The sequence below is a fragment of the Salvelinus namaycush genome, chromosome 3 (genome assembly GCF_016432855.1).
Source record: "Salvelinus namaycush isolate Seneca chromosome 3, SaNama_1.0, whole genome shotgun sequence".
NCBI classification, from domain to species: Eukaryota; Metazoa; Chordata; class Actinopteri; order Salmoniformes; family Salmonidae; genus Salvelinus; species Salvelinus namaycush.
The window spans coordinates 38975771-39119949 of record NC_052309.1 but is presented as its reverse complement, the minus strand read 5'-3'; the positions used below and the strand labels follow the sequence as shown (position 1 = coordinate 39119949).

The 144179-nt window shown below is 44.1% G+C and overlaps 2 protein-coding genes across 3 annotated transcripts; both read right to left on the bottom strand.

The window, feature by feature from the left end:
- Positions 1-7735: 7735 nt before the first annotated feature.
- Positions 7736-17811, bottom strand: LOC120031249 (vacuolar protein sorting-associated protein 26B-like). 2 transcript variants are annotated; one of them, XM_038976927.1, is made up of 7 exons: positions 17284-17811; positions 13936-14092; positions 11209-11373; positions 10591-10766; positions 10165-10307; positions 9507-9681; positions 7736-9020 (listed from the first exon to the last, which is right to left on the bottom strand). In XM_038976927.1, the coding sequence occupies exons 1-6, from the start codon at positions 17504-17506 to the stop codon at positions 9547-9549; spliced, it is 999 nt and encodes a 332-aa protein (XP_038832855.1). In that variant the 5' UTR covers positions 17507-17811; the 3' UTR covers positions 7736-9020; positions 9507-9546. The 2 variants fall into 2 exon arrangements, with proteins under 2 accessions (XP_038832855.1, XP_038832846.1); XM_038976918.1 differs by having other exon boundaries at positions 7736-9681; positions 17284-17809.
- Positions 17812-44507: 26696 nt separating this feature from the next.
- On the bottom strand, positions 44508-96875 carry LOC120044350 (junctional adhesion molecule 3B-like). Its single transcript, XM_038988970.1, has 9 exons — positions 96791-96875; positions 48704-48772; positions 48422-48535; positions 48053-48205; positions 47068-47270; positions 46311-46410; positions 46043-46166; positions 45764-45818; positions 44508-45668 (listed from the first exon to the last, which is right to left on the bottom strand). The coding sequence occupies exons 1-9, from the start codon at positions 96873-96875 to the stop codon at positions 45633-45635; spliced, it is 939 nt and encodes a 312-aa protein (XP_038844898.1). The 3' UTR covers positions 44508-45632.
- Between the last annotated feature and the right edge of the window lie 47304 nt (positions 96876-144179).

Here is a 144179-nt window from a genome sequence, read left to right as displayed (position 1 = left end):
GGTGTATCCTACTGCAAGAGTTTTGAAATCTGCCACATCCCCTTTGAATCAGATGTGGTTTTCACAGAGGAGAAAAGTATGCACACATTAAAAAACGATACGCTACTAATCCTTTGATCTATAAAATGTCTAGCATAACTATCTGCATTTCTTTTAAACACTTTACACATGTACAGTATTTTGGGATTCCTCCTCTGTAAACATAAATTGCCTGATAAAAAGCTAGTGGACAAGGAGAGTAATTTGTTTCCTCTCCTCGCCTCCTCTCCTCATTTACCTTAGACCTTTTTCAAAAGGAGGCAACGAGAGGACACAAGGAATCAAGCAAGATTTCTCCTAAACTAGTATCTTGACTCAACACTGTCTTTGATCAAATTCCAGGGTCGATTGTTCTTCTGCAGTCCTTAGATTGGATATGGTTTTTGGAGGATTTGATGCTGACATAGCCAAAGAATACCCTCAATTTCACCTCTACAAGATCGAGGCTTGGTAAGTTGTTTTTTATGTGTGGTCTTTAAATAATAGTTTTTATTCTTTGGGATTCTTTCATTATGCAATTTCTGTGTACATTTTTATTTAGATTTTTGACTTGGCAATGAAAATATGGAATAAGGGTATACCGACATTTGATAGTTAAGTTCCCTTACAATATTGCCTGCCACAAATGTTTGAACTTTCAATAAGTGCAAGCCAGATACTGGACATGGCTAAATAATCAGATAATTTTTTGTACGAATCTAACTATTCCTTTAAACTAGAATAAAATAATAATAATACTTCCACCTGAACAAGAAGTTGGAGAATCATAGGAACGTCTGTGGAGTTAAAGATTATCACCTTAATTATCAATAAACTATGATTAGTTTGGGTTTGTGACTGCTTTGACCTTGTCGTGTTGCACAATGAATGACAATAAGTTCATCTTTGCATCTATTTTTGACAATGAGTGAATCTACAGTGGGTATCACAAGTATCCCACACCCATCCCCCTTGGATTTCTTCACATTTATTGTATTACAAAGTGGGATTAAAAGTGATTTCATTGTAATTGTTTGTCAATGATCTACACAAAAATACTCACCAAAAAAGATTTAGGAAAAATAAAACAATGTCAAACACATTTGGCAGTTATTACAGATGTGAGTATTTCTGGGTAAATCTATAAGAGTTTTGCACACATGGATTGTGCAATATTTCTCCATTATTCTTTTCAAAATTCTTCAGTCTGTCAAGGTGTTGGGGATTTATGGCTGGACAGCTATTTTCAAGTCTTGCCATACATTTTCAAGCAGATTTAAGTCAAAACTGTAACTTGGCCTCTCAGGAACATTCACTGTCTTCTTGGTATGCATGTCCAATGTAAATTTCAACATGTGTTGTAGCTTATTGTCCTGCTCAAAAGGTGAATTCCTCTCCCAGTGTCTGGTGTAAAGCAGACTGAAGTAGGTTTTCCTCTAGGATTTAGCTTGTGCTTAGCGCCTTCCCATTTCTTGGTATCCTGAAAAACACCCCAGTCTTTGCCAATGTCAAGCATACTGTACACATACCATGATGCAGCCACCACCATGCTTGAAAATAAGGGGGCAGTTATTCAGAGATGTGGTGTATTTGCCCCAAACATAAGGCTTTGCATTTAGACAAAAAAGTATATTCCTTTGCCTTGTTTTTTTGCAGGATTACTTCAGTGCTTTATTGCATACAGGATGCATGTTTTGGAATCTTTTTATTCTGTACATCTGTATTCTTCCTTTCACTCTGTCATTTAGGTCATTATTTTGGAATGACCACAATGTTGTTGATCCATCCTCAGTTTTCTCCCATCATAGCTAGTTAACTCACCAATGGCTTCATGAAGACATCCCTGAGCAGTTTCCTTCCTGTCCTGCAGCTCAGTTCAGAAGGATGACTATCTTTGGTGTGTATGGGTGGTTTAATACTTCACACACAGCATAATTATTAACTTGACCAAGCTTAAAGAGATATTCAATGTCTGATTTGTTATTGTTACCAATCACTGCCCTTATTTATGAGGCTTTCGAAAAGCTCCCTGGTGTTTGTAGTTGAATCTGGGCTTGAAATGTTATACTTGACTGAGGAACCTTACAGATGCATGTAGGGGGGACAGAGGAAAGGGTAGTCATAAATAAATAATGTCAACCCCTATTATTTCACAGACTGATTCCATGTAACTTACTGTATTAAGTGATTTGTAAAGCCACATTTTACTCCAGAACTACTTTAGGCTTACCTAAACAAAGGGGATGAATACTTATACAACTATATTTTAGTTATAAAAAAAATATTAATTTGTAAAAAATAAAATAAAATAAAAAATCACTTTGACATTATGGAGTATTTAGTGCAGATCACTGACAAAAAAATATCACAATTACATACATTTCAATCCCACTTTGCAACGCAACAAAATGTGCAAAAAATCCAAGGGGGTGAATACTTATGATACCCACTGTATTTAGCATTTCAAAATGATGGCCATTTCGATAGATGGAAATGTGCTTGAGAGGTACTAATTTAACCTTCGACAACTGTTGTGTGAAGAGAGCGGATTTGCGAGTGTAAATGAGTGCGATAAAGGAACCATGAGAGAGAGCAAAGAAGAAGGTGCAAAAGGGTGTGAGTGGTTGGAACCATGTAGAACTGAGAGTGTAAGAGAGAGTGGGAGCTCTGCCAAGCTCAATGGCAGAAATGACATCACCCAAGAGGAGCTGTGCCCACCTGCTGCGGTAGAAAGGGGTGAGGCACGATATCAGACAGACTCATTACACGTTTAAATTGTGTTATTTTTCCATGAATCAGTTTGAGGGGCAAGATAAAGTCTATTTTGTGTGAGAAAATGTCTATTACTGTCAATATATTACCAATCTTTGGTCAAATTAGGATTTTACAGGACTAACTGTGGAGTGGATAGTGTCTTATGTCATTATGAAATATCCAGCTGTTGCATTATTGATGTGATAGGATGGTTCTATATTCATTGTCCAGGATTCAGCTCTCACACCTCATGTTCTTCGGTGATATTTGATTCATGTTGTAAGAATGTATTTCTGGAATCAACACTGACCAACAATCTAATAACTCTCCATTATAAGCCAGCCCCCCCCCCCGCTGCAACAGTAAAAAAATAATAACCGCACTTCCGACAGAGGCCCCCGTTACCATGGAAACCTGGCTCGCACAGCTGAGCTTTGCACTAGAGGTGGTTGCCGTGGTTGCGAGACGAGGGAGCCACAGTTCCTCTAAAATGTGTCAGCTGCATGACGTAAAAATCAAACAAACCATAAAACTCAAGGAGCTTTACCATCTAGAAATGCATTACCCTTAATGTGGCCCCAATAGGTGATGCAAGGTCACATCTGTAAAGGACATCATGATTAAACAAATAGAAATAGTTGGCCTATGGGCCTTTTTTTGGGGCCTTTCTAGTAGAGCAAATCCTTTCTGTGTACATTTCCAGCAACACCTGGATAGCAGTTTTGATTGAATAGGGAGAACCCTAATGTGAAATCAAATACAGGGAAGACCATACACTTCCACCGTTGGTTTCCAACAATAAGAATGTGTCAACGTGGCTGCCGTTTAAGTTTCTTGGGTGCAACGTAGTCTAATAGTGTGTAGCTCAACAGGCCCAGTGGATAAGTGGGCTTTACCTGAAAATAATCAATACCGAAGAACACAGCACATTTTTTCCCCATGACTTCATTCCTCAACTGATAAAAATACATCAGTCAGCAGCATTTGCTGCTCAATCAATACCAATAGCCTTAGCATGGAGGAGTTAGAATGCTGCCACTGACTGACTAGTGTTCTATCAGCAACCTTTTAGAATAAACTATCCATCTCCTCTAGCAACCAGCCTCTGTCAGTACTAAGGACGCTCACTTACAGTGTAATGCATGTACTTCAGGGTGCATCTTAATAGGCTACAGTGGCATCCTTTCCTTATCTCCTTTACACTCATTTGGAGTCACAGGATAGGTGGAAATATTGTGGATGCCTATCAGGAATTAGCTTTCACCAAAATTAGCTTTCACCATCTTTCATCATTACAGATGAAGGAGATGAGAGGGAGCAACCGAGACTACTTGCATCCTCTGTGTTTGAATGGGTTGAAAGATATTACAGAAAGATGGGAGTAAGGTATATCTAACCAGGAGTGCATGCAAGCTTGCCCCCTAGTGATCATGTTTGTGCTTCACATCATGAGAGGAGCAAGCCAGGCATTTAATTAAAACATGACCATTTTAGGCTCTCTTTTAAATCAGAGAAATAAGATTAAAAACTATTTTCAAATACAGAAACATAAAATACAACTATTAAAAGGGAAAAGTTAACTTTGTGTACTTGTATCCTGTATGCCATTTAGCCTACAGCTTTTGTTTGTATACTAACATTCCCTTTCACAAATGGGCTAGTACCTTACAGCTTGCTATGAAAGATACATTAAATTTTTTGGGGGGGTTAAAATATACCTACATTTCTGTAAATACACTTAAAGCTACAGTCTGGGATTGATACATCCAATTTTTGTCTTGTAAAGAATTATACAGTGAAAGTATTCACAATTTTTTTGTGTTACAAAGTGGAATTAAAATGGATTTAATTGTCATTTTTTTAATCTACACTAAATACTCTAATGTCAAAGTGGAAGAAAAATTCTAACACTTGTAAAAAATACTAATATAGCTTGATGAGATACAGTAAGATCCACCTTTGGCAGTGATTACAGCTGTGAGTCTTTCTCTAAGAGCTTTCCACACCTGGGTTGTGCAACAATTGGCCATAATTATTTTTTTTTATTCTTCAAGCTCTATCATATTGGTTGTGGATAATATTGAAATATAGTCTTGCAATACTTTTTGCCTTGGCTTTTTTTAACCACTTACTATATAGGGTGTTAATGTATTCTTTTGTATAGATTTTTTAAACTGTTGTCTAAACAAGCTAGGAACATACATACAGTCCCTTCAGAAAGTATTCATAGCCCTTGACTTATTCTACATTTTGTTGTGTTACAGCCGGAATTCAAAATGGGTTAAACCTATTTTTGTTCTCACCCATCTACACACAATACCCCATAATGGCAAAGTGAAAACATGGTTTTTGCACCTTTATTGAAAATGAAATACAGAAATATTTAATTTACTCAAGAATTCACACACCTGAGTCAATACATATTAGAATCACCTTTGGCAGCGATTACAGCTGTGAGTCTTTCTGGGTAAGTCTCTAAGAGATTTGCACATCTGGATTGTACAATATTTGCACATTTATAATTTTTTTCATTCCTCAAGCTCTGTCAAGTTCATTGTTGATCATTGCTAGACAGCCATTTTGAAGTTTTGCCATAGGTGAATTAATGTCCCAGTATCTGGTGGAAAGCAGACTGAACCAGGTTATCCTCTAGGATTTTGCTGGGCTTAACTACATTCTGTTGTCAAAACGGTAACTCGGCCAACATTCATTCTCCTTGGTAAGCAACTCCGGTGTAGATTTGAACTTGTGTTTTAAGTTATTGTCATGCTGAAAGGTGAATTAATCTCCCAGTGTCTGTTGGAAAGCAGACTGAACCAGGTTTTCCTCTAGGATTTTGCCTGTGCTTAGCTGCATTCCATTTATGTTTTATCCTGAAAAACTCCCCAGTACTTAACGATTACAAGCATACCCATAACATGATGCATCCACCACCATGCTTGAAAATATTGAGTGGTACTCAGTAATGTGTTGTATTGGATTTGCCCCAAACATAAAAAACTTTGTATTCAGTACAAAAAGTAAATTGCTTTGCCCCATTTTTTGCAGTATTACTTTAGTTTTGTTGCCTTGTTTTGGAATATTCTTATTCTGTACAGGTAAATTAAGTTAGTTTTGTGGAGTAACTACAATAGTTGACCCATCCTCAGAGTTTAATGGCTGTGATAGGAGAAAACTGTTTTAAAGTCACCATTGGCCTCATGGTGAACTTCCTGAGCGGTTTCATTCCTCTCCGTCAACTGAGTTAGGAAGGACACCTGTATCTTTATAGTGACTGGGTCTATTGATACACCGTCCAAAGTGTTATTAATAACTTCACCATACTCAAAGGGATATGCAATGTCTGTTTTAATTCACTGCTTGACCGAGAGGTCTTACAGATAATTGTATGTGTGGGGTATAGAGATGAGATAGTCATTCAAAAATGTTAATGTTTATTATTGCACACAGAGTGAGTCCATGCAACATATTGTGACTTGTTAAGCAAAAGTTCACTCCAGGAACTTATTTAGGCTTGCCATAACAAAGGGGTTGAATACTCAGACTCAAGACATTTCAGCTTTTCATTTAATTAGTACATTTTTCCAAAAACATAATTCCACTTTGACATTAAGGGGTATTGTGTGTAGGCCAGTGACCAAAACATCTCAATTGAATCAATTTAAAAATCAGGCTGTAACAACAAAATGTGGAGAAAGTCAAGGGGTGTGAACACTTTCTGAAGGCATTGATTCTTGAAGAATACAACCCATGCGCTTGTTGTATTCAATTGTTTGTAAACAATGACATTGTAAGCAAACAATTTATAGCTTCAAAACTGTCGGTCCTTGCACCTGGAGCGCTGTCTATGCATTCAAGTGAGGTTATATTTTCCCATCCCTTGGCTGTATACCAAAATAAGTGGCAGGATGGACATTTTGTAGTTTTTCCAATTGCAGATGGTAGCTTTAAAAGGTTGGTACGATGACTTTGTTAATATATTTATGTTTGATCTATGTACATTTCTTGAGTCATTTTGAATTAAATCCACCATTCTTTAATATGTTTAAGAACCTTTGTTTAGCATTGATAAAGCATATTCAGAAATAGAACCTATTGCAAAGCAAAGTGTTAATCTCTCAAATGATACACAGTGATCATTTGCAATATCTTCTGATGGTCGTTTTACACCAAAAGCAACAAGCCAGGTCATGGAAGGTTAAAAGGAGACTTCACCACTTTTTAACCCGAATACAGTATGCTGATAGAAAGTAGAGAAGTGCCCCTTTAAAACGTGTTTACAGAGTCATATGGATGTGTCCCAAATGGCACTCTACATAGGTAATAGTGCACTGCCCTATGGGCCCTGGTCAAAAGTAGTGCAATACATAGGGAATAGCGTGCCATTTGGGACTCACACAGTGTTACCCTTCAGACTCAGGGACACTATCAAGTAAGTCTAGCTACAACTAAAGCCCGCATTGAGAAACAGCAGTAATAATTATAATACATGGGACTTTTAAAGACACTGTAGCCCAGCCCATAGGATTTAATGAACCCACATGTCTATGGACAATACCGTTTCAGTTCATTTATCAGGTGCCCAAAAAGGGCTGTAAAATTCATGAAGGCCTAGATTAATTCACTTCAGCGTTAACCAGTACCCACAAGGCGGATCTTTGGTTTTAATTTAAGCAATATGTCAGTTGGTGACCAACTGTCACGAAACCACACACGAAACCCTACTCACGCTAGAGGTTCAGAATGAGAATGTACGGCTGCATGGGATTTATACTAATGCGACCATGTGCAGCCAATGGCAATGTCCACGATAGGTATAATCCTGGGAGACCCTTGTGGATTTGACAGCTCTAACCCAGTTCCACCTCCGACACCTTAAAAACAACAGCTATGAGGGAGTCGGCTAGCGTGAATCTGATTGAATCTAGCCTGAAGTCTAGTTAGAGCATAATACAAAACACCATTCCAAAAGACTAACACATTCTTTGTTTCTTCATATTATTTCCAGGCAATATTACAGTGGCGGCACACGTTATGAGGACTTCAGCGCATTCACACCGGAAGTCATGTACATGGTGTAAAATGGTTGGAGATGACAGGAAAAATAAGCTGTGAGGTTTCTAGAATTGAACTAGAACCATTTGGCAATTAACCATAAGGAAAAAAGTTAACCAGTGCTGGTAATGTTTTCTAGGTACTTTTCAAACCAATTACAGACAGAAAACTGTGGATCTTGTGCAAATAAAAAAGAAAGGTATTAAATTGAAATATTCAGTTCATAAGTTGGAAAGGTTACACCAAAATCTGCCACACTTGTATTAACAGCAGTAGCAGTGGGGGAGTTTGTTTTGGGTGGGTAGTGATTTCATCAGGACCAATGGAATGGTCTAAAATGAGAAAACTCTGCCTACCAGGGGAACCGGTGTGGTGATACTGATGGTTTCTATGGTTAGATGGAGTAGCGCATTTTTGCTCAGCCTAACCCTTTTCCTAACCTTAACCTAATTGTCCTAACATTTCACATTTCAGTAATTTAGCAGACGCTCTTATCCAGAGCGACTTACAGGAGCAATTCGAGTTAAGTGCCTTGCTCAAGTGCACGTCGGCAGATGTTTCACCTAATCGCTCGGGGATTCAAACCACCGACCTTTCAGGTACAGTGCCAACATTCTTAGCCTCTAGGCTACCTGCCGCTAACCTGTTACATGAATTATCCTAACCTGTGATGTTAATTATCCTAACCTACTACTTTAACTATCCTAACGCAACCGTAGAAGCCATCAGTTCCGAGAAACCATTAGTGTACCACACTGGGCCATGCAAAACTAACTCGCCCAATGTTAATGGACATAACTCACCTAGACAAACCCAGAACATGTATAATGCTGATAAAATATCAAATACATTAAAAAAATGTACATGTTTGCATCTACTGATAATGACACAGTTTGCAATGTAATGTTATTTTTGATGAATGGAATTCAAATGGAATGCAATGTTTTATACAAAGAATTTGTTTGACAATTCAAATGTCATTTTCCCTAAGCTGGTGTGCATCTAAAGTTGCATGACATTTCGCATTCTGATTTTAAAGCCACGTTTATACCTTGCGCTAACATGCGGACACTGGACGCATACAGTGGACGGATAAGAGACCAATTTTAATACCATGTGTGTACACCACAAACCTTGATCAGGTAGTGATCTGATCATCTTGATTGGATGACGCCCATGTCCATTGAGTCCAACTGCCAAAGACAAGTACTCATTACGAGATGCCTAAAAGGTTTCTCAACAGCAGCTGTTTATACCCTTGGTTTGACTTAAGAAACATCACTAATTCAAAGGACAGAAAAAAGACATTACGATAATCAGTACAGCAGAAAAACCTGGCTAAAAGTTCATAAAATATACCATCAGAACGCCTTATTTCTTCAAACATTGAATTATTAAGTGACATCTTTCATCCCTTTTCAGCTGCAGTTGTTGGAGAAAGTGACATCATCAGTGTTGTTGATGAAATGGCAACGTTGAAAGGGGAGAGGTTATAAATATATGCCTAAAATGGCTGCCGTTCACATAATTTTGTACATCACACATGCTCTGTCATAGATATGACCTGACGAGGTCCTGACGTGACGACGCACACATTCATAGATGAGGTGAACACACATGCATTCTTTCTCAGTCGTAGATTCACAGACATGTTCCCCACATAGTGCTCACACACACACCTTTTCGAAGCGATGGATTGTAGGCTATGCTGGGGCTTAGCTACTGTTCCTTAGCCTGGGCATGAGCTAGGGCTTTCTCGTCACTGGACGAGGACTCGAAGCGCTGTGAGGCGATGGCCGCTTGGTGGGACATGCTCTTCCTCACTACGTCCCCCCTCCTCCACAGAGTGATCTCCTAGAACAAGGCAACAAAACAAGGTAGCGTTAATGAGGCACCAAATGGACAAAAACAGAAGGAAACAGGGAGAGACTACCTGAACTTGTCCAGTAAGAATGTTCAATATTACTTTTCTGTTGCGCTAATCAACACATCCCAGGTAACACACAGCCAACTAGTATATAGTGGTGTACACCTCATGTTACGATGCAGCATGGTGTGATACAGGTATGATTGGACCTCTATTTGGTTTCCTTTCGTTACATCCATTATACAAAATCAATGTATTGTTACAGCCTTACTGTTACACAGCACCCATGCACAGAGTTGAAATGAGCAATGTGCTGACCTTGACTATTGAGATATACCACAAATTAGACACCAATCAGACCAAATAGAACAACAGCGTAGCGCATTATGAACCAACACCTACCCATCTTCCATTCTGTCTCTACCACGGGTCTGGTGTTTGTACGGTCTCTACCGTGTGTCTGCATGTACCTGCTGTTTGAAGTAACGCCTCTCCTCCTCGTCTATGAGCACCAGATTGAGGTAGTACCGCACAGAGTACTTCTTGTTGATGCCCCTCATCGTAGGAGTGATCTCATAGCCAGCCAGAAAAAGTCGAATAGGGATAGACTCCCCTGAAAGAGACAAAACCCATATTATTAAAGTGATAGTTCACTGTAAAATCCCAAAACATTGTTTAAACGCTTTCTGTCCACGTCCCATGCCCAGCGTGTAAATCCAGCCTTGTCAACTGTGCAGGTTGCTAGAAGGGGAAATCGGAGGACGGGGTCATTGTAATGGCTGGAATGAAGTGAATGGAAAATTATCAAAACATACAGTTCCATTCCAGCCATTACAATGAGCCCGTCCTCCGATTTCCCCTTCTACCAGCCTCCACTGGTTGTCAATGCCACTCACCTCTCACTGGTGCTCCATCCATAATCTCGTACTTGGCTATGGTGTCGTTCTCATGGTACACGTTTGTGCCCGTGCCAGTCATCTCTCGCTTGATGATATTAATCTCCATGTGTCTGATCTTGATCCGTACCAACAGGAAGTAAATCTTCCCCACGATGACATCTTTTAGGTGGTACCTGCGTTAAAATGACAGTTCACAGCAAGAATGACATATTTAGGTATTGGTTTCCTTACCTTGAGAGCGGTCTATGGACAAGGAGAGACTGAAAACCAAACTGGTTTTGTTTAACTAGTCACTTCCATCAAATGCTAATAAACAGTACTGACAGAAGTTGTCATAATAACAAGAACTACGACAATGTTTCACTCCCCTCAAACCGGTCAGTGTGTATATAGAATTGCGACAAAAGCTACTTCAAATGTTCTATTATGTTCAGGTGGTTTTTCCCTCACAAATCATATGATATAAAAACGCTATTATCATGGGAGTTTAGGGAAGTTCAACCAGGGAGACGGAAGTTTCACTAAAGCTCTGCTATCTCGCCCGCCATTCAAAAACAGGAATATCGCAAGCCTTCCAATCAATGTATATGATAAACCATGGTAATATAGTCATACTTAGACTTGTTGTACTCAAACTCGATGTGCAGGCAGTCTTCGATTCCCACTTCCATCTTGATAGACGAGTTGAGTTCTGGGTACATACTGAGCGTGTGCACAACAATGTCCATTTCTTTACTGATGTCGTTCAGTCTCCGGCTTACAGTTACCCGCAGAAAGTAGCTGCAATATAAAAAAAGAGTCAGAATATCAACTAATCTATTGGGTAATAATACAGGATGCACAAAAAAACAATTCAGAGGGTCTGCAATAACGCTGATAGGAGTCACATTCTCTCTATAAAGACCACAAATAGTTGCTGAGACATAGTAGAAATCAAGTGAAGTCTGAGCCATGATGCATATACAGTAATATCAAGGCAAAGACCAACAGACTCTTAAAGGGATTTTGGCAATAAGGCCCTTTATCTACATTCCCCAGAGTCATATGAACTCGTGGATACCATTTTTATGTCACTGTATGAAGGAAGTTAAGAGATAGCTTCACGAGCCAATGCTAATTAGCATAAGCGCAGTGACTGGAAGTCATTGAATCCTGAAGGATCCCTTTAAAAAAGCTTTCATCCCATGGCCATAAGACTGTTAAATAGTTAACAACTACTGCTCCCCCTCACAACTACACTGCTGCTAAAATGATTATTGATTTGATTTATTACTACCACTATGCTGCTGTTCATTCATTGCAATTACCATTAGTATCCATGTATTTATCCTGCTACGGTCACTATTACTCCTGTTTACACTAGTATATTACCATACGTATGTATATATTCCTGCTACCAGTCACTTTTTCCTAATCCCCACTTACATGTACATATCTACCTCAAATACTCAAGTATCCCTGCACATTGTACATTTGAGAATAACTCAGTGCCACAGACGTGGCCCGCTCCCAAGGACTGGCTCTCATTCTCCGTGGCCGAGTAAGACATTTAAGCGTGTTAACCCTCATAAAGCTGCCAGCCCAGAAGGCATCCCTAGCCACATCCTCAGAGCATGCGGCTTGCCTGTTTTGCATGTTATTTTGGCATTAATACGTGTCACATAACAGTTTGCAAACAATTAAGATAAATATATAATTGAGTTAATAAAGCTGCATACAAACATGGTCTCTTTGTTTTCTTGAGTAAGGCAGCTCCAAAATGCTGGTGTTTCAGCCTTGCTCAGTGCTTTCTGTGGTGGTAAGAGTAGACCTCAAATTCAAGCCCCTTGGGTGCTGCCATAGAGTTACATTAGAAGTGCCCATCCAAGAAGGCTCAAGGTCATTGGCCACAGATAAAATGACGTAAAATCATGTTATATCTACCGTAGCTTTGATTGGACTGATCATGTCAACATCATACTTTCAAAATCTTAACTAGCATTCATAATCATGAATCAAGTCAACAATCTACTGGCAAATCCTTTTCAATCCTTGTCATATGAAGAGAAATTATAGATAAAACGTATCGGTGCTCATCAGCCATTGGACATAAACATTACACAACAAGTTGGAAATCGCAAATTCAACAATGAGTGGTTTGGAAGGAATCAGTGACAGTGGCTGTGTGGTCACAAATCTGGGATTAAGGGGCTCTTTTCCAAGTTTGAAATGATAAACATTCAAGATAGGCCATGCTATCAATGAAACATGATTTGTGCCACGCTCAAAACAACTTAACTCGGAACTGTTCAAGACAACTGGGAAGTCGGGAATAAACGAGCTCCGACTGGGAAAATACATTTTGAACTTTGTAAATCCGGCCTCTTTCTAGAGCTACGACCTGAAGATCAATGATGTCATCATGATTCAACCTTGTTTCCCCCCCCCCCCCCCCTCCAGAGTTCTCAGTTGTTTTGAAAGCACCATAATCCAGAGAATGCCAGACTTTGCACACGAAGGACTGCCGCGCCACCTTCCTGTGAGCACAGCACAACAGGTAAGTCCAAAAATGTATTGTATGCTGCTGCATAAATTATGTAATATGCTAGGGAGATATATATACTGTAGCTAAGAAAGTAGTACTAAGTGTATGTTGTGTAGTAAGACTAATAATTTGGTCTATTTACCCCTCTTAATTTCACCTACAGGTGGTGCACATGTAGCGTATAACCTGTTTTAGAGAAATGTAATCATTGAATATTGTAAGAGCTTATATGCCCACTTTATTTATCCTACGGTTCTGACTTGGTGTACAGGGAGAACACTGTAAGAACGAACCATGTTCTGAATTCTGTCGCTGTACATTTCAAAAGTGATAAACAAATAGCTATATTGACTACGTCCGTCCTAGCTCGCTCATTAATGTCTTAATTGAAATTACAGATTGCCTCTTATCCGCTTGTCGTCCCCTTATGCCATAGTTTGTACATCTCAATTGTCAGTAGAAACCACATTTGTTTAGGCAAGTCAACCATATCACCTATGTTTTTTAAAAAGCAGTAAATGAGGCTGGATGAACTGTTTCGCTGCCAGACAAGACTCCACTGATAACCAGGTGTAGCAGTGGTAAGATGTTGGGACTGCTGTATGTAGGCCCTAACAGTTTGTAGGTACCGTTTGTCACCATTATAGTGCAATTAATGTATTGTTTAGTGATGTGTTGTGGCTTTGCTGGCATGCATCCCACTTTTATAATTTTTTGCCCCACCAAAATCACCAATGTATGTAACACAGTCCTATTGCGCTGTGAAAATGTTTCATGCATGGTTTGTTTAGTCTTGCCATATGCTTAATGTTGCTTACCGTAATTTGACATTCTGGCCCGTGTAGGCCTCGTATGGTTTCTCCACATTTGTGAACTCAAAGTCGAAGGTCCGGGACTGCGTTAGCTCTCCCGGTTGGGCCAAGTCTTTAACCAGAGACACAAACTCATAGTTGTTTCCCCTGTCGTAGTACAGCTCTGAAAAGAGAGAAATGGTTGTTGGTATCACCAGTTTACAGATTACTTTCTAATCTATCCCTTTAAAAGGTATTACATGTACTATAGAGAGAGATTCAAGGTAATGCAACACAATTACAACTGGTTACTGCATCTTACAAGCGTGTAAAAAATGTAAATGTTATTAGTCACAAACACATATTTAGCAGATGTTATTGCGGGTGTATCAAAATACTACTAAATAACTTGTTAGATAAGTATCTAACAATTCAAAACAAAACAGACAAATCTAAAAGTAAAAGCTCAGTCCGATGATGCTGACACACCGCCCCAGACCAAATTGATCTCGCTCTAGAGTACAGGCCTCGGTGTAATGCTCATTCCTTCGACGATAAACGCAAATCCGACCATCACCCCATGTGAGACAAAACCGTGACTCGTCAGTGAAGAGCACTTTTTCCAGTCCTGTCTGGTCCAGCGACGGTGGGTTTGTGCCCATAGGCGATGTTGTTGCCGGTGATGTCTGGTGAGGACTTGCCTTACAGGCCTACAAGCCCTCAGTCCAGCCTCTCTCAGCCTATTGTGGACAGTCTGAGCACTGATGGAGGGATTGTACGTTCCTGGTGTAACTCGGGCAGTTGTTGGTGCCATCCTGTACCTGTTCCGCAGGTATGATGTTCAGATGTACCGATCCTGTGCAGGTGTTGATACACGTGGTCTGCCACTGCGAGGAAGATCAACTGTCCGTCCTCTCTCCCTGTAGCACTGTCTTAGGCGTCTCACACTTCAGACATTGCAATGTATTGCCCTGGCCACATCTGCAGTCCTCATGCCTCCTTACAGCATGCCTAAGGCACGTTCACGCAGATGAGCAGGGACCCTGGGCATCTTTCTTTTGGTGTTTTTCAGAGTCAGTAGAACGGCCTCTTTAGTGTCCTACGTTTTCATAACTGTGACCTTAATTGCCTACCGTCTGTAAGCTGTTAGTGTCTTAACGACCGTTCCACAGGTGCATGTTCATTAATTGTTTATGGGTCATTGAACAAGCATGGGAAACAGTGTTTAAACCCTTTACAATGAAGATCTGTGAAGTTATTGGGATTTTTACAAATGATCTTTGAAAGACAGGGTCCTGAAAAAGGGACGTTTCTTTTTTTGCTGAGTTTAGTTGGTTTAGCCATGGAAAAAGACAGGAACCTTCCCACTAGCCATGATTGGCTGAGATAATGGATGGGCTGGACATGCCGGGAGATGAGTTTGGATTGGTCTGCCGCACCGTTTTTGAAAGATATAACATTAGCCATCGAGAACTACAAAAGTTGCAACTTCTCAACAACATTGATGCCCTGAATTTACCAGGCGTTATCGACAGATCAGTTGGAAAAAATGATGGGCTACTTTCTGCACACGCCACTGTGAACCAGAGTGACTTGAAACAACACTGGCCAAACAAGATGTAGCTACAAACAAAATGAAGTTAAATAGTTCCAGTCTGTCGTGAAGCATTCATCCATGCATACGGGTAAGAGTCTAGCTATAGTTTAAGATATAAATAACTAATTTTTTCAGAAAGTCATTTTCATTGCAAGTTAAAGCATACTGTTAGCTAGCTGGCTCACTAGCTAATGTTACGTGTATGATCTGTGTAGTAATATTATTTGAATCTGAAACCCATTTGTATTGCTAGTTATAGCCTAATGTTAGCTAGCTAACATTGAACCTAATTTGTTAGCTTTAGCTACCTGCAGATTCATACTACAGCTATGATAATGTTTGCATTGGTGGTAGTAGTAGTAGGAGTTGGGAGTATTCTGGTCCATTGTTTAGCTAACTACATGTCTAAACAAAAGAGTCCACTTTGGCCGGATTAGTACATGACCCATCAAATTAGCCAGGTGTGTCTGGGGGTGATTACGGCCATCTATTGTATTTCATGAACATGTGTACATGTCTAGAGAATAGTGACCCATCCACTAAGCTAGATGTGGCTTGGTGGGTGGTTACAGCATTTCCTTCACATGACCCATCAATTTAGACAAGTGTCAGGTAAGCGTCTTCTAATAATGACAAAAATATTGTATCTGGACACTTTCTGTTTTTGATATTGCTACCATGCAAGTAACTACTTCACTGTACTGTTTACATCTTCTGTATCCTGTGCATGTGACAAATAAACTTACATTTGATTTGATATAGGGTGTGTTTTCCACATGGCCTCACATGTGAATCCTTAAAGAGATGGGTGGGGCTAATGCTTAAGACGGTTGTGAACGATGCTGAATGGGCGTAGACAAAGACGGGCTCTCCAGTAAGTGTACCAAAACATCCAAGGGCCATTTTCTCAAAAGTGGAATTTATCAACTTTCAAAGCAGAGTTACTTTCTCATTGTTCCGCAACTGCAGTGTATGATATACGATTTTCTAGCTCCGAGTCTTTACTTTTAGCCAATGTAAAAAAATATATATATATTAAAAATTTTGCTACATAAGACTGAATCGAGGCGTTGGTCACATGTGGTTTCCAGTTTGCATAAAGTCCAGTGTAGTTCCTTGAGGGCCGTCGTGATATTGGCTTGAGGGGGAATATACACGGCTGTGACTATAACCGAAGATGATTATCTTGGTAGGTAATGGGGTCAGCATTTGATTGAGGTATTCTAGGTCGGGTGAACAAAAGGACTTGAGTTTCTGTATGTTATCATAATCACACCATGAGTAGTTAATGAAACATTACACCACCGGAGAGTCATTTTATTCCTGTCTGTGCGATACTGATAACGTTTATTACAATGTAGGCCTAAATGACATGATACAGACCAAGTGTAACTGACAGGTTAAGTTAGTCTCATGATTTTCACATCTGAACGTCTGACTGGTTAAGTTAGCCTAATGATTCTCACACATTTTTGAACTTCTGACCAGGTAGAATCTACTGTAGGAGAGTTTCTGTGGCACAATGGTTCTTCTGTTGATCACTTCCAGTATCACGACGCTTTAACCCGTGCCCAAGTTGCATGCAGTGAATGAACATGGCATGGCTACGTGTTGCGTCACTGTTCAATCATAGGACACAGATAGCTAATTTGATCAGCCTGGCAATTAATTAGGATGACAATATCATGAATAGAGACTTGTTAATGTTTTGCACCATGGATAATTGTGTAGCTTATTTTGGTAGTGACAACACAAAGATGGGTCTTTGTCACACTTACCAATTTTACCAATAAACTCGATTCTGATGCCTTGATGCTCGAGTCTTTTCGCTGGATTCTTCAGTGTTATGTTGACTTTTCCAGATACTGTATCGCCATCATAAAACAGAAAATATTGGTCCACTTTCCCATCTTCGGTCTTATGTTCGGCTTTCTTTCTTGTCTCAGCGTCATTCAAAACTATATCGATTTGTGCACTTTGACCAAAACTAAAAAAGCTCATCACTGCACCTTGTTTCAGAGCCTTTGTAGATTCTGCATGTACAACAAAAATCCTACGTTACTGTATTTCAAATCCTTAGAGTAACGAGTGATTTCTTCCGAAATTTAGATTGTGCTGTACTATGCAACTACCTAAACTAAATAGGGCAACTGTTGATGAAGCAATGTCCAATGTTGAGCTTCCTCTTTAAATGCGCATGCGTGTAAGTACAGGGTGCGTTAGAAAAACAGATATTTAACAGATAGAAAAGAGAGAAACCACCTATGCCAGAAAATTATGATATTCTAAATAAATGAAACAAGATAGATGTCAGCTTCAGCCAAAGCTGTCAGCAGAGACCGAAGAAGTGACACATCCCACTTCCTCATTTTTTCTGGTTCAAATAGTCATATTGTAGCGACCCGCACAGACAGCTGTGTGTTATGTGTTAGGCTAGTAGGTGGTTGTGTTCGCGGGGTCCGACATGTCAGTCAACCTGCTATCTGCCAATCATGGGAATGCCTGGAATGTTCTGATGCCGGGCATCCTGGCGGTTGGCGGAGTGGCGTGGAGGGGGGTTGGGCAGGGGGATGGAGCATTGGAAGTTAAGACCAGGTTTTGCCTTTGTTCTCTCTCTTACGTCTGGGCTTCACAAGAGAAGGTCACGATTGGCTTGTGGGTTATCTTTCATTTATTTGGCGTGGGCTACGGCCAAACAGTAGCCTGTGTAAAGTTGGTTTAATAAACCGTCCATTCGTAAACTCAATCCTCTGTCTGGACAGTCGTTCTTTTATGATCTAGTCAGGTCATTACATTGGTGTCAGAAGTAAAAACGTTGATAAAAGTTTGCCAGCTAGCTAGCTGACTTCTGTGGCTAGCTACCATAGGTGAGAACGGGGGTTGAAAATGCTTCGAGGGAATCCGAAAGTGAAGGTGGAGGTAGGGGACGATTATGGCCAAGGAGATACGTGTGAATGGACGTCGGAGGTTCTGGCTGAGGAGATCGCCAGGGCGTCGGAGCGCAGAGGCCGCTTGAGGGAGGACGCTAGAGTGATGGCGGCTGAAGCGGGCATGAGCGCCTCGTCGACTGTGTTTCGCGCGGATTCTGGTGGGCGGGCCGAAGTGGTGACGTCGACGCGGCGGGACGAGGAATCTGGGGCTCAGGATGTAAACAAACATGGCGGCGCCCAGTTCCCGGCTGCGTCCGTATCTGTTAAGACCCCGAAGTATTCCGGTAAGGCGGATTGGGAAGCTTTTCATGCTCAGTTTGAACTGTTAGCTCATTTTAGGGGGTGGTCGGATGAAGAAAGGGCACTGCAGTTGGCTTTATGCCTCACGGATGAAGCTCTGGCCTGTTTGATATTGATTAGCCCCGAGGACAGACATGATTATGGCGCTTTAGTGGGAGCACTGAGGAGGCGCTATGGACAGTGTACAGCCCGGGCTACTGCGCTCCGAACTGAGTAATAGACGCAGGCAGCCTGGAGAGCCTCTACGGGTGTTAGCTAATGACATTGAGAGCCTCTCTCGGCGGGCATATGCTCACATGCCCCCCTCCGTGCAGAGCGAGCTAGCACGGGACCAGTTCATACAGGCGCTCTCTCCTACGGAGCTGCGCATACAGACCCAGCTGGCTCATCCTGAGTCATTGCAGATAGCCTTGGAGATGGCTTTGGAGAGGGAGCTGGTGTGGGCTGGGACTTCAGCTGGGGCTTTGGTGGGGGTGCAGGGAGACACACCCTCTGTGCGAGCTGGGGGGCAGAGCAGCCCGGAGCCGGAAAAGCCTGCATGGGTGGCTGAAATGACAGAACTCATTCGTGCTGTGTCGCTACAGGCGGCACAAAACACACACCCTGGTCCCAGGGTCTGCTGGGGTTGTGGCCAGCCAGGCCATCTGCGCCGAAATTGCCCCATGTCCCCCAGAGCTCAGGGAAACGGCTCGGGGTCCGCATAGACCGGGTAGTGCGGACCCCTGGCTTTCTATCCCAACCACCATCATCTTCAGGAGGAGCCCACCGGCACAGACGGGGACGCAAGGCTCCACTTCCCCCAGAAGCAGACGAGAGCAAGCGAATGGAGCCTGTTGTTGTGGTGGGCCGGACCTGTGTTGGGGACTTTTGTCATGTCCCTGTCACTGTGGAGGGTGTGCCCTGCTCCGCCCTGGTGGACACTGGGTCCACAGTAACCCTGGTGAGGCCAGATATTGTGCCAGGTTGGACTCAGTGTGAGCCTACAACTGTGCAGCTCCGCACAGTCACAGGTGAGCTGGCACCCATGAAAGGGAAGGGAATAATGACTCTGACAGTAGGGGGCAGGACTGTGCGTCATCCTGTGTGGGTGGCGGCTGTGCAGGACCCTTGTATCCTGGGGTTGGACTTTCTTAGGAGCACAGGCTGCCAGTTAGACCTAAATAGGGGCACACTGAGCTTCCAGGGAGGGCCGGAAGTCACCATGGCCCCCCCTAATGTCACATTCACTCAACCCAACAAACCCTTTACTCCAACAGTTAAAGCAGCAGAGACTCATGGCTGCCCCCCCCCCCCCCCACAGCTGTGTGTGACTTTTCCCCAGCCCCCCTGTCACCTACTGCGGTGTGTTACATTCCCCCAGCTACCTCCATGACACAGCCCTCTGTGAGCCCAGGCCGCGCCCCCCCAGCCCAGCTACCCCAGATGGGAGAGGAGAGGACACTGTCTGCAGTGAGGGAGATATGGGGGAGGAACTGTGTTGGTCTTGACCCCGAGCAGCAGGAACGGTTGTGGCAGTTGCTGTTTGAATTCAGAGACAGCTTTGCGCTGAGTGAGGAAGAGGTGGGTCAGACTCATCTGGTGCAGCATGAGATCGACACAGGTGATGCTCGACCCATCAAGATGCGTCCCCGCCGTATCCCGCTGGCACGCCAGGAGGCGGCAGACAAGGCTGTGTTGGAGATGCAGCGGGCAGACTTCATTGAGCCCTCAGACAGCCCCTGGGCGGCGCCAGTCGTCATGGTTCCGAAGAAGGGGGGCAAGCTGAGGTTCTGTGCGGACTACAGGCGGCTGAATGAGGTAACCAGGAAGGACTCATACCCCATACCACGTATCGATGAGTCGCTGGACCTGGTTAGGGGGTCCTCCTGGTTCTCCTCACTAGACCTCCGCAGTGGCTACTGGCAGGTGCCCCTCTCCCCAGAGGCCAGAGCCAAAACTGCATTCTCCACTAACAGAGGACACTGGCAGTTCAAGGTCCTGTGCTTTGGCCTGTGCAACGCTCCAGCTACTTTTGAGCGTTTGATGGACAGGGTGCTGGATGGCATCCCCAGACAGCAGTGTCTGGTATACCTCGATGACATCCTGGCCCATGGCAGCTCCTTCCAGTCAGCCCTGGGGGCGCTACGGCGTGTGCTGGAGAGGGTGGCTGCCGCAGGTCTGAAGCTCCACCCCGAGAAGTGCCACTTCATGAGGAGAGAGGTGTCCTTCTTGGGCCACCGAGTGGGGAAGGAGGGGATCAGCACCATGGAGGACAAGGTAGGGGCTGTCAGAGACTGGCCCACCCCCACCGACCAGCGTCAGCTGAAGAGCTTCCTGGGCCTGGCCTCGTACTACAGGAGGTTTGTACGGGGCTTCTCAAGCGTTGCTGCTCCACTGAACCGCCTGCTGCCGAAGGACAAAGCTTTCACTTGGACAGTGGAGTGTGAGGAGGCGTTCAACACCCTCAAACGTGCACTGATCGAGGCCCCCGTGCTCGCCCCCCCTGACCTCACCTTGCCCTTTATCCTGGACACAGACGCGAGCAATGTGGGCATGGGTGGGGTGCTGGCCCAGGTGGGGCCAGCGGGGGAGAGAGTGGTGGCGTACTTCAGCAAAACATTTGACAAACATGAGCGCCGCTACTGTGTCACCCGGCGGGAGCTCTTGGCTGTTGTGGCTTCCGTCAAACACTTCAAGTACTACCTGGGTGGTCTGCCCTTTACTGTAAGGACTGACCACTCTGCTCTCCAGTGGCTCATGTCTTTCAGAGAGCCAGAGGGGCAGGTGGCACGCTGGTTGGAGGAGCTTCAGCCGTATGACTTCACAGTGGTGCACAGGGCAGGGGCACGCCACTCCAACGCCGACGCCATGTCCCGTCGGCCCTGTACTGCAGACGGCTGCCGCCACTGTGAGCGGAGAGAGGGACGGGAGAGAGAGCTGTGTGCAGAGGGGGTCTGTGCCACAGTGTGTCGGGCGAGCGGGCCTGTCTGCTGTGAGCTGCAGACTGTCGACGTGGCTGAATGGCGGCAGCAGCAGGGACGGGACACAGACCTACAGCCAGTGCTACAGTGGGTAGAGGCGCAGGTGAGGCCACCATGGGAAGAGGTGACAGCGCTCTCACTCGCGACCAAAGGGTTGTGGTCAAAGTTTGAGAGACTGCGGCTGGCTGATGGCGTGCTACAGCGGGCATGGAAGGAGTCAGCTACGGGTGAGGAGAGGTGGCAGGTGGTGGTCCCAAAAGCATTGCGGGAGGCTGTGCTCCAGAGTACTCATGGCGGGGTGGGGACTGGACACTTTGGGGTCACAAAAACACTGCGCCGTCTCCGTCAGGGCTTCTACTGGGGGCAGCACAAGAGGGATGTGGAGGACTTTTGTCGCCGCTGTGACAACTGCACAGCGAGAAAGGGCCCCCCAGGCCGCTCTCATGCTCAGCTCCAACAGTTCCCAGTGGGGGCTCCCATGGAGAGGGTGGGAGTGGATGTAGTTGGGCCGTTCCCCACCACAGACAGTGGAAACCGCTGGGTGCTCACGGCCATGGACTATTTCACAAAATGGCCCGAGGCCTATGCTCTGCCTGACCAGGAGGCAGAGACCATCGTCGACGCCCTGACAGCGGGGATGTTCAGCAGGTTTGGAGCTGCAGAGTCCATCCACAGCGACCAGGGCAGAAACTTTGAGTCCCGTGTGTTCGCCACCATGTGTGAGAGGCTGGGTATGCACAAGACCCGCACTACTCCTCTCCATCCTCAAAGTGATGGCCTTGTAGAGCGCTTCAATAAAACGCTTGGACAGCAGCTGGCCATCGTCTCTTCCAAACACCAGCGTGACTGGGACAAGCACCTGCCTATGGTCCTCATGGCATGCCGCTCCGCTGTCCAAGACTCCACCTCCTGCACGCCTGCCCTCCTCATGCTGGGGAGAGAGATCCGCACCCCTGCGGAGATGGCGTTTGGTCGGCCCCTGGATAGCCCTCATGTTCCCCCGGGGCCGGAGTATGCCCGGAGACTCCAGGACCGCCTGGAGACAGCCCACACCTTCGCCAGAGAGCAGCTGGTGAATGCAGGTGTGAGGCAGAAGAGGAACTATGACGTGCACACCCGGGGAAGGCACTTTGTGGCTGGGGAGCTGGTCTGGGTCTACAGCCCGCTAAGGAAAAAAGGCAGATGCCCCAAGTTGGACAGTCACTGGGTGGGACCCTGCAGTGTCCTGGAGAGGGTAGGGGAGGTTGTTTACCGGGTGCAGCTTCCTCCCAGGGGGAGAAAGGTGGCACTGCACTGGGACAGGTTAGCCCCATACAGAGGGGCCTCTTCTCCCCAAACCCCAGGAACCCCCACTATTCCCCTCTCTGGCAATGCCATTCTCCAGGCACCCACCCCCAGGTGCCGCAGACAAGGCTCCAGACAGCCCACTCCCCCTGTCTCCCCCCCTGTGTCACCGCGTGGTTCCCCAGAGCCACGGACTGTATTACCCGTTCCCGCTTCCTTGTCCCCCATATCCCTGCCTTCATCCCCTGGTTCCCAGAGGGGCACTCTGCGACCATCACGGCCACGCAGGCAAAGGAGACCTCCGGGTCGCTTCAGAGACTTTGTTTGTTCCCTCGGGGACGAGGGACTTTGTGGTGGGGGGGCTGTGTAGCGACCCGCACAGACAGCTGTGTGTTATGTGTTAGGCTAGTAGGTGGTTGTGTTCGCGGGGTCCGACATGTCAGTCAACCTGCTATCTGCCAATCATGGGAATGCCTGGAATGTTCTGATGCCGGGCATCCTGGCGGTTGGCGGAGTGGCGTGGAGGGGGGTTGGGCAGGGGGATGGAGCATTGGAAGTTAAGACCAGGTTTTGCCTTTGTTCTCTCTCTTACGTCTGGGCTTCACAAGAGAAGGTCACGATTGGCTTGTGGGTTATCTTTCATTTATTTGGCGTGGGCTACGGCCAAACAGTAGCCTGTGTAAAGTTGGTTTAATAAACCGTCCATTCGTAAACTCAATCCTCTGTCTGGACAGTCGTTCTTTTATGATCTAGTCAGGTCATTACATTGGTGTCAGAAGTAAAAACGTTGATAAAAGTTTGCCAGCTAGCTAGCTGACTTCTGTGGCTAGCTACCATAGGTGAGAACGGGGGTTGAAAATGCTTCGAGGGAATCCGAAAGTGAAGGTGGAGGTAGGGGACGATTATGGCCAAGGAGATACGTGTGAATGGACGTCGGAGGTTCTGGCTGAGGAGATCGCCAGGGCGTCGGAGCGCAGAGGCCGCTTGAGGGAGGACGCTAGAGTGATGGCGGCTGAGGCGGGCATGAGCGCCTCGTCGACTGTGTTTCGCGCGGATTCTGGTGGGCGGGCCGAAGTGGTGACGTCGACGCGGCGGGACGAGGAATCTGGGGCTCAGGATGTAAACAAACATGGCGGCGCCCAGTTCCCGGCTGCGTCCGTATCTGTTAAGACCCCGAAGTATTCCGGTAAGGCGGATTGGGAAGCTTTTCATGCTCAGTTTGAACTGTTAGCTCATTTTAGGGGGTGGTCGGATGAAGAAAGGGCACTGCAGTTGGCTTTATGCCTCACGGATGAAGCTCTGGCCTGTTTGATATTGATTAGCCCCGAGGACAGACATGATTATGGCGCTTTAGTGGGAGCACTGAGGAGGCGCTATGGACAGTGTGTACAGCCCGGGCTACTGCGCTCCGAACTGAGTAATAGACGCAGGCAGCCTGGAGAGCCTCTACGGGTGTTAGCTAATGACATTGAGAGCCTCTCTCGGCGGGCATATGCTCACATGCCCCCCTCCGTGCAGAGCGAGCTAGCACGGGACCAGTTCATACAGGCGCTCTCTCCTACGGAGCTGCGCATACAGACCCAGCTGGCTCATCCTGAGTCATTGCAGATAGCCTTGGAGATGGCTTTGGAGAGGGAGCTGGTGTGGGCTGGGACTTCAGCTGGGGCTTTGGTGGGGGTGCAGGGAGACACACCCTCTGTGCGAGCTGGGGGGCAGAGCAGCCCGGAGCCGGAAAAGCCTGCATGGGTGGCTGAAATGACAGAACTCATTCGTGCTGTGTCGCTACAGGCGGCACAAAACACACACCCTGGTCCCAGGGTCTGCTGGGGTTGTGGCCAGCCAGGCCATCTGCGCCGAAATTGCCCCATGTCCCCCAGAGCTCAGGGAAACGGCTCGGGGTCCGCATAGACCGGGTAGTGCGGACCCCTGGCTTTCTATCCCAACCACCATCATCTTCAGGAGGAGCCCACCGGCACAGACGGGGACGCAAGGCTCCACTTCCCCCAGAAGCAGACGAGAGCAAGCGAATGGAGCCTGTTGTTGTGGTGGGCCGGACCTGTGTTGGGGACTTTTGTCATGTCCCTGTCACTGTGGAGGGTGTGCCCTGCTCCGCCCTGGTGGACACTGGGTCCACAGTAACCCTGGTGAGGCCAGATATTGTGCCAGGTTGGACTCAGTGTGAGCCTACAACTGTGCAGCTCCGCACAGTCACAGGTGAGCTGGCACCCATGAAAGGGAAGGGAATAATGACTCTGACAGTAGGGGGCAGGACTGTGCGTCATCCTGTGTGGGTGGCGGCTGTGCAGGACCCTTGTATCCTGGGGTTGGACTTTCTTAGGAGCACAGGCTGCCAGTTAGACCTAAATAGGGGCACACTGAGCTTCCAGGGAGGGCCGGAAGTCACCATGGCCCCCCCTAATGTCACATTCACTCAACCCAACAAACCCTTTACTCCAACAGTTAAAGCAGCAGAGACTCATGGCTGCCCCCCCTCCCCCACAGCTGTGTGTGACTTTTCCCCAGCCCCCCTGTCACCTACTGCGGTGTGTTACATTCCCCCAGCTACCTCCATGACACAGCCCTCTGTGAGCCCAGGCCGCGCCCCCCCAGCCCAGCTACCCCAGATGGGAGAGGAGAGGACACTGTCTGCAGTGAGGGAGATATGGGGGAGGAACTGTGTTGGTCTTGACCCCGAGCAGCAGGAACGGTTGTGGCAGTTGCTGTTTGAATTCAGAGACAGCTTTGCGCTGAGTGAGGAAGAGGTGGGTCAGACTCATCTGGTGCAGCATGAGATCGACACAGGTGATGCTCGACCCATCAAGATGCGTCCCCGCCGTATCCCGCTGGCACGCCAGGAGGCGGCAGACAAGGCTGTGTTGGAGATGCAGCGGGCAGACTTCATTGAGCCCTCAGACAGCCCCTGGGCGGCGCCAGTCGTCATGGTTCCGAAGAAGGGGGGCAAGCTGAGGTTCTGTGCGGACTACAGGCGGCTGAATGAGGTAACCAGGAAGGACTCATACCCCATACCACGTATCGATGAGTCGCTGGACCTGGTTAGGGGGTCCTCCTGGTTCTCCTCACTAGACCTCCGCAGTGGCTACTGGCAGGTGCCCCTCTCCCCAGAGGCCAGAGCCAAAACTGCATTCTCCACTAACAGAGGACACTGGCAGTTCAAGGTCCTGTGCTTTGGCCTGTGCAACGCTCCAGCTACTTTTGAGCGTTTGATGGACAGGGTGCTGGATGGCATCCCCAGACAGCAGTGTCTGGTATACCTCGATGACATCCTGGCCCATGGCAGCTCCTTCCAGTCAGCCCTGGGGGCGCTACGGCGTGTGCTGGAGAGGGTGGCTGCCGCAGGTCTGAAGCTCCACCCCGAGAAGTGCCACTTCATGAGGAGAGAGGTGTCCTTCTTGGGCCACCGAGTGGGGAAGGAGGGGATCAGCACCATGGAGGACAAGGTAGGGGCTGTCAGAGACTGGCCCACCCCCACCGACCAGCGTCAGCTGAAGAGCTTCCTGGGCCTGGCCTCGTACTACAGGAGGTTTGTACGGGGCTTCTCAAGCGTTGCTGCTCCACTGAACCGCCTGCTGCCGAAGGACAAAGCTTTCACTTGGACAGTGGAGTGTGAGGAGGCGTTCAACACCCTCAAACGTGCACTGATCGAGGCCCCCGTGCTCGCCCCCCCTGACCTCACCTTGCCCTTTATCCTGGACACAGACGCGAGCAATGTGGGCATGGGTGGGGTGCTGGCCCAGGTGGGGCCAGCGGGGGAGAGAGTGGTGGCGTACTTCAGCAAAACATTTGACAAACATGAGCGCCGCTACTGTGTCACCCGGCGGGAGCTCTTGGCTGTTGTGGCTTCCGTCAAACACTTCAAGTACTACCTGGGTGGTCTGCCCTTTACTGTAAGGACTGACCACTCTGCTCTCCAGTGGCTCATGTCTTTCAGAGAGCCAGAGGGGCAGGTGGCACGCTGGTTGGAGGAGCTTCAGCCGTATGACTTCACAGTGGTGCACAGGGCAGGGGCACGCCACTCCAACGCCGACGCCATGTCCCGTCGGCCCTGTACTGCAGACGGCTGCCGCCACTGTGAGCGGAGAGAGGGACGGGAGAGAGAGCTGTGTGCAGAGGGGGTCTGTGCCACAGTGTGTCGGGCGAGCGGGCCTGTCTGCTGTGAGCTGCAGACTGTCGACGTGGCTGAATGGCGGCAGCAGCAGGGACGGGACACAGACCTACAGCCAGTGCTACAGTGGGTAGAGGCGCAGGTGAGGCCACCATGGGAAGAGGTGACAGCGCTCTCACTCGCGACCAAAGGGTTGTGGTCAAAGTTTGAGAGACTGCGGCTGGCTGATGGCGTGCTACAGCGGGCATGGAAGGAGTCAGCTACGGGTGAGGAGAGGTGGCAGGTGGTGGTCCCAAAAGCATTGCGGGAGGCTGTGCTCCAGAGTACTCATGGCGGGGTGGGGACTGGACACTTTGGGGTCACAAAAACACTGCGCCGTCTCCGTCAGGGCTTCTACTGGGGGCAGCACAAGAGGGATGTGGAGGACTTTTGTCGCCGCTGTGACAACTGCACAGCGAGAAAGGGCCCCCCAGGCCGCTCTCATGCTCAGCTCCAACAGTTCCCAGTGGGGGCTCCCATGGAGAGGGTGGGAGTGGATGTAGTTGGGCCGTTCCCCACCACAGACAGTGGAAACCGCTGGGTGCTCACGGCCATGGACTATTTCACAAAATGGCCCGAGGCCTATGCTCTGCCTGACCAGGAGGCAGAGACCATCGTCGACGCCCTGACAGCGGGGATGTTCAGCAGGTTTGGAGCTGCAGAGTCCATCCACAGCGACCAGGGCAGAAACTTTGAGTCCCGTGTGTTCGCCACCATGTGTGAGAGGCTGGGTATGCACAAGACCCGCACTACTCCTCTCCATCCTCAAAGTGATGGCCTTGTAGAGCGCTTCAATAAAACGTTTGGACAGCAGCTGGCCATCGTCTCTTCCAAACACCAGCGTGACTGGGACAAGCACCTGCCTATGGTCCTCATGGCATGCCGCTCCGCTGTCCAAGACTCCACCTCCTGCACGCCTGCCCTCCTCATGCTGGGGAGAGAGATCCGCACCCCTGCGGAGATGGCGTTTGGTCGGCCCCTGGATAGCCCTCATGTTCCCCCGGGGCCGGAGTATGCCCGGAGACTCCAGGACCGCCTGGAGACAGCCCACACCTTCGCCAGAGAGCAGCTGGTGAATGCAGGTGTGAGGCAGAAGAGGAACTATGACGTGCACACCCGGGGAAGGCACTTTGTGGCTGGGGAGCTGGTCTGGGTCTACAGCCCGCTAAGGAAAAAAGGCAGATGCCCCAAGTTGGACAGTCACTGGGTGGGACCCTGCAGTGTCCTGGAGAGGGTAGGGGAGGTTGTTTACCGGGTGCAGCTTCCTCCCAGGGGGAGAAAGGTGGCACTGCACCGGGACAGGTTAGCCCCATACAGAGGGGCCTCTTCTCCCCAAACCCCAGGAACCCCCACTATTCCCCTCTCTGGCAATGCCATTCTCCAGGCACCCACCCCCAGGTGCCGCAGACAAGGCTCCAGACAGCCCACTCCCCCTGTCTCCCCCCCTGTGTCACCGCGTGGTTCCCCAGAGCCACGGACTGTATTACCCGTTCCCGCTTCCTTGTCCCCCATATCCCTGCCTTCATCCCCTGGTTCCCAGAGGGGCACTCTGCGACCATCACGGCCACGCAGGCAAAGGAGACCTCCGGGTCGCTTCAGAGACTTTGTTTGTTCCCTCGGGGACGAGGGACTTTGTGGTGGGGGGGCTGTGTAGCGACCCGCACAGACAGCTGTGTGTTATGTGTTAGGCTAGTAGGTGGTTGTGTTCGCGGGGTCCGACATGTCAGTCAACCTGCTATCTGCCAATCATGGGAATGCCTGGAATGTTCTGATGCCGGGCATCCTGGCGGTTGGCGGAGTGGCGTGGAGGGGGGTTGGGCAGGGGGATGGAGCATTGGAAGTTAAGACCAGGTTTTGCCTTTGTTCTCTCTCTTACGTCTGGGCTTCACAAGAGAAGGTCACGATTGGCTTGTGGGTTATCTTTCATTTATTTGGCGTGGGCTACGGCCAAACAGTAGCCTGTGTAAAGTTGGTTTAATAAACCGTCCATTCGTAAACTCAATCCTCTGTCTGGACAGTCGTTCTTTTATGGTCTAGTCAGGTCATTACAATATACTGGTTTATATACAGTCAACGCACTTAGTAGACAAGTCCCCGCTGCCTTCGGGAGAGCCACCCCTTAAGTAGAACGGAATCAATGGTAAACGGCCTGAGTGGGACATTTTAATTTATCTAATATCTTTGCTGTCAGCGTCAGATTCTGCGCGATTTCAACCCAACATTTCTGGTGCGAAAACAACCGCTGATGACGTAAAACAAGCGCGCAGCGCCGCGCCTGCAGAGTTGGGTCACAGATGTTTTATAACTAATTCAAGATAGACCACAGCCTGTCGTTTCCAATGGGAACAAATGAGTCATAGTGGGCAGAACAAGCAAGGAGGTGGGCAGAGCCAAATACGAGCTAGCGAGATCCTAGCATACATACGTTCTAGCATAGGTTTGCATATTTCCGTTAGGGAACGCATACTGTGAAATGCACGTGTGCAATAACTCAATCAACTTTGCACTCCTAAACAACGCGATTTTTAAAAACTTTGACGAAGGCTAAAGTCTACAAAACGTAGTCCACTCAGTTAATAACAGATTCTAGTTTTGGGAACATAAAACTGTATTGAGATCAAATGTTTCATAAGTGCGTTGACTGTATATGAACCAGTATATGACTATTTGAACGAGCAAAAATGAGGAAGTGGGATGTGTCTCTGCTGACAGCTTTGGCTGAAGCTGACATATCTATCTTGTTTCAATTTGCAGAATGAAGGCCAAAATCTTCTTCCACATTTTCCCAAAATCAAATCAAATTTTGTGTCACATGCGCCGAATACAACCTTACAGTGAAATGCTTACTTACAAGCCCTTAACTAACAATGCCGTTTTAAGAAAATGCAAAAAAGTAAGAATAACAAGTAAAATAAAAGAATAACAAATAATTAAACAGCAGCAGTAAAATAACAATAGAGGGGCTATATACTGGTACAGAGTCAATGTGCGGGGGCACTGGTGTCGAGGTAATATGTACATGTAGGTGGAGTTATTAAAGTAAATATGCATAGATAATAACAGAGAGTAGCAGCAGCGTAGAAGGATGGGGGGGGGGCAATGCAAATAGTCAGGGTAGCCATTTGATTAGATGTTCAGGACTCTTATGGCTTGGGGGTAGAAACTGTTTAGAAGCCTCTTGGACCTAGACTTGGCGCTCCGGTACCGCTTGCCGAGTGGTAGCAGAGAGAACAGTCTATGACTAGGGTGGCTGGAGACTTTGACAATTTTTAGGGCCAACCTCTGACGCAGCCTGGTATAGAGGTCCTGGATGGCAGGAAGCTTGGCCCGGGGATGTACTGGGCCGTACACACTACCATCTGCTCTCGATGGTGCAGCTGTGGAACCTTTTGAGGATCTGAGGACCCATGCCAAATCTTTTCAGTCTCCTGAGTGGGAATAGGTTTTGTCGTGCCCTCTTCACGACTGTCTTGGTGTGCTTGGACCATGTTAGTTTGTTGGTGATGTGGACGTCAAGGAACTTGAAGCTCTCAACCTGCTCCACTATAGCCCCGTCGATGAGAATGGGGGCGTGCTCGGTCCTTTTCCTGTAGTCCACAATCATCTCCTTTGTTTTGATCACGTTGAGGGAGAGGTTGTTGTCCAGGCACCACACTGTCAGGTCTCTGACCTCCTTCCCTATAGGCTGCCTCATCGTTGTCGGTGATCAGGCCTACCACTGTTGTGTCATCAGCAAACTTAATGATGATGTTGGAGTCGTGCCTGGCCATGCAGTCATGGGTGAACAGGGAGTACAGGAGGGGAATGAGCACGCAACCCTGAGGGGCCCCCGTGTTGAGGATCAGCGTCGCGGATGTGTTGTTACCTACCCTTACCACCTGGGGTCGGCCTGTCAGGAAGTCCAGGATCCAGTTGCAGAGGGAGGTATTTAGTCCCAGGGTCCTTAGCTTAGTGATGAGCTTTAATAAGCCAGGAAAGTACTTGGCGTATCTAGCTAAAAAGAGAGCTGACTCACAGTCAATTGCTACTATAACTGATTCTGATGGCAATCATTTCTATGAAAATAAATTGATAAATGACTCATTTTATGCAAATCTTTATGCCTCAGAACTGCCAAATGATGCACCCAAATTAATGGAGAACTTATTTTCTAAGATTGAGCTCCCTACTATCTCCGAAGAACAGAGGTCTCTCCTTAATGCCCCTATTACCGAGGAAGAGATAATGTTCGCAATTAAGAATCTGCAAAATGGTAAGGCCCCAGGACCAGATGGGTTTTGTAGTGAGTTCTATAAAGAGTTACATGGCCTGATCCTTGAGCCATTGCGTGATATGTTTAACCACTCATTTTCAAATGACCAGCTCCCTCAAACGCAGAGAGAAGCCAACATAATCACTTATTCTCAAAAAGGGAAAATGTCCAGAGTCTTGTTCCTCGTACAGACCAATTTCCCTTCTGAATGTGGATAGAAAATTGCTTTCTAAAATTCTAGCCACAAGATTAGAGGACTCACTGTCACTAATTGTGAAAGGAGACCAAACTGGCTTCATTAAGGGCCGTAAGACATGCAACAATGTCAGGCTGCTTCTTAATGTAATTCAAGCCTACCAACAAAGTGCTATGGATGGTATTTTGCTCTCCCTAGATGCTGAGAAAGCATTTGATCGTGTGGAGTGGTCTTACCTATTCTTTGCTCTAAATAAATTTGGTCTAGGGGACAACTTTATAAAATGGGTGAAAGTTTTATATGATGATCCTCAGGCTGCTGTCCTTACTAATGGGCTAAGGTCAAATAGCTTCTCTATATACAGAGGTACCAGACAGGGCTGTTCTTTGTCCCCTCTCTTATTTGCACTCGTTATGGAACCACTGGCCGAGGCCATCAGGGTAACGCCTGCAGGGGCTGCTCATTGGTGATGTTCACCATGAAATAAGCTTGTATGCTGATGTTCTGATATTCATCTCTAGTCCCGAGACTTCAATTACATGTCTTATTAATATTATTGAATTATTCAGCGAATTCTCAGGCTACAAGATTAACTTAACTAAATCAGAGGTTATGCCACTTGGTAACCTTCACTCTGTACCTAATACTTCTCCCCCTTCCCTTTCAAATGGTCTCCCTCAGGTTTTACGTATCTGGGTATATTTGTTACTCCTAAATTCCAGCAAATGTACAAAGCCAATTTTGTTCCCTTGTTTGATACAATAAGACAGGATCTGGAGCGCTGGAACTCTCTCCCGATTTCTTGGTTGGGTAGAATATCCCTCTTGAAAATGAACAATTTACCTAGACTACTTTACCCAATCCAAATGATCCCAGTATTACTCTCCAATAAGGTAATAAATGATGTAAATTGATGGCTAAGTTCCTTTATATGGAGTAAACGCAAGCCAAGACTGAAGATGGCAATATTGCAGCTGCCAAGTTCTATGGGTGGCTTGGATCTGCCCAATATCAGGTTCTATCAGTGGTGTGCCCACCTATGTTATATTTCTGACTGGATCACAACCGATGACTCCTCTATTTGGTTAGACATTGAGACTTCTCTTTCAAAATACCCCTTACAGGATCTTTTATTTTTCAGAAGTTTCAAGTATGTAGAAGATCACTGCAATAATCCCATTACACTTAACACACTCAAAGTATGGAGGTCAGTTCAACGCTTCCTGGGAAGGTCCAAACTAACCTCTGCTCTTACCCCAATTCTTAACAACTCAGATTTTGGTCCAGGATTGCTGGATGCTGGCTTTAACTTTTGGCTTAATAAGGGCATACGCAGACTAAATGACTTATTTTCTGATAAGATTTTATTGTCATTTGAGCAGATGGTCGAGAAATATAGACTCCCAAAGCAGGACTTTTTCCGCTTCCTACAAGTAAGACATTATATTCTGAAGAGCACCACCTTAATTGGTAACCCTGATATGTCTTTCATTGAAAGAATGCTTTTTTTCCCACAAAGGAAAATGTCTGTTTTATGATGCTTTAAGGTCCTTTTCTGCTGTCAACACACAGAGGGTGAAACAAGTGTGGGAGAAAGAATTGTCTGTTACTATTGACGAAGAGATGTGGGAGGACATTTGGAGATATGCAAAAACAATATCTATATGTAATCGTACTAGAGCAATCCAATTAAGAATAATACACAGATTGCATATCCCTAAATCGCAGACATGCTTTTAGCCCCTCTTCCTCTTCTCCTCAGTGTCTTAAATGCAAAACTGATACAGGCACCCTAACACATTGTTTATGGTCATGTACCAGAATACAAAGATACTGGTCTGGTGTTCTGCAAGAAATTGAAAAGATCCTAGGGGTTGATCTAGAATTGGACCCAGTTTTTTTTTTTACTGTTGGGTCTCCCTAGTAGGCATGTTACTTCTGTGGGTAAGAGGAGGCTTTACAACATCCTTACCTTCGCAGCGAGGAAAAACATCCTTTTACAGTGGATTAGTGATAAGGTTCCTTCTATTAAAGATTGGCATAAGATACTATTTGAATGGGTGCCTCTGGAATATCTGACATGTACATTGCATTCTAAAACAGATCAGTTCTACAAAGTATGGGAACCTTATCTAAAGTCAGAAATGTTTTATATTCAGTGTATGAGTAGTATAAATGGGTTGGTTGTTTCAGTGATAATGCTCAAGAAGCCAGTGTTTAGAGGATATATTGGCACGGGTGTTGTTAAGCCCGAGACAAAGTTGATATATATACTCCAAACACCGGCTTCGAGGGCATTATCACTTTTATACAACAGGTTACCAACATATTCAAATAATGATTGACATATTTTCATTAATATTATTTGGATTATTTTATTCATACTATTTCATCCTTCCACAAGATATAGTCCCGACACAAATCTAGGGTTGCTACCCAAGCTGGCTGGTCATTTGTTCTGTTGCCAGAGACGCGATCCAGTTATTGTCTTTTTATTCTGTATCTATGGACGCGACCCAGTCGTTCGTTCTAAATATTCCATTGCCATACTGGCTGGCAACGTTCTTATCCCTTGCTTGCTAGCTAGCCAACTACGGCTAAGTTACAGTCACGTCAAACGTAAAAAAGAATAACAATAGCTGCATTTGCATTTGTTTAAGCTGGCATAGAAAATGTGCTCATGGGGCCTCCCGAGTGGCACAGTGGTCTAAGGCACTGCATTGCAGTGCTAGCTGTGCCACTAGAGATCTTGGTTCAGGTCCAGGTTCTGCCACAGCCGGTCGCGAACGGTAGACCCATGGGGCGGTGCACAATTGGCCCAGCGTCATCCGGGTTAGAGGAGGGTTTGGCTGCGAGAGATGTTCTTGTCCCATCGCGCACTAGCGACTCGTGTTGGGCCGGACGCAATGCATGCTGACACGTTCGCCAGGTGTACAGTGTTTCCTGCAACACATTGGTGCGGCTGGCTTCCGGGTTAAGCGGGTGTTGTGTCAAGAAGCAGTGCGGCTTGGCTGGGTTGTGTTTCGGAGGACTCACGGCTCTCGACCTTCGTCTCTCCCGAGTCCGTACGGGAGTGGCAATGATGGGACAAGACTAGCTACCAATTGGATACCATGAAATTGGGGATGTGTGTGTATGTATATATATTTTATTACTATTTATTTTATTATTTATTTATAAATAAATAAATAAAAAAAAATATATATATATATACATACACTGCTCAAAAAAATAAAGGGAACACTAAAATAACACATCCTAGATCTGAATGAATGAACTATTCTTATTAAATACTTTTTTCTTTACATAGTTGAATGTGCTGACAACAAAATCACACAAAAATTATCAATGGAAATCAAATTTATCAACCCATGGAGGTCTGGATTTGGAGTCACACTCAAAATTAAAGTGGAAAACCACATTACAGGCTGATCCAACTTTGATGTAATGTCCTTAAAACAAGTCAAAATGAGGCTCAGTAGTGTGTTTGGCCTGTATGACCTCCCTACAACGCCTGGGCATGCTCCTGATGAGGTGGCGGATGGTCTCCTGAGGGATCTCCTCCCAGACCTGGACTAAAGCATCCGCCAACTCCTGGACAGTCTGTGGTGCAACGTGGCGTTGGTGGATGGAGCAAGACATGATGTCCCAGATGTGCTCAATTGGATTCAGGTCTGGGGAACGGGCGGGCCAGTCCATAGCATCAATGCCTTCCTCTTGCAGGAACTGCTGACACACTCCAGCCACATGAGGTCTAGCATTGTCTTGCATTAGGAGGAACCCAGGGCCAACCGCACCAGCATATGGTCTCACAAGGGGTCTGAGGATCTCATCTCGGTACCTAATGGCAGTCAGGCTACCTCTGGCGAGCACATGGAGGGCTGTGCGGCCCCCCAAAGAAATGCCACCCCACACCATGACTGACCCACCGCCAAACCGGTCATGCTGGAGGATGTTGCAGGCAGCAGAACGTTCTCCACGGCGTCTCCAGACTCTGTCACGTCTGTCACATGTGCTCAGTGTGAACCTGCTTTCATCTGTGAAGAGCACAGGGCGCCAGTGGCGAATTTGCCAATCTTGGTGTTCTCTGGCAAATGCCAAACGTTCTGCACGGTGTTGGGCTGTAAGCACAACCCCCACCTGTGGACGTCTGGCCCTCATACCACCCTCATGGAGTCTGTTTCTGACTGTTTGAGCAGACACATGCACATTTGTGGCCTGCTGGAGGTCATTTTGCAGGGCTCTCTGCTCCTCCTTGCACAAAGACGGAGGTAGCGGTCCTGCTGCTGGGTTGTTGCCCTTCTACGGCCTCCTCCACGTCTCCTGATGTACTGGCCTGTCTCCTGGTAGCGCCTCCATGCTCTGGACACTACGCTGACAGACACAGCAAACCTTCTTGCCACAGCTCGCATTGATGTGCCATCCTGGATGAGCTGCACTACCTGAGCCACTTGTGTGGGTTGTAGACTCCGTCTCATGCTACCACTAGGGTGAAAGCACCGCCAGCATTCAAAAGTGATTAAAACATCAGCCAGGAAGCATAGGTCGGGGCCAAACAGACGGGTTTGGTTTAGATTGTTGACAACATGTACGCTATATTTCGTCACCAATGTTTATTGAAAACAAATACATTTGCACAATGAGCACGTGTCTGTCAAATGCATCGTTACAGTTGTTGGTTAGCTAACTAGCTAATTTTTGCCATATTAGCATTGACATGAAATCAGTCAAAACAAGGCATGGTGTCAATGAACAAGATGAAACGAGCCACTTACGTTTCCACACGTCAGTTTCTTGTCATTCTTGCTAGTAATCTGGCCATCCAGAATCACAACACAGCAGACTTCTACCCCATGGAAGCCTGCACATTGTTTTTGTGAGGTTGTCAGCTAAGCCATCTATGGGACTTGTTCTTTACTGTTCTAGTGTGGTTGTGAACTAGACAATTTGAATTAGCAATTGTCCTAAAAGGAAATGTGTGCCATGTGTTACAGAGTACATATGGGTGCCATTCTGTTCAATAGCAATTATGTAGCTTGCCAGTACCTGGTCCATAACAGGTTGGAAAACACTGTTGTAAATGTCTGATTATTTGTTCTCCCTGAAAGGAGCCCAGAATAAAGAGAGGAGGGTAAGGATCTATAAGTTCTTGCTGGAGCACTTTAGACACCTAGTGCTTTAACATCACCATCAAGATCAAATAAAACATCCTAGGTAAGAGCAACAACTGTGGTACATTGTGTAACAGTATAACTTTAAACCGTCCCCTCGCCCCGACCCGGGCGCGAACCAGGGACCCTCTGCACACATCAACAACTGACACCCACGAAGCGTCGTTACCCATCGCTCCACAAAAGCCGCGGCCCTTGCAGAGCAAGGTGCAACCCTACTTCTAGGTTTCAGAGCAAGTGACGTAACTGATTGAAATGCTACTAGCGCGTACCCGCTAACTAGCTAGCCATTTCACATCCGTTACAATTGCATGGTTCTCCCCAAAGAATGTAAGAGTGGCGATGTGCCACCTTGTGGACTGGCTGCATCACTATGTAAATACAAAAAATATATATATTGCATTTTTTACTTGATTTGTTATCATTTAAGGACATTTTGTTTATTCTACATTGCAGGAAATGGCAGTTAGTTGCAAAATCTGAATGCATGCTTTGTGGATGGGGAGCTGCCCCTGGACAGTGATGGGGCGGCGGTGCTAGCCGAGACCTTTGGGATCCTCAGCCTCAAGGAGATCAAGCCGTCAGCGCTGTGGGGCGGCAGGGGCTGGTGGCGACGAGTAGATTGCCAAGGTGGACCAGAAGAAGGTGGTTTCATAGGTACGTTAAACTTTGAATATTGGTACTATTAAAAATAGATTATGATAATTGTACTAGAAATAATACAAAAGGGTACCATTTGGTTGCAATTGAAGCTTTGTTTATTTATTTACTTTTACAAGCAACATGTCTTAATAGTACACACAGTGTTGTATTATAAAACAATTGCTGTAGTTGTGATAATATTGATGATATCACTCTTTATGTCATTTATATCCAGTGACTTACAATAAACATGCATTTGTCCCACACAGTACTTAAAACCACAACTTGTGTTCCCGAGCCACTAGAGGGCGCCAACGGCTAACTAACAAACCCCCATCCATCCTTTCACCCACCCACATCCAGAAGAAAGATTTCATCGATAACATGATTCCCATCATCATCAATCTGAAGAGCATGCTGAAACAGAAGCGCTGGCCAGTTCGGAAGGACATCATGGGCTGCCTCCAGGTAAGGCAGCGAGAGAGGACAGCCATCCTCATGACATGTAGTCCATTGTCAAGGATAATGTCCCTGATAACGACCTTAGAAATTATACTGAACAAAAATATAAACGCAACAGTTTCAAAGATTTTACTGAGTTACAATTCATATAAGGAAATCAGTCAATTGAAATAAATAAATTAGGCTCTAATCTATGGATTTGTGGATTTCATTCACATGACTGGGAGTACAGTTATGCATCTGTTGGTCACAGATACCTTAAAAAAGGTAGGGAGACATCGGTGGCATTGTGTTGTGACAACTACATATTTTAGTGGCCTTTTGTCCCCAGCACAAGATGCACCTGTATAATGATCATGTTCTTTAATCAGCTTCTTGATATGCCACACCCATCAGGTGTATGGATTATCTTGATTAAGTAGAAGTGCTCACTAACAGGTATTTAAACACATTGAGAGAAATGTTTGTGTGTATGTAAAATGTATTGTATGTTATTTCAACTCATTTACATTTATTTTACTTTTTTTGTTCAGTGTTGAAACGTAAAGTCAATTTAAACTTAAATGTTTAAAACACATTTTGAAGAGTAATAACTTAAGACTACGCATGGTTTGCCATACAAAATGTATCCCGGACTACCGCAGCAACACAGGGACATAATAGCCTACAAACAGTCCGGAGTCCCACTCTTGATAATACCATCATAGAACCCCCCCCCCCCCCCCCCCCCCCCCCCCCCCCTCCCCCTCCCCCCCTTTGAGCTATGCAGTCTGCAATCCCATTCTGTTCGCCTCACATAACCCACGCTGTATTTTAAAAACTATACATTCTAAAAACACTTAACAAGACTAGCTAGGCCAACGAAAGAGGACATGGACATTAACATTTTAAATGTAACTTTTTAAGAATATTTAGCTCTCCCAGCTGACGGACCTCCACATGGGGTCTGGGGTGTACACCGCCGTTGGGTTCGCGTGGCAGAACAGCAGTGGATACCTCTCCTAGAAACTGGACAGGAACATCAACTAGGCTATACTCGGATTCAGTTTGATCACTGTAGGTTTTAGCCTGATTCATTACGCAGAACAGAGGAGCACGCTGTGTTTACAAACACTGATAAAGCTTAGCTAATCAATTTGCATGTCCAAGAACACGCTACAACGCGCAGGGCGTTCTGTTCACAAATGCCGGGGAGAAGGCTCGCACTCCCAGCAACCCATCTTACTTGGTTACCCAAATTCCTCCGCACTACCTGTTTTTGTCGCAGGCTGCTTTACCCAGCAGCGAACAGCAACCTCCCCCCGTTAAGGTGAGTGCAATGCGGATACTTGCGAAGGCTATAAGCCTAACATTCATCAAGCCTGAGCTCTCTGCTGTGCTGTGCCTTATCAGTTTCAGAGTCTTGCAAGCAAAAAGTTCATTATTTAGTGACATCATCCCTTACAAGCTGTCCCACAGCTTCACCACAATATGTTGGTTGTTTTTATGTGTTCTAAACCCAGAGGCACAACATCGCGATACTTCCAGGAACGCTTTCGAAATAGACCAAACAGACCAGGCCAAGGTTTTAGGTTTGAGAAGTGAGTGAGAGAAGTGAAAGGTTCTTCCTTTAGTTGTTAATTTTCTCAATCTAAAGGCACAACCTAGATTCAAGCCAATTTCTGAAGTAGTTGAACATGTTACTACTCCAACCTCGTGAAAGTGACAAACTGACACGTTATCATTTGTCAAAAACAATACATTTATGGATTCTTTCAACCCGACTGCCACCCACCCGCCCTTCATCCACACAAGGTTTCAATCCACACAACGTTTCATGACCCTAAACCCGCCCGGGGACTGCAGGTTATGAGTCAACCTGTGCATCACTAATACATCTAAACAGGGCTGAAAAGTGACTGCTAGCAGGAATATATAACTACTTATGGTAATATATACATGTGAACAGGAGAAATATTGACCAGTAGCAGGATAAATACTAATGTTAATGGAAATCAATTAATGAACAGCAGTGTAATGGAGTAATACATCTAATCAATTACCATTGTAGCAGCAGCATAGGTTGTGTCTGAGTGGGTAGAGACCTGTAAATGGGCATAGAATCTGTGTGGATAGTCTGAGGGAGAGCAGTAGTTTTGATCCATTTAAGTCTGTTTGTCTAGCTGAGCCTTGATGCACCGTTACCGCCAGCTGGATGTGAGTATGGAGAACATACAAGGGTCACCAGCATCATCTCATCTCTCGTTTCATGATAAGCATATGGACACATGTAGCCCACATGGACGGAAGCTGGCGAAAATGTAGGCCTACACAAGATAAAAAGGCGATGTCCGTTCACTGTTTTGCTGCTTCCAAACTTGATCTTTTAATAAAGCTTGGGTGAATTTTCAAAGCAGTCTCGAGTCAAAACGTTTATTGCTAGGCTTGGCTACTTGGCGAACGCAATTAGCCTTCATTGAGGGAGGGGTTTTTAATCAAATGAAAGCAAATGGTAAAAAACATGATTTTTTCCCCCCTGTTTATTAATACGAGGGTTACCGGCACACACAAAAACACATCTCCTCTCTGGTTCCATGAGCATAAGGGCACTGTGTGTCACGGCTGTATAGGTTGTGCTTCCGGCTCACAATACATTTTTACCAACCATGTTACTGCTAAGATCTGCTTTTCATTGGTCTAAAATATCCCAATATGCGCTGCATGGAAATGTCACCTTTGCACTTGTTTCAGACACACCTTAAATATTGCCATCCCTCCCACCTCAGCACAAGCGAGCTGATATTAGACAGGTAAATTGCTGAACCTGGCGCATAGGGTGGAAAACGCCAAAGTGCAATTTTTTTACATGCTGAAATTGTAAACTTTATTAATTTTTACTTCACCTTTATTTAACCAGGTAGGCTAGTTGAGAACAAGTTCTCATTTGCAACTGCGACCTGGCCAAGATAAAGCAAAGCAGTTCGACACATACAACACAGAGTGTTTATTCCATGTGTAAATGTGTGTTTGGCACTTGTGCCGCCGTAGCGGCAGCTGAAAATAAAGGCCAAAGTGAAAATTAAACAGAAGTTATGATTAGCTCCCAACAGCTCAAATGGCTTCCTATTTCGCAATAAAGAATCGTTCACTCATGCTGCCAAACATACCCTCGTAAAACTGACCATCCTACCGATCCTCGACTTCGGCGATGTAATTTATAAAATAGCCTCCAACACTCTACTCAACAAATTGGATACAGTCTATCACAGTGCCATCCGTTTTGTCACCAAAGCCCCATAAAATTCATTTTTTTCCCCAAATATAGAAGTATCTATCCCTGTCAATCCTGGTATTACAAATGACGTTTGAAAGATATCTGGCTGTAAAAGATAGAATATGAAGAAATGTCTGAATCAGAATTTCAATAGTCTACAAGCTACATATTTAATTTAATTTGTCACATGCGCCGAATACAACAGGTGTAGGCCTTACAGTGAAATGCTTACTTACAAGCCCTTAACCAACAATGCAGTTTTAAGAAGAAAAATAAATAAGTGTTTAATTACAAAATAAGTAAAAAATTGAAAATAAAAGTAACAAATAATTAAAGAGCAGCAGTAAAATAACAGTAGCGAGGCTGCTTGCCATACGGAACATGAGAGAACAGTCTGTGACTAGGGTGGCTGGAGTCTTTGACAATTTTTAGGGCCTTCCACTAACCCCACCTGGTATAGAGGTTCTGGATGGCAGGAAGCTTGGCCCCAGTTATGTACTGGGTCGTACGCACTGTAGTGCCTTTCGGTCGGAGGCCGAGAAGTTGCCATACCAGGCAGTGATGCAACCAGTCAGGATGCTCTCGATGTTGCAGCTGTGGAACCTTTTGAGGATCTGAGGACCCATGTCAAATCTTTTCAGTCTCCTGAGGGGGAATATGCTTTGTCGTACCCTCTTCATGACTGTCATGGTGTGTTTGGACCATGATAGTTTGTTGGTGACGTGGACACCAAGGAATTTGAAGCTCTCAACCTGCTCCACTACAGCCCCGTCGATGAGAATGGGGGCGTGCTCGGTACTCCTTTTCGTGTAGTCCACAATCATCTCCTTAGTCTTGATCACGTTGAGGGAGAGGTTGTTGTTTCCTCATGAAGCTGGTTGAGTGAATGCCATGAGTAGGCAAAGCTGTCATCAAGGCAAAGGGTGGCTACTTTGAAGAATCTCAAATATAAAATATGTTTTGATTTGTTTAACACTTTTGGTGTTAGATGTCTTCACTATTATTCTAAAATGTAGAAAATAGTCAAAATATAGAAAAACTCTTGAATGAGTAGGTGTGTCCAAACTTTTGACTGGTACTGTATATTTATTGTCACATATCAGTTTGCAAACAATGTAAAAATAATAATATTTCAGTTAATAAAACCGCATACAATTTTTTTTTTGCTTTCTTGAGGAAGACAGCTCCAGAATGGAAGTGTTTCAGCCTTGCTCAGTGCTGTCCGTGGTGGTGGGGCAGCCAGCGGAAAATACGTAGAGTAGGGGTTGGTAATGTTCTCTAGTGGCGCCGTGATTGGCTCAGTGTTCTGTCACTCATGGGGACACTACGTCACCGCAAAATCTACAGGGAGAGCTAGAAAATTCAAGCCCCTTGGGTGCTGCCATAGAGTTACATTAGAAGTGCCCATCCAAGAAGGCTCAAGGTCATTGGCCACAGATAAAATGACGTAAAATCATGTTATATCTACCGTAGCTTTGATTGGACTGATCATGTCAACATCATACTTTCAAAATCTTAACTAGCATTCATAATCATGAATCAAGTCAACAATCTACTGGCAAATCCTTTTCAATCCTTGTCATATGAAGAGAAATTATAGATAAAACGTATCGGTGCTCATCAGCCATTGGACATAAACATTACACAACAAGTTGGAAATCGCAAATTCAACAATGAGTGGTTTGGAAGTAATCAGTGGCAAACTGCAAGCTTTGCAGAGCAATCACTAGCCTGCTATTCAATGGAGAGGGTGTGTGGTCCAAGTCTGGGTTTAAGGTTCTCTTTTCGAAGCTTAAAAGGATAAACATTCACTTGCAACACACCATGGGCCAGAAAAGGTTGAATTCATTGGCCATGCGTCAATCCAGCATGAATTCTTCCGCGTTCAAATTAACTGGAAACTCTGAACTGGGAGTTCAGTGAGTTCAAGACTGGGAACTCGGGGGAAAAAAAGAGCTCCGACTGGCAAAATATGCTTTGAACGGTCATCCAACTTGGAATTCCAAGTCGGGAACTCGGGCCTCTTTCTAGAGCTCCAACCTGAAGATCACTGGCGGCATGATTTGACCTTGTTTTTTTCCAGAGTTCCCAGTTGTCGTGAAAGCACCGTAAATCCACAGAATGCCAGATTTTTAAGAAAACATTTGTCCACAAGGACTGCCATGCCACCTTCCTGTTCAAGTGACCACAGCACAGTAAGGTGAGTCCAAAAATGTATTGTATGCTGCTGCATAAATGATGCCAGGGAGATATGTATACTGTAGCTAAGAAAGTCATACTAAGTGTATGTTGTGTAGTAAGCTGTTAGAAGCCCATGTGCCTCACCCTAATAACTTGGTCCCTTCCCCCCTCATAACTTAGCCTACTGTTCTGACTGGGTGGTGCACATGTAGCCTACAGCCTGTTTGAGAAATGCAATCATCGAATATTGTAAGATTTTTAATTGTCTGCTTATATGCCCCTTATATGCAGTAAATGAGGCTGAATGAACTGTTTCGTTGCCAGACAAGGCTCCGCTGATAGCCAGGTGTAGCGGTGGTAAGGATTCACTCCATGGTGCTGAAAAGAAAGCTCTGCTGTCGGGACAGCTTTATGTAGGCCCTAACAGTTTGTGGACACCGTTTGTCACCATTATAGCGCAATTAATGTATAGTCTAGTGTTGTGTTGTGGCTTTGCTGGCATGCATTGGTGATGAAAAAAAGTTTGCCTCACCAAGATTTACATAGTAACATTACCACTGATGGTGTTTTCAGGTACTGTCACCAATTTACTGACTAAATGAAAGGTCCTTAATGTAGAGAGAAAAGTGCTGCCATTGAGCCACAAATCAATGGCTGGCAGCCCCATGATAAATCCCAACAAGAACAGTGTCCGGGGGTGGCTATTTCCCAGTCACTAAAGTCATCAGTTGGCACTAAGCTCCAAAGCTAGAAGTGCTACTATCTTAAAAGCTGCTAACCTAATGCGGAACCCTACACTTGATCCTAACCAAACTGCTAACCTTATGTCTAACTTTAAAGACCAAAAAGATAATTTCCCAACATAATATCCTTGTTACATGTTACTCAGGTAACATAAACTAAGTTACATTCAGGAAAGGAGTCAGCACCATCTTCAGTGACCGGAGAACAGGTATGCCACATTTTGATCTTTCGACAGATGCCATTTGATGATTAGAACATTGTGATAATGTGTTTGGTTTGACTGTTTTTTTTCTTCACAGGTTCAAAGACTGGGGAAGATGTCACCTGATCAGCAGTAAGTAAAAATTGTAAAGCGTTAAACTATTGTAATGGGTCGAATGTTTCACCTGATTATTCTGGTATTTTCAGAACTCGTGTCAAGGGAATGGAACTTGCAGTCCCCACTCAATAATAAAACAAGACAAATCCAGCAGTAGTTGTTTATTTTTCATGTTCTCTTCTGTCCATACTGAACACATTCGATGTCCTATCTAATATTTTCTGTGTTTATTTTTGTAAATTAAAATCCACCGCACATGTCAGAATATTAGAAGTGAGTTTTATTATTCATAGACATACGGTTTAAGAATTCTCAGAGGATTTGTACCTGGCCTGAGATGGGTGTTACATGAGTCTGGTTCAGAAAATGTAATCAATAAATTAAACATGTGAACACTTGAAAAGCTTGAACCTTTACATGACTTCAATGCCAACCTCCAGCATTGGAGAAATTAAAGGAAAATTTTCAACACTGGATAGATGGAACCTCATGATCTTTGGATTGGAGGAAATGTGATTGGCAGTTAGTATTTGGCTTAGCTAGCCCCAACCACAGAACATGTATTGGAATACATCTTTCACTGTGTATTTACAACTAAATTGTAGGTTTTAAAGAAAGGGCTTGTAAATAACAGCTAGGTTTTGTAATTAGATTTTAGATCAGGAAAGGTGATTGTTTACAGCTGAATACTGAGTGGTTGAAAGTTATATTTTTCCCAAAACCAAATAAAAAAAACAGTATTTTACAAATATTTAAAAAAGTAAACCTTTATCTATAGGCATTTCAAAATTATATTCCATCAAAAATAGTCTGACATTTTGCTGGTAGAAAAAAAAAGTTCTAAATGACAGGTTTTTGAAGCAAATGTTTACAGTAGAAATGTGTTATGTTCGATTTACTTCAGAACTTAGCTAAATACTTTTTCTCCTCCTGGCAGAAGATCTTACATAAATGTTTTTTTTTTTCTCCAGCAGATGATGTTAAAAACCTTTTAAAACATGCAATAACTAACTTAACTCCATAATTTAGCAAAATAAGTTGATTGGTGATAAACGGTCAACAAGTTGGTTTCAAAACTTGTCTGTATCTGTAACGATGGTTAACAGTTCTATATAGATGTGAAAACTTGTTACCTTTGGCAAACTTGAATCATTTCAGACATGCTGAGAGCTCAAGGCACGTACTGTGGCAGCTCACTGGTCATCTCACACACTTAATGAGTTCAGTCCAAAGTACCACACCTTTCACTTCCATGCCCTTCGTCTTCCTCTTCAGATGACAAACGAAGATTTGTGTCGGAAGTCACCCTGAAATAAAAAGGAAGAGCAAGTAAGCTAAAGTTAAAGGACTGCCTAGTTGAACTTTTTTGAGTTAAAAAGAATCGTAGTTTTTCTTTACGCACCTCGTCCTCGGTTCTGACGTAGTCCACTCCTTCTCCTTTGGCTGGTGCTTTGTAACTGTGAAACACAATGGAGACATGATCAGAAGGCATTTATGCTGTTGCAAAAACAACACCATTTCTAGAAAGAATTGTTCCATGCATGTTATAAAACCTTGGGCCGTAAGTTAACCAGGTCAAGTTGTGAAGTCAAGCCTGTTCATAAAGTCTAAATTGGAAAATGTTAAACCTCAATGAGCCATGACCCATCCCTATTGCCGCTCAATAGGAAGTTTCACTCACTTGTTTCCAGTCTGTTTCTGGCTGGCGAAGTAACCACGCTTGTATGCAAAGCAGAGGCCCACTGTTATGCACAATAGCACCACCACCAGCACTCCCAGGATGATCCTGGCAATATTGATATCATCTGGGGAAAAACAACATGAAGAATTGACGTTGAGATACCTTCAACTGTCTCTTTATGAATTGAATACCGGACTACTGGAATGACATGCTTCAACAAACAACATGTGTCTTGTGTACAAATTTGTCAGCTGTCAGACAGACTTACAGATTTCCATCGTCTGCGGTCCACACTCTGAGTGACCCGCGTCGTTCTTTGCTCGGCAGAAGTACTCTGCTGAGTCGTTCATTCTGACAGCACTGAATTTCTGCAGAGGAAAAACCAACAACAGCAAGTCTCAATTACACTCCGTATAACCGGAGTCCTTTCATTCTGGTGTATTTACTGCATGTGGGAAAGTGCAGGCTTATAACGAGGTTCAATTTGAATTACATTGGGGGTGGAACTGTCCCCAAAATGAGTTGCTTTACTGTTCAGATATCCCTTCAGTTCTCGTTGTATGCTGTCTCCCATCGGATTTTAACCCACGATGACGGTCTTGTCCTCTAATTCTAGTCCTGTTACTAATTAGTTGGCTTTCAGTTGGATATGAAAAGCAGATTTGGAAGCATTTGCTGGTGGTCTTCAAAGACAAGCGGCCAATATGAACAGTAGTAGGGTTGTGACTCCCTGGAAGTAAAGCATGTCAGTGACAGCCAGGCCAACCTTTAGAAGCCAGTGTAAAGGTTGAGTGGAGTGAAGGGGCCGAGCCACTGACTATCTGGCTGAGCAGGGGAGAGGGAGTTCAGGAATGTGCCAATGAGGACAGCAGATTCCCCTAATGGCTCAAGCCCCCTCACACCATCAACTGTCACCCCAAAATATCTGCCCCTACCGCTGGGGGCATGGCCACCACCCCCGCAGCCTCGCCCTGCACTACAGTGGCCCCTTCCCTCCCAGTCACTGCACACAAACACACACTCACCAGGGTGCCTGTTTCGGCGTTGAGCGTGTAGGAGGAGTTGATGAACTTAGGGCTGGTCTTGGGGTCATCTGGGATTTCCTCCTTGTTGCGGAACCATTGGTACTGAGACTTGGGGAAACCCTGATCCTCCACGCATCGCAGCTCTGCCGCCGTCCCTACAGGCACCGATTTGGGGACGGCACATTTCGGCACCACTGGCTTCACTGTGGACACAACCACACATTTAGCAATGGCAACATTCAGCATCTGATTGTGTCAAAAACAGCATAGCCCATGATACACACTGAATTATAGTTACTAGGCCAATGAATGATCTCGGAGGGTGGGTATGTGTTTTTTGTCCCATGCCAAACCCTGCCAACACTTTCCATCTTTAGCACTGCGATTTAGCGGAGATGCAGTTTCAGAGGTTTCCCCATATAGCCCAGAACACGCCTTTCGGGCAGGGACGGGCCAGTCAAAAAGCATCCTCATACAGTATGTGTGCCAAAAAGTTGGCGTGACCTAAAACACGGTTTCAGCTTACAGCATCGATAGTTGTAACCACTAATGCAGCTCCGTTTTAGTAAAACAGAGGAAAAACGAGTTCCTGTAAACTGATATGGCTGTTTTAGGGTCATTGTGTTCTGTTCATTGTGTTTTGTATGTTATGTTTCATAGCAACTTTCAAAGCTTCAAGGTTTAAGACTAACGGCAAACATTTTAGCAGTGAAATGATGAGATGCATTAAATAATTGCAACGCAAATGACTGATGGCAAACATGCAATTTCACAGAAGTAGCGGCAATGCTTCCTTCCCCAAACATGTCATTTCAGTCATAGCCACAAGGTGATGCATCTTCGTGTGGGTGTATAGTCTTGAATTTGTTCTGGTTTCAATATTATACCACAGTTTACTGTAGTAATACAACTAATGATGTGCTTCTGGTGCAAAAAAGCTGGTGATGATGTGAAGAAATGCGGCTGGGTGGGATGATAGACCTACCTCTTATGACGAGGTTGATCAAAATCTCATCAAAGGATCTAAAGTCAGTCTGGTCGCTGACCTCGCAACGATAACTGGCTGAGTCTGATCTTGTGGCGTTGGTTATCACCAATGTCGCAGGCTCTCTGATCCTTGCTCTGCCCTCCAAATCTCCTGCAGGAGTAAAAAACATGCTTTAAGTTGCCATTGATTTAATACAGGCATAATTGATGATGAGTACAAAACAATGTCATTCCCTCATTAGTCCAAGTTGTTTGTGTCTGTAAGAGGATTTGAAAATTTTTGGGGGGTTTTGTCACTTTGATATTGATGTTGGAGAAATTAGTGAAGATGCCATTACGACAAAGCACTCCATTGAGTCTGCGTTACCTGAGATTTTCTTCTCAAAGTAGACATAACTGGGCTCCCCATCCTTAATTTTCTTCCATTCGATTCTTGGGTTTTTTGTGGAGATGGACTCTATCAAACAGGACAATTCGATAGCTGCCAGAGGAGACGAGGGAATTAGATGTACGTTTTTTTTTAAAGGAAGAAGCAAAGGATAGATGTTATCTAGTTCTGGTTCCTTAGTGTCATGTCAAGATCAAGCAGGAAATGTCTAACTGATTGTCATGTTGGTGTATACATTACGACATTTCTATTGGCTCTTACATTCAAACTCGTTGGCCCATGGCGCATCATTCGTTGTTTTCAGTATTACTGCCAATACGTTGAAGTAGCCTGCAAAACAGGAAAGGAAGCAACATGAGCCTTACTGCCAAACTTTGCTATTACACACACGTGCAATGTCCATTGGTGGCTGTTTGCAGGGCTGTGGTATGTCAGCTGGCTGTTATGCCTGCATTAGGGATGTTTCTACCCAGTCAGTTCATCCAAAATTCCAGAAACTCAATTAACATCAAACCACTCCATCCCCTTGCTCCCAGTCTACCACCCCACCCAGACACATTCCTCATTCTTTCCAGCGTACCATGACCTGGATCTGTTACCTTCCATTTTTAGTCTGGCGGGGCGAACCAATGCGGGCATATGCAAGGCGAGCTCAGTTTCTGCGCACGGTGGGTAATTGTGCAGGGAGATGCGTGCCCTTCTCGGTGCGAGCTCTCCCGTGCCAGCCTAGCCGCCTGCCCGACCCCTCTCTTTCTTTCTCTCTCTCTCTGCGCCTGACACATGTGCCCATGTAGCAGTAATGGGCCATGAGTGCCCTGGAAACACGCCGCTTTGGTCTGTGACAGAGGGATGTACTGTAAAAAGTAAAATCTAAGCAATCTTAAATGTGTTTTCTTCTGACCAAACTAAATTATCTAACAATGGCAGATAATTTCACTTATTTTAACGAAAAAAATACACACCGTTTTCACATATGTAGACACTGGTTTGGTGCTGGAAATAGTGAATGAGGTTGAAAAGTGATGGAGTTGCAAGTAATTTATCTTGCATGTATTTTAAGATATTTTACCTTAAATCGTCTTATCTTTAAATAAGATAAATTACTTGGAACCCCATCACTTTTCAACCTCATATTCATTATTTCCAGCACCAAACCAGTGTCTACATATGTGAAAACGCCGTGTTTCTATGATCTGTGGTTAAAAAGAGTCCAAAAAAATGTTTCTCTGTGACATCACAGGGTGGGATTAAAAGTTTTTTTTAAATGATTTTCAAAACCTGCAACAAGTTTCTAGCCAGAGGGAGGGTATTTTCTTGCTCCCTACATCACCGTGAATCTCATAGTGTTTGAAAATCACAGTTTTTAAAATGTTTTAACTTATGATGATATAGAACTTTTTAACATTATTGTTTTTTACCAAACGTAGAGACACTGGTTTGTTGCTGGCCTTTTTTTAGGTTAAAATAAGCACAATTATCTGCCAATGATAGTAGATAATTTAGCTTGCTATGAAAAAACCCCCACACATTTTAATAAATGAATTATCACTCAATATAAGATATTTAGGCTTGATTAGATTTCACTTTTTGCAGTGTGCACTGCAGAATCACACAAAGGCCATGCTCCCACACATGCATCCCAATCCAGTCATATACCCATGAATAGTCTCCCTGAGACTAAAGCTTAGGCTCAAGTAGCTGCTAGAGGCCTAAGCCCCCCAATCCATTAAAAAGACAGGAGCCCATTTAGAGCCTTTTACTGTTTTAGAGTTCACCAGGCCTCTGCTGACACAGTGAATTAGCAAAGCACCACACGGTTCTTTCACACAGTAAGGCGAGTCGGTGACCTGAAGAGACAAGTCTTTCTGAAAGCGTAAGGTCACGGATCCTTTGGTAGACCATTCCCCAGGAAATTCTACTCACACCCAGGCATTAAAGTAGGTGTATTTTCTGTGACACTCACCCACTTCCTACTAAGTCAAGGTCAGCTTGCTTTGGTATCATACCAGTTCCCTGCTATCCAATGCATGCATGGTTGAGGGAGCTGTCTGGGGTTGCCTTCTAAAGCAGACAGGGTAAGCTGCTTACCCTAATGTCTCTGAGATCATTACTAGATCACAGCTTGTTTACCTTATGTCGTCAGTTTAAACACCATGCTATACATTGTCCCGCGTTTTGAAAAAGGTGATTATCCGCCCTCGTACATCAATATAAGATTAAACAATTAATGAGATGTAGTAAGGGAGTGATCCGTTTACCCTCACTACTTGGACAGACCAGACTTAGATATGCAGTTTTAGAAACTGTTCTTCGTCCTGTCAGCATTACATGGCAATACAGGAATCTTGATAGCACACAGGGCTGCGGGCCAGAAGGTGGTGGGTTGGCATACCACTGTGGACAAGAGTAGAGGTGGAAAGATTGCCTTTATGGTAAAAAACATTGCATGAATCTATCATCGTATTTGCAGGTCAGAGAAAAAAAATGGCCTTTTAGAAACATTTCACGCAATTGTATTTAATTTTACATATTGGGAGAATATTTTTTAATACCAAACAAATTACTGAAAGTGCAGGCTAAGGATGGACAGAGCAATAGGCCTATGTGTTTATCTTATCATATTTCTGCAATGCCAAATCAGTGTGTCTTGTTTGCAACGAACCTGTCCCTGTTTGTAAACATTTTTATCTGAGCATGGTACTTTCAAAAGTTAGGCCTACCTTTCCACCCTAGGCCGACCAACGCAGAAAAATGTAAGCTTTAACTGCTGGCTACTCTTCTTCTGTGGCTTAACCTAACAAAAAAAGGTCACAAGTGTTTACCGAAAAGCTGTCTGGGTTTAAACAAAAACATTATATTGTACCGAAAGTGAATAGCTTAATCAATTGATAGTGACAGAATTAGATTACTTCTAAAGCAAAGTCTATTTTTTGTCTCCTCGGTTAAAGTTTGTAGCTCAGCCTCCGAATGTCAAAGAAAATTAAACAATGAAAACCCCATATTCATCGGAGTCACATCTTTCCCAGTATTTTACAACTTGTTTCTAGCGTAAAGCATCGCCGACCAAAAATCACTGTTATAGATCAGTTTATATAATCGGATCCATTTTATTTTCTTCAAAATGTTTAGCTAACAAGGGCCTGTGCTTTTTGACATTTTATTTAATAAAAAGGTAGACCTATGGCATACCCTCTCATACCCCCTCAATTCAAGTATTGGTTTTAACTTAACAGCCTGTCACTGACACAGAGGTAAGTGATTTAAAGAGTGCAAGGTGAGTGTAGCATTGACCTACAAATCTATGGATATAGCAGCTTATAGCCTCATTTCGTCTGTCAAACAGCTAGGCCTACCTCTTATTTTTTTTGTTAAATAGGAAGAAATAGGCTCCAACATAAAGCCCTCTTGCTGTTAGTAAAGTCTAATTAAAATGAAGACGGTTTAAATGAATGCCTACTCGAATTTGCCTACATTCAACACCATGAGTTGTCCATTTCCGATTGATTTTGCTGCGGCTGCTGCTTCAAGTTTCAGCACCACAATGCAAGTTAGGCTACTCGGATCTGGCTTATTGTGAGGTCAATAACTCTGATAAATACATCCTGAGCAAGAAACAAATTGTTGTTGAATAAAATCAATTAAAGTAGTAAGCTATCAAAGTTCACATCCAGTCCTCATCTTCGTGCTCTCTTTCTCAAACTGAACAGAACATAGGCTAGTCCCTGCGCAAGATAGTGCATTTTTTTGGACTAGACCTAATCAACAACAAAAAAATTGTAAGAAGCCTTTGACTCTCCTCCTGAACTGCCACCCTAGGCCTCCACAGCACAGCCGTTGGTTAGACAGGACACACATTTCTTTTTTTATCAGCAAGATCAGAGCAGGTCGAGGCTCAGGGTTGGAATATTCATTGCAGTGTTAAATGCAGCCTACTTGTATTTACACCGTCACAGCATCTATGTTAGAAATATAACTTTGCTTCTCCGAGCATGGACTTCGTAAACTATAGCCTATAGATCATTTGATTGAGAACACACTAAATAGCCTATAGGTGCACATGATATTGTGTGCACAGTGGAGAATCAGAGATGAGGGGTGGCATCGGGCACACATCAATATATAGCCGAATGTGGCAGGGGCTACAGTCCATTACGGATTACCAAGGAATACCCAACCATGATCTGCCTAACGATGCCTCTCTACCAGATGAACTCAATGCATTGTATGCATGCTTTGACAACAACTATCGAGCCAGGTGTGAGGGCTGTCAACGACCCAAAGGATTGGGTGATCTTGCCATCTCTGAGGCCGACGTGAGAAGAGTCTTTAAATCAGGTCAACACCCGCAAGGCCGGGGACCCCGACGGTATTCCAGGGAGCGTTCTCAGAGCATGCGCAGAATAGCTGGCAGGCATATTCACGGTAATTTTTAACCTCTCCTGGTCACAGTCTGTAATCTCCACATGTTTTAAGATGACCACAATCATTCCTGTTCCTAAGAACTCTAAGGCTTCATGCTACAATGATTACCGCCCTGTAGTTCTCAGTTCTGTAATAATGAAGTGCTTTGAAAGGCTAGTTATGGAACATAATAACACCACCATCCCAGCCACCCTAGACGCACTCCAATTTGCATACTGCCCCAACAGATCCATAGATGACGCAATCTCAATTGCTTTTCACACTGCCCTCACACACTTAGATACGAGCAATACCTATGTGAGAATGCTGTTCATTGACTACACCATTGTCCCCTCCAAGCTCATGACCAAGCTTAGGACTCTGGGTCTGAACACCTCCCTCTGCAACTGGATACTGGACTTCCTGCCAGGCAGACGCCAGAAGGTGAGGGTAGGCAACGTCACCTCCGCCACGCTGACCCTTAACACAGGGGCCCCACAGGGGTGTGTGCCCAGTCCCCTTCACCCACGATTGTGTGGCCACGCACGACTTCATTATCAAGTTCACTGATGAAACGACGGTCATAGGCCTGATCACCGGCGACGACGAGTCAGCCTACAGGGAGGTCAATGACCTGGCAGTATGGTGCCGGAGCAACAACCTATCCCTCAACGTCAGCAAGACCAAGGAGCTGATTGTGGGTGGGAGCGACGGGGCAGCAGTGGAGCAGGTAGACAGCTTCAAGTTCCTCTGTGTTAAAATCACTGAAGACTTAAAATGGTCCAAACACACACGCACAGTCGTGAAGGTGCGACAGTGCCTCTTCCCCCTCGGGAGGTTGAAAAAAATTGGCATGGGGCCTCAAATCCTCAAAAGGTTCTATAGATGCACATTGACTGGCTGCATCACTGCTTGGTATGGAAATGGCACCGCCCTCCATCACATGGCGCTACAGAGGGTTGTGTGGACAGCCCATAACATCACTGAGGCCGAGCTCCCTGCCATCCAGGACCTCTATATCAGGCGGTGTGAAAAGAAGGCCCAGAAAATTGGCAAAGAAACCAACCACCCAAGCCATAGACTATTATTTCTGCTGCAGCACGGCAAGAGGTACCCCCCCCCCCACACACACACACACACACACACACACACACACACACACACTGTCACTCCAACACACACTCACTCCATCATTTTCTCACTCACACATAATATGTACATACGTTTATACTGACTCTATACACCCACACATCCACTCACATACAAGCTGCTGGTACTCTGTTTCTCTTCTATATTGTTGCCTAGTCTTCTTACCCCTGTACATATCTATCTCCATCACTCCAGTATCCCGGCACATGTAAATATGATATTGGACCTGACTTTTTAAATATTTCCTGTATATAGTATGCTTCCTTACTTAAATACACAATAAAGTATTTCATATTTCTTAATCTTATTTCTCGTGTTTTTTTCTAGTAATACATTGTTATTGATTATTGCACTGTTGGGTTTTGAGTTTGCAAGAAACACATTTTACTGTGCATGTGACATTAAAACTTAATAAGCAACTAATTCTAAAACACAGAAAAATAGAGAAATGGAATCAATGACAAATGACATGATCCTCCCCTGGACTAGGTTTAAAACATACTTAACCCTTCCCTTGACTGAAATTGAAAAAGCATGACCCTCCTCCAGGTAACCATTATGTAGATTTCGATCCATTGCTAAAGTTCAGGAGTGGGAGCGATGGAAAGGTAGCCTAGCGGTTAGCTGCTTGTTCAAATCCCCGAGCTGGCAAGTTGGAAAAAACTTCCGTTCTGCCCTAGAGCAAGGCAGTTGACCCCCACAACAACTGCTCCCTGGGTGACTATGACGTGGATGTCGATTAAGGCAGCCCCCCTTCAGAGACTCAGAGGGGTTGGGTTAAATATGGAAGAGATATTTTGTTTGAAATCATTCAGTTGTGCAACTGACTAGGTATCCCCTTTCCCCTTCTATATTTTACAGTAGGTATGAGGTTCCTTTTTGGATATGCATCCTTCTTTCGACGCTAAACCCACCACTGGTGTGCATGGCCAAAGAGCTCTATTTTCATAACCAAGGGCATGTCTTCTTGTCCCTTGATATTCTGGAATAGAGGAATATGTGAATATGTTTCAGGCTTTGACAAAACAATTTGATGTTTCAATTTAGAAACATAGTAAATTAGCTTTTCAGTCAAGCATTGTTACAGTATTAACAAAATACTGTATTTTATACTGCTTTTATGCCTTGTCACTTCTAATGCTTGTGGGTTTTTTAAAAGGCAAACTGAATAACTTTTTCCTCTCATGGCCTAACTTTTGTTGTTTGTCTGAACTAGAACTGTATGAAATGGATCACATCTCAAGAGACAAAGCCCAAAATGCTGTTATTAAAGATTCATAGCCATTAACATTAGCAATGTGGGGAACATTAAAGTTTCAAAGGCTTACACTAAAGGATTACTCATAGTCCTTCCTTTCAAGTAGTGGTGAATCTTTGAAGTTTTGGGGCTATTTTGCATCCACTATTTTGCTTCCATCTTTAAGACAATAAACCCATATCAGCTTGCCTAAATATATTACTAAGCACAATAGTATTTTGTCTTTGATTTCACCAAACAGCTTTATTTTTGTTTTTACTGGCTAAAAGGCTAGCTAAGGCTGTAAATAAGACAGTATTAGTGCATATTTGGTGCTTAAGTTAGCTTGAAACTCCGATAAAAGGTTGAGGTCTGGCCTAGAAACAACTGTCCAGGAAAAAACTTACAAAAACCCCAGTCAAAAGGAATAACATTAAATTCCCATCTACATCCAGAGCATAACTTTAAAGCCACAACACACTCTTTGGGAGTGCAGAAGGCAGCTTTTAAAACAACATACTAAATAATACTGTGAAAATATACTGTCCCTGACGAGTCCCGACGTTTGGTAATTTACACACAAAATAGTCTAGTCCACAGGCAGGAAGTCTGAATTCCAAATTTTTCCCCTGGTTTGGCAGGCGGGGCTAGCTGAACAATACAAGAGATAGAGCGGATCCAGCAGGCCGGGCCCTTGCTTGAACATACATCCTCTTAACAATGACATCCTCCTTAGCGTTTGCACAGCAACAGATGGAGCTTTCCTGATGGGGGCATTAGCGGATCGGCGGCAGTGGCCAGTAAAGCATTCGGAGTCTAGGCGGCAATGAGGAAGTGATGACTGTGCGCTGTGGGACAGGTATCTCCCGTCTCTCTTCCCCTGTCTGCCACATCCTGCCCTATGACGCCTCTGTCTTCCTGTCTATTCTCTCTCCGCCTTGCTCTGGGAGAGACTCTTCCCAGTGCCATGACGCAGCCCCTGACACCTGCGCCTGAGAGGCTGCTCTAGTGTTTCCCACTGGGTTCATATACAGTGGACGGACAGATCTTTGCAGTGTGTGTGTAGTTTAAGCCCTCAAACCATAAAGGTTCTCTGTGACCTATATTACCCTGTCTTTCCTTCTCTCTTTCCCGTCTTCCTGGCAGGGCACAGCTGTGTGCGATCTGGCAATTTACATGAATGTTTTTTAATATCCCTCGCCCTCCTCAAGAGGGAAGGCTGGTTCTTCTTGGTAATCTTAGTGTAATGCCCTGATAAAATCCCAGGCTTAGCAGTGCTGAATAAAACAATAGCAGAGCAACTGGAGAAAAAAGCCATCCCTTAGCTTAATTTCGAATTATACATGCAGATGACATGGAGCGATGGTGATTGAACTGAAGACGAGAAAGGATGTGAATTGGATCCTAGCTTTCTATGGTGTTTTTCTATTGGGAATTGCACAAATATTTCCCCTTATGGTAGTAAAACAACGTTATAGAGGAGTGTGAAGTCATAAATGGAGGGTTCCAATTAAGCTTCCCAGTTAAATCCCCAAGTGACAACGCTGCCTAGCACCTCAGCAAGATACTCCCATGCCCCTTTGAAAACCACAGACATTAAAGTACCTAGTTTGCAAAGTATCTTCTAGTTGCTGTCTTCAAATATTTTTTTGTGTAATGCACACAAACACGTGATTAGCAATTTGACACATCTCCTCAGTGAACATTCAACAGCACGTAAAGCGGATAATATTCCTCGTTATTTTTAAACTGCTCCATTGATTCAGTTCCCCCAGGAGGAGGAGGCTGTGTGTTCGCTGAGCAAGTGGTGCCCACAGAGCAATTCATTATCCTCCTTAGTTAGCGATGGGATGTGTTTCTGTGCTCTGCAACTTCCACTCCATATGTGGATTGTGTTAAACTAGGCTCTACCCCAGTGCTAAGAAATACTGTCCAGTACAACACTCCTCAAGACTTAAGCTCTCTTCTCCCTCTACTGCTCTTAAAAGTTCTGCATGGCTGCCCGTTGGCCAAGGTGTGGAAAAGGTCACACATTCTCCAATTCAGCCACTCGGGTAACTGCACTTCTGTACCTCCACAGTGTCTTGGCCTGCAGAGAGTTTAACTTGTAGCCGAGGGAGGCTATGTGAACACTTGGAATGCCTACAAAGATAGTAAATATTTATCTTTGCAAGCAAAACTAGGTTACAGTTTGTCACAACATACAGTGAACTACAAAGGTATTGGCACAGTGACACTTTTTTATTGTTTTGGCTCTGTACTCCAGCACTTTGGATTTGAAATGATACAATTAATTAATATGAGGTTGAAGTGTAGACTGATTATGGATAATGCTGAATGAATCGTGAATAATAATGAGTGAGAAATTTACAGAGGGTATTTTCATCCATATCGGTTGAATCGTTGAACCACTTTTTGTACAGAAGTAAGTAGCCTTGCACAAGCCTTGGTGTGTGCGAGCTGGAATGGCTCATAGGAGCAGGAGCCTATCTCCGGTTTCTGTAGTGTGAGGCAGCTTGAAGTACAAGTACACCCCCTAGACAGGACCCCCAATCTATCTCCTTAATGCTGCGTGCCAAGCAGAGACGCATCGGATCCCAGAGATGCATCTGGTTCTCATCGGATCCCATTTTTACAGTCTTTGGTATGATTCGGCCGGATCGAACTCACAACCTTCCAATCTCAGGGTGGACACTAACCACAAGGCCACTGAGTTGGTCATAGTCCCCCCATTTTAGGGGACCAAAGGTATTAGGACACAATTCACTTATATGTGTATTAAAGTAGTAAAAAGTTAAGTATTTGGTCCCATATTCATAGCACGCAATGACTACATCAAGCTGGGGAATCTCCAAATTTGTTGGATGCATTTGCTGTTTGTTTAGCTTGTGTTTCAGATTATTTTGTGCCCAATAGAAATGAATGGTAAATAATGTATTGTGTCATTTTGGAGTCCCTTTCATTGTAAATTAGAATAGAATATGTTTCTATGCTCTTCATGAAATGTGCAGGCTAAACCACATTGTGTTTTTGAGTTACTTTTACCCACTAAAACCAAATGCGTTCACAATACTGTTAGACAGGATAGTGTTCAACAGAACTAAAATAAAAATATAATCTCAGTGGCATGCTTTGCTTTCTCTCAAAAATACAGATCTGATTTGTTTTACCCCTAGGAGATGCCAATTCCCACTTAGCTTAGCTGCAAATATATACACTGTGTCTGGACTCAGCCAGACTAATGAATTCATGAATTGACATTTATATTCCATATAGAATAAACTCCTTTCTAAGAAAGGATTAGCACTGACCCCAAAACAAAGCATGTTCCAGTTTCCACAGTTTCTATACCAAAGCATGCAAATTCCTGGACCTCTTTCCCTTTCCCCACCAGTAACCAGGAGCTCTGGTTGTCAGGGTTGGGGAGTAACTGAATACAGTTAATCTCTTACATGTAATCTGATTACAAAACAACTGTACATTTCATCTGTTACCAGAAAAAAAGCATTGTAATCAGATAACAGATACTTTTGAATAGTTTTAAATTCATAAAGAATGTTTGCGAAAAGACATTATGACACATTTCTGCTTTCTCAATGACTTTAAATTAAGCATTGAAAAAAGGTGCAAGTTTAAGTTTGTTCCACCTGAGGGAATCTGACCACAAGTCAAATGCGTTTGATGGATCATTTGTGTTCTTTCCTGCCTCTTGTGGGGAAAGTAATCAGATTACATTACTGAGTTTGGGTAATCCAAAAGTTACGTTACTTACTGATTACTACACAAGGTAAAAATCTGTCGTTCTGCCCCTGAACAAGGCAGTTAACCCATCTGTTCCTAGGCCGTCATTGTAAAGAATTTGTTCTTAACTGACTTGCCTAGTTAAATAAAAGGTTAAAGAAAAAATAAAGAAAGAAATACAGTTTTGGACAGCAACTAGTAACTAACAGATTACATTTAGAAAGTAACCTACCCAGCCCTGCTGGTGGTGGCCCACCTTTTTTATGAGCTGGGGGAAAGTGGCTAAATGGGGGTTTCCCATTACAGCACCAGTGCTTATGTTAATGCAGTGTTATTTTTTGGGAACTGTGTTTCCATATAGCTAGGGCTGACACTGAGGACTTGTGAAGAGCAGATTCAAAAACCACTGCATCATCAAGACAGTTCTTTGTGAGAAAGTGTTAACCGTGGAAGGTGTTAACCCATGTTCACAGTTAGCCAATTATGTACATCCCAGCTGAAAAGTACCAGTGGCATGGGCTTGGCCACAGGTTAGACCAGGTCCGCCGGAGCAATGGCCCATAAGATGGAAACATAGATGGAAACAGAAAAGTCTGAGCCTTTTGGGGAAAACACTGGTGGTAAGTCCTTAGTAGAAATGTGACAAACTGACCTCAAGTCTTCAGTGAAAATAACAACCCTAACAACAACAATAGCAGGGACCGGTTTTTAGGGCAAAGCTTGCAGGCCGAGTGACCGCAGGTTGTTGTCACAGCTGAGGTCATCCAGCAGTGTCAGTGACCTCCAGTTCCTCAGTGGAGGTCACTCTTGACAGCTGACTTGACCAGTCAACTTTGTTATCCCCTCTCACCCCTATTTTTATGCTTCAGGTCCAACACAGTTTAACATTGTTGTGGGGATACATAGTGGCGAGGGCACACTGAAGCCTCTTTATATAAGAAGTGAAGATTACCACCGTGGGCCGACTAAGACCATTACCAGAGGTATTTAGTTGAATTTTCATCTAGTTTCTTGGACGATAAGCAAAATCGCCCACCATTTGCTTTCGTAAAGTGCCACTTCTGTTCTTATTGGATGATACAAATAACCTCTGGTTTCAATCAAACACTGGATCCATCTGTTCATCTTCCAAGCTTGAGCACTGACAAGATATTCTGAAATGAAAGGTTTGTCTGCTGTCACAGATGGGCACAGATGAAACCCGAGGAGCAATATAAGCATCTGCGCGTAGGCAGCAATGAAATACAATGAACAAAAATATAAACGCAACATGTAAAGTGTTGGTCCCATGTTTTGTGAGCTAAAATAAAAGATACCAGAAATTTTCCAAAAGCTTATTTCTCTCCAATTATATACACAAATGTGTTTACATCCCTGTTAGTGAGCATATATCCTTTGTCAAGATAATCATCCACCTGACAGGTGTGGCATATCAAGAAGCTGATTAAACAGCATGATCATTACACAGGTGCACCTTGTGCTGGGGACAATAAAAGGCTACTCTAAAAGGTGCCGTTCTGTCCCACAACTAAATGCCACAGATGTCTCAAGTTGAGGGAACGTGCAACTGGCATGCTGACTGCAGGAATGTCCACCAGAGCTATTGCCAGAGAATTGAATATGCATTTCTTTACCATAAGCCGCCTCCAACATCGTTTTAGAGAATTTGGCAGTACGTCCAACCAGCCTCACAACCGCAGACCACATGTAACCACGCCAGTCCAGGACCTCCAGATCTGGCTTCTTCACCTGCGGGATCGTCTGAGACCAGTCACCCGGACAGCTGATGAAACTGTGTTTGCACAACCAAAGAATTTCTGCACAAACTGTCAGAAACTGTCTCAGGGAAGGTCATCTGCTTGCTCGTCGCCCTCACCAGGATTTTGACCTGACTGCAGTTCGGCATCGTAATCGTTTTCAGTGGGCAAATGCTCACCTTCAATGGCCACTGGCACGCTGGAGAAGTGTGCTCTTCACGGATGAATAGCGGTTTCAGCTGTACCGGGCAGATGACAGACAGCGTGTATGGCGTTGTGTGGGCAAGTGGTTTGCTGATGTCAACGTTGTGAACAGAGTGCCCCATGATCTAGGTGGGGTTATGTTATGGGCAGGCATAAGCTACGGACAACTAACACAATTGCATTTTATCGATGGCAATTTGAATGCACAGAGATAACGTGACGAGATCCTTATGCCCATTGTCGTGTCATTCATCCCATCACCTCATGTTTCAGCCTGATAATGGCAGCTGATGCAGCTGATGTGCCATGCTGCATGAGGTAAATGGTGGTCACACCAGATACTGAGTCGTTTTCTGATCCACGCCCCTACCTTTAAAAGAAAATCTGTGACCAACAGATGCCAGTCATGTGAAATCCATAGATTAGGGCCTAATTTGTTCAGTGTAACCCTAGGCAACTTTAACATTTGACCACTATTGCTATGCTGTGATTGCACAATATGTTGTGATAGTACGCTAAGATTCACACATCATCTTTGTGCCTCATTTCCCCGAATCACAGGTTGTCGCTAGACTTGCCTTGCCATTGCTGTTTTCCTCTCTCTTTTTAGTACTGAGTAATAACTGAACAGGCTAAATATGGCACCGGCGGAAAGTCCTTTTGTATCCAGGAGGCTGGGGTTGCTAGTGGATACCAGATCAGGGAAAGTCCTTTTGTATCCAGGATGCTGGGGTTGATAGTGGATACCAGATCAGGGAAAGTCCTTTTGTATCCAGGAGGCTGGGGTTGATAGTGGATACCAGATCAGGGAAAGTCCTTTTGTATCCAGGATGCTGGGGTTGATAGTGGATACCAGATCAGGGAAAGTACTTTTGTATCCAGGATGCTGGGGTTGATCGTGGATACCAAATCAGGGAATGACGTCACATTGGTTGCATCTATATGATGATTGAAACAGTCACTGGAGGAATGTTAACTCTTGTCATAAAAGGATTCAATATCTAATGGTAATGCATACAGGCAATCAAATTCCGAGTTCGGAAATGTACATGGGCTTTGTGGTCTTCCCTCATTCCATTGCGACTAAATATAGTGCAGTTCAAGCAAAGATAACGCAAGCCTCTCAAAGAAAATATCTCGGAGTCCTTCAGCTGCCGAGCAAATGTCACCAGGCTTGATATGGGAGAGGAGGGCTGAGCGTTGTAACAGTGCAAGAAAGCAGCAAACTTCAATTGTATATGCAATATTTAAGTGATAATGCCCAAGAAGTCCGAGTTTGGAGGATATATTGTCATGGGTGTTGTTGCAAACCGTGCCATACAAGGGGTTAAACATATTTCCATTAAAAACATAATTTTGATGAATTTATTCATACTATTTAATCCTTCGACAAGATATTTATTTATTTTATCTTTATTTAACTAGGCAAGTCAGTTAAGAACAAATTCTTATTTTCAATGACGGCCTAGGAACAGTGGGTTAACTGCCTTGTTCAGGGGCAGAACGACAGATTTTTACTTTGTCAGCTTGGGGATTCGATCGCGCTAACCACTAGGCTACCTGCCGCCCCATATAGTCCTGACACAAATCTAAGTTTGCTACCTAAGCCGGCTGGTCGTTCGTTCTATCACCCAGTCATTAAGTCTTTTTGTTCTGTATTTTGGGCAGTAGGAGTGAATGATAATGCCCTCGAAGCCCAGTCGTTCTTTCTAAATGTTCCATTGACATACTGGCTGGCAACATTCTTATCCTTTGCTTGCTAGCTAGCCAACTACGGCTAACTTAGTCACATCAAACTGTGCAGCCAGAAAAACAGTAGTAAGAAGCTGCATTTTGTGTTTGTTTAAGCTGTTTTAGTGACATTTATTCGGATGTATCCATAATGAGCTAATGATGCATGAATTCGCCTGGCATAGAAAATGTACTCTCGTCAGAACACTGTTGTTTAGAGGAACTAGCCAACAACACACTTAAAACTAAAGCTGGAAAGACAGCAAACTAGCTGCATTTCATTTCGTTTTTACCTGTATATATCCATAAAAATGATGCCAGCTGATTCATGATTTCGACTGTCTGAGAAAAGCTGCCTGCCTGTCTGTTTTGTCCGGACTCCTGACATGTTTATTCCTATGGGACAGCTGGATATCGAATTTCAATATTGAAACAATGTTGCAAATGTCGGAGAGACAGACAGCGAAGTTTATCCAAGTCTCCGCTGTGTAATGCTAGTGTAAAAGAAATGGGAGATAATGTCTCGATGCTTTTTATAGTGGAGATCAAGTTTATAAAGTGCCTGCCTGGGCTGATGAGACAGTGGATTGCGCAGTGCCAGTGAGATGGAACAGAATAAATAGGCATTTCAACATCATAGATTTAGCCGGTGGTAACTTGTGGAATAGACACCGGCTGGAATGCAGTTTTAACCAATCAGCATCCAGGATTAGACCCACCCGTTGTATAACATGCTATATCCAGTAAGATACCTAGTGCTGAGAAGAAACGGTGTACACTGTGTGTGTGTGTATAATGGTCTCAGAAGTTGTGGTTGGTAATCAGTAGTAAGCTCATTTACATTCCATCTTCTCCAGGTCGACTCTGGCAGAGTTCAGTTTTACCCGGAAGGGCTCTTTGCGCATTCATTTATTCTGCATTTGCATGTGTGGCTGCGATAAGCCCCGCTTCAGGGCAGCCCCCTGTGCTTTTACGGCAGGGAGGGGTCCTCTTGATCTACGCAGGTCAAAGAGTAGGCCTGACTAGAACCAATGAGAGAGTGGAGGGGTTAGGGGGCGACGGTGTCACCGAATGCCTGGGAACCTGTCACTTTGCATCAGCGTTTTCATCTGGCCGCTATCACTTTGTCCTCCAGCTGAGTAGTTACTAACTGACAGGGCTGGTCCACAAAACTTCACTCTTCACCTTTGGTCGCGCAGCCATACCAGTTGTGATCTGCACTCGCTTAACATTAGAATACAGGATGTCAAGTGCTCTAAAATTTGCTATTCAATTGAAATATTAACTAAATAATTTCTGAATGGTCTTTGAGGAGAATATTGCCACCCTCATTCATCGAGTCATGTGCAGCGTCTATGCATGATAAAATCTTGTTCCTGGATTAAAATAGTGCTCTTGTTTGGTGTCCTGCTGGTGGTTCACATGGTCCAGGCCCTCGTGCATGCCAATTGAGACCATTGTTTTGTGACACCGTTTTAGGCAGTAGGAGTGAGTGAATGATAAATTCAACTGAACAATTGTTGATGGCTATTGTGTGCCAGGAATAATGGCATTCCAGCTTTACCCAGTAGAAAAGCATAACTAAAACTTGCATCCCCCGGCCTACAGGCCTAACTGAAATAAGAAGTCCAGAGATCTCTCTGGAACAAAATATGCCTGACCAGATTTACAAATGTGTAAAGTTATTTAACAGAAACATTGCTGCATTAACTCCTATAAAGATATGAAATATTTGTTAAATTCAAGGTTGTTAAGAATGTAATCATGTTGTGATAATTTAATGCACTCTTTATTCCTCTTGACTTAATATGATATCAGATCTCAACACTCAATATTCCCTAGACGTAAAGAAACAGGCACTTGATTCACAGTATGTTGCATCTCACTTATCTGCACCAAACAGACCCCTCTGTACAGACTTTACAGTCAGACATCAGTCCTACTCACTATTACCAGCATTTATCCTTACTTTTCTCCATAAACTATTCCACTGAGCTACAGAGAAAAATGTCATACTGTGTGCTACCTACAGTGCATTCGTAAATTATTCAGACCCCTTGACTTTTTCCACATTTTGTTACGTTACAGCCTCATTCTAAAATTGATTAAATAAAATCTACACACACACACGACAAAGTGAAAACAGACCTTTACAAAGTATTCAAACCCTTTGCTATGAGACTCGAAATTGAGCTCAGGTGCATCCTGTTTCCATTGATCATCCTTGAGATTTTTCTACAACTTGATTGGAGTCCACCTGTGGTAAATTCAATTGATTGGACATGATTTGGAAAGGCACACAGCTGTCTATATAAAGGTCTCACAGTTGACAGTGCATTTCAGAAGAAAAAAAAACAAGCCACGAGGGCAATGGAGTTGTCCGTAGAGCTCAACGACAGGATTGTGTCGAGGCACAGATCTGGGGAAGGGTACCAAAAAATGTCTGCAACATTGAAGGTCCTCAAGAACAAAGTGGCCTCCATCATTCTTAAATGGAAGAAGTTTGGAACCACCAAGACTCTTCATAGAGCTGGCCACCCAACCAAGCGGGGGAGAAGAGCCTTGGTCAGGAAGGTGACCAAGAACCCGATGGTCACTCTGACAGAGCTCCAGAGTTCCTCTGTGGAGATGGGAGAACCTTCCAGAATGACAATGATCTCTGCAGTGCTCCACCATTCAGGCCTTTCTGGTAGAGTGGCCAGACGGATGCCACGCCTCAGTAAAAGGCACATGACAGCCCTCTTTGAATTTGCCAAAAGGCAAGATTCTCTGGTCTGATGAAACCTGAATGCCAAGCGTCACGTCTGGAGGAAACCTGGCCCCATCCCTACGGTGAAGCATGGTGGTGGCAGCATCATGCTGTGGGGATGTTTTTCAGCGGCAGGGATTGGGAGACTAGTCAGGATCGAGGGAAAGATGAACGGAGCAAAGTACAGAGAGATCCTTGACGAAAACCTGCTTCAGAGCACTCAGGAGCTCAGACTGGGACGATGGTTCACCTTCCAACACGACAACGTACCTAAGCACACAGCTAAGACAACACTGGAGTTGCTTCGGGACAAGTCTCTGAATGTCCTTGAGTGGCTGCGCTAGTGCCCGGACTTGAACCCGATCGAACATCTCTGGATAGACTTGATAATAGCCGTGCAGCGACGCTCCCCATCCAACCTGACTGAGCTTGAGAGGATCTGCAGAGAAGAATTGGAGAAACTCCCCAAATACAGGTGTGCCAAGCTTGTAGAGTCATACCCAAGAAATGTGATATCTGTTTTTTATTTGTAATTAATAAGGAAACATTTAAAACATGTGATATAAGTTTTTCTTTATATACATTTGGAAACATTTCTAAAAACCTGTTTTTGCTTTGTCGTTATGGGGTATTGTGTGTAGATTGATGAGAGGGAAAAAATCTATATAATCCATTTTAGAATAAGGCTGTAACGTAAGAAAATGTGGAAAAAGTAAAGGGGTCTGAATACTTTCCGAATGCACTGTAGTCTATTCCCTGTGTTGTATTAAATGGCAAGCATACTGTTTATATTACTACCTCTTACACGGAACCCAAACCAGCTGCGCGCGTGCGCCATCGTGCGCTATTGTGCATAAATGTATTTTGCCTCCCTACACCAGACGCGATCACGACACGCAGGTTAAAATATCAAAACAAACTCTGAACCAATGACATTAATTTTGGGACAGGTCAAAAAGCATTGAACATGTATGGCAATTTAGCTAGTTAGCTTGCACTTTCTAGCTAACGTTAATTTGTCCTATTTAGCTAGCTTGCTGTTGCTAGTTAATTTGTCCTGGGATATAAACATTGAGTTGTTATTTTACCTGAAATGCACAAGGACCTCTACTCCGACAATTAATCCACACATAAAACGGCCAACCGAATCGTTTCTAGTCATCTCTCCTCCTTCCAGGCTTTTTCATTGTTTAACTTATATGGTGATCCATCTAAACTTTCATTGTATTACCACGACTACCGGCAAAACAGTTCGTCTTTCAATCACCCACGTGGGTATAACCAATGAGGAGATGGCACGTGGGTACCTGCTTCTATAAACCAATGAGGAGATGGGAGAGGCAGGACTTGCAGCACGATCTGCGTCAGAAATAGGAATGAGTTCTAATTTAGCCCTTGGCGTCGCAGACGCTCGTTGGCGCAGTAATTGAATAACATGGATTTCTAAATTTATTTTGCAACGTATCCGGTCTGGTCAGCATGTTAGGTAATCTCTTCGTACTTGCCAAGGGCAACATGAAATTCAAAACAGCCAGTGCTTTAAGTCTGATAACATCAATAGAATTATGATACTGTGTTCTGATAACAGGTAAAATAATCTAAGCTTGGAACTGCTAATCTACATATTTATATCCAGGCACATTTACACAGGAAGCATTATAAAGTCACATTTTAGTGGGTATGAAAGTGAGAATGGAGAGGAGAGGTGCGTCAGTTCGACATTCTGCTGTGCATAAAGTGAAGCCACCATGCTATATGGGTTGTGCATAGCCTGTTCTGGAGTCAATACTGTACATTAAGTGCAGGTTAGTGGTGATGTGGTGGACAATCAGAGGTAGCGGGTCTGGTAGGGTGAGAACAGGTTAGCGTTTGAGAAGCCTTGCAGCTATAGTGGCCCCCATAGTTCGCTAAATGGTTGCACTCTCAAGTAAGCATAGCAGCACTGCATCTCCTGATGTTTTACGGGCAGCTGGGGAAGCCTTGACCATTCTCCCTTAAGATCAATTGGTGGCTGATTTTTCAACCCCCGGCTGGCCCGTGTAAGATGCTGAAAACACCTTCTGTCAAGGCAAATTGAGTGAACGGCGACCCTGATGTAGCACTCCAGTGCTTACAATCTGACACGCCACACATTTCGGACGTCAAAATAAATTGGGGAGCTCCCTCAGACCGTGGTAGGGGCTTAAGAGATCCATGGGCCTAATTCAGCTCATCACAGAGTTTTGGCAGGGGACAGAGTCAATCCCATGCTCGAAGCGGAGCTCCTACAGCAAAAATCTGTGTTAAATCGTGTTGCTCTCGGGTGCCAGAATTAGCTGCTCACAGCACTCTGCACAGATGGCATCTGCCCTGCTCGCTGCAAATGCCTCACATTCTAGTCCAAGCAGACTGACCTTTTCCTAAATCCTAATTAGGAATGTAATTTCCACCCCAGCTTTTACAATTGCAATGAAAATAAATGTCTATGCTTTGTCGAGAAAGGGAAAATAGCTTTTTGTGGGATTAAATAGGTTTCTGGGCCAAATATTATGGTCAAGAAATGTGATTGTGATGACATTTTGAAATATAAACTCAAGCAAATGGGGTTGAAACATGAGTGTTGCTTGTTCACTCCATAACCCCTGACAGTGTTCATACACAGATAGATAATACTATTGTGGTTAAATCTCTGGTCAGTCCCTGAGAGTAAGAGCTACATATGTATAACATCCTCCTATAATAATCCCAGCTCCCACAGACATATGCACAACCCCCCACATGTACTTCTCATCCTTCAACTCTATACCTGCGGTAATAACTCTTTCGTGAAGCTTTCCATCAACATGATACAACTCCTTAATAATTCCTCACGAGCATAAAGAGATACCAATGCGTGAGTTTCCGGAATGTCGCCTCAGCGTTTAGTTTACGTCGTAATGGCCTATTTGGCCCGATACACTGGGGTAGGTTCGGCCACATTGGCCCGAGCTACAGCGATAAGCGGCCATTGTTGAGAGTGCAAGCCGATGTATGCAGCAGACACCGGTGAGCTAAGGCTTGTCTGACAGCTGAATAATAACGCCACACTGCTAGCAGAGACGTGTTGATTTAGTGGGGGCAAAAGCCTTAATCCGCCTCACTTCCTCGTCCAAAGGATGCTCGCTGTACACTGAAAAAGGGCTGAGTTGACAGAGCATCCCGTGTGACACTGCCTCTGGGGACAAGGCCATTGGCCAGACTTCACTGGCTCGCTTGAGCTTTTCACAAAACTGAGACTTTTCACAACCTACATATCTAAATCTAGCAAAGTGGTTTGACCTCATCTATTCATCTCTCTGTGTTTCCCAATGGAAGTTATCTACTACGTAGGCTTAGATCCTGTTGGAAGTGAGTGGAACAGGCCAGTTTTCTATTGGACAATGTGACAATGGCTGAAACACATTGTAGCACAGCCAGAGATGGTCACTTACTGAATTAACTCTTTAGCCACACAATCATGGTGTTCACAGGGCAGAGTCTGTGAGAAGGCAGCAGGAAGCTCATGAAGTCTCCATAATGGGCCTCCCGGTAGCATTCAGTCCACTCATCGAGATGCTATCAGCCCTGGAACAGCAGCCCAAGCACAAATCCTGTCGCCCCCACTGTCTTCCTCTCCAGCAGTCGCCCCCCATAGCCAATCCCATTAATTGCCTTTTGTTTGCACTCCTGAACAAAGGCCATCTTGTGCGGTGGGACAGCAACTTCAAATGCCTGGACAGTTAGGCTAGTTGAATGGATAAATAGCCTATACATCCCTCTAGTCACCTCTCTATTCTGGACACTGTTAAGCTCTGTGAAGCTGTTTCTTTTTTCATGACATACCCTGGTTTCATATCAGGGATTTTATGACATGTCATGGTTGTCAACAGCCATTTTATTTGATGAGATAGTGTGTTGCAAGGTATGCCTTTTAGAATGTTATTCTTACTGGCATTAAAATAAAAATGAGCTAGCACTTCTATATAAAGAATAGTGAAGGGTGGGGGGAGGGAATTGATACGGTTACATATTGCAATGTCATTTTTGGACGATATGTCTATATTCGACTCAATTTGTTTAAATAAAATACAGTGCCATCAGAAAGTATTCATACCGCTTGACTTATTCCATATTTTGTTGTGTTACTGTCTGAAATCAAAATGGATTAAATTGATATTTTTCCACACAATACCCCATAATGACAAACTGAAAGCATGTTGTTGTTTTTTTGCACATTTAAGTATACACTCCCCTGAGTCAATACATGTTCAAATCATTTTTGGCAGCGATTACAGCTGTGAGTATTTATTTCTGGGTAAGTCTAAGAGCTTTGCACAACTGGATTGTACAATATTTGCCCATTATTCTTTAAAAAAATTATTCAAGCTCTGTCAAATTGGTTGTTGATCAATGCTAGACAACCATGTAAGTCTTGCAATATGTTTTCAAGCAGATTTAAGTCAAAACGGTAACTCGGCCAACATTCATTCTCCTTGGTAAGCAACTCCGGTGTAGATTTGAACTTGTGTTTTAAGTTATTGTCATGCTGAAAGGTGAATTAATCTCCCAGTGTCTGTTGGAAAGCAGACTGAACCAGGTTTTCCTCTAGGATTTTGCCTGTGCTTAGCTGCATTCCATTTATGTTTTATCCTGAAAAACTCCCTAGTATTTAACGATTACAAGCATACCCATAACATGATGCAGCCACCACTATGCTTGAAAATATGGAGAGTGGCACTCAGTAATGTGTTGTATTGGATTTGCCCCAAACATAACACTTTGTTTTCAGGAGAAAAAGTGAATTGCTTTGCCACATTTTGCCTTGTTGCAAACAGGATGCATGTTTTGGAAGAAAATATTCTGTACAGGCTTCCTTTTCGCTCTGCCAAGTTGGTTAATATTGTGATGTAACTTCAATGTTGTTGATCCATCCTCAGTTCTCCTATCACAGCCATTAAACTCTGTAAATGTTTTAAAGTCACCATTGACCTCCAGCAAATAAGTTAGGAAGGACGCCTGTATCTTTGTAGTGACTGGGTGTATTGATACACCATCCAAAGTGTAATTAATAACCACAAATGGATATTCAATGCCTGTTTTATTTTACCCATCTACCAATATGTGCCCTTCTTTGCGAGGCATATTTAACCTCCCTGGTCTTTGTTTGAATCTGTGTTGGAAATTCACTGCCCGACTGAGGAACCTTAAAGATAATTGTATTGTTGGGTACAGGTAGCATTAGCTAGCGCTAGTTGGCTGAACCTGTGCACCCACAAAAATGATTCATCCTATAGCATGTTCTCCATCTTCTTTTTAAATAGTGAGCCAACATGTTTTCAGAACTTTTATTTCCCTGACTGGTTAACTTTTTTCTCGTGCTCTCTCAGCAGCAGACATATAGTGATAAATATGTTTGGAACATCAAAATCGCAATAAAAATGTCAGTATTGAATCGCAATACATATAGTGAGAATTGCAATATATTGTATCGGCACCTAAGTATCGTGACACTTTCGTGAGGTCCCTTGCAATTCCCTGCCCTAATCAAGACATATCTACACTTAATTCTACACAGAATTAAAACAACTTTTATTTGTTACATGCTTCGTAAACAACAGGTGTAGACTAACAGTGAAATGCTTACTTACGAGTCCTTCCTATAAATGCAGAGAGAAATAATAGAAAAATATTCAAATACACAATGAGTAACGATAACTTGGCTATATACAGTACACTGGGTACCAGTACCAAGTCGATGTGCAGGAGTACAAGGTAATTGAGGTACAGTTCATTGTAAATAAGAATTTGTTCATAACTAAAAGGTTACACATATGTACATATAGGTAGGGGTAAAGTGACGAGGCAACAGGATAGATAGTTAACAGTAGCAGCAGCGTATGTAATGAGTCAAAAGAGGGTCAATGTAGATAGTCCAGGTAGCTATTTGGTTAACTATTTAGCAATCTTATGGCTTGGGGGTAGAAGCTGTTCAGGGTCTGTTGGTTCCAGACTTGGTGCATTGGTACCGCCTGCCCTGCAGTAGCATAAAGAACAGTCTATGACTTGGGTGGCTGGAGCCGTTGACAATTGTTAGGGCCTTCCTCTGACACTACCTGGTATAGACCCAGCAAAAAGGGGACGCCCTATTGATTATTATTATACACTGCTCAAAAAAATAAAGGGAACACTTAAACAACACAATGTAACTCCAAGTCAATCACACTTCTGTGAAATCAAACTGTCCACTTAGGAAGCAACACTGATTGACAATAAATTTCACATGCTGTTGTGCAAATGGAATAGACAAAAGGTGGAAATTATAGGCAATTAGTAAGACACCCCCAAAAAAGGAGTGATTCTGCAGGTGGTGACCACAGACCACTTCTCAGTTCCTATGCTTCCTGGCTGATGTTTTGGTCACTTTTGAATGCTGGCGGTGCTCTCACTCTAGTGGTAGCATGAGACGGAGTCTACAACCCACACAAGTGGCTCAGGTAGTGCAGTTCATCCAGGATGGCACATCAATGCGAGCTGTGGCAAAAAGGTTTGCTGTGTCTGTCAGCGTAGTGTCCAGAGCATGGAGGCGCTACCAGAAGACAGGCCAGTACATCAGGAGACGTGGAGGAGGCCGTAGGAGGGCAACAACCCAGCAGCAGGACCGCTACCTCCGCCTTTGTGCAAGGAGGTGCACTGCCAGCGCCCTGCAAAATGACCTCCAGCAGGCCACAAATGTGCATGTGTCAGCATATGGTCTCACAAGGGGTCTGAGGATCTCATCTCGGTACCTAATGGCAGTCAGGCTACCTCTGGCGAGCACATGGAGGGCTGTGCGGCCCCACAAAGAAATGCCACCCCACACCATGACTGACCCATCGCCAAACCGGTCATGCTGGAGGATGTTGCAGGCAGCAGAACGTTCTCCACGGCGTCTCCAGACTCTGTCACGTCTGTCACATGTGCTCATGTGTTCAGTGTGAACCTGCTTTCATCTGTGAAGAGCACAGGGCGCCAGTGGCGAATTTGCCAATCTTGGTGTTCTCTGGCAAATGCCAAACGTCCTGCACGGTGTTGGGCTGTAAGCACAACCCCCACCTGTGGACGTCGGGCCCTCATACCACCCTCATGGAGTCTGTTTCTGACCGTTTGAGCAGACACATGCACATTTGTGGCCTGCTGGAGGTCATTTTGCAGGGCTCTGATAGTGCTCCTCCTTGCACAAAGGCGGAGGTAGCGGTCCTGCTGCTGGGTTGTTGCCCTCCTACGGCCTCCTCCACGTCTCCTGATGTACTGGCCTGTCTTCTGGTAGCGCCTCCATGCTCTGGACACTACGCTGACAGACACAGCAAACCTTTTTGCCACAGCTCGCATTGATGTGCCATCCTGGATGAACTGCACTACCTGAGCCACTTGTGTGGGTTGTAGACTCCGTCTCATGCTACCACTAGAGTGAGAGCACCGCCAGCATTCAAAAGTTACCAAAACATCAGCCAGGAAGCATAGGAACTGAGAAGTGGTCTGTGGTCACCACCTGCAGAATCACTCCTTTTTTGGGGGTGTCTTGCTAATTGCCTATAATTTCCACCTTTTGTCTATTCCATTTGCACAACAGCATGTGAAATTTATTGTCAATCAGTGTTGCTTCCTAAGTGGACAGTTTGATTTCACAGAAGTGTGATTGACTTGGAGTTACATTGTGTTGTTTAAGTGTTCCCTTTATTTTTTTGAGCAGTGTATTATATATATATAAAAAATAAATGTCCTCTCACTGTTAACTGCATTTATTTTCAGCAAACTTAACATGTGTAAATATTTGTATGAGCATAACAATATTCAACAACAGACAAACTGAACAAGTTCCACAGACATGAGACGAACAGAAATTGAATAATGTGTCCCTGAACAAAGGGGGGGTCAAAAATCTAAAGTAACAGTCAGTATCTGGTGTGGCCACCAGCTGCATTAAGTACTGCAGTGCATCTCCTCCTCATGGATTGCACCAGATTTGCCAGTTCTTGCTGTGAGATGTTACCTCACTCTTCCACCCAGGCACCTGCAAGTTCTCGGACATTTCTGGGGGGAATGGCCCTAGCCCTCACCCTCCGATTCAACAGGTCCCAGACGTGCTCAATGGGATTGAGATCCGGGCTCTTCGCTGGCAGTGTCAGAGCACTGAGATTCCTGTCATGCAGGAAATAATGCACAGAATGAGCAGTATGGCTGGTGGCATTGTCATGCTGGAGTGTCATGTCAGGATGAGCCTGCAGGAAGGGTACCACATGAGGGAGGAGGATGTCTTCCCTGTAACGCACAGCGTTGAGATTGCCTGCAATGGCAACAAGCTCTGTCTGATGATACTGTGACACACCGCCCCAGACCATGACGGACCCTCCACCTCGATCCCGCTCCAGAGTACAGGCCTCGGTGTAACTCTCATTCCTTCGACGATAAACGCGAATCCGACCAACACCCCTGGTGAGACAAAACCGTGACTTGTCAGGGAAGAGCACTTTTTTCCAGTCCAGTCTGGTCCAGTGACGGTGGGTTTGTGCCCATTTTTTCCAGTCCTGTCTGGTCCAGCGACGGTGGGTTTGTGCCCAGCATTCTCACATAGGTGTTCCTCTTATCCAGGTGGGAGAAGGCAGTGTGGAGTGCAATAGTGATGGCGTCATCTGCGGATCTGTTTGGGAGATATGCCAATTGGAGTGGGTCCAGAGTGTCTGGGATGATGGTGATGATGTGCGCCATGACCAAAGCATTTCATGGCTACAGATGTGAGTGCTACACATCTTTTTTTTAATGACTCAAAGATGAAGGTTCGCATCTCTGTATATTTGTAGGTAAAAAATAACCCCAGTTAAGTCTTTTCATAAAAGTTGTTATTTTAAATATGCTGGCCATGTAGGATGGTGCTCTATGGCAACCCAATGAAAAATGGGTCGTGGCAACAGAACCCATTTTGATGAATGACCCATGAATAGACTCCTGAAAATGATTGAGTGTTATGAACGACTGTACTCAGGAAACAACTAGCATGAGGCGAGGTTGGAAGATGTAGGCTACCTAAACATTGTCTGAGGCATTCATACAGACTATTCAGACTTTGCTTGTTTTCTTTTTGACTTATTGTTTACTGACAAAATAGTAGTGTCAACACTTTTATTCCGGTGGAGAGCTGTCCACAATCACTACTATCGATTGAGGGACTCAGCAGTCATACAAGTAATATACTGCTTCAGCTAAGAATATATATTTTTACCAGATTTGAAGTAGACCTGGACTCAATAAATACGGATATATATTTTGTGAAATGCTGTGGGCAGCAGTTCTGGCCTATTTCATTGTTCCTTGGTAAGCAGTTAGTGCGGAGGAGTGTAGAATGTGAGGTCACCCAAAGCATTTGACACAGTGGGGACAACCGGTCACAGGTGATGCAGAGTTTTGACAAGCGTGGACAGGGACAAGGGTCCCTTTTTAAAACGCACCCACACTCTACTCATAGACTTTCAGTGGGAGAAAGTCCTCCCAGGGCGAGGTCAACTAATGACAACAATCATAACTTCCCCCGTTAATTTGTTTACTGTCCCTTTTTATAATCCTTGCTTGTTAGTGTGAATACCCTTGTCCAACATATAAAAAGCTGTTTAAAGTGCCTTGCTGAGGCAAATACATTGCTCTGCTATATTCTATGTAGTAAATGTTATAGTCTTCACTACAGTAGGGTTTGTATTTTCATGTTTATTGACATTACAGTTGACCCCAATAGGTCGACTGGTCAATTGTTTGGTTGATAGACTGTTGGTCGAGATTCTTTTAGTCGAGCAGTGGCAAGTGTATAAAAACAAAATGATGGCACACGAGAAGTGTCGGATTCATGCCTGTCTGAGTGGACTAATCCATTGGAGGCCGCGGGTTTGGCACACCAGTAGTACATTTACCGTTAATTCACATAACTTCTAATCTGCAATATTTATTTGGTGACAGTAATTTCTGTAAATGCATTCAACATATTTTTACAGTTTTATCATGGTCATTGTAGGAGTGGACACGTTTGCAGAGTGCAGAACCTAAGCTACGCTTGTTTTTTCCCACATTTCATTTAGGAGTTCTCAATTTATTCATTGGCTTTTGCTTGGAGCGCTCCTGTCAATCTTGATTTAAGGACACGCACCTGATTACGCATCTAAAAGTAGGACTAGGCTACCTGGCCTGCTCGCAAATGTAGGCCTACAAATGTGCCCATTTGGAGATCTGATACTATTGCTGATAGTCTTAACTCACCATCACTGTAGAGCTTCTCAAAGTCATTTTTTCTTCACCTCAAACAGCAAGTCAACAGTCTGTTTTTACATCCATTGAGCATGACAAAAGCTCCTCAACGTAGCCTATTTAAAAAAATCTTTACAGCTCTCTCCCTTTTGATTACCACTCAGCATAAAAAGGGGCCTACCTGATTACTTTTTATCCATTTCGCAAAATAGCCTGCAGCTGTGTTTGTCTGTCCGGAGCTCACTGGCATGGGAAACTCTGAGGACCTAGAATATTTAATAAAATGTTGCAAGGTTGCTATCATGAGCTTCGGGCAGGACCAAGTTAATACAATGTTTCCAGTTTGTTGCAGACAGGCCATGTGTAGCCAACGTGATTTATAGGATATTTATTTTCATCAGGATATTTACCTGTGGTCTGCAATATTTTTATTTGTTGGCTTTACAGTGCATTCGGAAAGTATTCAGACCCCTTGGATTTTTCCACATTGTTACATTACAGCCTTATTCTAACATGGATTAAATCGTTTTTTTTCTCCTCAATCTACACACAATACCCCATAATGACAAAGCAAAAACGTGTTTTAAAAAAACAACTAAAATGTCACATTTAAATAAGTATTCAGACCTTTTACTCAGTACTTTGTTGAAGCACCTTTGGCACCGATTACAGCTTTGACTCTTTTTGGGTATGACGCTACAAGCTTGGCACACCTGTATTTGGGGAGTTTCTCCCATTATTCTCCGCAGATCCTCTCAAGCTCTGTCAGGTTGGATGAGTGTCGCTGCACAGCTATTTTCAGGTCTATCCAGAGATGTTCGATCAGGTTCAAGGACATTCAGAGACTTGTCCCGAAGCCTCTCCTACATTGTCTTGGCTGTGTGCGTAGGATCGTTGTCCTGTTGGAAGGTGAACCTTCACCTCAGTCTGAGGTCCTGGAGCAGGTTTTCATCAAGGATCTCTCTGTACTTTGCTCCGTTCATCTTTCACTCGACCCTGATTAGTCTCCCAGTCCCTGCCACTGAAAAACATCCCCACAGCATGATGCCGCCACACCACCATGCTTCACTGTAGGGATGGTGCCAGGTTTCCTCCAAACGTGACGCTTGGCATTCAGGCCAAAGAGTTCAATCTTGGTTTCATCAGACCAGAGAATATTGTTTCTCATGGTCTGCGAGTCCTTTAGGTGCCTTTTGGAAAAATTCAAGAGGGCTGTCATGTGCCTTTTACTGAGGAGAGGTCTCCGTCTGGCTGCTCTACCATAAAGGCCGGATTGGTAAAGTGCTGCAGAGATGGTTGTCCTTCTGGAAGGTTCTCCAATCGCCACAGAGGAACTCTGGAGCTCTGTCAGAGTGACCATCGGGTTCTTGGTCACGTCCCTGACCAAGGCCCTTCTCCCCCGATTGCTCGTTTGGCCGAGCAGCCAGCCCTAGGTAGAGTCTTGGTGGTTCCAAACTTCTTCCACTTAAGAATGATGGAGGCCACTGTGTTCTTGGGAACCTTCAATGCTGCAGGCATTTTTTGGTACCCCTCCCCAATCTGTGCCTCGAAACAATCCTGTCTCGGAGCTCTACGGACAATTCCTTCGACCTCTGGGCTTGGCTTTTGCTCTGACATGCACTGTCAACTATGGGACCTTATATAGACGGGTGTGTGCCTTTTCAAATGATGTCCAATGAATTGAATTTACCACAGGTGGACTCCAATCAAGTTGTAGAAACAGCTCAAAGATGATCAATGGAAACAGGATGCACCTGAGCTCAATTTCGAGTCTCATAATAAAGGGTCTGAATACTTATGTAAACAAGGTATGTTCAATTTTTAAAAATTTCAAAAAACCTGTTTTCGCTTCATCATTATGGGGTAGTGTGGGTAGATTGATGAGGAAAACACTTAAAGTAATCAATTTTAGAATAAGGCTATAACGTAACAACATGTGTAAAAAGTCAAGGGGTCTGAATACTTTCAGAATTTTTATATATTGGCAATGGCAATAGAAGTTAATTTTAGATTTGTATAATTTTAATTTAGAATTTTGATTAACCACATTACATTGATTTTGAGGTAGTTTAACTTAATTTATAATAAAGTCTTCATGTTCCACGAAAATGTGCATATTAAAATCATAACTGGCACACAGATCAGTAGGATTACTTGGCACTCCAAATGGAAAAGGTTGCCGACCGCTGGCATAGCCTATTACCAGCAATTTCAGGAGAGTAATGGAACAATCTGCAAAGACCAGCAGCAGTGGGAAGCGGGAGGAAGAGGGTCAGGAACAGTTTTTTTTCTTCTGCTTAGGCTATATTTATCTCTGGCTCCCTCTTTAGTAATTTGTGTGTCTTCATTTTTTGAACGCAGTGCTTAAAGCATCAGACAAGCTCAGTAGCCTACATATAGGGTGTGTTTATACAGTATATGGAAAAATGCACATTTAAACATTTTGACCAATTGATTGGTCGAAAGAACAGATGACTCTGTCGATTAAGTGTTTTTATTTTTTCAGGGACAGCCCAAATTGACGTCCCAAAATTATTGTGTTCTGACTTTTCTGGTGGAAAAGGCGTTCTTACCACCCACTCTCCCAACTCTAAAGTCTCCCAAATTCCACAGCATAAGATACATAACTTAATAAATCAGGACTATTTCAGAACCATTTCCAGACTAGACTAGGCTCTCATATAACAAAAAAGAATTGAGACTTCAAAGTGCGCAATTCCCCGGTGAGCAATCCCAGCGACTGACCCAGTGAGCAGTTCTTCAGAACAACACAAAGGCATACTCCAGACTGAAATAGTTAGCATCGGCCGTCTGAGGAGCAGGACAGGGAATGTTACCACTGACCTCCCCACAGTACCCGTTTCCATCACCTGCTCGGGAGGAATTCCCCACAGATTTCTATGGGGAATGCTGGATAAATGCGCTGCATAGCAAAACCGCTGAGCACTCCGTGTCCCCCATTCCATGGCCGGCTTTAACGCTAGAAATGCAGTCACTCGCGTGCCGTTACAGGAAATAAGACATACTGTAAAATGTTACAATGTAACCTGGATGTTGGGACACAATGGTCAGCCACGGAAGTGCTTTCATGACAAGAATAGAGGACAGCTGTTGACCTTTGTCACCTGCCGGTCTTTTCAAACGTAAGTCCTCTGTGGTGTTCTGTTTGATAAACAAAAGTGCTCCACCGTCAATAGCCCTCCTTTATGTTTAGCCTCAAAACGTAAGCGAGGAAAAAGGGGGAAACATCAAGATTAAAGTCGCATACAAATGTGAAATTCTGCCACAGTTGCCTGGCAGGGACTTTTTAAATTAAACAGTATGCCTTTCCCTGAAGCTCTGAAAGACTGAATGATATAGTTGGCAGATTAAGCAGTGTTTACATGTCAAGACGGAGTCACGAAAAAGATCTGGACCTTTCTAAACCCGCAGGTAATCCTCATTATTTATCCACTATACAGATGTGCAGTGCACCGCTGAGGTGTGTTCATCATAACCCAACCTCCCAACCAGAGAGAGCAATCACCAGTCTCTGTCTCGGTTTCTTGCTATGCTTGTTCTCATCTTCTGTTTCTCATGCAATGGAGAATTCCTTTGTCGATGCACTTTAATGATACAGTTTAACCTATTATTACAGTACTAGCTGAGTCATTGTAGCATGACTCAGCTAACCGAGAGGGGAAAAAATGCCCTTTAATGGGAAATAATTATGGTCAAGCTCATTAGTCACACTGAGGAGAATATCCCCAGTAATTGGGGAGTGTCACTGGTCTGCATATTGCTCGGAGTATTATTTTTATTTATTTTTTCAAATATTATTATTTATTTGTATATTGTATTATGCATTGTTGGGAAGGGCCCGTAAGTAAGCATTTCCCTGTTAGTCTACACCTGTTGTTTACGAAGCATGTGACAATTAAAATTGTATTTGATTTGAATGTCCAGATTCTGATGGACTCTTTGCACCTGCAATTACAGTAGCCTCACCGCCGATAAGTGATGTCTCCAACTGATTGGCCAACTGCTGCCTGATCTCTAGTCAAGCGCCCAGCTAAACTGAGGGGAAAACAGTCAAATTGAGTGGGTATCAGTATGTTTAACCTACTGTACATACAGTACTCTACACTACCTTCATTGCTCAAATCTGGGGCCTCCTGTAGATATATGCTTGATCACAAGGCCTTCCACGAGGCTTTCCAAGCCCTGTCATTCCCAGCGCAACGGAGGTCGGTCAAAAAACATTGCACTAACACTCTCCCTGAAACCACGGGATGCTGCCCACGGACATATGCAGGGTGATCCTGAGTGTTGATGATCTGAAATAAAACTGCATGGTTGGCTAGTTCCGCATGAATGACCGTCAGTGCAGGGAATTAATTACACTGAACAGGAGGCTGTTTAAAAGGGACTCGTCAGCCAAGAGATATACTGTAGATTCCCTCTGAAAGTGTGGTGAAAATGCACAAACCCATAAGATCCTTATTGTGGCTCAAACCGGATATAGACAGAATGGATGGGTCCGAGGAAGCTGGGTTCAACTTTTGGGGGGTGAGAAACTTTTGTTTTTCCTCTTCTCATCCAACAGGCACACTTTGAGGCCCCGTGTGAGCACTAACATAACTCGTCCTGCGTAAAATGCTTTTGTTCTTGTGTTTTCTACCGTTCTTATTTATTCAATCAATAAATAATTTGTGTGCTCTATTCCTTCTCTCTGCTGTTTTATGAGTTGAATATTTCAGGAGACGCACAGCTGTGCTCGCATTGTTCTTTCAGGAAAGACTATAAGCCAAGTCTTCATCATACCAGCAGTACATACTGGAAATGAAGAACAGTGGTCAAGCCCCTGAAGACATTTGACTCTTTCTTTCTCTATTACTGCTATCAGCTCAGTGTCTTAACTTCCTGATCGTGACAACTCTATTGGTGCAGGTTGACCAGATGTTCCATCAGGGTCATAGTACTTTCATCTGATTTGACAGGACTGTCAGGATACATCTCTCAAAACTATTTAATTTCATGGCAATGCAGGTATTATTTGTTTGAAGATCGGGGTTTGCACAGTGAGGGGTGTTATTTCAACCAATAACAATCTCACAACTGATGACATTTTGGGATTTAATAAGCCTATGTAGGCCTGCAGACTGACTCAACATGGGTCTGACAAGTCACAACACAATTTTCTGTGTCAGGGATTCAGGGCAACTAAAGTCTGCAAACGAAACCAGTGGGTGGATAGATTAATCAGTAGTTCTATATTAATCTTAGCTTTAATCCATGCGGAGGCTATAAGGAAATGGGGAGGATATGACAGAATGATCCTGTACAGCTTGCAGATAATTGTGACTGTGTGTGTGTGTGAAATGTGCATTCATGCATAGAGGGTCTTATAATCAATCAATGGTTTCGAGCATTGTTTTTAGAAAGGAATATTATTCCAGTGGAGACTTGACAAATGCCGCATCTAGGCTTAGTGCTTCGTATTCATCATTTGGGTTTTGGCCATTACAAAAATGGCATGTTTTCTAAGAACTAGAAAGCATGCAATTTTCTATCACAATCTATTGTAATACTGACTTCAAAAGCATTATTGTTGCTTCTATTGGAATTAAATAGGTTATGGGGAAAGTTTGTGGGCCTTTGCGCTTCAACAAAGGAAAAAGGGGATTTTAAAAGGGACAAATTGAATCTGTCTTTGTCTCACCTCCCATGTTGCTTTGCTCACAAGAAGTCGTAATTTCTATATCTCTGCCATTCATCTAGTGGTCTTGAATTCCTTCCAGCGTTACTCTTCTCGTGTCCAACTTACATGGCTATCTATGGTGAATGTACCAGTATCTTTGTTGTGGTATCTTTCCACATTGTGAGGATCTCTTTTAAGCTGCATAATCCCCTCCAATAATACTGTCTGATTATTCTGCCTGTGTGAAACCCTTCCAAGGTCTTGGTGGCTCCTTTTAAGGTCATCTTGTAAGCACTGATCATGACCATTGTGTAAACATGTTCAACTCGGGAAGTGTGACTATCAGGAGGAAATGACAGATGAGATAGCGTGGTCGTTTTGGGATGTCTCCGTTGCATTTCACATTAGAACAATTTAGTTTAATTACAACCTTCTTGCTTTAGAAAATCGGGAAATGCTAAATGTGACACATTTGACAACGGTTGTCTACTTTTTTCTCTCCTATTCGCTTTTTCTTTCCCCTCCTTATCCCTGGCTGATGCAGCAGTGTTTATGAAAATGTATCCACATGACTGTGCACTTCCATGAGTTGGTCTTTTTTTTTTAACTTGCCAACGTCACCAGTTCAGGCAAGCACCCTTATCAGCCCATTTATGCTCTGCTACTAAAATGGACTCTTAAGCAAGCTTCACACATGAATGATTAAACCCTCTGTCTCCAGCTCTGAGGCTGCGGCCTTGTCCAGCATCCGGTTACAGCCATGACAAATGTCAGCCAAAGCTCCGTTGTCACAATGAAAATGACCCAAATTGTTATTATTTTTCTATAGCTTGCTGTAACATAGTTGACAGGCAAATACTACAGAATATACACCCTCTACCGGAGGTCAGTCGAGGGCCACCATGGTACAAACTCGTCAACAATTTCTGGCATGTCGAAAATATCTCAGGCACTTACTTACCCAAGGTATGCACTCACACACGTGTGGCAGCTGTACTGTGTACATACTGTATCTGGGCTTCTACCATGTTCTCAGGCACAACTCATGGCAAACCTGAAAACATGGGTCGCCTATGTCCCTGTGATACATTCTGACAGGATTAGGAAATGCCATTAATGTCGCTGGAAATCAAACATGTCAGTGCTCAGTAAGTATTTACTGTATACATGCTCTGTCCGAACACTTTTCTCAGGCTTTTTCCCCCACTTAACTGATGAGGTTTAAATTGATGTGCTCCAGACTAGGTCAGCTGAAAGCCATCGTGAAGATATTATTACTGGCTATACTTACAGTTCCGTTTCTGTCTATATTTACCTGGTATGTACTAATGAAATTATGTGAAGACAATTGATACTTTTTGGTCCTTAATTCAAATAAAGCAATACTTCAGAACACTATTACCTGGACCCAAATGCTGGTGCTTTTTTCAATTAATCCCAAATAAACCAAACAAAGTTAAAGCTATTATTGATTATTTATTACCATTTCACCATGTAATTTCTAAGTAAGTACTAGTTAAATAGCATACTGTAATATAAAGAGTATCTGTGTTAAGAGCATTAATAGGACAAAGGAATTACTGAGGTCATACTTGCTCAGTTACACTGTGGCATCTCTGCCGCATCAAATCATCCTTTTTACAAGTTAATACTGTAGCCCCTAAGTGTTAGCCCTGCACGGTCACCATATGTTCTGGTTACAATCTTCCAACACTATCTGACCAGTCAGCTAAATTAACATTGCAAGTCTGATGCTAATGGTGGATTTTCAACAGTAAAAAAGGCTATTGATTCTAATAAGGCCTTCCTTTGTTTGACACAAATCATTAATCATTTATTGTAGCTTTGTCTGTTCTCTGTCGCCTACTCATCATCATTTTAACATTTAGTGGAGAGAGGCTTTATTTAAGCAATAAGGCCCGAGGAGGTGTGGTATATGGCCAATATACCACGGCTAAGGGCTGTTCTTATGCACAACGCATCGCCATATATCACAAACCCCAGAGGTGCCTTATTGCTATTATAAACTGGTTACCAATGTAATTAGAGCAGTAAAAATACATGTTTTTTTCATACCCATGGTATATGGTCTGATAAACCATGGCTGTCAGCCAATCAGCATTCAGGGCTCGAACCACCCAGTTCATAATGTGAAATATAGTGTGTGTTGTAAATTCAATCTGGAGTGGCAGAGTGTGCTCTGTGCGCTCGTAAATTCAGAGAGGTGTCAGATTGTCAGTTCGTAAATTCAGAGCGTTTCGCTCTCGGAGCGTTCAGAGCGTGCTGGGCTCACAACGGTAGTCAAGCCAACTGGCTAACGTTGGCTAGCTACTTCCAGACACAAATGAGAGTAAAATCTCACTCTGACCATTTTATGTTATCACCATTTTATGTGTTTTCATGTTATCCAGAGCGTTGGTGACTGTAACCGTGCTGCTGGCAACAATTGAATTATGCTTTTTTGCCGACGTTAACTGACACCGGCCATATTCAACGGGTGTTGAGGGTTCGTAAATTCATCAGTTATTCTGAACTCTGGCACACAGACGAGAGTGCTCTGAAATCGGGGTAGACAACCAGAGTGAATTTACGAACGCATCCATATTCAATTGGAAACTGTACTGTAGTTGTAGGCCTACCTATCAGCTGCCCAAATACAGGGCTCGATATACAGGGCTGCCCACTGGCCCGGGGAGATTTTGGAAACTTTGGGCCAATCAGTGGCCCGCTTGGGCCAGTAAAAACAATATGGTAATAATGCTATTTTTAATCTAGGCTATATAATTGATTTAAAAAACCGATTCCCGAAGCTGTTATTTCGTTTTTGTTGATTATTTATCACCAGCACGCCGTACACATATAGTAGGCCTATATCTGTCGGGCAGAGAGAGCATGCAGATCTAAAACAGCTGGTTGTTGCATGGAGTTATGATCTCTACCAGTAAATGGTAAGGCAAGAATGGGTATGCAAACCAGGTTTTTAAAAAGTTCAAACCGTTGGTTGAATATGTGCAATGCGCAAATCATTCATGATGTAATTGCCTACTTTTGAAAATCAGACATTTCCTCTTGGCTATTTGCTATTTGAAAAAAAGTATTCAAGTTATGGCAGCCAATTTAGAAGTTCTACTGCACCAATATAATTATTCTTTCATTTCTTATCAGTTTTCATGAGTGTTTCAATTGACAGGTGTTCTACCAGTCTGTTGCTTTCTTTGCGCTAAAACCATGTGCGGTTATTATAAGCAAGACAACATTGAACGCTGGCGTTTCATTGCAAAGGGAAACCGGTTGTTGGTCGCTTTATCGTTTTAAAACATGAAACAATAACCCCTCAATAGCTCTTCAACATCTCAAATGGCAAGACCTACTAGCTACCACATGGACAGACTTCATTAGTGTTTTTGTCGGGAGCATGATGTCTTTAGTCAATGCCCACCTTATTCTTACATATTTTATAATGTGAATGTCAATGCATAATGTCATTGGAAAGGCCTATTAAAACATGCATTATTCTTAGTGGTAATTAGGGTTGCACATTTTGGGGAATATTCAGAGGTGGAAACTTTCCGTGGGAATATATGGGAATTAACGGAAATATATGCAAATTAATATTAAAACCGTTTAAATGTAGATGTTTTTTGCATTGGATATATTTACCATGTCATATGGAGACAGAAACAAACATTTTACCTTATCATAAGTAGACATAATTGCAAATGATTAAATCCTTCCAATAGAAAAATAAAAAACTAATTTAGTTACGAATTGAACTTTAATTAAATGAGTTGACTCTTCACATGGGATGATTTCACTGAACAACAAAAGAAAGTGAATATTGAATGATCCATCGCATCTCCCAAAAACGTTTTCAACATACATCTGTAAAATGATAAGCAAAGCTTTAGTTTCTTGGCTGTCTTCCTCTCAGGCTTCCATGTCTTCTCCCTGGACCTCCTCAATGTCCACCTTTTGAACATCAGACTCTGAGGCCTCATCTTCACTGTCACTTTCCTACCTTGTTGAGGATGGCTCGTTGTCAGGCTCAAAAAGCAAAAAGTTTGCCCGGATGGCCACCAATTTTTCAACCCTTGTATTTGTCAGCCTGTTGCGTGCTTTGGTGTGTGTGTTCCCAAACAAGGACCAGTTGCGCTCTGAGGCGGCTGATGTTGGTGGGATTTGGAGGATGATGGAGGCAACAGGGGAAAGAGCCTCAGATCCACAAAGTCCCTTCCACCAGGTGGCTGATGAGATATGTTGGCACGACTGCCATATTGCATCTCAATCCCAAAGCCCTTGCTTGGAAGTGTACTTCGCCAGACTGCCAAGAACCTTGCCCTCATCCAGGCCAAGGTGGCGAGACACGGTAGTGATGACATCATAGGCCTTGTTGATCTCTGCAGCAGACAGGATGCTCTTGCCAGCATACTTGGGGTCCAACGTGTATACTGCGGCGTGTATGGGCTTCAGGCAGAAGTCTTCAGCTTTTTGATGCAATTTCAGAACTGTAGTTTCCTCTGAGGTAGATTGCTGCTGTAACTTGATGACCCTTCACATACCTAACCATTTCCTTGGCTCTCTTTTAGAGTGTATCCATTGGTTTCAGTGCCATGATGTCCTTGAGGAGCAGATTCAATGCATGAGCAGCACAGCCAATGGGTGTTTGCAGCATTGTCTGTCACCAGTGCAAGTACCTTCTGTGGTCCAAGGTCATTGATGGCTGCCTTCAGCTCATCTGCAATGTAGAGACCAGTGTGTCTGTTGTCCCCTGTGTCTGTGCTCGTGTAGAATACTGGTTGAGGGGTGGAGATTATGTAGTTAATTATTCCTTACCCACGAACATTCAACCACCCATCAGAGATGATTGCAATACAGTCTGCTTTCTCTATGATTTGCTTGACCTTCACTTGAACTCTGTTGAACTCTGCATCCAGCAAATGAGTAGATTAAGCATGTCTGGTTGGAGGGGTGTATGCTGGGCGAAGAACATTCAGAAATCTCTTCCAAAACACATTGCCTGTGAGCATCAGAGGTGAGCCAGTTGCATACACAGCTCAAGCAAGACATTAATCAGCATCTCTGACTACGTTCCTCCATTGAGTCAAAAAAACTTCTGACTCCAGGAGGACCATGAGTTGTTGCTATCGATAAGGTGTCTGATTCATCATTTTCACCTCGAATAGAAGTAGAGGGACTTTTGTCAGAGGTTGCTTGTTGTGAGCTCTGAGGGAACTTTATGCACTCGGCCAGATGAATCTGCATCTTTGTTGCATTCTTCACATATGATTTGGCACAGTATTTGCAAATGTACACAGCTTTTCCTTCTACATTAGCTGCAGTGAAATGTCTCCACACATCCACCCCGTGGCATTTTCCTGTAAAGATTAAGAAAAAAACGAGTAAAAAAATATAATTCCATGTACAGATAAATAGTTAAGTAGTTAGATTAAACAACTCCTTTGTAAAATAAATGTTTTAAAATGAAACATGTTTGGAAACCGGTGAGTTAACACCCCTCAGTTAGCAGGCTCAAGCAAACTAAAACCCACATGGTAGCAAAAACTAACTAGCAGAAATTGTTAACAAGGTAGAAATGATTTAAACACACTTTGCTGTAGGCTACTATTTACTAGTTAACAAAAAATCATGCATGTCATAAAATATATTCACCCCACCCAGTATTGTAATCGAAACTTACCAGAAAGCATGTAGTCCTTGGCTCAGACAGTGTAGTAGTGTGGGCTCAATAGCATCTCATTAGTGCGCAAGATCTTGAGAATCAGCTGTGCACTGCAGAGTACACTGCACATGTGATGGAAGAATACACTGTGCATGCAGAGGGTTGCAATTCCATTGAATTGGGGATAGTTTAACCAAAATATGCCACAAGACCTAGAATTGCCTTATGTGTATCCCACAAAAGAAGGGTCACTGTTATAAGCTAACTTTTTTTTATGAATTTAAGCAAAATTCCCCAAATTCCAGGGCTTAACTTTCCATGGAAAATTTCCGGGAAATTTCCAGGAAAGTTTCCGACCCTCTGCAACCCTAGTGGTAATGCATACTTTTTTTGCATACATTTTGTAGAGTTTTTTTTCCTATAGGCTATTACAACAATTCATATACATTTGGCAATTTAATTAGAATTAAGTACTTAAAGTTATAAATCTTTGAATTTGACTTGCCACTGTCTGTATGAACCATGTATAGGCTACTAGCAAATCAAATCACCTGCTATTTAAATTATGCACGCATCATTCGCTTTCCTGTCAGATCTTGAACTGGGCCCGTTTTGTTTTTTCATTTGGGCCAGTAGCTTTCAGTTGCCACTGGCCTGTACCTGAATGTCGAGCCCTGTGAATAAGAACCTCTGGACAAAATGACTAGAACTGTGTAATACCAAACTTTGATGGACCAAATAGTTATCTGATCAAAAATCAAATTTGCGATGGCATGGTAGTCTGCAGTGGACTACTGTACACTTCCTGAGCTTGAGATGGTCGTAAGAAGGATTTCTCCCTGATGATGAATAATGTGTGGCAAATGTGTCACTGGGTGGATAAAGCATCTGGGCCAATTACCTTGGATAGAAACCTAAAGAGAAGTCACAGTAAACTCCCAAACACTCCCTTTGGATGACCACAAACATTTTTACCAGGTCTTAGTGCAAGAATTGCACATCCCTCCCTGGAGGCCGTACAACCATGGCGCTTGCATACTGACCTTTTTCGGTAAGGCACTACATCAAGAGAACGCCTCAGCGTGGATTAGTTACGGTCAACAAAATTATTGTAATGTCTTTTTTTATTACAATGCTGGTGTCATCTGCCCTTCATAGAAGACACTTAAGAACTCTGCTCTAAGGGATTGGAGTCATCGTCACACCTGCAATTCACAGGAAGGAGAGTGTTTTGACTGTCAGCTTGGCTGTTGGTGATAGACTTGTTTTGGGACCTAACACCGCTCTTTCTGAAAGTGCCAAATTGCATTTTCAGAAGGGTAGAAAAGCAGCGATGATGGCGCTGAAGCTAGCCAGTTGTCGACAATGTGTCTTTGATGAATTATTTATTGGTCAAGGGGAATTTCTAATATGATTCAAATCTATTCTCCAATTTTGAAGAGGAGAAACAATTTGGAGATAGAATTTAAGATTTAAAAAAGAATTTCCTGAAAAATGGCAATAGTTTCTATAGTAGTTTTATTATGGTTTAGATGTCAGCACTATGCATATGTTTCAAGTTGAATCATATATTTAGAGTTGCTTGATTACAAGCCTAATGCTTTGGAATAAACAGTGTTCAAACACCTGAGGGTGTCTCATGATTCTGGCACCTGGCTATTTATAGAGAGAGTAATTGCCTTTGTGACAGTATGGTAAATAGAGGATGAATCCAAAGCGATTATCTGGCTATGACTCCCAGCATGTAGCTCAGCCTTCCCTTGCCTTTTCAGACAGGCAGTTCTTCAGCAACATTCACTTCATTATCTGTGCACTGTCATTAATTATTCTGTAATAATTTCACCAATTTGACAGCATCCCATTGTGTGATCGATGGCGGTTCCTCCTGACCTGTTGATGTGCTGGCTCTATCTGAATCCAGTGACTGAACACAGGGAGTAAAAATCCTCTGGTGCTTCCTCCCCTGGGGATCATGCGACCACAGATAGCCAAACAAGAAATCACCCAAGCACTGCTCAGACAGCCGATTTAAGAGAATTTCAAAGATTATTTACATTTACGTCATTTAGCAGACGCTCTTATCCAGAGCGACTTACAAATTGGAAAGTTCATACATATTCATCCTATCCCGCAGACACAGAATAAACATAGCATAATAATGTCTTAGTAAATCAAACAGCCTACTATTGACAAGGGGAAATATCTATTCCAGGTTTAATGTTGACATATCTCACAACAGACAAAAGTGCAAGAAAGAGAAATAATGTTTCTATGAAACTACATTGAGGCCTACAGTACCAGTCAAGTTTGGACACACCTACTAATTCAAGGGTTTTTCTTTATTTTTACTATTTTCTACATTGTAGAATAATAGTGAAGACATAAAAACTATGAAATAACACATATGGAATCATGTAGAAACCCCAAAAAAAGTGTTAAACAAATCTAAATATATTTTATATTTGAGATTCTTCAAAGTAGCCACCCTTTACCTTCATGACAGCTTTACACACTCTTGGCACACAATGTAGAAAATAGTAAAAATAAAGAAAAACCCTTGAAAAAGTAGGTGTCCAAACTATTGACTGGTACTGTATATATATATATATATATATATTCATGGTGGGGTTTGGCCAGTACTTTCAGCTTATACAGCCAGGCTCTAGGCCTATTTTTTTATCAGTGCTTCTTCCACATGATAGTCTTATTGACATTTGAAGAATGTACCTGCTTGCCATTCCTGGAGAGCACAGTAAGCATGTCATTTTCAACTTTCCCCTCAGCATCTGCCACTGCTTACCAAGAGATGTTTTTTTTAAAGCATGATAGCGCCGACTTCAATAACCTTTCAAGCTCTTTGTGTGAAGTTCATGTGGATTTGTATCTCATGAAAGACCATTCCATTTTTTATCCTGCTTTTATGTGTAACTCCTTCAGCTAACACAACTGTTATGCTTCCTTTCTTAGTCAACTCCCCTTTCATTTTCTTTAAGCCCAATTTATCCACAGGGGTTTCTTCTATCTCTTAACAAAACAGGTCAATCAAATCTAATTGTATTTGTCACATGCTTGCTTCGTAAACAACAGGTGTAGAATAACAGTGAAATGCTTACTTACAGGCCCTTCCCAACACTAAAGAGAGATATTAAAAAACAATTTTTTGAAAGAGAATAATACGAGGAATAAATACACAATGAGTAACAATAACTTGGCTATATACACAGGTACCAGTACCGAGTCGATGTGCAGGGGTACAAGGTAATTGAAGTAGATATGTACATATAGGTAGGGATAAAGTGACTAGGCAACAGGATAGATAATAAACAGTAGCAGCAGCATGTGTGATGAGTCAAAAGAGTTAGTGCAAAGGGTGGGGGGGGGGGGTCCATGCAGATTGTCCAGGTAGCTATTTGGTTAACTATTTAGTAGTCTTACGGCTTGGCGCTAGAAGCTGTTCAGGGTCCTGTTGGTTCCAGATTTGGTGAAGTTGTACCACTTGCCTTGCAGGAGCAAGAGATCAGTCTGTGACTTGGGTGGCTGGAGTATTTGACCATTTTTAGGGCCTTCATCTGACACCCTCTGGTATAGAGGTCCTGAATGGCAGGGAGTTCGGACCCAGTGATGTACTGGGCTGTATGCACTACCCTCTGTAGCGCCTTGCGGTAGGATGCCAAGCAGTTGCCATAACAAGCGGTGATGCAGCCAGTCAAGATGCTCTCAATGGTGCAGCTGTTGAACTTTTTGAGGATCTTAGGTCCCCTGACTAATCTTTTCAGCCTCCTGAGGGGGAAAGAGGCATTGTCGTGCCTTCTTCACGACTGTGTTGGTGTGTGTGGACCATGTTAATTCCTTAGGGATGTGGACACCGAGGAACTTGAAGCCCTCGACCTGCTCCACTACAGTCCTGTTGATGTGGAGCATGCTCGGCCCGCCGTTTCCTGTAGTCCACGATCAGCTGTTTTGTCTTGCTGACGTTGTTGTTGAGTGGGAGGGGTATTGTAATTCACGGTACATTAGAATGTTTTTTTCCCCCCTCCGTATGCTTTTGATTCAGAATGCCATATGTGCTAACATACGGCGTCTGAGGTTTGGGAGGGACGCCACAGATATTTCTGGCCACCCATGCATTCACACCAAACACCTCCACCCACTCCTGCTCAGCTGTTTCAGGCCATTCCACTGTAGGAGGTATGTGCTGCGCTGCCTTTATCCCACGCATGGACCTTTGTAGGGCGGTTATCGTCTTGTTGTTGTCCATGGATTAGCTTCAACTTGAGTAACTTCTAAATGCTGAAATGAATCTGCATGTTTCGTGCACATCACATAATTCAAAATGACATTTCAGATTGTCAAAACCTAACCCCAGAATAGGTCAACTGTAAACAGCTTTACATGCAAACTAGAAATGTAGGCTAGAGCTGCAAGCCTTATTACAGGAAATGGATACCGTGCTAGTTTAAATGGACAGTGGGTCTACCATTCTCTCACAACTGCTTTGTCTGTTGGGAATAACTCTTTAAACAAACGAGCGCTGAGTGGGCAGCAACTCCTCTCAGAGTGTGCTATTCCCTTTTTCCCTGCCATTTACTGTCTTTCCACTAAAATATCAACCTGCATGTGACTCGCCAGGAAGGGTCCAGCATGCCATTTAGGGAGTGCTCCAAACATTTGCTCACAAGCTGTGGGTGGGAAGGGAAGCATCTGATAACAAGCACCTCCTGGGGGAAGCACTAGCAGCACTTTCCCTGGGGCTCACTAACTCCTGCCTACCCCAGTAATGCCACACATTTCAGACAATGAAGAAAGCACCTGTCGTCTGGCACTTGTTTAAATGGATGCTTGTAGTTCTTAAAGGCGTCAGCATGCTTCAGTTCGGGTGGTGCCTAGCCGGGCTTGGCTAGCAGAACCGAACGAGTGTGCTCGCATACTCCTTAAAAGACCTTTGCTTGAAAAAGAAAAAAAGCAGCAATAGTACTGTTTGTCCATTTTGAGACACCGTAGCCAGTATACATTCTCAAAATAGCCAGAATTAATCTAAGATAAAATTAATGACAGATTTCTTGAGTTAACGGTTTTGACGAGATCTAAGGGCTCCCGAGTGGCGCAGTGGTCTAAGAAACTGCATCTCACTGCAGTATCTGGTTCGAATCCAGGCTGCATCACATCCGGCCGTGATTGGGAGTCCCATAGGGCGGCGAACAATTTGCCCAGCGCCGTCCGGGTTTGGCCGGGGTAGGGCTTCATTGTAAATAAGAATTTGTTCTTAAACTGACTTGCCTAGCTAAATAAAAAAATTGTAGTGCAATTTTGCATCTGACTAGGATGTCTGGTGCAGTATTTCTCTAGTGAAAAAAAATGTGCATAAGGACGAGTCGTCTCTCGTTGAATGACAACAGGCACTTCATTGAAGAATCCCTACTTTTGAGCATTCACCGGCGAGGGGGGACGTAGACTTCGGCTACCATCTTTGGTTTTACTTCGGCTACCGTCTTCGATTTGCCTCGAGAAAAAATGCTGTGTGCCTGAACCACCGAAAATACCCTTGCCGAAGTCCAAAACATCACAAAATGTCATCATAATACACTGCTCAAAAAAATTAAGGGAACACTAAAATAACACATCCTAGATCTGAATGAATGAACTATTCTTATTAAATACTTTTTTCTTTACATAGTTGAATGTGCTGACAACAAAATCACACAAAAATTATCAATGGAAATCAAATTTATCAACCCATGGAGGTCTGGATTTGGAGTCACACTCAAAATTAAAGTGGAAAACCACACTACAGGCTGATCCAACTTTGATGTAATGTCCTTAAAACAAGTCAAAATGAGGCTCAGTAGTGTGTGTGGCCTCCACGTGCCTGTATGACCTCCCTACAACGCCTGGGCATGCTCCTGATGAGGTGGCGGATGGTCTCCTGAGGGATCTCCTCCCAGACCTGGACTAAAGCATCCGCCAACTCCTGGACAGTCTGTGGTGCAACGTGGCGTTGGTGGATGGAGCGAGACATGATGTCCCAGATGTGCTCAATTGGATTCAGGTCTGGGGAACGGGCGGGCCAGTCCATAGCATCAATGCCTTCCTCTTGCAGGAACTGCTGACACACTCCAGCCACATGAGGTCTAGCATTGTCTTGCATTAGGAGGAACCCAGGGCCAACCGCACCAGCACATGGTCTCACAAGGGGTCTGAGGATCTCATCTCGGTACCTAATGGCAGTCAGGCTACCTCTGGCGAGCCCATGGAGGGCTGTGCGGCCCCCCAAAGAAATGCCACCCCACACCATGACTGACCCACCGCCAAACCGGTCATGCTGGAGGATGTTGCAGGCAGCAGAACGTTCTCCACGGCATCTCCAGACTGTCACGTCTGTCACATGTGCTCAGTGTGAACCTGCTTTCATCTGTGAAGAGCACAGGGCGCCAGTGGCGAATTTGCCAATCTTGGTGTTCTCTGGCAAATGCCAAACATCTTGCACGGTGTTGGGCTGTAAGCACAACCCCCACCTGTGGACGTCGGGCCCTCATACCACCCTCATGGAGTCTGTTTCTGACCGTTTGAGCAGACACATGCACATTTGTGGCCTGCTGAAGGTCATTTTGCAGGGCTCTGGCAGTGTTCCTCCTGCTCCTTCTTGCACAAAGGCGGAGGTAGCGGTCCTGCTGCTGGGTTGTTGCCCTCCTACGGCCTCCTCCACGTCTCCTGATGTACTGGCCTGTCTCCTGGTAGCGCCTCCATGCTCTGGACACTACGCTGACAGACACAGCAAACCTTCTTGCCACAGCTCGCATTGATGTGCCATCCTGGATGAGCTGCACTACCTGAGCCACTTGTGTGGGTTGTAGACTCCGTCTCATGCTACCACTAGAGTGAAAGCACCGCCAGCATTCAAAAGTGACCAAAACATCAGCCAGGAAGCATAGGAACTGAGAAGTGGTCTGTGGTCACCACCTGCAGAACCACTCCTTTATTGGGGGTGTCTTGCTAATTGCCTATAATTTCCACCTGTTGTCTATTCCATTTGCACAACAGCATGTGAAATTTATTGTCAATCAGTGTTGCTTCCTAAGTGGACAGTTTGATGTCACAGAAGTGTGATTGACTTGGAGTTACATTGTGTTGTTTAAGTGTTCCCTTTATTTTTTTGAGCAGTGTATATGCACGAACTGTTCCGAACTGTTTTGGCTGGAAAGCACGCGGACGCCTTAAGTCAAAGAAGACAGACGTCTTATCCTTCACTGTGTGTGTGTTTCTGTGTGTGTGTGTCCGTGTGTGCGTTTTCTTTTCTTTACATACAGTATCTCCTCAAATAAGGGACTTCTCTTCTCACCCAAAGAGGCATGAGGCTTAAGTAGACTTACTGTGAGCTGCCATAGAGCAAAAAAAGAACTAGACCAGAGTCAATCATTTCAGTTGGCCAAGCCTCCACGAGTAGCCTAATAAATGTCCCACTTATTTGCTAAAAGGTCATTTATCAAGTCTGAAATGACATTTGCCAGAACCATGCTTTTAAGAAATACATGGTAGATTGTAATGCATGTGTCTTTCACATTTATTCAGACTGGAAACACTTTGAGCATTGTTCAGCTCGCACATATCTTGGCACTTCTAAGTATTGGCAGGAGTTCTCAGGCAAAATGCGGTCCTGACTGCTTACACCTTTCTTAGGAAAATTGATGTAAAACAACTTATGTAAATCCAACAGAGAAATGTCAGCCTGCTCTCTAAGATCTGTGATGGATAAATACACAATAGCTACATTTCTCATAACTATTCAAAATAAATATAAACTGTGACATGAGTTCAAAACAGTTGAACTCATGTCACAATGAACAAACAAGCCAATGACGAGTTAGCCTAAAACCAACAAAAGAATATGCATAGCAAGAGATCTAATTAATTTTAGATTCAAGCAACAAAAATAAATTAAAAAGTGTTTAAATGTACAAAGCTGATTAAAGTTATTTTCCTCAGAAATGTTTAATTATGTTTTTCTTTCAGAACTATAGTTGTGGTCAACAGTATTTCCAACAACAATCAGGGTTAACCAGCTCTTACTATATAGCCTACAGACAATAACAACTGGATAAGCTGTAAAATAATACACCACTTAAAGCACACTAAATCAGATTGTCAGTAGGCCTAAGTCCAGAGCAACAGAGAAAGAAACCAGCAACATATTTGGAAGCAGCCTTCTTGCTATTCCTAATTAAATCCACACAGAATTAAGCCAATCCACACACTTGGATGATCAGAGGAGCTGAAGGCACACTGAGGTCTGTGGCCCCCCTTTTCTGGTGTGTGTCTGTCATCATGAAGGGTTCAACCAGGCTTAAAGTACACCAGGAAAACAGTTAAGCCAAGCCCTTGCTCAAAGCAAATGAGCACCACCAGTCCATCACATGTGGTGCTGTTTAATACGATCCTGCTATGATCTAGTCTTATTTATTGTGTATGCGAGTAGCCTTAACTTAGTTATTATTAACTTTAGTGATTATCCTTCTCATTACAATACACACAAGATCAATTTGACATAGGCTATACTATAACACCTGCTACAAGCTATTAGGAACCATTTGGGAACAATTCTAAATGTTTTGGTTACATTTTTCTTATTCTGAGTTTTATTTTGTTTCATTAAGCATAGGCCTATCAATGACAACAGTTGTGAAAGTTGATACAAACGTAATTCTAAAATGTCAACATAATGATTAAACGTTCATTCCGAGGAGGATCTGACCATGCATTGTCTAAACACGAGGGAGCACTTTTCCGCGAACAAATTGCATCATACCCTTTCAGAAACATAGCCCAATCAAAACATGAAAAAACGCCACAATTTGGTAAGGTGCAGAGACAAATCGCTTGATCTGAGATGGCTAATAAAAAGTGACATATCAACGTTTTAGAACCGATCTTCAATGAGTTCTCAACGCTTGCAAAGTGCGCTGCATGCTGCTTTCAGGCAGGCTCCTCCCGCGGACTGTCTTTATTCCAGAATGGAAAAAAACGTTCTCGCATCACTGAAGATTGCCAGTCTATCAACCACAACCTTTATCAACCACAATTCAAACACGTAAAAAAAACGTTTGAGCAAACGTATGTTACTATCAAATACGTATTTATTCAACACAATAACACAGTTAGAGTTGAATTGATTGTTGACAACTTTTGAAAGTAAGGAGACGGACAAAAGGGACTCGACTCATCCCCTTGAAACAACACGCCTCTCAAAGAATGTATACATTTTATATCTTCTTGCTATTTCATAATGTAAAGTTTGTAGCAAATCAACATGCGCTGTCGATAACTAATTGTATGTATAGCAGTTTGCGGGAGTTTCTATCTCCGAAGAGTTCGAGAAGCTAGACATGCCTCCAAATGCCATACAGATAACGGTACACTGTCAGGCTCGCGACGGATCAAACATTCCAACGAGCCAACAAGGCTTGAGCCTCGTGCGTTACCAAACAATGTCTTACTTCTGGTCTTCGATTGCTTACTTTATAATTTTATATATCTCCCTTTAAAATCAGAACATCATCCATGAATAACAAGTAGTCTGGTTGACTATAGCTAGTTTGCTGAGTTTAGTTAGGTCAGGAATAATCACTTAGGTTATATCCTAACGCAGATCACATTGTAGCTCGAAAATATCAAAGTAGCTAATTCTGAATAACAAGAGCGAACGTCACGTCCAGAATGTATCTGCGCTGGGAAATCAAGCGTGGTCCTCATGCATTTACTTACAGTGAGTTGAGAGCAGGACCAGAATGCAAGCCAGACGTGTTAACGCCATCTTGGAGTCGATGCAATGTTCAGTTTGGCCGTACATGCGCAAAGTTAAGAGCTTTTCAGTGGATGGAGAGAGGAGGACTGGCCGGGGAGAGAGAGGCGGGGGGGGGGGGGGGGGGGTGAATCAGGTTTCGGTGAATCAGGTCTCCATGGCTACCAAAAGCATCACTCACACAGTCAAGAATTTATGGTTGACAATACGTGGGGGGACCATACGTTTTACAACGCTGGAAGCTGTGATTGAGGACTACTGTATTAGGCTACCCATTCTACCCATTATATTATATCAGACAAACTCTGCTGTGAGATTATGATACAAATTACAAATTGATGATTTAAAAAAAAATGATTATCAGATATCCAAACAAATCCCATTCTTAAAAATCAAAAATAAACAATAGGAATCCTTCCTAAAACAAATGACTGAGATGTTTTGTTGACTATTCATGTTGTGTAGAGTAAACACGGGATTAATGTGCATTGATTGGAGGCTCTTTTTACTGGCCTAATCCTGTCAATGGTAACTGCGCTTAAGTAGAACACCACAGCTGTGTCATCAAGCAGATCAAGATTGAAAGAATCTGCTACTTATCCCAGTTACTCTCAATTGAGGTTGCATGCAATCGTTATTGCTTTTAGATAGCTGAGCCAACCATTGGAATAGTGTCTCCTAGAAAGTATTTGACTGGATGTGTGTGGATTTCGCGAATGTGTGTGCATGTGTATGTGCGTGCGTGCTTCTGTGTGTGTGTGTGTGCTTGTGTGTGTGTTGGTGTGTGGACTAGGAAACATTGTCTGGATTGTGGTGTAAACACCTTAAGTATGATTTTTATCCACACTCATTTATGTGCCTCAAATATATTGCTTGCAATTTTATTGCGACAATATCTGTCACGCCCTGGCCTTAGTATTCTTTGTTTCCTTTATTATTTTAGTTAGGTCAGGGTGTGACATGGGGAAGGTATGTGTTTTTGTATTGTCTAGGGTGGTTGTATGGTTTAGGGGGTTAAGTAGAGTAGATGGGTTTGTGTTTAGTGTAGGTGTCTAGCTGTGTCTATGGTTGCCTGAATGGTTCTCAATCAGAGACAGATGTCATTAATTGTCTCTGATTGGGAGCCATATTTAAGACAGCCATAGGCACTAGGTTAATGTGGGTAATTGTCTATGTTGTACGTTTGTAGCTTGTGTGTGCACTTACGTCTATAGCTTCACGATCTTTTGTTTCAGTTTGTTAAAGTGTTCGTTGCGTGTTTTTTCCTTTCTCTAAAATAAAAGAGAATGTATTTTGCACACGCTGCGCCTTGGTCCACTCTCTCTCAGCAAGACGATCGAGACAATATCAGATTAAATGTGTATTGCTTTGATGAACTGGAGGGTATAAAAACTATTCATTGCATTACATTTTTCGGGTTGTCAGGGTGTCTTCTCCCTAATGAGTTTGTATGGTTTTTAAATATCAGACCATGTAAGTACTAGGTAGTAATACAGCAAATGGAACAATACTGGTCATTTTACTAGTAGTTTAATGTGTTCTATGTTGTCAAGGTCCACGCAGTGAATAACGCTCAAATGTAAAACGCATTCCCAATATGCACCTACTGCACCAGGCTTTTTGATGTACAGTGTAGGAAAGTAACCCTTAAACCCCCCTACCCCATACAAGCGCAAACAATATGTAACAGCTTCTTTTGTTTCCATTGTGTCTCTTATCTTTTGAATAATAGAGGTTCCTTGACTCATTTAGAGACTTCCTGAATTCTCAGGTTTACTTTCAGCACTTAAGACAACAACATTCTTTGTTGCCATCCACTTTAAGTCCAAGCTTTTGGCTCTGGGTCCATATTGTATTCACGGTCATCATTCTTATCACTGGATTCCTCTTTCAGGGCATGTTTTAAGCAGAATGGACGTATCAGACGGAAACGTTGACTTGCATGGTTGAATTTTTTTTAAATCTGGATTTTGCCTTGAAGCCCATCTCTCGCATCCCTCCCTAAATATACCGATTTATTTTATTTTTATATACTTGTGGCTGTTGCTCCAAGTCACTTATGTGGCAGTCAGCAAGGTCAGGTGGAAATGAGGCGGCTATCTAAGAAGTTCACAATGAATGTCCTCCCATGAAGGTTTAGACACTTTCTATTTATACTGAACAAGAATATAAACACAGCATGCAACAATTTCAAAGATTTTACTGATTCACAGTTCTTATAAAGAAATCAGTCAATTGAAATAAATTCATTTGGCCCTAATCTATGGATTTCACATGACTGGGAATACAGATATGCATCAGTTGGTCACAGATATCTTAAAGAAAATGTGCCTCACAATGGGCCTCAGGATCTTGTCACAGTATCTCTGTGCATTCAAATTGCCATTGATAAAATGCAATTGTGTTTGTTGTCCGTAGCTTATGCCTGCCCATACCATAACCCCACCGCCACCATGGGGCGCCCTGTTCACAACGTTGACATCAGCAAACCACTCGCCCAGATGACGCCATACACGTGGTCTGTGGTTGTGAGGCCAGTTGGATGTTGTCACGTTCTGACCATAGTTCTTGTGTGTTTTACTTGTTTTAGTGTTGGTCAGGACGTGAGCTGGGTGGGCATTCTATGTTGTGTGTCTAGTTTGTCCATTTCTATGTATGCCTGATATGGTTCTCAATCAGAGGCAGGTGTTTGTCATTGTCTCTGATTGGGAACCATATTTAGGTGGCTTGTTTTGTGTTGGGGTTTGTGAGTGGTTGTTTTCTGTCTTTGTGTTCTGCACCAGATAGGACTGTTTTCGGTTTTCACATTTATTGTTTTGTTGCTTGTAGTGTTCACGTTATTATCTTTATTAAACATGTTGAGCACTAGCCGCGCTGCGTTTTGGTCCTCTCCTTCATCCCAGGAAGAAAACCGTTACAGATGTACTGCCAAATTCTCCAAAACAACGTTGGGGGTGGCTTATGATAGAAACATTAACATTCAATTCTCTGGCAACAGCTCTGGTGGATATTACTGCAGTCAGCATGCCAATTGCACGCTCCCTCAAAACTTGAGACATCTGTGGTATTTTGTTGTGTGACAAAACTGCACATTTTAGAGTGGCTTTTTATTGTCCCCAGCACAAGGTGCACCTGTGTAATAATGATCATGCTGTTTAATCAGCTTCTTGATATGCCACACTTGTTCACGTGGATGGATTATCTTGGCAAAGGAGGAAAGCTCATTAACAGGGATGTAAACCAATTTGTGAGAAATAAGCTTTTTGTGCCTATGGAGATTTTCTGGGATCTTTTATTTCAGCTCATAAAACACGGGACCAACACTTTACATGTTGCGTTTATTTATTTTTTCAGTGTACTTTGTTTATATACTGAGTATACAAAACATTTAGAACACCTGCTCTTTCCATGACATAGACTGACCAGGTGAATCCAGGTGAAAGCTATGATCCCTTATTGCTGTCACTTGTTAAATCCAGTTCAATCAGTGCAGATGAAGGGGAGGAGACGGGTTAAAGAAGGATTTTCAAGCCTTGAGACATGGATTGCGTATGTGGGCCATTCAGAGGGTGAATGGGAAAGACAAAATATTGAAGTGCCTTTGAACGAGGTATTGTGGAAGGTGCCAGGCCCACCGGTTTGTGTCAAGAACTGCAACGCTGTAGGGTTTTTCATGCTCAACAGTTTCCCGTGTTTTTCAAGAATGGTCCACCACCCAAAGGACATCCAGCCAATTTAACACAACTTTGGAAAGCATTGGAGTCAACATGGACCAGCATTCCTGTGGAACGCTTTCGACACCTTGTAGAGTCAATGCCCTGACGAATCGAGGCTATTCTGAGGGCAAAATGGGCGGGGTGCAATTCAAAATTAGGAAGGTGTTCCTAATATCTGGTATACTCAGTGTATCTTCTCTATTGATGTTGAAATGTGTAATGCGTCAGGTTAGATTTGACTACTCAGCGTTGTTACAACCATCATCAGGGATTGTTACATGGATCTATGCATTTCCAACTGCATCTAAGTAATAATACTAGTAATACCCTGATTTAACTTTCATTGTTCATTTGTTTATTTTTCATGGAAGATTCTTTGTCCATAAAAGGAAGTGCGCAGAAAACAAAGATAGAATTTAAGATAGAATTTAAATATAATTTTGAAATTATCTGTAAATGTAAAAACATAAAAGCAATACGCACAGTAAAACGTTTTTGTACAAATTGAAAATGTATCTTGGTATGTAATACCTCTGTCTGTTAGGTTTATGTACTCTTGTTTGTATATTTCTGTTTTTGTATTTGTTGTGTTCATAATTTTAAAAAATAAAATATATATATGATTTTTTTTATTTTTATAATAATATTAATACTAGTAATCAATAATATGGACATTAGCAGATGCCTGTCAGATAGCACACATCACACACTCACCCACAGTTGAGAGGAGCACGAGGTCAGCTGCACTGCATGTTGTGGGGTTTAACACTCCATGGTACAATGCTAGGGGATTGTTGTTAGGATCCGAACCCCACAGCACTCCAGTTGCCAGATCAATTCTCACTATGTTTTACTGCCCCCACAACCAACGCCATGCTCCAGCTAACAGCCATCGGAACCACAATTTTGGTTCAGTCCTCTGGTTATGTAGCTAATATAACACTGACATCATGTCCAAGCCCACTTCCCCTTTAACAGAGACATTTAAAGATACAATTTTAAGTGCAAAATGATCTCATCATATAAATCTTAAACCTCTTATGGCTGCAAGCCCGAGGTCGGTACACCTATGACAACATCCCCCACCCCCCCCACACTGATTAGCATCGCTAGCATAGCGTCACAATTAAATAGTAGCATCTAAATATCATTAAATCACAAGTCCAAGACACCAAATGAAAGATACAGATCTTGTGAATAAAGCCACCATTTCAGATTTTTAAAATGTTTTACAGGGAAGACAAAATATGTAAATCTATTAGCTAACCATGTTAGCAAAAGACACCATTTTTCTTTGTCCACCATTTTTTCTCAACACCAGTAGCTATCACCAATTCGGCTAAACTAAGATATTGATAGCCACTAACCAAGAAAAAACCTCATCAGATGACAGTCTGATAACATATTTATTGTATAGGATAGGTTTTGTTAGAAAAATGTGCATATTTCAGGTATAAATCATAGTTTACAATTGCACCCACCATCACAAATCGACTAGAATAAATACACAGAGCAACGTGTATTACCAATTTACTCATCATAAAACATTTCTTAAAAATACACAGCACATAGCAATGGAAAGACACAGATCTTGTGAATTCAGACAATATTTCAGATGTTCTAAGTGTTTTACAGCGAAAACACAATAAATCGTTATATTAGCATACCACATATGCAAACGTTACCAGAGCATTGATTCGAGCCAAAGAGAGCGATAACGTAATCATCGCCAAAATATATTAATTTTTTCACTAACCTTCTCAGAATTCTTCCGATGACACTCCTGTAACATCATATTACAACATACATATAGAGTTTGTTCGAAAATGTGCATATTTAGCCACCAAAATCATGGTTAGACAATGACAAAAGTAGCCCAGCTGGTCAGAAAATGTCGTGCGCCATATTAGACAGTGATCTAGTCTTATACATAAATACTCATAAACGTGACTAAAAAAATATAGGGTGGACAGCGATTGATAGACAATTTAATTCTTAATACAATCGCTGAATTACATTTTTTAAATTATCCTTACTTTTCAATACAGGTTGCGCCAAGCGAAGCTACATCTAACAAAATGGCGGCATAAGCGATTAACATTTTTCGACAGAAACACGATTTATCATAATAAATTGTTCTTACTTTGAGCTGTTCTTCCATCAGAATCTTGGGCAAAGAATCCTTTCTTGGGTCTAATCGTCTTTTGGTCGAAAGCTGTCCTCTTGCCATGTGGAAATGCCCACTGCGTTCGGCATGAACTGGAAACGTGCCCAGAGGTTCAAAGTGTCTCAGAAAGCAATGCCTCAAAATCGCACTAAACGGATATAAATTGCTATAAAACGGTTTAAATTAACTACCTTATGATGTTTTTAACACCTATAACGAGCAAAAACATGACCGGAGAAATATTACTGGCTAAACTAAAGCTTGGAAAAAGAGCAGGTCCGTGTCCACCTTGCATCAGGCGCAGCTGGAAAAGGGACACTACCTACACGTTGTGTTGTTTTATAGAGGCTCTGATTGCGCAATCGACTCCATTCAAAGCGTCACCACGTAATGACATCCAGGGGAAGACGTAAGCAGTGTTTGTATCCTCATAGCATTCACAGGGACCTTTAAACTGACTCCAGATCAGGGGCCAAGATGTCTGAAATCTGACTCCATGTCAGGGAAAGTGCTGTAGAATGAGTTCTGTTCCACTCAGAGACAAAATTTCAACGGCTATAGAAACTAGAGAGTGTTTTCTATCCAATAATAACAATAATATGCATATTGTACGAGCAAGAATTGAGTACGAGGCCGTTTGAAATGGGCACCTATTATCTGGCTACTCAATACTGCCCCTGCAGCCATAAAAAGTTAAATCACATTTTCCAGTGTGCACTGCTGTTTTAATGTATCACAAGACCCTTAGTTTACATTTCCCTTTGACTCTGAGTGGCATTGGCTCACTTGCTGCTATGGTGACATTTCTCATGTTGTAAAACGCTGCAGACAGAAGACGAACTGCCTCCCTTGGGCTGTTTTACCCGGACGCTCTGGGTTCACCGAATCTGTCAGTGAAATTTTCTTTGGGTCCGGCGCTGCGACCTTGGCCCGTTAGCACTATAAACTGTGTGAATCTCAGGTGTCCTCTTTATGGCAGTGCAGTCACATGTACCACCAGACAGTACGTGAGAAAAGCCTTCTGGTCCTCTGTCCCCTCGGTCAAATAATCTATATGCCACTGTAGACTAAATCTCTTTTTAAGAGGGCCTCCACGGTATTCCACTATAGTGCAGTATTTGATTTGGATTCATGCCTTTGACACAAAGACATATAGGAGAGTATATCAGATTTAAGTGGATAGATGGGTGTGTAGGTAGCTACCCATCCAGGTAGATACTGTACATACTGTATGTCAGTGGTATTCAAACTTTTTCACCAGGCACCCATTTTTTCCACCAGAATTTCTGGGACCCCCACCCCAAATCTAATGACACAACCAATTTTTGGATCAACAAACAACCTTCAATTCATTGCATTTTCATCTCTTATCAAAATGAAAAGGAATCAATAAATATATTTTCTCAATAAAATAACCTCAAAAACGTTTGTATATACTCAAAACATGTTCTTCATAAAAACATTTATTTTCCACCCATTTAAAAGAAAAATGGCGACCCAACTGCAGTTCAACCGCAACCCAATTGCAGATCCCCCGAGGAGTCGCGACCTCGGCTTTGAATACCACTGCTGTAGGTGGATGGATAACATCTCTTGTATCAGAGTTTGTAAAATCCCTCAAGGCACATGTCAAATGAGCAAATAATTATATACACTGAGTGTATAAAACATTAGGAACACCTTCCTAATATTGAGTTCCACACCCTATTGCCCTCAGAACAGCCTCAATTCGCCCGGCATGGACTTTACAAGGTATCAAACGTGTTCCACAGGGATGCTGGCCTATGTTGACTCCAATGCATCCCACAGTTGTGTCAAGTTGACTGGATGTCCTTTGGGTGGTGGACCATTCTTGATACACACAGGAAACTGTTGAGTGTGGAAAAACCCAGCAGGGTTGCAGTTCTTGACATACTCAAACCGTTGTGCCTGGCACCTACTACCATACCCCATTCAAAGGCACTTAAATATTTTGTCTTGCCCATTCACCCTCTGAATGGCACACATACACAATCCATGTCTCAATTGTCTCAAGGCTTGAAAATCCTTCTTTAACCTGTCTCTTCCCCTTCATCTACACTGATTGAAGTGAATGTAACAGGTCACATCAATAAGGGATTATTGTTTTCACTTGGATTCACCTGGTCAGTCTGTCATGGAAAACGTGTGTGTTCCTAATGTTTTGTACACTCAGTGTACATAATCAATTCAACAGTTCCAGTGTAAAGGAGTTGGTTTGGTGAGTAACCTCGCCTGAGACTTAACATTAGCTCCCAGAGATGACACCTAGACTAAGTAATGGTCGTTTTCGAATAACAAATCCTCAAAGACAGTAGAAGAGGAAAGGAGAAAGGAAAAGTATAATCAAATAAAAAGGGCCATATCTGTCCCCTCCAATGATATACACTGCTCAAAAAAATAAAGGGAACACTTAAACAACACAATGTAACTCCAAGTCAATCACACTTCTGTGAAATCAAACTGTCCACTTAGGAAGCAACACTGATTGACAATAAATTTCACATGCTGTTGTGCAAATGGAATAGACAAAAGGTGGAAATTATAGGCAATTAGCAAGACATCCCCCAATAAAGGAGTGATTCTGCAGGTGGTGACCACAGACCACTTCTCAGTTCCTATGCTTCCTGGCTGATTTTTTGGTCACTTTTGAATGCTGGCGGTGCTCTCACTCTAGTGGTAGCACGAGACGGAGTCTACAACCCACACAAGTGGCTCAGGTAGTGCAGCTCATCCAGGATGGCACATCAATGCGAGCTGTGGCAAGAAGGTTTGCTGTGTCTGTCAGCGTAGTGTCCAGAGCATGGAGGCGCTACCAGGAGACAGGCCAGTACATCAGGAGACGTGGAGGAGGACGTAGGAGGGCAACAACCCAGCAGCAGGACCGCTACCTCCGCCTTTGAGCAGGAGGAGCAATGCCAGAGCCCTGCAAAATGACCTCCAGCAGGCCACAAATGTGCATGTGTCAGCATATGATCTCACAAGGGCTCTGAGGATCTCATCTCGGTACCTAATGGCAGTCAGGCTACCTCTGGCGAGCACATGGAGGGCTGTGCGGCCCCACAAAGAAATGCCACCCCACACCATGACTGACCCACCGCCAAACCGGTCATGCTGGAGGATGTTGCAGGCAGCAGAACGTTCTCCACGGCGTCTCCAGACTCTGTCACGTCTGTCACATGTGCTCAGTGTGAACCTGCTTTCATCTGTGAAGAGCACAGGGCGCCAGTGGCGAATTTGCCAATCTTGGTGTTCTCTGGCAAATCCCAAACGTCCTGCACGGTGTTGGGCTGTAAGCACAACCCCCACCTGTGGACGTCGGGCCCTCATACCACCCTCATGGAGTCTGTTTCTGACCATTTGAGCAGACACATGCACATTTGTGGCCTGCTGGAGGTCATTTTGCAGGGCTCTGGCAGTGCTCCTCCTGCTCAAAGGCGGAGGTAGCAGTCCTGCTGCTGGGTTGTTGCCCTCCTACGGCCTCCTCCACGTCTCCTGATGTACTGGCCTGTCTCCTGGTAGCGCCTCCATGCTCTGGACACTACGCTGACAGACACAGCAAACCTTCTTGCCACAGCTCGCATTGATGTGCCATCCTGGATGAGCTGCACTACCTGAGCCACTTGTGTGGGTTGTAGACTCCATCTCATGCTACCACTAGAGTGAGCGCACCGCCAGCATTCAAAAATGACCAAAACATCAGCCAGGAAGCATAGGAACTGAGAAGTGGTCTGTGGTCACCACCTGCAGAATCACTCCTTTATTGGGGGTGTCTTGCTAATTGCCTATAATTTCCACCTTTTGTCTATTCCATTTGCACAACAGCATGTGAAATTTATTGCCAATCAGTGTTGCTTCCTAAGTGGACAGTTTGATTTCACAGAAGTGTGATTGACTTGGAGTTACATTGTGTTGTTTAAGTGTTCCCTTTATTTTTTTGAGCAGTGTATATAAACCCTGTATTGCTATGTATTGGCCAATGAGAGGCTTTGAAGTCACCGGTCAGCCATATTGGCACTCCTCAGAAAAACAGTCTTCCATAGGAATGAATGGAATTCTACAGTGTTTCATTTAAATGTTTCAAGGACAAAATTACATATATTGAAGTATTTTCTTGTTGCAGTGGTGACAGTAACATTAGTAATTTAAAAAAATTATACTTTTAGGGAAATGTTTTATGTTTAGCTCACATAATATAATTTAAAAGTATGCACTACGGTGTCTGTAATAGAATAAACATTACAAAAACAAATGTAGACATTTATAAATCCATTTCTATAGCTTCCAAAATATGCTTTACAACGGTGGGGGAGTGCCAAGATGGAGGTGCAGTGGCTTCAAAACAGTGGCCCCTGTAATTCATCTAGTGTATATATAAATCATTTGTCCCCTTGGTCTTGGGGTTCAGCAGCAAAGCCATTACATTACCCTGCTGATGTGCGAACGTTACAGGCTTTTGTCATTTGAAGCCTTTATCAGAGTCAAGGACGCTTAAAGGAGAAATCTGAAAACCGTCACAACACTCAGTACTCAGACGGATCTCCAGTCTCCACAAGGGGCTGGGGAAGCAGGCACGCAATCAGGGCCCAATGTGACACTTGATTGGCGAAGGGTGAAGACAAGGGTATCAAGTCAGTCAATGTATTTATATCCCTGATGTTTCATGTGTTATATTTAGAATGTGATAGACAGGACAACTGAAAGCTTTTGTCATCCAAATTATCTTCAGGCATCTCGCATAGAACAAAAGGTAACACTTTTCTTGACACCCAGTGTCATAACACGTTATGGCACGGTCATAACCATGTCATAATATGTCATAACAGCTGACATAATTTATCCTAACCTGTCATAATATGGTCATAACACTGTTATAACACATATCTTTACACCTGTTGTAACATATATTGCGTTATTTTATGGCTGGTTATGACTCCTAAATAAGTGTCAAAACCCACGTTTATTCAACAAACAAAAAAATCCCCGCCAAGAACTTTCCTTTCGTTTGAAAGTTTGTTTCTTAATTAAATCATTAGTTGTTGTTGTAATGAATTCTTTACAGTAATTGTTTTCATCATATTTTAAATAACTTTTAGAAAATACACTTTACTGTCAAGAAGCATTATGACCATATTGTGTCACTTTACTTGGACTAACAAAATACACTTTTTGACACTGTCAAGAACCATTATGACCATCATAATCATAAACTCAGCAAAAAAAGAAACATCCCTTTTTCAGGACCCTGTCTTTCAAAGATAATTCGTAAAAATCCAAATAACTTCACAGATCTTCATTGTAAAGGGTTTAAACACTGTTTCCCATGCTTGTTCAATGAACCATAAACAATTAATGAACATGCACCTGTGGAACGGTCGTTAAGACACTAACAGCTTACAGATGGTAGGCAATTTAGGTCACAGTTATGAAAACTTAGGAGACTAAAGAGGCCTTTCTACTGACTCTGAAAAACACCAGAAAAAAAGATGCCCAGGGTCCCTGCTCATCTGCGTGAACGTGCCTTAAGCATGCTGCAAGGAGGCATGAGGACTGCAGATGTGGCCAGGGCAATAAATTGCAATGTCCGTACTGTGAGACGCCCTAGACAGCGCTACAGGGAGACAGGACGGACAGCTGATCGTCCTCGCAGTAGCAAACCACGTGTAACAACACCTGCACAGGATCGGTACATCCGAACACCTGCGAGACACGTACAGGATGGCAACAACAACTGATGGTCGGATTTGCGTTTATCGTCGAAGGAATGAGTGTTACATCGAGGCCTGTACTCTGGAGCGGGATCGATTTGGAGGTGGAGGGTCCGTCATGGTCTGGGGCGGTGTGTCACAGCATCATCAGACAGAGCTTGTTGTCATTGCAGGCAATCTCAACGCTGTGCGTTACAGGGAAGACATCCTCCTCCCTCATGTGATACCCTTCCTGCAGGCTCATCCTGACATGACCCTCCAGCATGACAATGCGACCAGCCATACTGCTCATTCTGTGGGTGATTTCCTGCAAGACAGGAATGTCAGTGTTTTGCCATGGCCAGCGAAGAGCCCGGATCTCAATCCCATTGAGCACGTCTGGGACCTGTTGGATCGGAGGGTGAGGGCTAGGGCCATTCCCCCCAGAAATGTCCAGGAACTTGCAGGTGCCTTGGTGGAAGAGTGGGGTAACATCTCACAGCAAGAACTGGCAAATCTGGTGCAGTCCATGAGGAGGAGATGCACTGCAGTACTTAATGCAGCTGGTGGCCACACCAGATACTGACTGTTACTTTAGATTTTGACCCACCGTTTGTTCAGGGACACATTATTCCATTTCTGTTCATCACATGTTTGTGGAACTTGTTTAGTTTTTGTCTCAGTTTTTTGAATCTTGTTATGTTCATACAAATATTTACACATGTTAAGTTTTCTGAAAATAAACGCAGTTGACAGTGAGAGGACGTTTCTTTTTTTGCTGAGTTTATAAGCCAGATAGGCCTATCACGTACATGACCTTATGTCAGTCTTCAGTCAAAAAGAGGGTGTCTTGTCCTCAGCCTGAAATCTGCTCCTGCATTCATCCCAGTCATCAGCCACAGAGCATTGGGGTAGGTGCATGTCTGACATGAATTTGTGCGGAACGATAATGATAGTTTCATATGGTCAATTTAAAACAAATATATAGATATCATAAACATACTGTTGACATGTTGGCTATGGTGTAATGGAGATGTTTGCCTGTGTGGTAGGTTTTGTGGGTTTTGACACTCTTATGTAGGTGTCATAACCAGCCATAAAATAATGCAATATATGTCACAACAGTTCTAAATATATATGTTGACAGTGCATTTATTACCATATTATGACAGGTTATGACAAGTTATGTCAGCTGTTATGTCATATCATGACATGATTATGACCTTGTCATAATGTATTATGACGCTGGGTGTCAAGTAAAGTGTTACCGAAAGAAAATAGTTGTGAAAAAACACTAGCGTCCAGAAAATGATATTTTTGATGAAATGGTCTGTAATATTTTCCTCCTTTCATGCTCGTTTACAATTTCCACTTGGAACTGGCTTAAGGGAGTAAAAGGATTGAGGAAAAAAATAGAAAGCGATTGAGAATCCAGATTAAATAAATGGGGAATTCTTTCCTAAGGGGATGCGATGTGTTGCAAGTAATGACTTATTATGCTCTGGCAATCTGTCACGGGCATATTGAGGATGCTACCATACAGTTATCATTACAGTTTAACTTGGAATGACCCTCAACTCCCAGGCACATAGTGCTTAATAGCGCTGTAGATATTCTCCCTGCTATCACTAAATACTCACAGCAAACCCATATAGCACAAACCTTAGAGGAAACAAAGCACAAGTCGCTGCTAAAGTTTGACGAACAAAATGACTGTTAAGTGTTGAAGCCTTTCACACATCAGAGTAGGAATTCACAAATGTCTTTTTTCTAATTTGTTTTATTTAGTTGCGCTGCTGAAGCTGTGCCTTGATTAACAGAGGAACCCTAAAGTTGTAATTGTGCAAATCGTGTATAAAACGGTAACTTTAACAAATGTATTTATTTATTCATTTTATTTAACCTTTATTTAACCAGGTGAACTATAGAAGAATACACATTCCACTTGACTTTCGGCGCAGACAGAGATGGCCGCCTCGCTTCGCGTTCCTAGGAAACTATGCAGTATTTTGTTTTTTTATGTGTTATGTCTTACATTGTTACCCCAGGTAATCTTAGGTTTTATTACATACAGTCGGGAGGAACTATTGGATATAAGAGCAACGTCAACTCACCAACATTACGACCAGGAATACAACTTTCCCGAAGCGGATCCTCTGTTTGGCCTACCACCCAGGACAATGGATCGGATCCCAGCCGGCGACCCAAAACAACGACAACGTAGAAGGGGCAGACGGAGCGGTCTTCTGGTCAGGCTCCATAGACGGGCACATCGCGCACCGCTCCCGAGCATACTACTCGCCAATATCCAGTCTCTTGACAACAAGGTAGACGAAATCCGAGCAAGGGTAGCATTCCAGAGAGACATCCAAGACTGTAACGTTCTTTGTTTCACGGAAACATGGCTCACTCGAGACACGCTATCTGAGTCGGTACAGCCACCTGGTTTCTTCACGCATCGCGCCGACAGAAACAAGCATCTCTCTGGTAAGAAGAAGGGCGGGGGTGTATGCCTTATAATTAACGAGACGTGGTGTGATCATAACAACATACAGGAACTCAAGTCCTTTTGTTCACCTGACTTAGAATTCCTCACAATCAAATGCCGACCGCATTATCTACCAAGAGAATTATCTTCGATCATAATCACAGTGGTGTATATTCCCCCCCAAGCAGACACATCGACGGCCCTGAAAGAACTTCATTGGACTCTATGTAAACTGGAACCACATAACCTGAGGCTGCATTTATTGTAGCCAGGGATTTTAACAAGGCTAATCTGAAGACAAGGCTCCCCAAATTCTATCAGCATCTCGATTGTGCTACCAGGGCTGGCAAAACCCTAGACCACTGTTATTCTAACTTCCACAACGCATATAAGGCCCGTCCTCCCTTCGGAAAAGCTGACCCCGACTCCATTTTGTTGCTCCCAGCCTATAGACAGAAACTAAAACAGGAAGCTCCCGCGCTCAGGTCTGTTCAACGCTGGTCTGACCAATCGGATTCCACGCTTCAAGATTGCTTCGATCACGTGGACTGGGATATGTTCCGCATTGCGGCGAACAACAACATTGACGAATACGCTGATTAGTTTTATTAACAAGTGCATCGGTGATGTTGTACCCACAGCTCTATTAAAACATTCCCCAACCAGAAACCGTGGATTGATGGCAGCATTCGAGCAAAACTGAACGTGCGAACCACTGCTTTTAATCAGGGCAAGGTGACCGGAAACATGACGGAATACAAACAGTGTAGCTATTCCCTCCGCAAGGCAATGAAACAAGCTAAGCGTCAGTACAAAGACAAAGTGGAGTCGCAATTCAACGGCTCAGACACGAGAGGTATGTGGCAGGGTCTACAGTCAATCACGGACTACAAAAAAAAAAACAGCCCCGTCGCGGATCACGATGCCTTGCTCCCAGACAGACTAAACAAATGTTTTGCTCGCTTTGAGGACAATACAGTAACACTGACACGGCCCGCTACCAAAACCTGCGGGCTCTCCTTCACTGTAGCCAACGTGAGTAAAACATTTAAACGTGTTAACCCTCACAAGGCTGCAGGTCCAGACGGCATCCCCGGCCGCGTCCTCGGAGCATGCGCAGACCAGCTGGCTGGTGTGTTTACAGACATATTCAATCAATCCTTATCCCAGTCTGCTGTCACCACATGCTTCAAGAGGGCCACCATTGTTCCTGTTCCCAAGAAAGCTAAGGTAACTGAGCTAAATGACTACCGCCCTGTAGCACTCACTTCCGTCATCATGAAGTGCTTTGAGAGACTAGTCAAGGACCATATCACCTCCACCCTACCTGACACCCTAGACCCACTCCAATTTGCTTACCGCCCCAATAGGTCCACAGACGACGTAATCGCCATCACACTGCACACTGCCCTAACCCATCTGGACAAGAGGAATACCTATGTAAGAATGCTGTTCATCGATTACAGCTCAGCATTTAACACCATAGTACCCTCCAAACTCGTCATTAAGCTCGAGACCCTGGGTCTCGACCTCGCCCTGTGCAACTGGGTCCTGGACTTCCTGACGGGCCACCCCCAGGTGGTGAGGGTAGGTAACAACATCTCCACCCCGCTGATCCTCAACACTGGGTCCCCACAAGGGTGCGTTCTCAGCCCTCTCCTGTACTCCCTGTTCACCCACGACTGCATGGACATGCACGCCTCCAACTCAATCATCAAGTTTGCAGACGACACTGCAGTGGTAGGCTTGATTACCAACAACGACGAGACGGCCTACAGGGAGGAGGTGAGGGACCTCGGAGTGTGGTGTCAGGAAAATAACCTCACACTCAATGTCAACAAAACAAAGGAGATGATCGTGGACTTCAGGAAACAGCAGAGGGAGCAGTAGTGGAGAGGGTGGAGAGTTTTACGTTCCTCGGCGTACACATCACGGACAAACTGAAATGGTCCACCCACACAGACAGCGTGATGAAGAAGGCGCAGCAGCGCCTCTTCAACCTCAGGAGGCTGAAGAAATTCGACTTGTCACCAAAAACACTCACAAACTTTTACAGATGCACAATCGAGAGCATCCTGTCGGGCTGTATCACCGCCTGGTATGGCAGCTGCTCCGCCCATAACCAGAAGGTAGTGAGGTCTGCACAACGCATCACCGGGTGCAAACTACCTGCCCTCCAGGACACCTACACCACCCGATGTCACAGGAAGGCCAAAAAGATCATCAAGGACAACAACCACCCGAGCCACTGCCTGTTCACCCTGCTATCATCCAGAAGGCGAGGTCAGTACAGGTGCATCAAAGCGGGGACCGAGAGACTGAAAAACAGCTTCTATCTCAAGGCCATCAGGCTGTTAAACAACCATCACTAACATTGAGTGGCTGCTGCCAACATACTGACTCAACTCCAGCCACTTTAATTATGGAAAAATTGATGTAATCAATTTATCACTAGCCACTTTATATTTTATAATGTTTACTTACCCTACATTACTCATCTCATATGTATATACTGTATGCTATACCATCTACTGCATCTTGCCATCTTTATGTAATGTAGCACTAGCCACTTTAAACAATGCCACTTCATATAATGTTTTCATACCCTACATTACTCATCTCATATGTGTATACTGTACTCTATAACATCTACTGCATCTTGCCTATGCCGTTCGGCCATCACTCATTTATATATTTTTATGTACATATTCGTATTCATTCCTTTACACTTGTGTGTGTATAAGGTAGTTCTTGTGAAATTGATAGGTTATATTACTTGTTAGATATTACTGCATGGTCGGAACTAGAAGCACAAGCATTTCGCTACACTTGCATTAACACCTGCTAACAATGTGTATGTGACAAATCAATTTGATTTGATTTGATTAAAACATCCAGGCATTGAGCATGATTTGATCGTACACTAACAGAAAAGCTGTTATAGAGTCCACCCATTAGTTGTTTGTTTGTTTGTCTGTTGGTGCATATGATAAAAAGAAAACGGACCAAATACAAAACTGTTTGCACTCAAAACAGACAAAAACCAGAGATGGATAAATTATTGATTTAATAAATCATAAGTACTGGTGCACGGCACAAGGTGCTCACGAGGTGAATAGTGGGGAAGCATTTCAGTGCTTCACACACAATCAAACATAAAAGAAAACGGATCAAATACGAAACATGTTGCACTCAAAACACCCATCCAGGATATCTAGTTGAAACGGTGCCTGAGGAAGTCCCGCAGCATCATCAAGGACCCCACACAACCCCAGCCACAAGCTGGTCTCTCTCTTACCGTCGGGGAGACCGTGTTGGAGCATGAGGTCTGATACCAACAGGCTCAGAGACAGTTTCTATCTAAGCCATCAGACTGCTGAACACTTGAACTGGACTGAGCACCTGCAATGACTCTTCGCACCTTAGCACACATGCTCTCACTCAGACACGCACAGACATACACACACACACACATATACAGCACATTCATGTTACAAACAACATCACAACTGCTGCTACCAGTCTCTTATTTACTGTTGCCAATACTGCACAATTTAAACACCTGCCGCCCAATCCCCCATTTCCTGATAAATGTCTAAATATTGGACTGTAAATTGTGCTTTCATGTATTATATCCGTGCTAAAATTTTAGCTTAGCTACTTACTTTATGTTTTCGTATTCTTATCTTTTAGAATTTCCTATTGTTGTTGCGTTGTCGAGAAGGAAGCTTAAAGTAAGCATTTAGTTGGACAGTGTATACCATGTGTATCCTGTACATATGACTAATAAAACTTGTGAAAACTTGAACAGATGGCACTCTGGGTAGGTGCTCAGCGAGGTGGGCCCTGGAGAGAAAGGATGGGTGAACCCCCATCCCCCAAGAGGTGACATAAGATCACCCCAGCAGACATCCACAAACCCTTACTCAAGAGATCCTCATCGCAGCAAAAGCAGGGGAGGATCTTCTTTTCAACAGGCAAAATAATATATAACTAGTGAAACAGAAAGTATATTGATAAAGGTGTCATCTGAACAGGGGGAAGCGGGTGGTGGGTTTTTTAAAAAGGCAGGAAAGAAGAGGAAGGAAGCTGGTGCAAGGGTGCCCTTACAGGATATATAGAGGTTAGTGTTCTTAGTCATAGAATGGAGCTCAAACAAACTACAATTTGTACCTACACTATGGTTACACTGAACTTGTCTATTGGCTTTGTAACTACCATGTACTGACAAAAAAATATATATTGTTTGGTAGACGTAAATACAAAGAATCTTACATAAATGGTGTGTTCGTGAAGAGTATTTTAAGTCTTGAAAAAAGGCAGAACACCTTAAAAGCTGATAAAAGGGATAATCTATTCATGAAATACGTTTTTTTAATCTTATTTTTCTGATTTTTTGTAACGTTTTTCAACCATGTCAAGTTACTTCAGTAGGCTATCAGCCCACCTTTACCAAAACCATTATGCTAACATGTTAATATGCTATCCTTCACTAAACTATAATATGACATACTGAAATCACTCCTTACTGTAACATACTGCCAGTGCCATGTGGCTAATTTTAGCTGAATGGCTTTTTAAAGGAATTATGCTGTTGTAATGATAGTCAGGACAGTGGTCCCTAACTGGTTGATGAATACATTCATTAAATAATGGCAACAGATGTCTGGCTAATACACAAGTGATTAATTTATTTCTGCTGAGGCGAGCGCTTTGCCCGCACATAATCAGCCGTTGGATTCTGTCCGGATGTATGCATTTATTACTCGGGTAAGGGTCTGTTTTGCTGTATCTTGCATCCTGTAACCCTTGAGGGGTTTGTTTGAACAGACGGGGTGGACGGGGACGGGGACGGGGACGGGGGGCATGCCCTTGTTTTGGTATGCCTTCTCTCGTGCAGTCGTTCCTGCTTTTCTGAAGGGACACCTATCCAAGAAGGCTAACGACATGGACTTCCTCACTGGCACAAGCGATAGCTCCAACTTCCCTTCCATTGGAAACAACATGTTTTTCACAGATCTCAGGAAGTGGTTTTTGAGGTGTGTTTTGTATATATCTTATTATCAGACAGATGTTTTTAGCTATTAAGCTACACTTTGGAAGTTATAATTAAGAAAATCCTTTTAGGGATATTGTCAGAGAAATGAGTATTGCTGGAGCATTATTTACAGTTAATTTCATTGATATAGTGGCAGTTTAGGCCTATCTCAATGAAAAGAGAAGACACATTGTATTGGGTGAACTTTAAATGAGATGGTGTTTTCTTCTTTTGCCAGAGTCTGTCGGTCACTTGGTCTCATCACAACAGGTCACACATTTATTCTTTCTGCAAACCAAAGTGTCAAATATCAGTCACCATCCTATTACTTTAACTGTACACTATCAGGATGGAATCACTTTATCTGGTCAAAGCAACACTGTAAATCACTTAACTTAGCTATCCATAATATGATTGTTCCCCACGAAAGCAATCTTGTCTCTCTAGCCATAAGAGAAATGGCCTCAGTTTCCTCTGAGTTTTTCAAGCGTCTCCAACAATCACCCAATCCGTTTTAGGCCAAACATGACATCATTCTGCGCCCATAGAGATAGACAAACTTGTTCCTGTTAAGGAGAAGGAAACATGTTAATGGAGAGGAAATATAAAGGGAGAATCAGCCTCATAACCTCCTCAAACCACCCTGCCTTGTGTCAAAAGAAGCTGTACCAATGTTTTTGGCCCATTTATGAGTCTTTCTCATATCAGGTTTTCCTCCAATTGTTTGTATTTTTTTTATGTCACATGTGCCAAATACAACGGGTGTGATAGACTTTACTGTGAAATGCTTACTTACAAGCCGTTAACCAACAACGCAGATCAAGAAGTAGAGTTAATAAAATATTTACTAAATTAACTAAAGTTAATAAATAAAAAATGTAGCAAAAAGTAAGAGAAGAAAATTACATAACAATAATGAGGCAATATACAGGTGGTACCAATACCGAGCCAATGTGCGGGGGTACAAGTTAGTCGAGGTAATTTGTAAAGTGACTATGCAGCACGGTAAAAACAAATGTTAAGGTATTTAGTCCAAGTGGCCATTTTTATTTTTATTTTTTATTATTATTATTTTTTAAATTTTATCCCCTTTTCTCCCCAATTTTCGTGGTATTCAATCGCTAGTAATTACTATCTTGTCTCATCGCTACAACTCCCGTACGGGCTCGGGAAAGACGAAGGTCGAAAGCCATGCGTCCTCCGAAGCACAACCCAACCAAGCCGCACTGCTTCTTAACACAGCGCGCCTCCAACCCGGAAGCCAACCGCACCAATGTGTCGGAGGAAACACTGTGCACCCGCCCCCCTCGGTTAGCGCGCACTGCGCCCGGCCCGCCACAGGAGTCGCTGGAGCGCGATGAGACAAGGATATCCCTACCGGCCAAACCCTCCCTAACCCGGACGACGCTAAGCCAATTGTGTGTCGCCCCACAGACCTCCCGGTCGCGGCCGGCTGCGACAGAGCCTGGGCGCGAACCCAGAGACTCTGGTGGCGCAGCTAGCACTGCGATGCAGTGCTCTAGACCACTGCGCCACCCGGGAGGCCCCCAAGTGGCCATTTGATTAATTGTTCAGTAGTCTTATGGCTTGGGGGTAGAAGCTGTTTAGAAGCCTCTCGATCCTAGACATGGCGCTCCGGTACCACTTGCCGTGCGGTAGCAGAGAGAACAGTCTATGACTTGGGTGAAAGGGGTCTTTAACAATTTTTTGGGCCTTCCTGACACTGCCTAGTATATAGGTCCTGGATGTCAGGAAGCTTGGCCCCAGTGATGTACTGGGCCGTACGCACTACCCTCTGTAGCGCCTTCTGGTCAGATGCCGAGCAGTTGCCATACCAGGCGAAAATGCAACCGGTCAGAATGCTCTAGATGGTGCAGCTGTAGAACTTTTTGAGGATCTGGGGACCCATGGCAAATCTTTTCAGTCTCCTGAGGGGAAAAAGGTGTTGTCGTGCAGTCTTCACAACTGCCTTGGTGTGTTTGGACCCTGATAGTTCGTTGGTGATGTGGACTCCAAGGAACTTGAAACTCTCGACCAGCTCCACTTCAGCCATGTCGATATTAATGTTTGACCCTCCTTTTGACCCTCCTGTTTGACCCTCCTTTTCCTATAGTCCACGATCAGCTCCTTTGTCTTGCTCAAATAGAGGGGGAGGTTGTTATCCTGGCACCACACTGCCAGGTTGCTGACCTCCTCCCTATAGGCTGTCTCATCGTTGTCGTGATCAGGCCTACCACTCAATCAATCAATCAAATGTATTTATAAAGCCCTTTTTACATCAGCCGATGTCACAAAGTGCTATACAGAAACCCAGCCTATAACACCAAACAGCAAGCAATGCAGATGTAGAAGCATGGTGGCAATGAAAAACTCCCTAGAAAGGCAGGAACCTAGGAAGAAACCTAGAGAGGATCTAGGCTCTGAGGGGTGGCCAGTCCTTTTCTGACTGTGCTGGGTTGAGATTATAACAGTACATGGCCATGAATGTTCAAACATTCATTGATGACCAGCAGGGTCAAATAATAATAATAATAATAATCACAGTGGTTGTAGAGGGTTGATGAGTGTTGATGTGAGCCATGACCAGCCTTTCAAAGCACTTCATGGATACCGACGTGTGTGCTACGGGTCGGTATTCATCTAGGCAAAAGGTCTTGCTCACTTCGGCTACGGAGAGCGTGTCCAGAACAGCAGCTGCTCTCATGCATGCTTCAGTGTTGCTTACCTCAAAGCGAGCATAAATGGCATTTAGCTCGTCTGGTAGGCTCGCGTCACTGGTCATCTCGAGGCTGGGTTTCCATTTGTAGTCCGTAATAGTTTTCAAGCCCTGCCATATCCAATGGTACTGATGTTGCCTGTAATCCATGGCTTCTGGTTGGGATATGTACGTATGGTCACTGCGGGGACGACGTTGTCGATGCACTTATTGATGAAGCCGGAGACTGAGGTGGTATACTCCTCAATGCCATTGGATGAATCCTGTAACCTATTCCAGTCTGTGCTAGCAAAACAGTCCTCTAGCAAAGCATCCGCATCATCTGACCACTTCCGTATTGAGCGAATCACTGGTACTTCCAGCTTTAGTTTTTGCTTGTCAGCCGGAATCAGGAGGATATAATTATGGTCAGATTTGCCAAATGGAGGGCGAGGGAAAGCTTTGTATGCGTCTCTGTGTGTGGAGTAAAGGTGGTCTAGTTTTTTCCCCCTCTGGTTGCACATGTGACATGCTGGTAGAAATGAGGTAAAACGGATTTAAGTTTGCCTGCATTAAAGTCCCCGGCCACTAGGAGCCCCGCTTCTGGATGAGCATTTTCTTGTTTATTTATGGCTTATACAGATCGTTGAGTGCCGTCTTAGTGCCAGCATCGGTTTGTGGTGGTAAATAGATGGCTACGAATAATATACATGTGAACTCTCTTGGTAGATAGTGTGGTCTACAGCTTATCATGAGGTATTCTACCTCAGGCGAGCAATACCTCGAGACTTCTTTAATTTTAGACATTGTGCACCAACAGTTATTGAGAAATAGACACACACCCCGCCCCTCGTCTTACCAGACGTAGCTGCTCTGTCCTGCCGATGCACGGAGAAGCCAGCCAGCTCAATGTTATCCGCGTTGTCGTTCAGCCACGTCTCGGTGAAACATAAGATATTGCAGTTTTTAATGTCCTGTTGGTAGGATAGTCTTAATCGTAAATCGTCCAGTTTGTTTTCCAATGATTGCACGTTGGCCAATAATATGGAGGGTAGTGGTGGTTTACCTACTCGTCTGCTAATTCTTACAAAGAACCCCGCCCTCACCCCCCTTTTTCTCCGTCTTTTCTTGACGCGGATGATAGGGATTTGGGCCTTGTCTCGACAAAGCAGTATATCCTTCGCGTCGGACTCATTAAAGAAAAAATCTTTATCCAGTTCATGGTAAATAATCACTGTTCTGATGTCCAGAAGCTCTTTTCGGTTATGAAAGACAGTAGAAGCAAAATAATGTAGAAAATTAGTTGCAAACAATGTGAAAAAAACAAACAAACAAAATAGCACAGTGGTTATGTCACGCCCTGGCCTTAGTTATCTTTGTTTTCTTTATTATTTTAGTTAGGTCAGGGTGTGACATGGGGGATGTATGTGTTTTTGTATTGTCTAGGGGTTTTTGTATGTTTATGGGGGCAGTGTCTAGTATAGGTGGCTTGTTTTCTGTTGGGATTTTGTGGGTGGTTGTTTCCTGTCTCTGTGTTTTCTCTGCACCAGATAGGGCTGTATCGGTAAGCCACATTTGTTATTTTGTATTTGTTTAGTGTTCACAGTATTTTCGTAATTAAATATGTTGAGCACAAACTACGCTGCGTCTTGGTCCGATCCCTGTTACACCCTCTCTTCTCATGAAGAGAGGGAAGGCTGCCGTTACAGAACCACCCACCAAACTCGGACCAAGCAGCGTAGCAACGGGCAGCAGCGACAGCAGCAGCGGCCCACTACACAGGACTCCTAGACATGGGAGGAAATTTTGGAGGGAAAAGGACACTGGGCTCACATTGGAGAATATCGCCGCTCTCGTGAAGAGATGGAGGCAGCTAAAGCCCAGGAGCGGTGGTATGAGGAGGCAGCACGGAAGCGTGGCTGGAAGCCTGAGAAGAAACCCCAAAAATTTCTTGGGGGGGGGGGGGGGGGGGGGGGGGCTAAAGGGAGTGTGGCGAAGTCAGGTAGGAAATCTGCGCCCACTTCCCATGCTTACCGTGGAGAGCGGGAGTACGGGCAGACACCGTGTTATGCGGAAGAGCGCACGGTGTCTCCTGTACGTGTGTATAGCCCGGTGCGGTACATTCCAGCTCCATGTATCGGCCGGGCTAGATTGAGCATTGAGCCAGGTGCCATGAAGCCGGCTCAACGCGTCTGGTCTCCAGTGCGTCTCCTCGGGCCGGCATACATGGCACCAGCCTTACGCATGGTGTCCCCGGTTCGCCAACACAGCCCAGTGCGGGTTATTCCACCTCCCCGCACTGGTCGGGCTACGGTGCTCAAGGGAGCCAGTACACCTGCACGGTCCGGTATATCCGGCGCCACCTCCCTGCCCCAGCCCAGTACCACCAGTGCCAACACCACGCACCAGGCTTCCTGTGCGTCTCCAGAGCCCTGTTCCTCCTCCACACACTAGCCCTGTGGTGTGTGTCTCCAGCCCGGTACCACCAGTTCCGGCACCACGCACCAAGCCTCCTGTGCGTCTCCAGAGCCCTGTGCGTCCTGTTGCTGCTCCCCGCACTAGCCTTGAGGCCTACTGTGCGCCTCAGCCGGCCAGAGTCTGCCGTCTGCCCAGCGCCGTCTGCGCTGTCCGTCTGCCCAGCGTCGCCTGCACTGCCCGTCTGCCCAATGCCGTCTGAGCTGTCCGTCTGCCAAGCGCCGCCTGCGCTGCCCGTCTGCCCAGCACCGTCTGAGCTGCCCGTCTGTCCTGAGCCTTCAAAGCCGCCCGTCTGTCCTGAGCCTTCAAAGCCGCCCGTCTGTCCTGAGCCTTCAGAGCCGTCCGTCATTCAGGAGCCGCTAGAGCCGTCCGTCAGTCAGGAGCCACTAGAGCCGCCCGCCAGTCAGGAGCAGCCAGAGCCGCCCGCCAGTCAGGAGCAGCCAGAGCCGCCCGCCAGCCAGGATCTGCCAGAGCCGCCCGCCAGCCAGGATCTGCCAGAGCCGCCCGCCAGCCAGGATCTGCCAGAGCCGCCCGCCAGCCAGGATCTGCCATAGCCGCCCGCCAGCCAGGATCTGCCAGAGCCGCCCGCCAGCCAGGATCTGCCAGAGCCGCCCGCCAGCCAGGATCTGCCAGAGCCGTCAGTCAGCCAGGAGCCGCCCGCCAGTCAGGAGCTGCCAGAGCCGCCCGCCAGTCATGAGCTGCCCTTCAGTCCGGAGCTGCCCTTCAGTCCGGAGCTGCCCCTCAGTCCGGAGCTGCCCCTCAGTCCGGAGCTGCCCCTCAGTCCGGAGCTGCCCCTCCGTCCGGAGCTGCCCCTCCGTCCAGTGGCGCCCTCTGGGATGGTCTTCAGTCCGGGACTCGCTGCAAGGGTCGCCGTTCCAGAGGCGCCACCAAAGCGGGTATTGACTATGGTGGAGTGGGGTCCATGTCCCGCACCCGAGCCCCCGCCGTAGGAAGGCCCACCCGGACCCTCCCCTTCTGTGTCAGGTTTTGCGGCCGGAGTCCGCACCTTTGGGGGGGGGGGGGGGGGGTACTGTAAATACTGTTATTTTGTATTTGTTTAGTGTTCACAGTATTTTCGTAATTAAATATGTTGAGCACAAACTACGCTGCGTCTTGGTCTGATCCCTGTTACACCCTCTCTTCTCATGAAGAGAGGGAAGGCTGCCGTTACAGGTTAAGAGCCCGTAAAACAGCAGCCGTCCCCTCCGACGCTAACGTTAATGCCCCAAAGATATGGAGGAGGAGAGAAGAGTGCAAGAATCATTATTATCTCCCAATGAACATGCTTCCTTTCATGTTAGTGCTCTTGTTTCCCTACAAAGCCTGTCTTCAAACACTTTGAAATACGGGTCATGTTGCCTGTAGTTTTCTGTCAAAGTTAATAGATATTAATGAGCTGTTTCGAATCCATTTCATGTAAAGGCCTATCTATAAAAAGAGTGACACGTAATCTGCCAGCCAAACATTACCATCATTGTTCAAAAACATATTTTTAGTAACTGGGTTGGTTGAGGGGATACAAATAAAACTAAGTACTGGCAACTATTTCTGCACAATTACTAGGACTCTCATTTTGATGCCAAACCCACTACTGGTGTGCTTGGCCAAAGAGCTTTATTTTCATGTCATCTGACCAAAGCACCGGTACCAATCCAAGTGCCAGAGCCGTTTAGCCAACTCCAGGCATTTACATTTGTTGGATGACATGAAAATAGAGGTCTTTGGCCACGCACACCAGTGGTGGGTTTGGTGTCGAAATCAGAATGCATGAGCAGAAAATAACCCCATCCTACTGAAAAATATGTTGTTGGATCTTTGATGTTATGGGGCTAATTTGCTTCCACTGGTCCTGGGGCCTTTGTTAAGTTCAACAGCATCATGAACTTGACCCAGTACCAGGACATTTTAGCCAAAAACCTGTTTGCCTCTGAGGTGAATTTGAGGCAAAGTGGGCGCTGGAGCTCTGAACACCTCCACCAGTAGTGCAATGCAAGCAAAAACCCAGGAAAGCTGCATCTCAATACCAATTAGGTAATGGGATCTGACAGCGGGTCGCCGCACCCAGGCCGAGACACAGCCAGGAGAGGGGAGAGGCGGCTGCAGCGGGCTCACACCCCCTGTCTTCAAAACCCCTAGGGAAGATAGGGGGAGGTAAGAGGTGCATCAAAAATGAATAGAGCGAGAGGGATTTCAAGACAATTACACGAGAGAATATGATAAATTGTGTGAGAGTGAAACGACGAGAGAGCACAGAGAGAATCGTTGTGAGTGAATCTAGAGAAGGGAGTGAATATCAGAGTGAGGTGGCTGTTGCAACAGATATGGAGGGGAAGTGAGAAAGGGGAGAAGAGATAAATGGAGAGAGAGTGACAGAGAGAAGGAGAAATTGACAGGAGGGGACTCATGAGAGTCATCTCCTGTTCAAATCTAGTTGAAGGCCAACTTAACAAGGAGAGAATCAATTCCTTAATTCATTTGGGTGGCAGGGTCATGGGAACATTAAACCCTTGTTGTTTACGTACCTAAATTAAGCGGGATTAAAGGGAGCTGATTCAATCGGATGCTCTGTGCTTTGTGACATGGCGGCGCCATCAAGGCTCTTATGTAGTAATATCCAAGGACATACGAATAGCTTTCTCCAAAGAATTAAAGGCCTAAACCTCTTACACCGTTCTTCCTAAAGCTCTTAATGTGAAGCAGGGATTGTTTCTGGATTTTCCTCACATCACTGAATGAAAGAAAGACGAATAACGTTTCAGTAGTCTGTCCGTGTGTTCTCCTTGAAGGAGACGGCGCAGTAGAAAAAGGCTTCTTTGGCTCATGGAAGTTTGAACTTGTCTTTATGGCTCAACACCGGAACACTTCTTTTTATTTCAGCAGTTGTTTATTCATCTCAGTTGACTTTCATTTTCACCTTATTTTACAATATCACTCAAAACAAATGTTCAGACACTGTCATGCAGTATTATACATTTTCTGTCAAAGGGGGACTTCCTCCAAAGTCCTTTATCTATTAGCCCCAAGCGCCTATCTTCCAAGCCACTGACTTTACTCACTTTCAGGCATTAGTAACAAGTGGATTATCAAGTAGCCAGAGCTGCCATGCCTGGGATTTCTGGCACGTGATGTAAGAGCGAGGCTCTGGGCAGGGTGGCCCGCTCACCCCTCACACATGCGAGCCTCACTCGGATGAGCACTGCCCACCTGTCCCTCCCGGCCTGCCACGACTGAGCGACTGTCTCGCCATCTGCCCCAGCATGCCATGCGTGCATTGGGCGAGTCTGGCCCAGGAGGGAGAGCTGCCATTGGTCGGGAGGTTGTGTATATCGGAGCGATGGCATGTAGTCCCTGTACCCTCCCCTCCCATGGCGGCGCACGGACAGATTTCAGGCCGCCCTCTTCCCTCCCAGGGCTCGTGACACGCTAACATCTGCACAGAGAGGAGTGTCGGCTGGGGGGAGAGAGGGAGACGCTGGCCTCCTACCTTGATTGCAGATGCTCCAGTACAGTATGTTAGGCTAGCAGGGCTTCCCAAACTTTTTTTGCCTCGTGACCCACCAATTGAGGTGTCTTTTGAGTCGCGACCCACCATCAGGGTTGAGCAGTGAAAAAACATACACAGAAAAAGTAGAACATAGATTAATAATACCATCTTCTTCAAAACATTTAACTGAATGTAGATTTGAGTATGAGCTCTTGTAACCAATTTTAAGAAATATACTACAATTATGCAGTTATTTGTAAAAATTCTGAGGGATTTGGTGGTGCAAGTGACAAGGGGTGTGGCAATGGCCTGAAATCTGTCTGGGCCCTAGACAATAATATTTGAGGCCCTCATCTTGGCACAGGAGAGAACATTTTGCAATGTTCAACCTAAATTCCTGCAAATCTACACTTTTTCCAATGGAGCTGAGAGAAAATGTTGCAGTTTCCTAATTTCCTACAATTCTACACATTTTGACATGATAATACTTATGGTAAATTCTTATGCTCAAATATAACACAATCAATGGTGGCCTGATTGTCTACCTTTTATTTTGGTGATTGTAAGTTCTCAAAGATTATAGGCTATTATTAAAAATATATAGGTCCACTATATTTTCTACATACTTTTTATTTAGTTTTAGTAGTTCAGTTTACACTGAAATTGTTTTTAAAAGACAGATATTTTAAATGTATTTTTATGCACAAAAAATGTCATCCCGTGACTCACATGGACCCCTTCCGCAACCCATAAGTGGGTCCCAACCCACAATTTTGGAACCAATTAACATGGATTGGGTTTAGATAGCCTCACTCTCATCGGAGTGGATAGCCAGAGCGAATTTACCAGCTATGTCTATCAACAGTTGTCACAGTGGCATTCTGTTGAAATGGATACTTGCATAGTGAAGTATTTTGTTTAGACATGTAACTAGCTCAACAATTAACCTTAATCCAAACTCATGACGTTACTACCCTGCATGAATCTGCAGGTAGCTAACCAACCAGGTTCAATGTTAGCTAGCTAACGTTAGGCTATAACTAGCTAAGCAAATGGCTCTAAAATACTAATAATAAGATCATACACGTAACGTTAGCTAGCTGGCTAATAGTACACTTTAACTTGATATTGAAAACAACTTTGTATAAATTAGAAATGTGTAATATCTGAAAATGTAGGTAGCTAGACTGTCTTATCTGTATACATCATGGTTGGACACTTCTCCCTGTCACGGATGCCATAGTTGCCCTTAATTTGAAAATGTAATCTGGAGACAGGTGTTTTCTCCATCTCCATAGCCATCATGCTCTAATTCCACTGATTTCAAAACTCGGTCCTTTAGAAAGTGGAGAGCAACACTTATGCAGTTCTACTAAACAATATATATTAAGTTGCGTTAGACAGGATTACCTACACATACTAACCAACTCAAATAGACAGGAGCGTGCAATATGGCAAACCAATCCGAATTCATCTCTCGGCATGTCCAGCCCACTCATTATCTCAGCCAATCATGGCTAGTTGGAAGGTTGCTATCTTTTTCTGTGGCTAAACAAACAGGCTTGAAATTTAACAATTGTATTCGTATTTACAGATGGCATACAAGTTTGTTATTAAGGCACATGAAAGTTCACATGTTCCAGGAGGCATTTCTGCCAAAAAACGCATTTAGATAAAACAATATATACACTATCGTTCAAGAGTTTGGGGTCACTTAGAAATGTCCTTGTTTTTGAAAAAAAAATGTGTCCATTAAAATAACATCAAATTGATCATAAATACAGTGTAGACATTGTTAATGTTGCAAATGTTGTAGCTGGAAATGGCAGATTTTTTATGGAATATCTACATAGAGGGAGGTCCATTATCAGCAACCATCACTCCTGTGTTCCAATGGCACATTGTGTTAGCGAATCATTAGAAAACCCTTTTACAATTATGTTAAGACAGCTGAAAACTGTTGTTCTGATTAAAGAAGCAATAAAACTGGTCTTCTTTAGACTAGTTGAATATCTGGAGCATCAGCATTTGCGGGTTCGATTACAGGCTCAAAATGGCTAGAAACAAAGAACATTCTTCTGAAACTCTTCAGTTTATTCTTGTTCTGAGAAATGAAGGTTATTCAATGCGAGAAATTGCCAAGAAACTGAAGATCTCGTACAACGCTGTGTACTACTCCCTTCACAGAACAGCGCAAACTGGCTCTAACCAGAATAGAAAGAGGAGTGGGATGCCCCAGTGCACAACTGAGCAAGAGGACAAGTACATTAGAGTGTCTAGTTTGAGAAACAGACGCCTCACAAGTCCTCAACTGGCAGCTTCATTAAATAGTACCCGCAAAACACCAGTCTCAACGTCAACAATGAAGAGGCGACTCCAGGATGCTGGCCTTCTAGGCAGAGTTCCTCTGTCCAGTGTCTGTGTTCTTTTGCCCATCTTAATCTTTTATTTTTATTGGCCAGTCTGAGATCTGGCTTTTTTTTTGCTACTCTGCCTAGAAGGCCAGCATCCCGGAGTCGCCTCTTCACTGTTGACGTTGAGACTGGACATTTTGTCTGTTCACCTTTTCTAACCTGGTAGGTGGGCCTACCTACCCAAGTCTTTATGAGGCTGTCAGTTCTGTAAAGCTGGTCGGTCCAAGTCGTGTTCCTTCCGTAAGACAGAATTCGCAGAAGTGTGCAGCAAACCTGGTGTCCAGATGGTGAGTGCATAACTCTCCCCTCACTGGTTAGCTTCACTTTTCATTTCAATTTCATCCTGGTTTATAGAAGAAATAAACTAGTGAGCCATTTAAGCAGTGCATTTTCAATTGTTTGGTTACGGTAATAACATGTGCTGGTTCTCTTACACTAAATGAAAATGGAGATGACAATACTTTGTTGTCTGGAAAAAGGCCAATTTTAAGAAATGTTTGCCCTGGTATAATAATATACATCTTATCCATGAAATAGCACTCTTATCCAACAAAAACGTAAATGGACTTGAAATTACCTTATTTAGAAAGCAAAGCATTACTTACATTTGACAACTTAATTTTTTGTGTCTTGCTGTAGGCTGAATGTGTACCATGAACCACCGCAATTAAAATGAATGGAAATTGATTCACCTCTGAATGTAAACCCCAAACGCACAAAACCACTGAAGTCGTCTGATTGTTAACTATGTATGCTTCTCTGCTTCTTGGAAAGCTATTTTCTGTGCTAAATTCAGCACATCGGGTTACAAATGTATGCATTTAGCAGTAAACGTGTATGCTATAGCGCTAGTAAGAGACTAGGAAATGGTGTTGCTCTCTGGTCAACACCACTTTAGTATCCAAACCCTCGTCGTTTGCTGCAAAGTAATAATATTTTAAATCATTGTGGATTAGGAAAGACAGTCTATGGCATTGATGTAAGTTCACTATGCTGGATAGTTTGAATATGCTTTGAAGATACAGTACTTTGTTTTCTTCTGTGGGTTCATTCATGTTTTGGGTTCTCAGACATGCTTCGATTGTTATGAATTTGGTAGATCAATGAAGTTGTGCCGGTGTATGACATTGTAGCTTATATTGCGGTCTGTCAATGTATTTGCCCTGCTCATAGTGTAGTTACTATTACCTCTGGTGTGATACTGAATTTGTCCTGTGTAGCTGAATTGGTAGAGCATGGCCAGGGTTGTGGGTTCGATTCCCACGGGGGACCAGTGCAAAAAAAGTATTCAAATGTATGCACACAGTACTGTAAGTCACTCTGGATAAAATGTTCATGGCTGTGCCCAGTAACTCCTCTCTGGTTTTGAAGAAAGTGTAGCATCCAGTTTTGCAAAGGAGAGTACTCTTTATCCTGGCAATCTTCAAAGTGGTATGAAAACAACATCACAGACCAATACAAATGCATATGGTGTAAACCACTCCCACAAATCTCCCACCTGCATTCCAATTGTGAGTACAGAGGATATTGGAATAAAGTTAGATAATACCATGCTGTGTTAGAACTAAAATTATAATCTGAGAAATACAAATTCATACAATTTAGCTAATGCCACTCAAGTCAGTCTTTGGGCTCCTTAAAATGCTGTAACTGTTGACCGTACCTATTTTTCAGGGTAAATAAATTGATAAATACATTTTATTGCACTCACAACACTGTGAAAGAAAGGGATGGAATGAGGGACTGAATGAGAAAGAGAGAGAGTGAGCAAATGTGGAGGGAGGAGTGTGAGATTATGGTGGAATACTGACAGTCCAGGTGAGACCCATAACAGCTCTGGAGCCAATATGGACCACTGCATGATTTTACACACAATTTTTAGCTCCACGACACAATATGCAACTCCACATTCCTTTCTTTCTGTCTCTCCCCGCTGGGCACAGACGTCAGTTCAACAACTAGTTTTGATGTACATTGGATTGAGTTGTCAACTAACGTGAATTCAACATGAATGAACAAAAATGTTAACCATGCCATTGGATTGATGTTAAAAGTTGGGTGACAAAAATCCCCCAAATATTTTTTCCGCATTGATTCAACGTCATCACATAGAATTTTGTGAACAACGTTGATTCACCCAGTTTGTGTGCAGTGTGTCTTTCCCCTTCTCACCCATCCATCGCTCACTCAGCCCATCCTCTCTCACAAAGTTATTCACAATGACACCGCCCTGTCAGAAGCACTTCTTCTGTAACGGCTGCTCTCCTCCTCTTCGTCTGAAGAGGAGAAGCATGGGTCGGACCAATACGCATCGAGGTATGCAGTCATAATGAATTTATTTAAATGATAGACAAACACGAAACACTTGAGAATTTACAAAATAACAAACGCAGTCAACAGACCTGAACAAACGAACTTACATGACACGAAGAACGCACGAACAGGAAAATAGACTACACAAAAACCGAACGAACAAACATACCGAAACAGTCCCGTGTGGCGCAACATACACAGACACGGAAGACAACCACCCACAAACAAACAATGTGACACCACCTACCTTAATATGATTCTCAATCAGAGGAGATGAAAACCACCTGCCTCTAATTGAGAACCATATCAGGTACCCATTAAACCAACATAGAAACACAAAACATAGACTGCCCACCCAAACTCACGTCCTGACCAACTAACACATACAAAACTAACAGAAAACAGGTCAGGAACGTGACATAACCCCCCCCTTAAGGTGCGAACTCCGGGCGCACCAGCACAAAGTCTAGGGGAGGGTCTGGGTGGGCATCTGACCACGGTGGTGGCTCAGGCTCTGGGCGAGGTCCCCACCCCACCATAGTCAATCCCAGCTTACGTCTCCCCCTCCGACTGACCACCCTCCTATTACACCCACTTAATTTACAGGATAACATCAAAATAAGGGGCAGCACCGGGACAAGGGGCAGCACCGGGATAAGGTAGCTCAGGACAAAGAGGTAGGTCAGGATAGAGAGGTAGCTCAGGATAGAGGGGCAACTCCGGGCTGAAGGGCAGCTCCGGACAGAGAGACAGCTCTGGACTGAGGGGCAGTTCAGGATTAATGGCAGCTCTGGGCTGAGGGGCAGCTCATGGCTGGCTGACGGCTCTGGACGCTCATGGCTGGCTGACGGCTCTGGACGCTCATGGCTCGCTGACGGCTCTGGACGCTCATGGCTAGCTGACGGCTCTGGACGCTCATGGCTGGCTGACGGCTCTGGACGCTCATGGCTGGCTGACGGCTCTGGACGCTCATGGCTAGCTGACGGCTCTGGACGCTCATGGCTCGCTGACGGCTCTGGCAGATCCTGTCTGGTTGGCGGCTCTGGCAGATCCTGTCTGGTTGGCGGCTCTGGCAGATCCTGTCTGGTTGGCGGCTCTGGCAGATCCTGACTGACGAATGGCTCTAGCGGCTCCTGACTGACTAACGGCTCTGACGGCTCGGGACAGACGGGCGGCTCTAATGGCTCGGGACAGACGGATGGCTCAGACGGCGCTGGGCAGACGGATGGCTCAGATGGCGCTGGGGAGACGGATGGCTCAGATGGCGCTGGGGAGACGGATGGCTCAGATGGCGCTGGGGAGACGGATGGCTCAGATGGCGCTGGGGAGACGGATGGCTCAGATGGCGCTGGGGAGACGGATGGCTCAGGCCGGATGAGGCGCACTGTAGGCCTGGTGCGTGGTGCCGGAACTGGAGGCACCGGGCTAAGGACACGCACCTTCAGGCTAGTGCGGGGAGCAGGGACAGGGCACACTGACCTCTCGAAGCGCACTATAGGCCTGGTGCGTGGTACCGGCACTGGTGGTACCGGGCTAAGGGCACGCACCTCAGGGCGAGTGCGGGGAGAAGAAACAGTGCGTACAGGGCTCTGGAGACGCACAGGTGGCTTAGTGCGTGGTGCCGGAACTGGAGGCACTGGGCTGGAGACACGCACCATAGGGAGAGTGCGTGGAGGAGGAACAGGGCTCTGGAGACGCACTGGAAGCCTGGTGCGTGGAGTAGGCACTGATGGTACTGGGCTGGGGCGGGGAGGTGGCGCCGGAAATACCGGACCGTGCAGGCGTACTGGCTCCCTTGAGCACTGAGCCTGCCCAACCTTACCTGGTTGAATGCTCCCCGTCGCCCGACCAGTGCGGGGAGGTGGAATAACCCGCACCGGGCTATGTAGGCGAACCGGGGACACCATGCGTAAGGCTGGTGCCATGTAAGCCGGCCCGAGGAGACGTACTGGTGGCCAGATATGTAGGGCCGGCTTCATGACATCCGGCTCAACGCTCAATCTAGCCCTACCAGTGCGGGGAGGTGGAATAACCCGCACCGGGCTATGCACACGTACAGGAGACACCGTGCGCTCTACTGCGTAACACGGTGTCTGCCCGTACTCCCGCTCTCCACGGTTAGCCTGGGAAGTGGGCGCAGGTCTCCTACCTGCCCTTGGCCCACTACCTCTTAGCCCCCCCCCAAGAAATTTTTGGGTAGTACTCATGGGCTTTTCGGGCTTCCGTGCTAGACGCGTCCCCTCATAACGCAGGTTCCTCTCTCCGGTTTCCTCCGCTCTCCGAGCTGCCTCCAGCTGTTCCCATGGGAGGCGATCCTTTCCAGCCAGGATCTCCTCCCATGTGTAGCAACCCTTACCGTCCAAAACATCCTCCCATGTCCATTCCTCCTTCTTGCGCTGTCCCTTCCTCCCGTTACACCGCTGCTTGATCTTTTGTTGGTGGGTGGTTCCTCTTCATACGAAGAGGAGGAGTAGTGATTCGACCAAAATGCAGCGTGGTTATGTGACATAATGATTTATTAAACAAGACAAAACGAAACGAAATACACTTGATAAACTACAAAACAAATAAACGATGTAGACAGACCTGGACACGAACTTACATATAACGTGAAGAACGCATGAACAGGAAACAGACTACATACAAAACGAACGAACGAACGATACCGAAACAGTCCTGTGTGGAGTAACATACAGACACTGACACAGGAGACAACACAAAACATAGACTGCCCACCCAAACTCACGTCCTGACCAACTAACACATACAAAACTAACAGAAAACAGGTCAGGAACGTGACATCTTCTCTCATGCCAAACACATTTTAATTATAGAAATTAAGTAAAAAGAGAATAATTGAGAGGTGGAATGGCTTCCATTTTGTGTCATGAACTTAAAAGTATGGATCAAGGCTGTATCACATCTGGCCGTGATTTGGAGTTCCACAGGGCGGCGCACAATTGGCCCAGCATCGTCCAGGTGTTGCCTAGTTAAACAAAGGTTAAATAAAACATAAATAAAAAGTAGGTCAGCGTCAGGCACTGTGTCCAGAAGAGTGGTGGTGACAGAAGAGTGGGCTAATCTCCATTAGATGCCCCCTGCTACCCAGGGGTGGAAAAAGTACCCAATTGTCATACTTGAGTAAAAGTAAAGATACCTTAATAGAAAATGACTCAAGTAAAAGTAAAAGTCATCCAGTAAAATACTACTTGAGTAAAAGTCTAAAAGTATTTGGTTTTAAATATACTCAAGTATCAAAAGTAAATGGAATTGCTAAAATGTACTTAAGTATTGAATGTAAAAGTATAAATCATTTCAAATTCCTTATATTAAGCAAACCAGATGGCACAATTTTTTTATTTTTTATTTATTTATTGACGGATAACACTCAGACACAATTTAAAAACGAAGCATTTGTGTTTAGTGAGTCTGTCAGGTCAGAGACAGTAGGGATGACCAGGGTTGTTCTCTTGATAAGTGAGTGAATTGGACAATTTCCTGTCAAAATGTAATGAGTACTTTTGGGTGTTAGGAAAAATGGAGTAAAAAGTACATTATTTTCTTTTGGAATGTAGTGAACTAAAAGTAAAAGTTGCCAAAATATAAATAGTAAAGTAAAGTACAGATACCCCCCAAAAATACGTAAGTAGTACTGTAAAGTATTTTTACTTAAGTACTTTGCACCACTGCCGCTACCAAAGTCAAAATGCCCTGTAGTACAAAAAGGTGGCACATTGCCTTAAACAGAGGGCACAGTTGAGGATTCTCCTTTAGTCTACTGTGGTGTGTCCTATACATTGTCATCAGAGGTAGTCTGAACAATCTAAAATGACAGGCTTCTGAGAGGTAGAATGACACAAGTGAAGGCCATTCACCACACACAATGACTTAATCAGGCGTGTGCATGCATAATCTATTTTTCCTGTTTCCCTTTAAATGAACTGTATTTTAATGTAATTAAGTAATTGCTTTGCCAGACTGCCTTTACAATGCATTTCAATGCATGGGAGTGCAGCCGCAGTGTGAATCACTCAACTGCTGCTGAGAACAATCGCAACATACTAGGTCAACAACTTTCCCACCCTATATTTTGGTCACTTGTTGACGTCCATTTGTTGGGAGTGTAGCGCGTGTGAAATCATCTCAAGCGTTTCAGGAATAATCTCGAGTTCCATGCTTTTGCTATTTCATAAACATCATTGCCCCCTATGGTGGCGGAATGGAAAAGGAGAATCTAACATGATGTCATCACTATCCACAACAACATTACATCACTATTCCTCACATGTGCCACACGTGTGCAATATTATTTTTATGAGCGAATCCCATACAATTTCAAATACTATCTGTGCTTTTAAATATCAGTATTGCGTTCATGTAACTTGTCATAATAAGACATATTTTCCTCTAAAGTACTTTCTCTATTTTCTCCTTTTTGTTACTCATACCGCCCTGGATTCTAGCATTTTTCACCATGGATCTTTATGTATTTTCAGAATGAGCCTATCGGCAAGGCCATAACCCTTTGGGTGGTTCAACTAATTTCTCCTAGCCCCTCGCGGTTGTAGTAGCACCAACACCAACGCAATGCCCCCCTCCCTCCCTTTCCCTTAGAGCTCCACCCAACCTTTCATTTTTGCTAAATGCTTTAATGGCAGCCTAGCCCAGGGAACTCTGGGAAGGTGATTTAATTTCCCTGTCAGGTCACAGTGTACCTGTTAGTGGAAAATACCTGCCCACAGCAAAGTCACTTAAAGTCAGTCCTCTGTGAAACAGGCAAAGGGCCCACTAAATTGGCCTGACAGCGGAGGAATCATAGAGCAAAATGCCAGGCTGCAGTTCGCTGGCAGCCAAAGCTTTTGACACACAGTAATAGCCCCTAGATGTATAGAGCTGCCTGTCTGCACTCTCCCTTTTTTTCTTCTTCAAAGTGTGGGATTGCTCTCTAGTGTTTCGCTTCAAAGCGCTACTGCATTTAAGCCTATGTTGTCTATTTGAAGTCTTTCTCAGCTTCTCTTCCTGACACACACTTCTTTTCTCATATTACTTTTTTCACTGGCTCAAACATTTGTTTACCATCGGCTTAGAGCCTATTGGGCATTGCATTCACATTGAAAAACAGAAAAATGCATTTGAAACTGATCTTTCACGAAATTAATTGGATCTTTCTCTATACAATGAGTATACCAAACATTAAGAACACCTTCCTAATATTGAGTTGCACCCTTTTTGCTCCCTTTTGACACCTTTACAAGGTGTCAAAAGTGTTCCACAGAGATGCTGGCCCATGTTGACTCCAATGCTTCCCACTGTTGTGTCAAGTTAGCTGGATGTCCTTTGGTTGGTGGACCATTCTTGATACACACGGGAAACTGTTTGAACGTGCACTTCTTGAAACCCAGCAGCGTTGCAGTTCTCGAAACACTCAAACCGGTGCGCCTGGCACCTACTACCATACCCCGTTCAAAGGCACTTAAATATTTTGTCTTGCCCATTCACCCTCTCAAGGACACACACACACACAATCCATGTCTCAATTGTCTAAAAAAAAATCCTTCTTTAACCTGTCTCCTCCCCTTCATCTATACTGATTGGTGTGGATTTAACAAGTGGCATCAATAAAGGATCCTAGCTCTCACCTAGATTCACCAGGGCATTCTATATAATGGAAAGCAGGTGTTCTTAATGTTTTGTATACTCAGTGTATAACCAACGGTCCAGCTGTTGGGCCCCCACCTGTACCATCCTGTGTCTGCAAACTTGATGCCCAAACGTTTTTGATGCACTGTCTGGCCCAGATGTTTAATTGGCCTTACCTGACCATCCAGACCGAAAATGGGCTACCCCGCTAGAGTCTGGTGCCTCACAAGGTTTCTTCCCATGTAGGGTGTGTTTACTTGCCACTGTGTCTCTGTGTGTTCTTTGGATGTTTGAGGCAGAGTTTCAGTTTTGCACTTTGTGAGATAAAATGTGACTGATCATTTTTTTAATCTTTCAGAGAAATGTCACTGATTTCAATGGAAAATTGAAAACAGACACTTGTGTGTGTCCCTTATTACAGTTGTGTCCTCTTTATGGTGAAATTCTGCCCTCTGGAGGCTAGACTGTAACCGTATTCCTTGTACATCGGGGCTTTTCAATTACAGTCATGGAGGACCAAAACATTTCGGGTTTCTTTCTGCTGATTTTTTTGCGAATATTCTTCTTTAAAAAATTATGGGAGTTCTATTGATGGGAATATTGACAACAGCAATGAATGAATGTATTTTTTTGTTTGTTGCAAAACTAGAATATTTTCCTCTTGAGGATCTCCGGTTTCCAGTTTATTCAGTCATGGGATAGACCTTCCAGGTTAGCGAGCTCTGGTCAATCAGTGACATTAATAAATGAATTAGATCAACTCCAGCAATACCTTGGCCCTTGAGGGCTGGATTTGAATAGCCCTGCAGTGGCTTATTATAATTTACATGAAGAATATGTGTATAGAATTAATTCCTATATTTTAATACTGTGTCTCAAAGATGGTCAGTGTTTATCGTAAAAAAAATCTTATTTACCATTAATATTTATAAAAAAGAGGGCAAGAGGAATAGGAGTGACTTATTTTTATTATTCGGAATGTTTATGACCAATATTTCAAAAAGTCCAATTCCTCCTTTGTTGTGTGGTGGATGTATAATTCATTCTGGGATAAACAACAAAATCATGCCTTTTCAGCAAATAATGGCAACCCCATAAATGGCAATAAATGAGTGTATATTGTTATGAGAGCGGTTTTATCTGTTATCTACACTAGAGGGCAACCTTTGTTAATGATTATTGGTGTACTTGCTCAGTGGATATCTCTGCTTTTGTTTCAAGCCCCACATTAGTTGGTTAGATCCTGTGGAAAAGGATGAAAGGAGTAGGTATGAGCCTAACCACTGATTCAAGGCCAGATATTGTTGAATCCCCCTGATGGTAAATGCTAGGACTATCTGATCCTAGATCAGTCAACATTTACCCTTAGTGTGGAAAAGTGTGCAAATTATTGTACGAACTAACCATATAATTTAGAAGTTCAGTTCTAATACTAAATCTCATGTCAAAACCACGTCTTTCCCTCTTTGTATTTGTGTTCTATCAATTGGGAACAGTATTTGTTATTACATTTTTTGTCGATTACAAAGGCCTTTTCCTTTATATTGATCTAGGAATTGGTTGCAAGGAAAGTGTGAGGTGTTGAAAGAGACCATCATAAGCGGCGGATGGCTAGATGGCCATTGTTAGTACGAAGGACCAGGTTAGGAATTTAGCAGGGACTTCAGCAACACTTCAGCACATTCCAGGTGATCTTGAATGATCATTGAGAGTCAGGACCTACTTTGAACTGCAGGAGGGCACCCTTTGCACAGAAGTGTGTCCAACCGCTGTCCTGGAGCTTTAGGGTCTCATTAGCTTGTCCACAGGCTTTCCCCTCACCTACGAGAACAATGTGAGTGAAGCCTGGAAGGCGAGTCTAGGGTACAGACCAAATTGAGGAGTACCCACTATATGTCACTGTAAAGAGTACAGATGAAATACTGTAGCATATGAACTCGAGGTTAACTTTGTCAGTGAATCTGCAGAGCAAATATATGATGTAATCCCATTGTGTAGTCTCAGTCAGCAGGTGACAGTAATCTGTGTTGATAAAATCGCGGTGCCAGAATCACAATGAATTTTAATGAGGTGCCAGCCTGCCACCCAGAATACTTCTGAAGTGTGAGAATGAGGCACACATTTTTGGTGACATCATCGGTCACATTCCCATGTAGCGAGTAGAGGCGCTGTAATGGGTGTAATGCTCTTTTTTTAAAGCCTGTAATGAGAAATCTCCCTTGCCCAACCTCTTGCTTTTCAGAGTTCTTGGAGTTATTATCCCAGGGCGGATCGGTGATTTAGCGCTAGCTACTGATTAAGTTTTCTTTAGGTGTGATGTCATCCACAATTCATTTTAAATGACCTCCAGCACATGTACACACAAGTGTATGGTGTCCATATTAGGACAGCCTTAGCCTTAGCATACTCAAGTCTTGGGGATGCAGAACCTGTGCTCAGAAGATTTTGTTTGGATGATTTCATGCATGTCTTGTATGTCTTGTTGTAATGTGCAACAACAAAAACAAACAAACAAAAATAATTCTAAGGTGAGAGCTTTCAAGGATCATCATAGCACTTGAAGTCTCCAGGAAATCTGTTCAATAACAGCTTCTTACTGAAGTTACATTTCAATTCTCTAGGGTTAGGGGTTAAAGTTAGGGTTAAGGTTAGGGTTAGCGGAAGGGGAAGGGTGAGCTAACATGCTAGTAGTTACAAAGTAGCTAAAAACGTATAAGTAGCCTAGTGGAAAGGTTGCTAATGAACAAAAATGCTAAAGTTGTCCGTGATGAGATACGAACATGAAACCTTTGGGTTGCTAGATGTTCACATTATACACCCACCCATCCACTCCAACCAAGCACCATCCTTTCCATTTTGCCTTAAGTAACCTTCTACACTACATTACCATAAGTATGTGGACACCTGCTTGTGGAACATCTCATTCCAAAATCATGGGCATTAACATGGAGTTGGTCCCCCCTTTGCTGCTATAACAGCCTCCCCTCTTCTGGGAAGGCTTCCCTCTTGGTGTTGGAACATTGATGTGGGGACTTGCCTCCATTCAGCCACAAGAGCATTTGTGAAGTCGGGCACCGATGTTGGGTGATTAGGCCTGGCTCGCAGTCGGCGTCCCAATTCATCACAAAGGTGTTCGATGGGGTTGAGGTCAGGGCTCTGTGCAGGCCAGTCAAGTTCTTCCTCACCAATCTCTATAAACCATTTCTGTATGGACCTCGCTTTGTGCACGGGGGCATTGTCATGCTGAAACAGGAAAGGGCCTTCCCCAAATTGTTGCCACAAAGTTGGAAGTACAGAATCATTGTATGCTGTAGTGTTAAGATTTACCTTCACTGGAGCTAAGAGGCCTAGCCCGAACAATGAAAACCAGCCCCAGACCATTATTACTCCTCCACCAAAATGTACAGTTGCCACTTTGCATTGGGGCAGGTAGCGTTCTCTTGGCATCCACCAAACCCAGATTCGTCCGTCAGACTGCCAGATGGTGAGACATGATTCAACACTCCAGAGAACTCGTTTCCACTGCCCCAGAGTCCAATAACGGCTAACTTTACACCACTCCAGCCAACGCTTGGCATTGCACATGGTGATCTTAGGCTTGTGTGCAGCTGCTTGGCCATGGAAACTGCTCATGAAGCTCCCGAGGAACAGTTATTGTGCTGACATTACTTCCAGAGGCAGTTTGGAATTCGGTAGTGAGTATTGCAACCAGGGACAGATGATTTTTACGTGCTATGCGTTTCAGCACTCAGTGGTCCCGTTCTGTGAACTTGTGTGGCCTACCACTTCGCGGGGTGCCGCTGTTGCTCCTAGACATTTGCATTTCATAATAACAGCACTTACAGTTGACAGAGGCAGCTCTAGCAAGGCAGACATTCTATGAACTGACTTGTTGGAAAGGTGTCATTATATGACGATGCCACGTTGAAAATCACTGAGCTCTTCAGTAAGGCCATACTACTGTACTGTCAATATTTGTCTATGGAGATTGCATGGCTGTGTGCAACAGGTGTTGCTGAAATAGCCAAAACCACTCATTTGAAGGAGTGTCCACATACCTTTGTATATATAGAGTATCTTATGTAACCATACCATACCAAACGTAACACATGATACTCATTTGAGTGACCCGGATTTACATTTGCTATGTTACGTCTAGTCTATGAGACCAGTCTGCAAACACATTCACACACCACACACACCAGCCATCATTGATAAATAAATCTACCCTGCTAACCCAAATATCATTGGGTCTTATGACATTGTGTAATCTCTCACTGTTATTCCAGTCTCCTAACCTGTAGTTAGTTGCCATTGCCGATATGTGTTGCCAGGCAATGCAATCCCCCTGGATCCCACTGTTATGAATAGAGAATTATGACCTTTCTCTCTGGGGAAGCAAAGTGTTCAACTACACACTTGTTGTGAGAACAAGGTTGCCACTGAGTAGCTCCAAACAAAAGTCTCTTCATGTTCTCTTCATGTTGTTTTCCACGGGGCTACAACGGCTCTCACTCACTGTCAGCCTCCATCCAATCCTCAATGAGACCTATCAATAAGATCAAGGGAGTGTTCGTAAAGTCAATCTGGAGTGCCGGAGTGCGCTCAGAGTGCCCACTGGGAATTCGTAAATTCAGAGCGTTGTCAGATTGTCGTTTTGTAAATTCAGAGCGTTTCGCTCTCGGAGTGTTCAGAGCGCACACTTGATCTGAGCGTTCTGGCCTCACAACGGCAGTCAAGCACCCAAGCTAACTGGCTAACGTTGGTTAACTTGCTAGCTACTTCCAGACACAAATGAGAGAACAGCTCACTCTGATCATTTTACTCGCCCTAGCAGAGCTGGTTCGGCTGTTTTTATGTTATCCAGAGCGTTCGTGACTGTAACGGCTGCTGGCAACAATTTAATGACACTTTTTTTGCCAATGTTTACTTTCACCGGCCATATTCAACGGATGTTGGGCGTTAGTAAATACACCTTTATTCTGGGCTCAGACGAGAGTGCTCTGAAATCAGAGAGATAGCCAGAGTGAATTCTACGAACGTGCCCCCAAGTGCTGAGTAAAGCAGACGTGTGAATCGGGGCTTTCTTCTGAGCATGGAGCTCACGACTCACATGCCTCTCCATTGTTAATGACGTTCAAAAGCGTTGGCTCATTACTTTTCAGTAAGCACACCTCTACACACTTTTCAGGTTGATTGTACACACTTGAGTGTGTGGCTTTGTGTGGGCGACCGGTTTGCTGAAGTCAACGTTGTAAATAGAGTGCCCCGTCGTGGCAGTGGGGTTATGGTATTATTATTGGCAGGCATAAGTTACGGACAACGAACACAATTGCATTTTATCGATGGCAATTTGAATGCACATAGCTACCGTGACGAGATCCTGAGGTCCATTGTCTTGCCATTCATCCGCCACCATCACCTCAAGTTTCATCATGACAATGCACTGCCCCATGTCGCAAGGATCTGTACACAATTCCTGGAAGCTGAAAATGTTCCAGTTCTTTCATGGCCTGCATACTCACCAGACATGTCACCCATTGAGCATGTTTGGGATGCTCTGGATCGACGTGTATGACAGCATGTTCCAGTTCACACCAATACCCAGCAACTTTGCACAGCCATTGAAGAGGAGTGGGACAGCATTGCACAGGCCAAAATAGTACGTTTGTACAGTGTTTATACAATTGATGTTCTTAGCTGTGTTTTCTCTAAATGTCTTATTAAGACCACTAATCTGTGGACTCTGAGAGAATAGTGAAAAGAAAACTGCATGAAAAGTGACTCTTTCATGCGTCATTCCTCACTATGACTGTAAAGTGCGTAGGTAGAGCTGAGTAGAGTCACCAACAGTGTGACAGTCATGACCTTTACCTCCATGTCATGATGTCACAAGATGACCAACATCGACAGTGGGGCCTGAGATTATTGACACCCTTGACAAAATTAGCAAAAATAATAAAATAAATTATTCACATAATGAGCTCCAACAAATGGAGAAATTACCCTTAACAAAAATGCATTCAAATAAATAAACCGTAACCAAAGTAGCAAACATTGTAGATTAATTATAGGAATTAATGTTAAATGTACTACTGGTGATATATGTAATGGGGAATTGATATACATTAACAATCAAACGCAAATAATTCACAAAACGAAGTGATGAAAGAATGAATGCGCACAAATTGGAGGGAGAGAGCGCATTCTGGAGAGAGAAGTGCATTGTGCATCTGGGCACATGGACAAACTGAAGTCTGCATTGGCCATGCAGCATTTAAGCTGTAGACCACACTATTCACCAAGAGAGTTTCCATCTATATTCTTCGTTGCTGTCTATTTACCACCACAAACCGATGCTGTCACTAAGACCGCACTCAATGAGCTGTATACGGCCATAAGCAAACAGGAAAACGCTCATCCAGAGGCGGGGCACCTAGTGGCCGGGGACTTTAATGCAGGGAAACTTAAATCCGTTTTACCTTATACCAGCATCTTAAATGTGCAACCAGAGGGGAAAAAACTCTAGACCACCTTTACTCCACAAAGAGAGATGCATACAAATCTCCCCCTCGCCCTCAATTTGGCAAATTTGACCATAATTCTATCCTCCTGGTTCCTGCTTACAAGCAAAAACTAAAGCAGGACGCACCAGTGACTCAGTCAATAAAAAAGTGGTCAGATGAAGCAAATGCTAAGCTACAGGACTGTTTTGCTAGCACAGACTGGAATATGTTCCGGGATTCTTCCAATAGCATTGAGGAGTACACCACATCAGTCACTGACTTCATCAATAAGTGCATCAATAACGTCGTCCCCACAGAGTCTGTACGTACATACCCCAACCAGAAGCCATGGATTACAGGCAACATCCGCATTGAGCTAAAGGGTAGAGCTGCCGCTTTCTAGGAGCCAGACTCTAACCCCACTAATCCCGCTATACCCTCTGATGAACCATCAAACAGGCAAAACATCAGTACAGGACTAAGATTGAATCGTACTACACCGTCCGTAATACCAACATGTTTCAAGCAGACCACCATAGTCCTTGTGCCCAAGAACACTAAGATAACATGCCTAAATGACTACCGACCCGTAGCACTCACGTCTGTAGCCATGAAGTGCTTTGAAAGGCTGGTCATGGCTCACATCAACACCATTATCCCAAAAACCCTAGACCCACTCCAACTTGCAGACCGCCCCAACAGATCCACAGATGATGCAATCTCTAGTGCACTCAACACTGCCCTTTCCCACCAGGATAAAAGGAACACCTATGTGAGAATGCTATTCATTGACTACGGCTCAGCGTTCAACACAATTGTAACCTCAAAGCTCATCACTAAGCTAAGGACACTGGGACTAAACGCCTCCCTCTACACTGGATCCTGGACTTCCTGACAGACCACCCCCAGGTGGTAAGGGTAGATAACAACACATCCACCACGCTGATCCTCAACACAGGAGCCCCTCAGGGGTGCGTGCTCAGTCCCCTCCTGTACTCCCTGTTCACTCATGACTGCATGGCCAGGCACGACTCCAACACCATCATCAAGTTTGCCAATGACACAACAGTGGTAGGCCTGAAAACCGACAACGATGAGACAGCCTATAGGGAGGAGGTCAGAGACCTGGCCATCTGGTGCCAGGACAACAACCTCTCCCTCAACGTGATCAAGACAAAGGAGATGATTGTGGACTACAGGAAAAGGAGGACCGAGCACGCCCCTATTATCATCGAAGGGCTATGGTGGAGCAGGTTGAAAGCTTCAAGTTCCTTGGTGTCCACATCACCAACAAACTATCATGGTCCAAACATACAAAGACAGTCATGAAGAGGCCACAACAAAGCCTATTCCCCCTCAGATCCTCAAAAACTTCTACAGCTGCACCATCGAGAGCATCCTGACTGGTTGCATCACCGCCTGGTATGGCAACTGCTCAGCCTATGACCGCAAGGGACTACAGAGGGTAGTGCGTACAGCCCAGTACATCACTGGGGCCAACCTGCCATCCAGGACCTCTATACCAGGCGGTGTCAGAGGAAGGCCCTAAAAATGATCAAAGACTCCAGCCACCCTAGTCATAGACTGTTCTCTCTGCTACCGCACGGCAAGCGGCACAGTAGCGCCAAGTCTAGGTCCAAAAGGCTTCTTAACAGCTTCTACTCCCACGCCATAAGGCTCCTGAACAGCTAATCAAAGTGCTACCCAGACCCCTCTTTTACACTGCTGAAACTCTGTTTATTATCTATGCATAGTCACTTTAACTATACCTACATGTACAAATTACCTCAATTACCTCACTAACCGGTGCCACCTCTCATTGACCTTGTATATAGCCTCGCTTTTGTTATTTTACTGCTGCTGTTTAATTATTTGTTACTTTTATTTCCTTTTTTTTACACAACGCTTCTTTTTCTTAAAACTGCATTGTTGGTTAAGGGCTTGTAAGTAAGCATTTCACTGTAAGGTTAATTCGGCGCATGTGACAAATACAATTTGATTTGATTTGATTTACGATGACATGGCCTGAGCAAAAGGCAGGGCATTCATACTTCTTGCGCATCACGGAGCAGTGCAGAGCTGTTGTCAAAGAAGTGAGTTTGTATTTAAACAGGATGTACCGCCCCCACCTACCGTCAACCAATCATGTCAATGTGGAGCTATACAGAGCCCATTTCTTGAAGCTCCCAACGAACAGTTATTGTGCTGATGTTGCTTCCAGAGGCAGTTTGGAACTCGGTAGTGAGTGTTGCAACCGAGAAGAGACTATTTTTACTCGCTGTCCCGTTCTGTGAACTTGTGTGGCCTACCACTTCGAGGCTGTGCCGCTGTTGCTCCTAGACATTTACATTTCACAATAACAGCACTTACAGTTGACCGAGGCAGCTCTAGCAGGGCAAACGTTTTACGAACTGACTTGTTGGAAAGGTGGCATTATATGACGGTGCCACGTTGAAAATCACTGAGCTCTTCAGTAAGGCCATACTGCTGTCAATGTTTGTCTATGGAGATTGCATGGCTGTGTACTCGATTTTCTACACCTGTAAGCAACAGGTGGGGCTGAAATAGTCAAATCCACAAATTTGAAGGGGTGTCTACATACTGTACATTTGTATATATAGTGCATCTTAGGTAACCATACCAAACGTAACAGTGACCCGGATTTACATTTGCTATGTTACATCAAGTCTATGAGACCAGTCTGCAAACAC

Excerpts from the sequence above, each read along its gene's own strand:
- LOC120031249 (XM_038976927.1), bottom strand. The coding sequence starts at position 17,506 with ATGAGCTTTTTTAGTTTTGGTCAAAGTGCACAAATCGATATAGTTTTG. Across the intron at positions 14,093-17,283 it reads CGAGTTTATTGGTAAAATTG|AGCTGTACTACGACAGGGGA; the intron begins GTAAGTGTGACA and ends CTCTCTTTTCAG. Across the intron at positions 11,374-13,935 it reads GGCCAGAATGTCAAATTACG|CTACTTTCTGCGGGTAACTG; the intron begins GTAAGCAACATT and ends TTTATATTGCAG.
- LOC120044350 (XM_038988970.1), bottom strand. The coding sequence starts at position 96,875 with ATGTACGGCCAAACTGAACATTGCATCGACTCCAAGATGGCGTTAACA. Across the intron at positions 47,271-48,052 it reads GATCAACCTCGTCATAAGAG|TGAAGCCAGTGGTGCCGAAA; the intron begins GTAGGTCTATCA and ends TTGTGTCCACAG. Across the intron at positions 46,411-47,067 it reads ACGCCGAAACAGGCACCCTG|AAATTCAGTGCTGTCAGAAT; the intron begins GTGAGTGTGTGT and ends TTTCCTCTGCAG.